This window comes from Dreissena polymorpha, chromosome 13, assembly GCF_020536995.1.
Source record: "Dreissena polymorpha isolate Duluth1 chromosome 13, UMN_Dpol_1.0, whole genome shotgun sequence".
Lineage (NCBI taxonomy): Eukaryota > Metazoa > Mollusca > Bivalvia > Myida > Dreissenidae > Dreissena > Dreissena polymorpha.
In genome coordinates this window covers 4,749,302-4,893,480 of record NC_068367.1, presented here as the reverse complement: position 1 = coordinate 4,893,480, position 144,179 = coordinate 4,749,302, and the positions used below count along the sequence as shown (strand labels likewise).

Below are 144,179 nucleotides of genomic sequence, written 5' to 3'. Positions count from 1 at the left end.
AGTTAATTGCTATGACTGCATGCGAATCTTTACCTCTCATATCGATATAAAAGTAAACAGCATATAGAGAATAACAAGTTACTGCCTGATCTTTTTGTAATATATCAGGCAAGGCTTAGAGTAATATAATTTATAATATTATTTTTTTCGTGCCGAGTGTTGTAATTTTAGTATATGATTTCAATTTAGACTGCTCTGTTTGATGCCATGTGGCATGGTGGGCATTTGTTATCAGAACAGGATACCAGTTGGTCATCATTTTGTAATAAAGATTAGCAAATCTGGTCTGTTCTGGTGCTCGCAGAGTCTGCTTGTCAAATATGTCAACACTTGCAATAATAAATACCAATTAAATGTTAGGTCCTTTCTGTGTCTGACCACACATCCAAATATGGGAGGGTGGACAGAATTGTATGAAAAGCCAGGTTGAGAGAGAGGCTGGGGAGAGTGGAATGGAACGTTGAGATGTAAAAATACAAGTAGTAATAGAGAGAGGGTGGCAGTTTGAGAGAGAATGGATTTTACTTAGATTATGAAGAAAGTTAACAAATAAACATTATTGGTATATATTTATTCTCGTAGTGTGTAAATAAAATGTAGAGAATATATGCTGTGTTTAGAAGTTATGAACTTTACCCCCCAACCCCCGAAAATTGAAACACGAGCCAGATACATTACATAAAGATCAGACAGTTAACCTGTTTATCATGCCGCTACGTCCCGTATTTTAAGGAAATAATGAAAAAATCGCTAAAAATCTGCAGTTTTAGCGGGAAAGAATATGACTTTTGTCGTTTGATGTGTCAATAATGGCGTCATGAGCACGCGCGCGTACTATATGTATAAAATGTTGTTTGCTGTTTGTGTTGCATTTTGTGTTTAAAATGTGCAACATCTTGGTATCAAATTGTTTGTTTTGTTGGATCTGATTCGATTTTACTAAAATTGATTCCTTTATAGTTGATTCCGAATAATATGACCGTCCTCCACACATTACTGATATAAGAACTTCCTGTTGACCATGATATAACAAATATATCAGGCAATGTTATATCAGGCAAATATCAATGCGGTGGTATGATAACATTTATTGACGGGGTAGTTGAATGGCCTGCTAAAAGGCAACTCCAACATTCAGCTGTCAAACAAGGTGTAAGATCTTTGCTCATTATTGTCTAATACCGATGACATTAATTATTATTAATTAAGTCCGCCAATATACTTAATAACAAGTTCATCTGCAGGTTACACTGACCAACATGTGTGTCTGTTAAAAATATAGCGCAATGTTCTTAAAAAAAAACGTGAATATCATTATTATTTTGAAATGATATATTTATTGCATCATATATTCGTGTGGATTGTATTATGGTTGATGCTAAAAACACAATTTATCGTGAAATATAATCTACTGTGAGCCGCGTCATGCAAAAATGGGTATTATGCCATGTGTGAATAGAATCCGGGTAGTGTGGTCAGGAGCTACCATGTCCGTTTGTGAGACCAAGAACGCTTGCGTGACTTTTCCGCGGACTGGATAGCTACTTGTAAGACACGGTATATACGCATATTGCATAAGACCCATTTTCGCATGTCGCGACTCGTAGTTGCATGGCTTTAGCCTTAACACGAGTAAACCGAAACGATGTTTTCGGCAAGATGGTCTGCCTATTGGTGAAATATTTCGCTTGTTTTGATTGTAATCAATATATTTTAGTAAATATGCAAACTCGTCCGCTATGTTCTAACCTAAGTGACATCATTTACGTGTTTCTTTCGCTGACAAAAGCATACAGCGGTAATTATTAAATTAACTGAATTATCAAGATATGATACAATGGTACCTGTATGTGTATTTATCTATTTAAGCTTTTGCTATTTTTGCCAATAAATGAAACGTTACATGTAGATGGTAACGAATACGCTGTTTAAGACTAATAAAATAAGTGATAATTGCATTAAAATGATCATATGTCAAGATGTTTATGAGTCACTATTCTCAAGATTTTTCATTTAAAATTAACATGTATGATTTATAAGTCATCCATTTAAATTAATTTTTCAGTGATCTTTTCTTTACATACAACCGATTAAGGATTGATATACATTTCTCCAAAAATGTCTGTATTTGTCAAAACTGTTTAAAACAAATAATAAGTTTTAGAAAGTTATAATTCAATTCATGACTTTGTTTTATAGTTATAATTCACCATTTTTCGGAACCGTATAAAATAAAATGTACATTCAAATGTTGAACCAAAGAAGTGTGTTCAAGTCTACATCGATATTTTTACAGTGTCATAAAAAAAATTACCATAATGGCAAACGATGTCCACTGTTTCAATATTGTACGCAGATAAATCATGGATAGTATAAATGTGGCTTTTCATAGTTAATGGAAGAAAAAAATCACTTCTTACAGAGCCATATTAAATTAATCTATAAGAGTGTCCACTGCAGGCCCAGTTAAAACGGTATCATTTGTTTATTTATTTTATCTTTATACTATCCTACTTGATGGAAGAAATTAAATCATATAAAGGACAACGTTTATCAAAAACAAAAGATGACCACTAAAAAAATCGCCAAAACCTATTTAAAAAATATTAATCTTCTGAGTGATTAACCGAACGATAAAAACGATAACATGAACTCAAATACATATTTGTGAAATCTTAACCCTTTCAGTGCGGGAACCGGATTTTGAAGGCCTTTGCAAACAGTTTGGATCCAGATGAGACGCCACAGAACGTGGCGTCTCATCAGGATCCAAACTGTTTGCTATTCTGATAGTGTTCTTTGAAAAAAATCGAAGAAAATGCTAATTTTAGAAGTTCAGCAGAAGACATTTTAGCAGACGACAAATTTCCCAGCATGCAAAGGGTTAAAAAATAAAAAGCACACAGTACTATGCAATCTTTTGGAGGCAATACATACACAATCCGAATTAACAACGCGATTTAAGAACAATGTCAAGCCAATACCTCTTGATTAGAGGTAATTCCTGTGCGTAAAGTGTCGTCCCAGATTAGCCTGTGCAGTCCGCACAGGCTAATCAGGGACGATACTTTCCGCCTTAAGTGAATTTTCGTGTAGAAGAGACTTCCTTTAAACAAAAAATACCATAAAAGCGGAAAGTGTCGTCCCTGATTAGCCTGTGCGGACTGCAAAGGCTAATCTGGGACGACACTTTACGCACATGCATTGTGTCCAGTTTTCTCAGAACGCGTCTCATTTGAAATGAACCTGTTTAAAATGTAAACATGTTTTGTTATTCAACAAGTGCCTAACAGTCGCAAACACAAGACATTTACCTGCTCATATTACGTCTACATAATTTACATTTGGTTATTAAATTTCGCCTTTATGTCAGGCGTGTGACAATGTTACCATAACAGAAGAATATATGAGATCCATGGGGTTTTATATTTAGCAATTGTTCATTGTTCATCACGGTTATTTATCTTTTAAAAACTCTATTTTTGTACAGCAAACATCGTTTTACAATTAATGTGGTAATTTCATTTATTAATGGGACTTTGTACTCAAGTCTTTTAAGGACCGTACACGTGTTTGCTTTCTGCAGTTAAAGATATAACGATTTTGTGCAGTAAATATACAACATACGAAAAGGCCCGTGTAAAGATGGCGACCAGAAGTAGTTTCGAAATATCCGAATATTATCCATTTGAAAACATCACTAACATAATTCAAATGAATTAGGAGTGATTATGACCCGTTTCTTATGCGAGAAACTTTCGACTTATCTTCAATTGTTTTTTTTAACAATTTCATGGATGTTTTACCCTGTATTAAATAAACGGATAATCAGGGGAATATTGTTTTACATGTTCTCAAAAATGCAAAATGCAAAAATGCATTATGCGGCGTCTCATCTGGGTCTACGCTGTTTGCCAAGGCCTTTTTTTCTAGACGCTAGGCATAAATGGGTTAAAAGTAAAAACATAAAAAGTAGGTTGATTTTGCACCTTGCATTGACCATTAATTAGGCTAAACTGTCATGGTCACAGTGAGATAGTGACCTTTCATGCATTTACTTGTGTCCATCCCAACATAATTAAGGACTGAGCCTCGGGGGATATGTGGTACATCTGTCTATATACAAAACAGTGACCGTGTTCATCAAAATCGGCATTAACTCAAGCGACAACAAAAAGGTGTGTTGCTTGAGTTGTTAAACTGTCAAAATTACTATCTGCAGAACATGAACATGAATGGCGCGTAAAAGCGTAGTATTAACCTGGCATGGATAAGGGCATGCTCCAAACATACTATAAAGTATATAAAGGAATGTCAACTGTCCATATTGTGTTTACTGAACGTGCAACTGCACATCTATTCTGAAGCGATATCAGACGGATGGAATTTACAATTATACAAGCCCATGCTTCAAGATATTTAACATTATAAAGTGTACCTACAATTTAAATGCGGTGTAATACTTCGGGCCATGTTTTCTCTGTACAGAATATCACAACTATGAGCTTTGTCAAGCTGCTTCATGCATCGTCGACATATTTCAAACAGAATGAAATATAATGCAGACATTTATATTTATACATAAGTTGGTTATTAATCTATCATCAAGTTATCATTCTTTTCATGTATTTAACCCATTTATGCCTAGCGTCTAGAAAAAGGCCTTGGCAAACAGCGCAGACCCAGATAAGGCGTCTCATCAAGGTCTGCGCTGTTTGCTTAAAGGAATGTCTGTAAGAAATATTTTTAATAAAGAAATAAGTATACTAGACATCCCTTATTTTGGAAATAAATTGATCCAATTAAGAAGGTTGGGAGAGTCCAATGGGCATAAATGGGTCAATGTGTGTGTATTAGAGTAAAATTGTGTATTGCCCTGAACACGAAACAGTTGCAACTGTTATCAGTATCACTCTATTTAAACACCACGAAAGTATCTTTGACCTGATGACTTCATGGACTTAACCCATTTATGCCTAGTGGACTCGCCCATCCTTCTAAATTGGATCAATTTATTTCCAAAATTAAGGATGTCTAGTATATTCATTTCTATATATAGAATATTTCTACAGAAATTCCTTTAAGCAAACAGCGCAGACCCTGATGAGACGTGCGTCTCATCTGGGTCTACGCTGTTTGCCAATGCCTTTTTTCTAGTCGCTAGGCATAAATTGGTTAATCAGTCGCACAACTATATGAACTCACAATTAACAAACTGCTAAACAAATATATATTGAGTCGATCAGATACCCTACGATGTTCTGAAATTCCCTGAAATTATTGTTGTGCTACAGCAACTCTTCCAATTGATCATGGATACCAGCATTATACCTACTGTGTGGCGGAAATCTATTATATGTCCAATCTTAAAAGACTCGACAACTGATGCTCGTCTACCAGTGAACTATAGAGGCGTAAGCTTATTGTCCTGTGTCAGTAAACTATACAGTTCACTTATTAATAAGAGGCTCACACATTATCTAGACGATAACAATATTCTTGCCGAAGAGCAAAACGGATTCAAAAGCGGCCGCTCATGCGAGGATCACGTGTTCATATGCGACAGTATTGTAAGGGACAATAACTCTGCATTCGCTGCATTTATAGACCTGCGCAAATGTTTTGATTTTATCGACCGAGAAATGCTTATGTATAAACTTTTGCTAAACGGAGTTGACGGAAAACTTTATAACTCTATAAAAAGTATTTATAGTCAACAATATCGTGCGTGCGGGTTAATGGTCGTTTAACAGAGTGGTTCCAGTGTGACAAGGGCGTGAAACAGGGAGACAACTTATTGCCGACGCTATTCTCTGTCTTAGTCAATGACCTAGGAGCGGAAATCAACAACCTTGACCTCGGGGTCATGATCAATGAAACTTAAGTATCCATGTTACAATACGCCGATGATATAGTCCTTATCGCCAACTCGGAGGCCGATCTTCAGATTATGCTTAACCAAATGCATGACTGGTGTAAACGATGTAATCATCAATACAGAACAATCTAAAGTCGTGCATTTTAGAAAGGGGCGCACACAACGAACAGATACCGAATTTAAAATTGGATTAAATGTGCTTGAAATTGTAGACAAATATAAATATTTGGGCGTAGTAATGCACGAAAAGCGTGATTATAGTTTTCATTGTGAAATGCTTGCAAAAAGTGTCGAGAGAGCTCTCGGGTCTATTATAAATAAAATTCATAATATGAAGCAAGCTGGATTTAAAACCTGTGAAAAGCTATACAATTCTTGTGTGATACCTATATCGGATAACTGTGCATCCATTTAGGGATTTAAACACTTTCAATCAGCAGAAAATGTTCACCACCGGGCAATACGGTACTTTTTAGGTGTACATAGATTTACGCCTATATTAGCGCTACTGGGTGAAATTGGATTGTTACCGAGCATTTACCGTAGATGGCTTGCAATGATCAGGTTTTGAAACAGACTTGTAAAACTTGACGAAAATATATTAACCAAACGAGCATTTGATAGGGACTACAGTTCATCAAATAACAATAACTGGTGCAGTGATTTTAAAACGGTAGTGGCTAGCCTTAACCTTACGGATTATTATAACCGTAAACGTCCCATTCCAATGGATCTAGCTAAAGAAAACATGACTCAGTTTTACTCAATAATTTGGTCTAGAGACTAGGAACATGTTTCAAAGTAAAGAACATATAGAACCTTCAAAACTGAATTTTTTTGTGAAGAATATTTTACACTGAACTTAAAAAGAAATGAACGCGCTTTATTTGCACAATTCAGAACCGGAATTCTGCCACTTAGGGTCGAGACGGGAAGGTATGTGGGCGAAGCCCCCGAGCAAAGACGGTGTAGTGGACTGGTCGAAGATGAAACTCATTTTCTTGTTGAATGTGCTCTTTATGAAAACACAAGATCAGTTATATTTGGAAATATTTTGATCTCTGAAGAATATACTACATGTCAATCAAATAAAGATAAATAAATTGTGTTGGTTAAGCGTCATCCTAGAAAGTGTGCGAAATTTGTTGTTAATGCGTTTTATATCAGAAGCTGTATGTTATATTTGTAAAAATATCTGTTGTATGCAGTTGTGTCATTTTAAACTTTAAAATAATATAATATTGTAAATGAACTTTTAAGTACCATCTACGTATTACATATTTTTCAGAAATATGCCTTCTTAATTGGATAATTTTAGTACTATTGAAATTATTCTTATATTGATCTAACTTGGATAAACCTGAATGTATTATTTCTAATTTATTCATTGAATTCAGCATGTTGCTCAAATATTTTATTGTCCATTTGTATAATAATGATCACGTTATATGTTACATTGCCGTTAAGGTGACTTATAGGCCTATTAGGCCGGGTGTTCTTTTATGCATTGTATATATGTCTGTCAACACCTTGTACGTAAACACATGTCACTAAAATAAAAGATTATCTTATCTTATACTAGCAAAAATGTGTTACACAAGGATATGAACTGGTGTTTTTACTTGCTCCCTAAAACACAGATAAATGATTAACAAAACCTCTTCTCTACCCTACAAAAAACGTAATCAATGTTTATTCTCCTAAAGCGATTAGAAGCAAAATTCATATCTTTGCTCATAAAAATATGATTTCAAATGCAACCATTGGCATGCATGTGAACACGTGGCAATGTCCATAAAGAACTGAACGATGCAGAAAAACAACAGTTATAAACCCAAACTCATCCGCGATAAGGGTCTTGAAAACAAATGCAAACAAATCCTATGTGCTGAAAGACATTTCGATGTTACGATATCTATTTATTTTAAATCGCTATTTTCACATCGTTATTATTGGCCTGTTTTTATTGTTTGCGCGCATTCCGTTTTTATCCCGATGCAAGTACTTAAATATTTTGCATAGCGCGTTTTGTTTCCAGCTTATAGAATAGACCCGATGGTGAAATTAATGCAAACATGAAATCCTTACATTACTACAAAACGTTCTTCAAATTTTGGCCCTTTTTATACTTTTTAATTCCTTTAATTATACACTTCCTTTATGAATATACAAACAATGTTGTTTATGAATCTTTATTAAGTATATGTCTTGATATCATATTGAGAATACCAGTTGAGACATTAAAACAGCTTCAAATACCTTCTGGCTGACCATCTTTTCTGGATATGGTGGCGGTACATTTTTGCAAGACGGCTTTATAAGCAGGATAATCAGCAATATAATCCTTTGGAATTTCCATATTCACAAACACATATTGTTTCACAACACATTCATCAGTATTTTCCACCAAATGACAGTCGCGATGTAACAGGTAAGCCAACTGTATCCCATAACACAATAAATACTTACTTCAGTATTTAATATATGACAAACCATTATCTTTTGTATATTCTACATTTTAAAAAGGACATGTAGTCGGACGTTATCACTTCATACATCCATTTATATACCCATCGGCTGGGGGTTTAATAATTTAAACGGTCAGTCAGTTGCACTAATTGGTATCTCACGTCTAGAGGATATTAGGGCATAACCCTGATAAATATTGCAGTACGCGTTTATTGTCCCATTAAGTTGATAGCAATTTAGTTGTTCAACGTATTTACTGTCGATTGTTTATGCATAATTGTCGAGGTTTTATTACACTATCCGCTCGACGTATAACAATATAAAAAAGCAAACAAATTGTGCGTTTTAAGAGCAGTAGGAAATCAATTGATTTGTTAATGTTACGGATTCACCTGGAGGTTCGCCCGTATCATCCGTCTGCATAGTCTACCGTGTAAAATGTATTTTTAAAAGCAACTTAATCATAATAGTCATTAACCCGAAGCGAAAAAAAAATTCGAAACCTTGCTACGATCTAAAGACAACATTCACAATCAAACAGCCTTGCGAAAAATAACAGCTCCGTCGTTATGCGTCCAATTAACCCATTAATGCCTAGCGTCTAGAAAAAAGGCCTTGGCGAACAGCGTAGACCCAGATGAGACGCCGCATGATGCGGCGTCTCATCAGGAACTGCGCTGTTTGCTTAAAGGAATTTCTGTAAGAAATATTCTTAATATAGAAAAACATATACTAGACATCCCTAATTTTGGAAATAAATTGATCCAATTGAGAAGGATGGGAGAGTCCACTAGGCATAAATGGGTTAAATTGATTGCTGCACAGCAAACAATAGACGCTGTATTTAAAAGAAAACGCTTATCAAACTGAGCCTCAGAAATAAATAACACACAATTAACTTTCAGGTGGATAACCATGAATATAGAAGTACAATAAGCGATTAACAATCAAAACGCACGAGAATTTCGTGAAACGTTTTTTAAGTGTATTACATAATATTTTGAATCAAAAATTTGATTTGCTACTGCAAAGGTCATCTTAAAAGGACCTTTAATGCCCAGTCAAAAAAAAAAATCAGCGGCATTCACAGTACATTATGAGATTGTTAAAATCTTGGGTGTAAAAGATGGTTAATCACTTCCGGCATACATGCACAACATCAAATGAGTCGCGTTCCGAGAAAACTGGGCATAATGCATGTGCGAACAGTGTCGTCCAATATTAGCCTGTGCAGTCCGCACAGGTTAATCAAGGACGACACTTTCCGCCTAAACTGGATTAATGCAAAGAAGAGAATTTCTGTAAACGAAAAATATCATAGAAGCGGAAAGTGTCATCCCAGATTAGCCTGTGCTGACTGCACAGGCTTATCTGGGACGACAATGCACGCACATGCATTAAGCCAAGTTTTCTAAGAACGCAACATAAAATATTATGTTAAAAAATGAGCCGCGATCTGGGAAAACGGAGCTTAATGCATGTTCAGAACGTGACGCCGTGATTTGCAAGTAAAGTCCACACAGGTAATCAAGAGTTACATTTTCCGCTTTAATGTCATTTGTTCCGTGTAAATTACGTCTCTTCTAAACGAAATCCGGTGTAAGTTCTAACTCTTATTAGTCTGTGCGGACTGAACGTGCGTTAAACCCCGTTTTCCAATAGGCTTTGTATCCGACTATTGATATAACCAACTCAAATCTCAACAGGCAAATAGGTGTACAATCTAGACTGTCATATGTGGTTACAATCCAGATAGTCACATTTGCTAAGAATATAGACAGCCACATATGTTTACTACAATCTAGACAGACACTTGTGTTTTCTCAAATCTAGACAGTCAATTGTGTTTACATTCTAGGCCATCACATGTATTAACTGTGTTTACAGTCAAGATGGTGTCATGTGTTTACAATCTTTTTGTAACCGCATTTGTTAACATTATTTCGAAACGCCAACCCTTTCTTCTAGACAGTAAAACGGAAACTTATGGCATATATTAGAAAATGTAAATGTACTTATTTCTTGAAATAAACGGTAGCATTAATTTCAGGAAAAAAGAATCTTTCCTTTTCGGGCAGAAGAAAAACTTTTTTAAGAAGATCCACTGATTAATATCTAGCATACATATTTTTGTTCAATTAAATCTTTTAACAATTTAATAAAAAAAAAAAAAATCCTTCTAAAAACAATAACAAATACTTACAACAATTCCATTGAAACAAATCTTGTTGTAAAATATTTTCTTTACTTTTTCTAGATATAAAACCTCTATGTTTAGTAAACATAAATTATTAGTTTTATGTTTTTGCTATAAATCACAAAGCTTTTTATCTAACATTGGCAATGTAAACAATTTTTAAAGTATAATCACGCATACGCTAAATATTTGATATGTTATAGTTCAAAATGTACATTATTATCATACACTTTCTTATGTTTTTCCGTATTCTAGTAATTATGGATGTAAACTACAATGTAAAGAAATGTGAAAAATAAATGAGAAAAAAAATAAAATCTTTTAACAATTTAAAAATATACTAAATTTAAGTGCAAGTATCTCACATAGAGTGATTGTGAAATTTAATTTTTAAAAAATGTAAACATCCTTGATGCCAGTCAGCCAATTTGAAATTTTCTATATTTTTATGCTTTCTTGAACATCTCATATTACAAAGTGTCAGCGAGATATTATATTGAGCGATAGAATATTTGCCAATTCGAAATTTGTTTTGCATAACTATTGGGTCAACGGTTGTATATATTTCCTTTTTCTGCGTTTTGATATTGTAAATGTGCATTACATAATTGAATACAATGTTAAATGTATTGTTAAATGGAATACTCTGATCCCCTATGCCTGTGCACATGGTGCTTTAAACGTACATTACTTGCTCAATGTTTTATATTTGTCCATTATCGAATGATCTATTTTGTTGGATTAATACGCTGATCCCGTATGCATCTGCACATGGTGCTATAAACGTACTTGCTCTGTGTTTTCTATTTGTCAATTATCGTATGATCTATTTTGTAGGACAAAAAAAAAGTGGTCATCTTTTACAATTCATCTAAAACCTTAATTGATTGTGTTCCGTTTTAAGTGGCACGTATTGATCCTAGTGAAGATAAATTACGGGGAACGAGTCCAATAGATTGTTTTCTTTGTATTTATTCAATGCATGGCTTTGATAACTATAGGCTGACGAATGATAAAACGAGATATATCAGTGAATCGCACAAAAATATTCGTAAATATAAGATTTCCAAGCTAATGCAAAATGTTGTACAACATATTGCATACCATATGTCTGGGATTCGTCGACGTATTGTACTGTGTTGTTATTGATCTGTTGTATTCATATAGTCTGATTATTTATTTGACATATCAAAAGCTTGCGAGTAAAAGCTTGTGTAAAAGTTACAAATTACGTTAAAAATATTTGACTCTAGCTGTTAAATAAAACATTTCGAGCAAAATACCTTTAACTCTTAACCCCATATTACCTTTAACTCTTAAACCCATATAACTATGTATTTTCATGCGCTTAGTCGGTTCGTTAATTAACATACATTAATTATCACGCACAGCGGGCACAAACATATTGCAGAAAAACTTTATCAGCCGCGTGCAAAAGGGGTTTAATGCATGTGCGCAGTCCGCACAGGCTAATCAGGGACGACGCTTTCCGATTGTATGATTTTTTTCGTTAAAAGAAAGTCTCTTCTTAGCAAATATCCAGTTAAGACGGAAAGTGTCGTCCCTGATTAGTCTGTGCAGGCTACACCGGCTAATCTGGAACGACACTTTATACACATGCATTAAACCCCCATTTCACAGAGCTCGGCCCTTATGTGTGTGATTGTAAGTAAACTAGATTGTTATGGCAGTTCTTGCTTCTGCTAGATGCTGCTTAAGTCACATTTGTGTTTGTTACATTGATTTGCTTTAAAAAAAAAAAACTGGTATACAATAATGTCTCCGTGTTCACATCGATTTTAAAAGCTGACAATTAATATAATATGAATGAAAATTAACATTGGGTAAGGGTTTTGGCTAAACGAAAAACCAGTCATAATTAAACCTACACTGTTCATTCCACATATCCTTAAATGAAGGATAGTAAAAACTACAATTCTGCGAATTTGTTACATGAACGACTTAAATTACTTAGGGTTTCCATAATCGAGTGAGTTAAATTTGCTTGGCATTGTTCAATTTTAAGGGACTTCTTCAATAGATTTGGAAAATGACGAACAAGAATAACAGTCACAGAATCACACACGAATTTACACATAATGTGAACACATTGCGAAATAGCTCCCTTATCAGAAAACTGTGTTGTTCGTTCATAAATGGTTAATCATCATTCGAAATCGGTAATATCATAAAGCGTTTATACAGCTTTTCCTTAACAATTAGGAAACAGTTTGGAAAATACGTTCAATACTAATACATCGTTTACTGATCGCTGTGAATGACTTAATCATGCTTAGCGCAGTAGTATAGCACCTTCTCGCTTTTGCCTTTATAGTTCGCGGATTATTTTTATTTTACTTTTTGTTTTGCTTTTTCAAAACATTCCAGATAAGTAACATGATAAATGGGATTTTTATATTAGGAACATTTGTGAAGAAGACCTTTCAATACCAATGTGCGGAAATAAAAAATAATTAACAAAATATTTCGGAAAAATATGAAGAATTAATTTAAGATATTTATTGTAAAAATTAGCGTTAGATTTTAATATTAAACAATACCGAACTAATATGAAGTTTTACAACATGTTACAATATTCATGATGTCATGGCAAAGTTGTCATTTGAAACAATCTTGACCGAACGACGATATTAAATACAGCTAAATTTTTAAAGAACGAACTAAGCATGTTTCGATTCTTTTAACGTTTGAATTTTAAGCTTCGTAAATAATGCGTACTTTTCACGCAAGGTTACAAATCTACTTAACTAAAGGTTTTTTTCATCACACGGCCGTAAACATTTTAACATATCAGCGTGAAAAATACTAAACAATTTAGCCCCCTGACCACGACTAGTCCGATGTGCTTCAGCTCATGCATTTCGCGGTACGCATGGAGTGTTCTTACGTTCCATGTTCCTGTCGTTATTCTATTTGTTGACAACTTGATCGAAGTCTTATTTCAGTAGATAACGTGTTGAAACCACCCAGACTGGCGGTAGAATGCCAGGTCGTTGTTGTTCCGGGCCCTGACCGATCCGGCTTGGTATTCTGTTGTCTTGTCCTCTTAATTTCCTTTCAGTGACCCTGGGTCAATCTCGGCGGCGCTCGTATCATCTCCAATACCTTGCAGCTGGTGGGACGAAACGTACCAGCCCCCTCACTTTCATTCGCCCGCCACCGGAAGCAGTAACTAGTGTGTGCTTTGGTGAAGGTCCAAGATGAGAACATGCTGTGTCTGGCTTATTACCGAGAGAGCTACTGCAAATCGACAAAGTACAATCTCTACACTGTATACCCCATACAAGCTGGACTTCACAGCCTCATCTGGAAGGACACTTTACGGTGATGCATTAAGCCCTGTTCCCACAGAGCCTGATATATTTATTATTAATATTTGAGGACATGGGTCATGGGGCTACAATTGTTTTAAAATGTGTACCGATCGCAAAGTATGACAAAATTGTCATTTTATCTTTGGTTCTATGCATTCATTAGTTTGCATTTCAAATGCCAAACACTACGCGTCACATATTGCATAAACTAGGGGGTTTACGATCTGACACTGCAGTAATTGAATACTTCAAAACAGTTAACCCATTTGTGCCTAGCGTCTAGAAAAAAAGGCCTTGGCAAACAGCGTAGACCCAGATGAGACGCCGCATGGGTCTGCGCTGTTTGCTTAAAGGAATTTCTGTAAGAAATATTTTAAATATAGAAATAAATATACTAAACATCCCTAATTTTGGAAATAAATTGATCCAATTTAGAAGGGTGGAAGAGTCTACTAGGCATAAATGGGTTAAATATCTTTTCAGTGTTGTTCAAGGCAAATTATAGCTCCACTATTTTAGTGTTTATGTACATTATTATACGCGTGCGACTTGCAGTGTTATTTAAACACCATTTGAAAATGTAATGTGTATGTTATTCGTTTCTTGTCGAGCTATAGACGAACAGGACGATACAGAACACGGGTTGATTTAGTATGGTGTTCTCAATTTATTAATATGATATACCACTTTAATATTAGAAAACTATATTATAAAAATTAACTGTGATGGTGTGCCTGATACGATTTCAGTTTTGATGTTGTAAAATCTATCAATTGAATCACATCACAATACTCTTTGAACACGAGAGAAGCCCAATGCTGTTACATGGACATCGTTCTCTATCTTTTGACGAGATAACGAAATGGGCAAATTGCTGATATCATCATTTTGTCATTTTGTCAACGACGATCATACATAATAAAGGTAATTGGTTGTTTTTAATGGTATGAACTGAAGGCAAAGTGATAAAGTAAAGTGAATATATCAATTGTTATCACGTGCATATTATATACATGTATTCCTTGGCACTTACGATCGCGCCAAACGGGGGTTTATGTTGTGGGGAGCGAACTCAATTACTTTATTTCAACATAAAAAAGAGTAAATCATATTTAAATGTTACAAAAATACTCTGTACTTGTTAAAATTATTTTTGTTTTTGTTTATAGTGTGACTTTACCATAATGATGATATTTAAGTTATGACCCAACGCAATGCTTTACAGTCAAAAATAGCATCCGCCACCACGTAGAGCAATTTCCAAGTAAGATCAATTGGCTTTAAATCAGCGACCAAGTAGAAACCAAAACAGAAACCACGTAGATGTCTCGTATATTTATTTCTATATTTAGAATATTTCTTACAGAAAGTCCTTTAAGTTAACCGCGTAGACCCAGATGAGACGCCGCATCATGCGGCGTCTCATCTGGGTCTACGCTGTTTGCCAAGGCCTTTTATTCTAGACACTAGGCATAAATGGGTTAAGGTATAAAAGTAACCGATCAAGAATTGCTACACGTTTTTTTTCAAAAACGCAAACCGTTTTAAACTTTAAATATTTTTTGAAAGTAATAACGTTATACACGAATTTCTTTAAAGTCATATACTCCCATATTTCTAAACCATACACAACAATAATAAAATAACAAAATAGTACGTTGCTAAATCACTGAAAGTTGTGATATGCTTTAAGAGCTTTATCAGACAAAACTTTCACGGCATATAACATTGGCAATATTAAATAGTTTCAATGTGATAAAACTTACTTGGACAGCGAAAGTTGTTAAACATTTCAATTTATGTCCGATTTCACAAGTTGTATGCGTAAAATGATTCAAAGTAAAGAAGTTATTTTCATATATGATAAAAGCAAAAATTAACTAACTATAGACAAATGCTTAGTTTAATATTCAGTAGGGATAAGGATATACATTTTAATAGTCAAAACACTCTTTTATTCTAATATTTCGCCCAAATGGGCTTTATCAAAGTTTACAAATATGAATTTACAAACATTTATAAAAAAAAAGAGCCAAAATAAATAACTCTAGAACGACGCGGAAATAGTAAATATAAGCTCAAAACAATTTTTTATTTACTTATACAACAATTGAAGGAGACAGTTGCATAAATAATCAAATGTATAAAACAAAAAAAATATTGACTACTTTCAAAACTTTTTATTAAAAACTATATTTTATTTAACTATTTTTTATTTTAATATATTTTTAAAGTAAAATTTTGATTGCGCTAAAAATGATACGATCTTACATTTATTAAAACACAGAGATTTCATTAACATATTCTAGAATTTTAGGATACCGACTGCTAATAATTTTGGTAAAAGTATGTTGTTAAAAAATATATAATAAAAATATATATATGCGCTGTATTGTTAAAAGTGTACACATCTTCTACAGTTGGCTTTGCTTCATTCGTCTGCTTAAAATACGATTTAAGATTTAAATGCAATTGTGATGATGTTGAAGTAGATATTATGGTTGCAATTTGTTCTTTACAACAACCTAGCATTAAGGGATATTGATAAGGAAAACTGGCAGTATCGAACAATACATTAACGTAGAAGATCACAGCTTATCTCTCGTGCGTTCCTACAGTCATCTATTCTCTATTCCCCGTCATTAATAAAGGCATGTTTCGTTTAAACAAGAGATACAGCTTGACAGTTGCAAACATTAAATCGCGCGATGTGTTTACCTACTTGCTCAGTTCAATACGAATATCTACAGTCATACCAAAATCATTCGAACCATTTAAAGTTTTTTTTACAGTTTTATCTTTGCCGAGTTTTAATGTTATTGATTCAAGCCAAATCCTTGTACCATAAACAAAAATGTCCACATACAAGACGGTTAACCCATTTACGCCTTGTGGACTCTGCCATCCTTGTAAATTGGATCATTTTTTTTCCAAAATTAGGGATGTCTAGTATATTTATTTCTATATTTAGAATATTTCTCACAGAAATTCCTTTAAGCAAACAGCGTAGACCCAGATAAGACACCGCATCATGCGGCGTCTCATCTGGATCTACGCTGTTTGCCAAGGCATTTTTTCTAGACGTTAGGCATAAATGGGTTAATTAACATAAACTGTCATCGGTCTTCAAGTTGCAGGAAAATAGTGAGATTTTCTTCTTTAATGTGTCCTATCCCAACATAATTATGCACCGAGTCTCTGAGGATTCGGATAACAGTTAACATGTATCAGTGTGAGCGTTAGCTTACACTAATGTTACAGAGCATATTTTGCAAATCAGTTTGCTCTCAACTGCTTAACTACTATATGGAAAGACAACCACTGCCTGTTGCAGACGACAAAAGCTATACTCGTCTGCTAGGAAAGATAGCCACCACATGCAGTGGGTTTATACAGGGTCCCTGGTGTATATGACTTATAGTGTTTAACAGCTCAGCTTGTAAGACGACATTGGCCAGTCTAGTGTTTATCATTGAAATCTGTACATATTGGCTGCTTTCAGGGAAAACGGGACTTAATGCATGTCAAATAAGATTAGCCTGTGCACACTGATTAGCCTGTGCAATGCGCACAAGCAAATTAAGGACGACATTTCTGATTTTAAAATGTTTTTAGTTAAATGAGAGTTTCTGGTACTGGGATGACAATTAATGCATATGCATTAAGCCCTGTTTTCCCAAAATGAAGCTTAAATTATATTTTTTATTAATGATTAAAAAAACACATCTCGACCTGTGCTTTAAGACACACTCTTTATAAATTTGAATGGGCTGTGTTCATTTAAAACTTGAAAAATAAAAAGCTATAACATAATTTTTAAAACTGAGTTGCGTCTAAACTTATACAACAGCGAACACCTACGGTGCCTTCAGCGCTTTGATTATTTATGTTTATAGGCATTAAATCGTGTCACAACGCACTATGTGTTGCTGCAGGAATAAATGATCGCGTGAACAAAATGCAGGACGCTTACTTGTTGAACTTATTATGAATGTTGTATAAGTAAGGCATGTAAAAATAAGTCATATATACGGGCATGCTTTAAACATATTATGATGTATATCTAGGAATGGGAACTATTCAAATACGTTTTAATGACACTGTGTGTGCATATCTTATCTGAAAAATAATAGAATGATTTGTATTATCGTTTTCGAATTAATATAAGACCATGCTATTAAATGTAGAACTTGCTCCATTTAACGTCTACATGTTTGCCGCTAATGTGTATATCAGTTTGGCTTTTGATAAGCATTAAAAAGTGTATCTACAATCTTGAATTTGTTAGACCTATGGGCGATGTTTTCACTCTTACGTCTGTATAGAATGTCATAATTATCAGCTCTACCGTTAATATGTTTCTCTGTGTTGTATTATATGTGGTATGATGGGAATAATGCCTTTTTTCTTGAATAAAGCATATCTATGTATGTTTATAAGCTGCTTCATTCAGGTTTCATATTACAATTCGAAACTGATATTGTCTTCTTTGCAACAAAAAAAAACGCGCATAATTGTAGCATAAAATATCTTCAGAAAGAAAACAAAAGGCCGAAATCACAGGGAAAATGATTTGTATTCTCCCAATACGTGCTGTAGGCAAAGACATATATCTACTCTCAATAATATGATCCCAAATGCGACCGTTGATATGCAAAAGGAGGATGTTGTAATGTCCCTGAAGAACTGAATGTTGCAGAAAAACAGTTGTAAACACACTCTCAGTCGCAATAATGGGCTTGCATACAAATCCTGTATGCTAAACGACATTCCAACAACTATTGTTGGATATCCATTGAAAAGCGCTATTACTTCTCATTGTTTCATTTTTTTGCGGATTGTTATCCAGATGTAACTAATTTTACAATTTGCATGTTTTGTTTCGAATACAGCTTAAAGAATAGACCAGACGGCACTGTGCTTACATGAAATACTAAAATAAGTATAATCAATACAAAACTTAAAGGTTAGAAATGTAAGTACTATTTAACTCCAAACTGTTACACTTCCTTTATTAATATACAAACAATATTGCATATAAAGTGTTATCAAGTATGTACAATGATGCCAAAGCTATAATACGATTGGAGATTTTAATTAAAAACGCTTTAAATACCTTGTGGCTGAGTATCCGTTCTGGATATGGTGGCGTTACATTTTGTCAAGACTGCTTTATAAGCAGAATAATCAGCAATATACTCCTTTGGAATTTCCATATTCACAAAAATACAACGTTTCACAAAACATTCATAAGAATTATCCACTTGATGATAGTCGGGATGTAACGGGTACGCAAATGGTAGCGCACAACACAATACATACCCCTTTGGCCAATACTTATTTATATCGATCAGTCCTAATCTTTAAGCGATTAACAGTCAAACTCAAACGTTGTTAGGATATAACGACATCGCACAACAGTTCGCGTTAAAATTACATTATTTCACGCGATTTGAATCAGCACTTTGATTTGCTCCGATAATGGACATCTCAAAGTGACTTTTTAATCGCAGTCAACTAAACGGGTGTGTGTGTGATGTAATATTTTAATATGAAGCATCAGATAGGGCATAATGAGATACTACGTTTTAACCTTACGTTTTACAGGTGGGTGGTGGCGCCCAGCACCAATAAACAAACGACGAACATTATTTACGGAATACAATGCAAATTTCATTACAACGCTTTGCATCCGACTTAGGTTATAACCATCCTCAATCTAGTCTAAGGCTATAGCATACGTTTACGTTTGCTAAAACATATTGGTCGGTAAAAACGAAAACAAGTGGAGTACATGGTGAACTTTTTGGTCTATTGCACCTTTGTTTGGCAAGGGTATGGTTTTTTAAAATATAAGCAAAATAATTATGTTTAATATATTTCAGAAAACACAACATTGTAAAACAATGCATGTAACCAAGTGTCTGCGATACCCCATATTGAGCGAGAGAATATTAGCCAATTTAAAACAAATTAAAGATGAATGGGTCAACGCTTGTGCTTTATTTTGCTGAGACGTGATATTGTGAATATGAAAAAAAACAGGTAATAACTATGTTTTTGTGTAATCTGCCTAAGTGTTCCCGGCAGCGCGTATTTTGCTGTGAACGTACTTGCTTAATGTTTCCATTTTCTTCTGTTTGAATATCAAATGATTTATTTTTGTGGAAGAAAAGGAGGGCGTCTTTTAAAATTCATCTTAACCCATTTATGCATAGCGTCTAAAAAGGCCTTGGCAAACAACGTAGACCCAGATGAGTCGCCGCATGAACCGGCGTCTCATCAGGGTCTGCGCTGAGTGCTTAAAGAAATTTCTGTAAGGAATATCTTAAATAAAGAAATAATTTTACTAGACATCCGTAATTTTTGAAATAAATTGATTCAATTTAGAAGGATGGGAGAGTCCACCAGGCATAAATGGGTTCAACTTTAATCGATTGTGTTCCGTTCTAAGGTGCGCGTATGGACTCAAATGTTGATAAATTACGCAAACGATATCAATTAATTGTTATATGTATTTATGCAATACAGTATGACAGTAGTTGCTTTTAGGTTGACCAATAATCTAATCATACACATCAGCGAATTGACGACCAATCATCGTAACCATAATATTTCCAAGATTATGCAAAAATGTTGAAGAACATATTGCATACCACATTTTTGATATTTGTTGCGGGTTTTAATTGTTTATCGTGATGTTTACCATCTGGATTTGCTGCATTAAATGTGTCTGATATTATATGTGGACGAGGAAAAGCATTGCGAGAAAATAACGTGTGTAAAATAACAATTAACGTTTAAGTAAGTGTACGATATCTGCTAATTGGAACATTTCGAGCAGAAGACCTTTAACTCTTGATCCTAATGACCGGACTGCGGGCTGCACTTGCTTATCTGGGACAACAATTTACGCCCATGGATTATGCCCCGTTTCCCCAAAGCGCTGCTTATTTGTAATTATTCGGATATACAACTTTGACATGTTTTTCTAATGTTAACCATTCGCGCTTATAGACCAGATTTAATTTTCTATTTCGTTCACTGAATTAACTAGTTTGATTATCGTATTCCATATACTGTACGCTACAAATTGCATTCTAGATTACATTAAGGACTTTATGTTTTAGTTTTTTTTAGTTATTTATTTAAGCTCGATTTCATCGAAAGCCTAAGGATTATATACTAGTAAACGCTATCGAGTCCGTTTCCTGGGCCTAGAACCAGTACTTGGGTTCTTTGGGGGAGATCTGAAGAACGCTCTCACGGTGGGGATCGAACCCGTTTCCTCCCGGTCGCTTGGCGGACACCATCGGTGGGGATCGAATCCGTGACTTTATGATTTGACACGGCAATTATTAAATACTTCAGATCCTTGAAATATCTCTTCAATTTTGCAAAAGACTCAAAATCACTCTGTATACGTATCCGTACCGTTACGATTATAATACCATATTTCAGTAAACATGAATACACATGTGCCACAAGTTTTGTGGAGCCAACTTCTCGTCGAGCTAAAAAAGGATACGACGTTACTGCACACATGTTGGTTGATTTTCTCAATTCATTTATATGATTTATCTTTTAAACATAATAAAGGACATTAACATTTAGCATAATTTTTCTTAATTTTTTAACTTTGACGCGACAACTGTCATTAATAAATGTGCCTATACCGTTTTTCAGCGGTGTAACCTGGATGCAAAGTACTTTAGTAATGTAACTATTACGATCGTCAACACTTTCATACCATAAACTAAATAATATAGCGTCTCCCAGCTCAAACATTTTGCACTACGGATCACGCCTAATTGGAATTGTGGTTATGTGGAGCGAATTGTTGATTTTGCAATCAAGAGGGCATGCAATAATTACATTTAACAAAATTCCTTATTTTTTTTAAATAATCTATTATTATGTATGTACCATTGAGTCGTTACCATAATATTTATATAAAATCTGCATTGCCCAAGGTAAACATGAAGTGTTGTTTTGAAGAGGACTTAACTTGTCACGAATACTTCGTTTAAGGATTGCTAAATATTTGCATTATAACTATGACATGTCAGCCTTGTCATAAGTCACTATGTCGAAGAAGTTTAAGTAAGATTTAAGTGCTTTAAACCATCGCAATGTTATAAATTTATCGATGGTTTGTAAGCGCGCTGTACCTTATTCCAAGTGCTCTATACTTTTTAATGACCTTTCCTTACGTAAAACCGTAAAGATTCAGCTGCCAGTTTCACCCAAACATGCTATATTTGGGGTTATCTGGCTAACGCCAAGAATATACTTTAATGAAAGTTATTATGTACTAATGACTTTCTTTAAAGTATTGATCACAGAAGTTTGATTAGTCATGATAATATATTTTGACATTATACAACTATACAAATGTCAGCCACCTGCCAATTTTAAAGGCGCCATTAACAAAAATGAATTTAATAATACAAAAATTGAAGGAGGCAATTAACATTTATCGAAAACAAATGATAACCTATTTTTGAAAGTGTTCATCACAACATGCTTACTGGCAATTTATAACTTGTGATTGCTGCATGTTTGAACGATAAAAAAGAAAACATGTACTCTAAAAGATATCTATGTATTTTTTGGAATCTTTGGAAAAAAGCAAGCTTTGGAAACAACAAATACATATATTGCAAACAAAGAACTCAGTTAAAGACTAATTTTCAGGTACATATAAGTGTTTAAGGACCAATTAAGAAAACGCAGTCCGCACAGGCTAATCCGGGACGACACTTTCAGCCTAAACTTGATTTTTGCTAAGAAAAGACTTTCTTTAAACGAAAAATATAAAAGCGGAAAGTGTCATCCCTGATTAGCATGTGCGGACTATACAGGCTAATCTGGGACGGCGCTTTACGCACATGCATTAAACCCCTTTTTCACAGAGCACGACCCAAATGTTAGTGAATTATGTCAGAACAATGTTGAAGTTAAACTTAGACTAATCCTTCTGAAAATCTACCGGTCACACGGACCTTTAAGACTGAAGTATATTTAATATATCTGAATCTTAAGTTAGCCTTCTCGTGCTCGGTACTTAAACGACTTAATTACAAACTCTAATAAAATTAAAGCGCGAAAAGAGAAATGATTTATGCTGTAAAAAGTATAAGTTTTTAAGATTAATGACTTCCCTATGTATAACAATTGTGAAATATACAACTACCAATCCCATTAATCCTGTTGTCATGGTTACACTGTCATACGCTTGACATAAAGACGTAATTTAAAAAAAGATATAAGATTAGTTAAATGTTTACTGTTTACTGTTAGGCACCTGTTTAATATAAAAACACATGTGATGGGCAGGTTACATCTTAGCTGAATTTAAATAATAACCAACTCGGCATGGTCAAAATTTGATTTAGACTTAAAAAATGTTAACATTAAAAATCTTAAGTTGCACAAGTAGAAAAGAAGTTTAAGCAACAGGAAAGAAGTGTTAGCGTTACGTTAAACAGACAATGAACGATGTTTAAACGTGCCCCACAGTTAAGCCACTATTTCGTCTCATTCATTTAGGAATCAAATACATTAGTCCATATGCTTCATTTTGAAAAGTCACACACATAATTTATGAACGCTTTCCAAAGTTGTTTTTTCAATGCAATGATGGAGATCTTATTAGGAGTCCGTGTTCTATAATGCTAGAATATGGTACTGAAAAATATGATCGTAAGTTAATGTAAGAACTTATAATACGAAGCGCATGCGATCTTTCAATATGATAAAGACATATCATAGTGAACTATGCATACCGTTTGTATTTAAACTATACCCATAGTCGTGTTAATGTTATTGTGTGTTCACATCTAATTCGCAGCGATATTATAAGGATGTGCACTATCTTATTCACATTGATATAAACTATATTGCTACAAGACCTAAAACTTGAGTATATATATACCGCTTTTATATGTTTAATTTAGTTCGATTTTGGTATAAAACATATGTATTGTATCCTAAATGTTAAAGGCGTAGTTTTTGGAACGGACCATGTTTTCGCTGCAAGTTGTTCCATCTGTACAGAACGTGTACAAGCAACTTTATTTATGTTTTATATATTTCGAACACAATGAGTTAAAATGTACAATTACATTTACATTTATTACATAAATATTATGAAGTGATAGTAATTTATCAATTACCAATGTATCCTTATTTTTGCCTCTTTGTATCGGCTATGTATTTGAGTCAAACATTTGTATTGTACTGAAAACGACACGGTTGCAACTTGTATTTGTATCATGATATTTAAACATCACTCAAGCATCCTTGAGCTTATTACTCAATGGACTTAATCACTCGCACAACTGTATAATCTCACCATGTACATACTACTGAACAAACGAAATGTGATAGTGACGATGATAATGTTGCATGTGCGTAAAGTGTCATCCCAGTCCGCACAGGCTAATCAAGTTTAGGCGGAAAGTGTCGTCCCTGATTATCATGTGCAGACTGCACATGCTAATCTGGGATGACACTTTACGCACGTGCATTAAGCCCAGTTTTCTCAGAAAAAGGCTCATGTTTGGTTACAAACGGTTCCAAAATGAGTGTTTCCTTTCTCTTAATCAAGTATTTATAGCGGTTGCAAAACAACATCTTCAAAACGCCAAAAAAATTCGACATCACAAAGAAGGACGATTTTCATTCTCCAAATAAATGATGTCGGCTAATACAAATTTCTACTCTAAATAATATTATATAAATTGCACCCTTTGACATGCCTACAAGATAACAAGGAAATGCCCCTGAAGAACGAATGCTGCAGAAAAAAAGTTAAAATCCCATTCTCATGCGCAATCAGGGTTATTTTTGTTGTCATCGTTATAGGTGGACGGTTCTGAGTTTTTGCGGAGTGTTATCCTGATTGCACTGATTTAACCCCTGTATGCCTAGCGTCTAGAAACAAGGCCTTGGCAAACAGCGTAGACCCAGATGAGACGCCGCATGATGCGGCGTCTTATCAGGGTCTGCGCTGTTTGCTTAAAGGAATTTCTGTAAGAAATATTCTAAACATAGAAATATATATAGAGAAATTCCTAATTTTGAAAATAAATTCACTAGGCATAAACGGGAATGTGTATATGTTGTTTCGGTATCAGGCTTATGGAAACGACCAGTCGAACAAAAAAAGCGTGCAATTCTAAATTCCTACAAAACTTTCTTAAAAATTTATATTATTTATTAACTATTTTTCTATATTGTAAAACTTTCTTTAACAATATAATAATAAGGTTGCGTATGAATTGTGAAACAGTAGTTCATTCCTGTGATACTGATGATATAAAGGAGACATTACAAAAGACGCTTAAAATACCTTCTGGCTTATTATCTGTTCTGGATATGGTCTCGTTACATTCTCGCCAGACTTCTTCATAAGCAGAATAATCAGATACGTACTCCTTCTTTATATACTCCTTTGAAACTGGCATATTCACAAGCGCACAATGTTTATCAACGCATTCAAAATAGTTATCCACTTGAAGACAATCTCGTTATAAATGTTACGCGAAGTGTAGCGCACACCACAATGACTGCTACTTACGTCAGTACGTTAATAAATGTGAAAGACGTTAAAAGGCCATTAATTACGTCAAAATTGTTCGCGAAACGACCGCTTTCCTAACCGGAATACAAAAACAAGATTTATTGCTGCATTGATGACAATAAGTTATTAGAGTGATTGTACTTTAATGTATCTTCAGATCTTGTGAAATGAACTTAAAAGCTTATTTCGTGATGTTCTTCCGTTACAGTATATAGTAATATGTAATGCTATAAGCTACATTCGTTGTTATATTCGCGTGGTGCATTCAAATGATATCAAGGTTTACAAAAGCTTACAAACATATTCTCCTAACTAGTATAGATGAAAGCAAAACAACACCATGTGATCAGCGGGTCATCAATAAAAATTGTAGTTCACACGCTTCGTAACAATAGATTTTAGCGTCGCTCTTTGAAAAAGGGGTTTAATGCATGTGCGTGCGCTAACGGTCGTCACAGATTAGCATGTGACATTCAAACAGGCTAATATGGCAAAACGCGTTCCGCTTAAACTGGATTTTCGTCAACAAGGGTCTTCCTTTGAACGAAAAATTCAATAAAAGCGGAAAAGGTCGTCCCTTACTATCCTGTGCGGACTGCACAGGCGTATCTTGGACGACACTTTACGCACATGCATAAAGTTCTTTTTCAAAGGGAGAGGCTCATTTGTATCGTTAGCACATGGAATTTCCTTTTTGCAATTGTCACCAGACGACTAGTTGGTTGGATCATGGGGGATAATGCGAGATACAGGAGACGATGCGTTCCAGATGCGACACTCGGTCTTTCAGTGTCCGCTGTGAAGCGCCATGTACAACGCACCTCACAATGACGGCTCATGCTAACGTCTAGTTACATTCAGTAGGTTAGAATGAGCGGGTGGTTGAACCAGCGACCCCTGAGATTCCACTAGACCACGGATACGCACTTAGTAAAACGCTCGCAAACACATTTATGCTAACTTGACATGCGGAATGCTGGATAACTTTGCCTCGCGTTTCGCGTTGAATTCACAGTAGCTTATTATGTGTAATAAATTATTTAATACCACATATTGACATTGATACCATGTTCATAAGGCACTGCAAACGTCTTCCGGTGTCCTATTACACAAACACTGAAGACTTATGTATAATACCTACTTTGAATTCAAGATTTTATGTTGCGGTTGCATTTCGTTTGCAAAAAAAACTCTGCAAAAAAGCCTTATATGCATAAGCAGGTAAAACGACATTACACTTACAACGCATTTCGCAGACCTAAAGGTATACACAACCTTAAAACGGTAGCGAACTTATAAGTCAGACATTAATAATTCTGTCATTAGACTCATGTTATGTATGAAGAGGGCAATACTCAGATGACCTTGTAGCTACGAGCGATGTAATCAAACCGCATACATCTGTCATCTAGTTGGCATGGAGGAGACATATCGAAGACCGATATGGTAATATATATTCAAAGCAATGCTAATCTAAGTATTAACTTATGTATGTCATGTTCAGGATGCTCTGGACGTTAAGTTTATTTTGTAGTACCAGTCATTTCTGTTTGTACCTGCTGATTAGATGCTCCTTTTCCGAACTTATCAAGAGCATGATAACAAATACTTCAATTGCGAAGAGCGCTTCCGAAAGGGGTGCGTTCGAATCAAACTGGCACGTGTCTCAAACACATTTTTCTGAGCAGTTTAGTAATATAGGGGTTGTTTAAAAAACATCCACTCACGTTAATAATGCCAAAAATTTATATTTGGGAAACTATGAAATATGAATTGCTTCAATATATATTTATGTAAAGGGAGATACCGTCGATATGCGTAATAAAGCTCGCAAAGCCCGGGGCATTGTTGGTACACAAATTGTTCTGGCTACCATAACTTTAAATTTCGCTTTTATGATTTTTGACTGGCGCGACTTTATACAGGTATGTCAATACTATAGAAACTGTACGCTGAAGTTTCTTTAGCTAGAACACAATATACTATAGAAGGATAGTCTTGTAACGCAAGTTGAGTATCAGTCAAGTTTAAACACGTGCGGTTGAAGTGAAGTTATCGAAGCGTGACTAGTAAACAATTCTCAATATTCACAATGATTCGTCACCATACTTGAAAAAAAAACACAGACACTTAATTAGGCGAACAAATATATGAAGAAGAACACAAAACAATTATTTAATTTTAAGAAACGACTATGGAAACAACTTCATCATGAATGTAAACGTTCCAAACAATTTGGCACAAAGATATTGCCATATAGAAAGGCGAAAGACAAACGTAATGTGAAGCTGAAATTCAAATGTTGGCCTGTTTAGCAGACAGCATAAAACAGGTCACCTTTGAGACAGAATTAAAAATACGATACATTCTAATGTTCATGGCATGTAACTGGGTAATATTTAAATGTTATTTATGTGGTTCGCCAAAAAAATAAAATAATATTTTTCCAAGGATGATGATGAAGGCGATTGAAAGTATTGTATTTATCATGATGCATTGGATGCATTATTGATATTGAGTTTGATGTTTCTGTTACTGCTGTTGATTATGATACTGATGATGAATATGTGACTGCTGCAACTAATTCTTCCGCTGCTGCTACTGCTGCTGATGATGATGCTGATGATTACGATAATGAGTTTTAGAGTACCTTTCGGCTAGTCGTCGTCTTAATTACTATCGTCATCATTACAATCACTGTGATAGTGATCATCATTATTATAATCATGATCTTCATCGCCATCATTGTCGACAAAGTAATCATAATTATCATCATCATAATCACCACCATCATAATAATGATCAACAACAACCAGTGTTTTCATGATTATCGTAGATTGGAGACTACAAGAAGAAACGGGGATAATATTATAATAGTGACGATGATAATGTTGGATGATGATGATGTTGCTGATGATTATTACGAAAATAATAACAACGACAATCACGATGATGATGAAAATGAGAATGATGATGTTGAACATAATGATATTGATGGTAATGATTCTAGGTGTGACGAGTGTTGCCATAAACTGCGATGAAACTATATGTATCTGTGAATCATGCGTTCACTATTAATATGTACATACACAAGAAGAAACATATGTTCAATAAAATAGTCTTACCATCGTTTGGGTGATCTATCTTGTGGAGAGTGTCATTACACTTATTTAAGACAGACTTGTAAACAGAGTAGTCCAAAATAAAATCCTTGGCAAGCTCATTTTCATTGTGCACATAACTGCTCACAATCAACTGATATCTATCGTCATTGTAATCCGGAATACCGTTGTCAACATCGCCATAGTCAGGCGTTCGGACAGTGACGTTAATTCCGTCCTTAATTCCAACGTAAGTCGAAGGTTGATGTACGCCTGATTTTGTAACACTTTCTGTATTGGACAACATATCGGTGCGCATACGCTTTCACTTTAACAACACAAAAACAATCCTTCTTTAATGTCAACGCGTTTGATCTAAGCGTTAATGTAAACGTTTGATCGATCTCTGTGTTAAAATCAATGTTCCCTTACGAACGGCTATTGATGTATTCGTTTCAACATTGGATCTTGTGTCATCTGAAATAAAAACAAATAAATTTAACACATTAACTTTCTTCTCTCACACACATACTCAAAATGTCAACAGAGAAACGTAACTATTTATCTAAACATTTGAATGCATAATGATTTCATCGACTGTACTTAATTTATATAAGGTACGTTGGATCTGAAGATAATTTCAAATACGTTAAACATAAATGTTCGGCAGTTATATACAATATAAATAAGAAGTCCACACATCGCCCGCTTAACGGTCACCTTTGACTATAATATCCAGGCTCCACCACAACGCTTTCAATGCTACCCTTGAAAGGTATCGGTCTATTATAGCCCGTTGTATAAGTAACTAATTTTATTCACCCAAAAAAACATGAACATCCGTTAAAGATTGAAATTACTTTACATATCAGATTTCGAGCTCTAACCAGTCGGGTAAATATATTCAGTATCCAAATGCAACCTAGCGTAGGATCGGGGTATGGCTATCATGCACAATAAGAGATAATTTCCTAAACAACCTGATTTCCATGTCTATTTTTAAACTAAAGTTTAAACTTGATACAATGCTTGCTTTTATCAGCCGCAGCTACCCAGAGTGAGGAGTATAGAACGACAGTTGACATGCTAAAAACATGTTTTATTGTTGGATGTTTCGCAGTTTGTAATAGTACTTGACTCATATAAAGGCGGTCAGTTAACCTACTCAGACTTTTTATACGTTTCTGTAGTTGAACCAAACCGTTCACCGGGTATAGTTAAATGCTTAAATATACTTATATTTTTATTTGATATAAGTCCCAAGGAACACTGGTTTTAATGTATGTGTGTTAAGTTTCTTACTTGATTTGCCTGTGCAGTCCGCGAAGGCTAATTAAAGACAAACCTTTCCGTCTTAACAGGATATTCGCTAAGAAGAGACTTCCTTTAAACGAAAACTACCATAACAGCGGAAAGTGTCGTCCCTGAATAGCTGTGCGGATGGCAAAGGCTAGTGTTGGACGACACTTAACGCACATGCAATGGGTCCCTTTTTCCAAGACTTATATTCATTACATTTAGTTAATATATTTATTTCATAACCTATCCCAACGCAAACTACATGGCCAGGTTGGAGTAGAACGAACTATCTCAGATTGAAATTCCAGCGCTCATATTAACGGGTCAACGGATCCAGCTTGAATGCTACTTGCATATTTAGGTTAACGTAGAGGAAAATAAATTAATAAAAAATAAAAGACAATATACAGATCATCACATTACAAAACGCGTCTAAACAAGACTCGAATATGTCATGAAACTTCCCGTCTGGTGGCTTATTTTTTCATGGAGGGCTAATGTATTGGTCCACTTTTGTTCAAGTCGACTAATTTTATGGTGGGCTTCTGTCATTGTATGTGCTGATATTCGTCCGAATCTTAAGTTCTGTTGGGGTATTGATATGTAAAAGTGAACATTTTGTTGAGCTGATGATAATGTCATGTTTTGACGGGCAAATATTCAGGTGTGTTATGTTCCGGTGGGCCAATGCTCGATGTGTTATGTTCTGACGGGACACTATTTAGTGTGTCATGTTCTGACGGACTAATGTAAACTGTGTTACTATCTTACGGGCCAAGTTTAAATGTTCGGTATGTTATTTTCAAACATGCCAATATTCAATGTATTATGTTTTGACGGGCGAATGTTCATAGTGCTATTTTATGACGGTCGATCTTTTAGTGTGCTATGTTCTGGTGGGCCAATGTTCGGTATGTTATATTCTTGCGAACCAGTGTTCGCTATGTAATTGTCTGGGGAGCAAATGTTTGATGTTTCTAGTTCTTTCGGGCCAATGTTCAAATTTTTTTGTTCTGGTGGGCAGAAGTTCGGTGTTATGTTCTGGCGAGCCAATGTTTGCTCTGTAATGTTCTGACGGGCAAATGTTTCATGTACAGGCGGGATGTTCGATGTGTTTTGTTCTGGTGGGAACATGTTCGGTGTGTTATGTTCTGGATGGCCAATGTTCTGATGTACTATATTCTGCCGGGCCTTTGTATGGTGTGTTATGTTCTGACGGGACTATGTTTTGGTGTACCATGTCCTGATGGGCCAATGTTCTGATGTGTTATGTTCTGACGGGCCTATGTTCTGGTGTACCATGTCCTGATGGGCCAATGTTCTGATGTGTTATGTTCTGATGGGCCTATGTTCTGCTGTAACATGTCCTGATGGTCCAATGTTCTGATGTGTTATGATCTGCCGGGTTTATGTTCTAGTTAAGTATGTTATGGAGGGTCAACGTTCTGGTATACTAGTACTATGCTCTGGTAGACGAATGTTCTGGTTTACTATGTTCTGGTTGACGAATGTTCGGTGTATTGTGTTCTTGCGGAACTATGTTCTGGTGTACTATGTTCTGGAGGGATAATGTTCTGTTGTTTTACATGTCGATCGATAAGTAATTATTAATATTTTTATTTAATCCAGCTGTGTATGATTTCGAATCGTATCAGTACAATATAATTAAAGGCAGTCTTTATATCACGTTATCCATGGTTATACTTAATTGATGCGTTTAGAATAATGACATGATACTTATCGATATTCCTGTGGACAAAAAACACAATACGAGTTGACAAACTATTCACTTATAGCGCAAAACAATCCATAACAAAGAATAAAAAGATACATGCACCAAAATTAATTGAAGCTATGTGTAACATAAAAATAAATATTTCAATCAACAAACTGATAGCATGATCATTACTTATCGGTCAATATATGTCTTCGTTGCTGTGATGTGTAGCTATTAACCCATTTATGCCTAGTGGACTCTCCCATCCTTCTAAAATTGAAGCAATTTATTTCCAAAATAAGGGATGTCTAGTATATTTATTTCTATATTTTAATATTTCTTACAGAAATTCCTTTAAGCAAACAGCGCTGACCCTGATGAGACGCCTCATCATGCGGCGCCTCATCTGGGTCTACGCTGTTTGCCAAGTCCTTGTTTCTAGACGCTAGGCATAAATGGGTTAATCAACCCTGTCATAAGCAATCGTGATATATTTGTCACGCGCCAGTACTTACGTTCGGTGTTGTTTGTCCGATAAACAACGATACTTTTGAAGTAATTATTATGTATCAACAATTTAAAACAAGATAAAAGATGTTATTTTGAAAGTGCTCGTGTCGAGCACACATTTTTGAAAGTTCGAATATTTAGGCAATAAAGCATCTTGCACGATGTATATTCTTTATTTTTCGTTTATGACTTGATTACTTTTTGTCTTGAGAAAAAAAACAAGGACTATCAATCATATAAAATGTTTTAAAAGAAAACATCATTAGTGAAATCCAAAACGTAAAAACGTAATTTAATATATGTCATTTTTTTTAAATAGTTTCAGTAACGCACGTCTCAATAATTTTCGAAAGCGAGATGTGCAATGTTTTGGTTACAATTATTGTATTATTTTTGCATATTGTTCCTTATACGTGTGGTACTTATAAAATTGAACAATCTACTGTAAATTGCCTTTATTATTATCAGAAATGATATTGTAACCGTTATATTAATCGTGCACTGCTTTTAATCGATAGCCTTTAAATTACATTACGAATCCCTCGTGTTAATGTGGCAGCGCGGTAGATTTTTTCTTCTAGAGGTCCCTGTTTCGAAGACTAGGGCAGCCACGTTTGAGTCGTGTCCTGACAAACTGGGCATAATGCATGTGCGTAAAGTGTCGTCCCAGATTAGCCTGTGCAGTCCGCACAGGCTAATCAGGGACGACACTTTTCGCTTTTATGGTATTTTTAGTTTCAAGGAAGTCCCTCCTTACCGAAAATCAAGTTCAGGCGGAAAGTGTCGTCCATGATTAGCCTGCGGACTGCACAGGCTAATCTGGGACGACACTTTACGCACATGCATTAAGCCCAGTTTTCTCAGAACAAGGCTCATATTATTACTATTTAAAAACAAATTCCAAATAGTGCAGTTGTGTTAGTAAATTCATTAATTAACTGTTTTGAAATACGAAAATCTGAGTGTGGACAAGTACCTTTAACTAAAACAAGTCCTTTAATTTCAGAGTGTGTAAGTATAAGCACACGAATAAACGGGTCTTGCTAGATTGCTTTAGGCAGTATACCGTAACGAATTGTTATTTTATTTAATAATCATTGCTTAATTTATGGCATAATACCCGACTTAAGGCCGGATCAAAACGTCTAGTTCTTTACATTAATTACAATCACAACTATACAGACATGTTAACACCTTTTAATCCGCTAATCGGTTATTTTCTCAGCGATTAGAGGATATTTGTCATGGGTTTACACATGTTAATTCAAGGTTTAGCACAACTTTTGAAAATGCGATTTTGTTCGGGATTACTGGGCGTAATATATTTTAGTTATTTTCAATTTCAGCAAAAATTACTCAAACTACGTCGGTTGATACAAAATTGAAGCGATTACACTTTATACAAACCCTTTTTTCTTTAAACATGAATATTGACATCTTATATAAAATATATGAATAATACTTGAAAACTTTATTGGGGAATAAAAAAACACAATATTTTACATTTAGGAAAATCAGATACGAAAAAAGCGTTATACACGTTATACGTCATCATCATCATCAACATCATCATCATCATCATCATCATCATCATCATCATCATCATCATCCGATGAACTCGAATTGTTCCCGGGTTCGGTTCGGATCTGAGTTTCGTATTGTTATCTTTAATTAAATCTTAGTTTTGTGTTGTAGTGTTTTAGTTATATTTCTTATACCTAGTTAACATTTGGGTTGATTTGCTGACTGGAATCGTCTTGTGCGATATTAGCATTCTTATGAATATATTAGGCAACAACAAGTTGATTATATGGGCCACAACACAATTATTTCATGGGCAACAACAAAATGTTAAGATATTCGGACTTCCGGTTACCGCAGTGGTTGGTACACGTACTTCTCAACTAAGCTACCCGGGTTCGAACGGATCCCCGTTCAATGCAGCATGTGAGTTTGGTTGCTGCTCTCCCTTCTCCAAACAAACACACAACTTAAAATAACTCTAAAATTGAAATTATTTCATTTAAACTGCATAGCTGGAAATTGCAACTATGATTCGAAATTCGTCCCAACTTTAGTGAGGTAAATAGAAGTGTTGGGACACAAATAACATAATGCAGCCTCAGGCGCGGAAAGACCTAATTAACTTCGAAACACACAAACTCAGATGCCCGTCGGAATTCCTCACATTAAACATAAATTATTGATGTTGTGTTCAAAAGTGAATGGTTCAAACTGCAAGTATTTCATAATTTGATTGCGTTTCGAAGAAATTTCTGCACAACGTGTACACGAGGACTTTCGCCTTACAATTTAATTGGATGATATAAGTGTGTTTTTATTGTCGATTCTCTAGTTTCCTTCATAGTGTCGAGGCACTATTACCATTGTGTGACCTTATCCTCATATAATACTCAAACAGTGGTTTTATGATCGCACAGTCTAGTTATTAAGACGAGACCGCGATGGCAGACACCTGTTCCAGTTTGCTTCCCACCAGGTACTTCATCGTATTAAATTTAATTACAAAAGCTGTTGAAGCTTAAATGATTAACACATGAAAGTTGTTGTATTCTACTTTAAGCTGAATAATGCTTTTACCGTTTATTTATATTTATACAAGTATGTGTCCACGTAAGTCTGATTGTATTTTTAAAAAAACTCAAATACTCTTTATTAACAAGAAAATGCGTGCTGGTGGTGTTAATGTTGGTGTTGTTGTATGTTTTGGTGTTGGTGGTGATGTTTGTGGTGGTGATGGTCTTGGGGATGGTGGTGGCGGTGGTGGCGGTGGTGGCGGTGGGAATTTATCATTTGCAACGATTCATTAAAATCGTTTATTGATCATCGCCCCAATAAAAATCGAAACACTAACAACCGCCGCCGCCGCCGCAGCCACCACCACCACCACCACCACCACCACCACCACCACCACCACCACCACCACCACCACCACCACCACCACCACCACCACCACCACCACCACCACCACCACCATCACCACCACCACCACCACCACCACCACCACCACCACCACCACCACCACCAACGCCACCACCAACACCAACACCAACACCAACATGGTGCGAATTTATCATTTGCAAAAATTCATCGAAATTGTTTATTGAGCAGCGTCCCAATTGGAATCGAAAAAACAACGAATTGCACTTTGGTAATTGTTTATTATAAAATGTGACGCATCTGAGGTAAATTGAGTTAGAGTACTCTCTCTGCTTAACGCGCTGTTATTATTCATAAGCTTAATTAAATGTTTTTCTTACACAGAAAACAGTTTGCCTTTATCTAAAGTTTAATCGGGATATAATTTCGTTTGAACTGTATCCTTTGAAATACGTAGCAGCATTTTTGGTAAATATGGGACTGAAATCATTAAACCTCTATAGTGGTGCAACCAACACTTCAGATCTTATTTGACGGCTTTGTAATATTGAATTGACAGTACGTGTTATATTAAAAATTAATTGCATTTTAATGGCTCTTAAAGATTTAGGTGATCTGTGGTATTGCAGTGCAAAACTAGTATACGTTGTGTATTATGATTTTAGTATTGTATAAGTCATCACCGTCATGTTTTGTGGTCGACCGGTCACAAAATACCCCGAGATGAAAGAAGTCACTTAACTGTCGGCGCCGGTGTAGTGATCTGATTACCGTAACGGTACATGTTGATCTAGCAACATCACTTTTTCTACTGCAAGTTTTTAAAAGAAACTTTTACAGCTAAGAGATAGTCGAACGCCCTATCCAGGACCATACCTTTTTATAAAAGGCAAATTTAACCTTTTCAAAGTTGAGATTAAAAGAATAGTACGATTAAAAATAACTCTATATTTGTACTAATGCTATTGAGGTCATTTCTTTACTTATCATCTGAATACGAAGGGCAGTTGATGTGAAGATTGTATTGGTATAATACGTGGTTAAGGGGACATTCAATCGTTAATCGTTCGCATGGTCTGACATATGATGCGTGTGAGAATACACCGAAAAACTGAAGATACTGTCTTTGTTGCAACGAAATAAATATTGGATATGAGTGTCACATCGTATGCGAGTGCTCCTCGTACACTATTAACCCATTTATGCATAATGGACTCTTCCATCCTTCTAAATTGGATCAATTTATTTCCAAAATTAGGGATGTCTAGTATATTAATTTCTATATTTAGAAAATTTCTTACAGAAATTCCTTTCAGCAAACAGCGCAGACCCAGATGAGACGCCGCATCATGCCAAGGCCTTTTTTTAGACGCTAGGCATAAATGGGTTAATAGGCGAAACTGTTTGGGGCAAGTTTATTATTTAGACAAAGTGATAAATAAAACTAATAGATTTGAATTTATCCAGCCGGCAAAATTTGTAAGGAAGTATTAAGTATAAAATAATTCTCTCCTTGGTGTTACTTAACTATAATTACTAATCATCCATATAATTTACCCATGTGAGTTATACGTTTTTTAATAAACATTCTTTAAAACTTTTGTAAGAATCTGTTGATATAATTGTACGCATTATTATTATTATATGAACTGTTTTGTTAACAAATGGTTTGGAAAATGTGTGTGTATGGACGATGTTCATTTAACAAGTCTTGATAAATATGTGTCTTTCGAGTTCGTTAAATTCATTACAAATGAAGTATGTAGGTTCATTATTAAATCAAATTAGCACAAATTTGGTTTCAATTCACAATTTCGACTCGAATTGCCGTTTTTTTCGGACTGTTTAACGGCATAATGAATATCTAATTACTGTACTGAAACTCATATTACTCGAGAAATTGAATTCAATTATTTTTTCATGCTTGTGTGTGGCTAAATCATAAATTGGGCGCCTAAAAGAGACAAATGACATTTTAATAACATGGTCTAACTAAAGACGGTAATGTTATGCAAGTGCTATGATTAATGATTATTAAATTTACTTAGTATTAAATCAGGCATTTATAATCCTTGATAAAGAACAAAACTGAGTTCAAAATAACTTTCAACACTTAAAACTGTTATGATCACAGATTAAGCGGATACAGGTAAGTAAGCTGGTTAATTCCAAGACAGGGTATCGCAAGTTAATCGTTATTTTCGTAATGATTTAGTCTTTTAATTTGAACACTACGATACCGAGTGGCAAATTCAACGAATATCTGACCTTCGGCGAGCATAGTGGTGCACAAATGTGTGATATTACGTTTAGATGAGGAATAAAAACAATGTACATTTTTGTGTTTCGAAAAACCATTACAGTTTAAAAACGGTTTAACAAAACCAACAACTGACGCAACCTTTGATCATTCAAATTAATATAATAAGAAGAATGTTTAATTATTTCACAGCATCAAATACTATATAGTTAGCGAACATAAACCATTTATAGTCAGCAAGCACGAAGTTCCGATTTACTGGGCGCTTGTCGATCAGAGCGTACAAATGGTTGAGAACACCTCCCTGCCTCCATTTGATACTTTTTATTAAATAGCAAATTCTTAATGATCGTGTTAATGTATATTTTAATTGGGCTTGCGTTTTGCGGCGGTTTTTTATTATACATTTTATTTAATTCTCTACATGTTGCTGTCCAATATGTTATGTTTTATATTAAATATACTTAATAAAATCAAACGAGCTTTGGTTAACCCATTTATGCCTATCGTCTAGAAAAAAGGCATTGGCAAATAGCGTAGACCCAGATGAGACGCCGCATAATGCAGCGTCTCATCAGGGTCTGCGCTGTTTTCTGAAAGGAATTTCTGTAAGAAATATTCTAAATGTATAAATAAATATACTTGACATCCCTAATTTTGGAAATAAATTGATCCAATTTACATGGATGGGAGAGTCAACTAGGCTTTAATGGGTTAAAGAAGTCTCGTTATACGACACACTTGTATTCAGAGTTTTAAAGATTAATCTGAGTAGTAACATAACGTAATGTGCATTACGGCTCAAACATGTAGGAAACGATAGACCATTTATTTTGCTAAAAGATATATATATTAGGTTAGAACCCACCCTGAGCAATAAAATATATTTAATACGTGTAACTAAAAGCTCGTGTAATGTTATAATGCTATCATGAAAGCCAAATATAAGACTTATTATAGAACTTATTATAGTCTTAACGCATGAATTGAGTGAATATTTAGGTAATATGTTAATATATTCCAGAAATGATAATAGGTATATATGTTCTTTGATGATAATTATTTACCTTTAATTTTAATAAATATATTGTCAAGTTAAGGTTCATGCAATGTTAAGCTGCTTCTTTTTAATGTTAACTGTACTAGAACCACCGCTCAAAATATACCTGTAATACAAAAGTGTGTGTGTGTTAATTGTCTTGGAAATTGTTACATAAAACAAAGTTTTAAATGCCAAATGCAAATATGCATTGTCGTAAAAAATCTCGAAAGTGGACATTTATCGGATTCCTGTAACTTTCGTGAAACATTTGGTTTTCTTTCATAGTAAATTGAGTTGTATTTGTGTGTTGCTGTTAATGTGATCGTCGTTGTTGTTTGTAAAGGGGGCTTATTAAAGACATCGTTGTTTGTTGCATTGTCGTAAAGAGGACCGAAACTAGAGCAGAAATGGTACACTAAATCGTTTTTATTATTGTATATCTTGTTTGTCTTGCATGATTTGTGGCAAGTAACCTAATTTTTTGTCATTATTGATTCACAATGTTTAAATTGCAAAGAATACCGTTAAATGTTCGGTTTATGTTGTGCAGTAACATTAAAAATCATGTTTGCCAACGATTAATAGAAAGAAAAGTCACTTTTATTAAATGTCGCATGTACGGTCTTCTCGTTGAAAAATGCTTCCCAATAATATCAAACATGACTTTCATATACGAAAACTCAAACGTGAACATTTCTTATGCTTGCGTTGTCGTTTTAACATTAGACAGAGTTACACATACCTTGGGTATTTAGGCTTATTTCCTAAAATCGCATCTGCATAATTGTGTTATCCACCATTCGCTCCGGCCAACATTCGATTTAACAATTAAAGACATAATTCTGCTGTCGATTTTAAAAATGTTTAACTGTTCCTTGGAGGTTTAAATTCACAGCGTTAATTTAATACATACATGGAACATTGTCTATAATTCGTCTCAGTTTCATTTCACTTCCCGTTGTTTAAGTCCTTAGGTCCAGATGTAACATTTTCTAGAATTTTTTAATAATCTATTTTCAAACGTGCAACTAAAGCTCTAACACAAGAGTTTATTTGAAATGGAGAATTATTGTCATTTTGTAGCCTCTTTTTTATAAATTAATTCTTGTGAATTCAATGTGTTACAACCACAGTGTCACAAACAACGCTCGTAAAGAATTTCCGAGAAACAACACCCTATCATTGCAGAGGACTCAAAACAAATTGCGTGTCCATAGAGCACGCGGCCAGAAGCTATACTATCAGAGTGACTACGCCAAGGTGGTATTTATGCATCGGCAGGCTCGGTCGAGGTGATGAAAAAGATGTAAAATCCAATATAAACCGACGAACTCGTATACCAGATATTGTAAAATAAAAATATAAATAAACAAAAATCTACCAGTACCAAACACATACATAATAATTGAATTGTTGATCCTCTGCATAGTGCATTTGTCTGTAGTAAAATCTCTTGAATTGAATTATTGAGTAATGTAATAAAAGGATATCTGCGAATAACGTTTGTGGATGTAAAACATTTTTTGTTTTCTAATAAAAAGTAATTCAGTCGTAGTAAATCGTACACATAACGTTGCAAAATGTTACATTTTATATTATTAAACACACATGACCTTTCTATGTGTTTTGCCCATAGAACAAAAACAAAGTCCACGGGTAATAGTGCGTACTGATACCCTGTGAAAAGCTAAAATAAAACAAAGAAAAGCCAAAATTGAACGAATTTGAAAATATAAATGAAGTCTCTTCAATGCACTTTTCATTCGAAAACTAAAAACCGAAATCAGTACTCGTTTCCATATCATCATTCATGCGAAACCGCAGTTACCAGAAACTCGAAGTTACAACGAACAACTTTGTCTTCAGTAAAGCTAACACAGCTTTGGTTGACATTACAATTCTCGTGTTTACAGTGCGCCTGCGGATTGTGATATTAAAGGGGCCTTTTCACAGATTTTGGCTTTTTCTAACTTATACATTAAATGCTTTATATTGATAAATGTAAACATTGGATCGTAAAAGCTCCAGTAAAAAATAAATAAAAAAATAAAAAAAGGAAAAGAGCATTGACCGGAGCAGGTTTCGAACCAGTGACTTCTGGAGTCCTGCCAGGATCCTGAAGTAAAAACGCTTTAGCCTACTGAGCTATTCCGCCGAGTACACATTCTTGACGTATTTTATACCTTATATAAGCAATCTTCGTAGTTTCACAAAATTTAACGACAAAAACAGAACTCTCCAAATTATTGAATCGTTTCGCGTTGCAACGCTTTATAATTTTTAGGTTTTAAAATCGTCAAAAGATGCATATAATGGCTATATTAGAGCATGGTTAATGTTCAGTATTACTGTTTCCTCACAAATATCATAACTAAAACGAAAAATTACGAATCTGAAACAACTTTTTTCAATTTTGTCAATTTACCAAAGCGTGAAAAGATCCCTTTAATATAGCAGTTTTATTGTTTGCACCATTGTTTTTACATTGAACGATATAATATACTGATCTTTGATTCTTTTTACACTTTGAGGCTCCCATTTTGACAGTATCATATCTAGCAGTAGTTATAGTAAATCAATTTTACCACTTGCGACAATGCCAATAAAACTCCTACAAGTAATTATTCTCCATCTTCTAAATTGTTTTAATTGCGTCATGAAATCAAATATGAGAGTAATTAAATAACCCATTGAGTGTTGAATGACGCAGTTTAGGAATAAAGCTGCCAGTCACTTCAGTCATCGACATGTATTGATAACATATTTGTAGTAACCAATCAATAATGAAACTCATATTTATATTTAACAATGAAGTGTCATTTTTTTAGTTTGAATTCATCAACAGCAATCAATTGCGGGCAATTTTTACCTATGTCTAACAAAACACACTGGTAATAATTATATAATTATATTGCCGCTAACCGGCACTCCATAGACTGTGTTTTGCATGTTATATTAACCGTAGTTCATAACCTGATCGATTGATTACAAAAATTATATATGTGACTTAAATAGGTTATTTACAAATTTTAATTGATACAATAAATGCTACCATATTTATTAGGATTGAATCTATAGAAGCCATGGCTTCGTGCGTGATCATCTCAATATCAATGACATACAATATAACAGATTTGTACTGTTAAGTAATTTAAAAAGTGTTACATCATAATCTTAAACTTTAAAAAAGAGTATTGCTAATAAAAAAGATTCAGGCATATAAATTTAACTTTTTAACTATGTGAATTATTTCAATATAGTGTTTGTAATAAAAAAAAGTATTTAAGTCTACTTTTGTACATTCTGATAGTGTTGCATTGCTTCATGGTACTTCAATATATCAACAGCATGCTCAGCCGTCGAATTTCATTGTTTACGAGCAAGTCTGTTTGTTCATTAATTATCAATGTCAATTTGTAATTACATATGCATTTACATGAACTAACATTTGCTGCATGTACACGGTATCATACGGAAAATAACAGTCGCTTTTTACCAAGTAAAATAGTCTTTAGAATGTTTCACAGTGCTTATATTACAAGAACGCATACATTTGAATAATCGGATCGATCAGTTTACGTTGTATAATGAAGAAAAATGCATAATAGTATCAGAGTTCAAAAAGATGTTATTGAAAGCGACACACCCTTTGATATCATGTGAGTACGATCATGTTGACATTTCATATAAATATAGCGATACCATCACTTCTACACAATTCCAAATACAACATCAAATCTTGTTATAATTGTAATATGTCTTTATTACGAAGTCCCATTCACTAGGTCTTTATTAGAGTCATATACACGATACTTACCTTAATTGATTTGATGTTGCAGAACTAATAAGTTCCACCTGGTGATGAGTCATAAAAAGAAGTATTGCATTTGAAACAATAGTTTGAAACTATTATCTTTGCCATATGTTGCATTTCACCATCGTCGGACACCCCGGTCTATTCATTACGTTACTCTCCATTGTATCAGCGGAGCGTAATCAGCAGCCGTGGGTATCAGACGATGGCATTTCACGTGCCAATATATAATATTGTTTTTATAAAATACCTGAAGACGTAAGATCTCTAGTGGCGGACTGCCAAATATCAAAGACCTTCTCGTGTAGGTGGTTTTGGTGATTTTTTGGGTCTTTAGATGTGCCTTTATTACAAATGGAACTCAACATCATTTTTTCTCAATAAATAGTTCTTCATTATGCACTGGTAACGATAAATAGTCATTATGTTTATCGAATACCCTTACATAAATACTTGGGTAACTCTACTTACCTTTGACCAGGTTAAAAACATACATTTGCAAAATGTCGAACGTAAACACGTTCGTTAACCCTCTGAGAAATCGTTTTTTATTTATTTTATTTTATTTAAGTAAACTGTTTTTTCTAGGTTCCAATTCATGCTTGAAATACTTAAATGAAAATTCCTACATTCCGAGAGCGGAAAAACGAATTACTGCATTATAGCGAGCAGCATGAGTATATAGTTCCTTTGAGACCACTGCATCATAGTTCGCAGCATGAGTAAATAGTTCCTTTGAGACCCATTGATAAAAATATTAACAATATGAAAATAAAGGCTCAGAGGACATATTCGAGATTCCGAATCATCTGATTAATATAGAACAAATTGATAATATACGATCCATTGAATAACTTTATGTAAGAAGTTTTACAATATAAAAAAAACTATTGAAAGAATTTAGAGAAGGAGCTCAGATAAACATACATTTTATTTTGCTAGTGTTACATTATAACTATTGCAAATAATCGTAAATACACATATTTAGGCGTGATATTTCCCCAAAAGTACATTCTCGTCGTCTTACCATCAACATGTGCATGTAGTATTTACATACTATTTATACACAGGGGTTAGCATTAACACACATACGTTCTGACAGAAGAACACTGTACAGCGGTTTCAATAATTACTACCGTTGATATGTGAGTGTACATGTGTGAGTGTACATGAATATTAAACATTCTATTGAATACAATTACGGTTTGTAGTTAATACATGTACATGTGTTAATTATGACTATATGGACATAATATATAGGATCTTGCATGAGTGGTCGTTTTGTATTGAATTTATTAAACGAGTCATCTAAATAAAGATAAAAACAAGGCTTGCCGAGTTTTTATCTTTATTTCGATGACGAGTTTAATAAATTCAATACAAAATGACCACGAATCTAAGATTCTATATATAACATGGCCAACACATTTTCTCTTTATTTTATGCTCTTTTCACCTTTTTATTCACATTGTAAAAGAGTTTAACTGAAGAAATTCTCTGGGATTATGACGTCCTTTTGGTCACAAAAATGACGTCATTTCACAGTAATATAACTAGTGTAATAACACCAGTGTAATAAACAAAATTAAGCATTACGTTATTTCACTCCTGGATCATAGGTCATGTTATAAAATTATATATTGTTCTGCCTTGCATCAAATGTTTTGTATCTTTACGGTAATGATATCAAAAGATATTCTTAAAAAGTGTTGTTTGATTGGAATGGTGCTGCTTGGAAATTAAGTATAATTTGCGCGTGTTGTTTGCAACCAAATGATGGTCAAACGTGAGGTTCGCGCCCCTTAATTCGATTTAAACGCTCAATGCCTTGTATAGATATGTTGATGTCGGTGTCATTATAGATGATAGAATTAATATTGTTAATGATGATGTAGATTACTACCCAGACAGCGCCTCTGTTAAGGCCTCAGTCGATAGTTCATTAAATAGTCATGGAGTAAAATTACTAGATTTATGTTAATCCACATGTATGCGTATTGTTAATGGTAGAGTTGGGAATAGCTGTAAGCTAACTTTTTATTCAACTAACGGTACTTCTGTAATCGATTATTTATTGAAAAATGAATACAGCTTTACAAGTATTTCAGATTTTACCGTGCATGATTTTAACGTATTTAGTGATCACGCCCCATTACAGTTTTCATTATTATGTAATAACGCATCGTCTGAGTGTAAGTCTTACACCGATGTTAAATATAAGTGGAACGATGCGTTACGTAGCCAATTTCGTTCAGGTATTATTTGTATGTTACCTGTATTTAATTCTATTGTAGAAAATATTGATTGTTCAAGTAGAGCGTCAATTACAATCTCCACGCAGAGTTGTCGTTTCTTGCTCTCACATACATGAATGTAATGTGACCGTCGTGCAAGAGATTGCGTCAATTAATGACATTTTAAATAGATTTACTGAAACAATCCGCGTTGCTGATCCGTTATTCTCTCAATATGTGTTTACAAAACATATCCTTGTTTCCGTGCAAATAGCGGTGTAAAGAATGCTGATTGGTTTGATCAAGAATGCATTAATGCCCAACATTTGTACAATGACGCTTTACGTATTTTTAACTCAAGTAAATCATATATAAACAGAGAACGTTTATGCACAAGTAAGAGGTATTATAAAGACTTAATCCGCAAGAAGAAAGCATGTTGCTATTGGCAAAAAATGTTGAAGATAGAAAATTTAAGACAACACAAGCCAAGAGATTTTTGGAAATTTTTCAAATAAAAAAATAATTTCATAAAAAATAAAATATCCTTAGAAGAATTTACAATTTTTTTCGAAAAGCTTAGTAACAATGAGCCTGTTTTGTGTAATTATGAAGCAGAAGATTTTTGTTTAAATAATAATTTTAACTTAGAAAATTCTGTATTCCCAGAACTTGACGTACCTATATCTGTCGAAGAAGTTAACAATGCAATAAAACGTTTAAAACGAAATAAATCGTCAGGTATTGATTGTATTTTGAATGAATATTTTTTGAATGCAGTGATATATTGTCAGCACATTTGTGCGATGTTTTTAACGGTATTCTTGTATCGGGCTTTTTTCCCGATAAATGGACAGAATGTGTTATAATCCCTTTGCATAAAAAAGGTGCTGTTAATGATGTAAATAACTATAGAGGCATTACTTTAGTTAGTTGCTTTTCAAAATTATTTACTACTATCCTAAACAAACGCATTGAAACGTTTTGTTTTGTAACGAAAACACTATTATTTCGGATGCTCAGTTCGGATTTAGGAAAGGGTATTCAACTGTTGATGCTATTTATATCTTGATGTCGATTGTTCAAAATTATTTAAATGAAAATAAACGTTTGTATGTTATATACGTCGATATGTTAAAATGTTTTGATAGTATATACCGCAATGCATTATGGTTGAAAATGTTTAAGTCTGGTATACAAGGTAAATTGCTTAGAATAGTGAAGGATATGTATGCATATGTTAAGTCGCGTGTTAAATCATGTTCATCGTATTCAGATTATTTTAGGTATGCGGTTGGACTGAGGCAAGGTGAAGTTATGTCGCCGATTTTGTTTTCTTTATTTGTTGAAGATCTTGAACTGTACCTACAAGACAACATTAACTCTGGTTTTAGTATAGATGATATTACGATGATTTTACTATTATTTGCTGATGACATGGCCATTTTAGGCAAGTCACCTGCTGAAGTCCAGTCATATTTAGATAGATTATATTTATACTGCAATTCTTGGAGTTTAAATGTAAACACTGCTAAAACGAAAATTATGGTGTTTCGGAAGAGAGGAGGTTTAAAACAAAATGAAAAATGGGCATACAATGGTAATGATATTGAAGTTGTTGATAACTTTAATTATTTAGGCACAGTACTAAATTATACTGGAAGTTTTAAATTAAACCAAGAACATTTGATTGGTAAAGCCCTTAAAGCCATGAATACATTGTTGATAAAATGCCATGACTTCGATATTAAACCAAAAATATTATGTCAGTTGTTTGACTCTTTTGTGGGTTCCATATTAAATTATTCCGCAGAAGTAGGGGGTTTTAACAAGTCAGATGACATTGAACGCATACATTTAAAATTTTGCAAACGATTACTTCAGGTTAAAATAAATACATGTAATGTTGCTGTTTATGGAGAATTAGGTAGATATCCATTGTATGTAAACAGGTTTGTAAAAATTATAAAATATTGGTTTAAAATTTTAACCAGTGAAAATATTATTATGCAAATTGTTTACAAACAAGCTTTAAACGATCGTAATAACGGTTTTACAAATTGGGTCTCACATGTCAAAAACATGTTAAATAATTATGGATTTGGTTATGTATTTAAAAATCCAAATGTTGTGCAAATAAATAGTTTTATTAGAGAATTCAAATGTAGACTTGTTGACAATTTTAGACAAGAGTGGTATGGTAAACTGAATAGCAGTCCTGTATTAGATATGTATAAAGTTTTTAAAACCTCTTTTGAATATGAAGAATATTTGGACTTACTTCCTAGACGTCTGCGTTTATTTTTTGTAAGAATAAGAGTCTCTGCACACCCGTTGAGAATTCAAACTGGCAGATATGCCCAACACAATATTCCACGCAATGAACGATATTGTTTTATGTTGTAATGACACTGATTTAGAAGACGAATATCATTTTATATGCATATGCCGATGTTACATCGATTTAAGAAAAAAATATATAAGGAATACATATTATATTAATCCATCTGTGTATAAATTTCACAAATTATTAGTTTCTTGTGATATATTAGTAATTTCCAATGTATGCAAATATATAAAAGAAGCTCTAGTTGTAAGAAATACAATCCTAAACAATACTGTTGAATAGATTTCACCACCCCTCGTTAGAACTTATGTGTTCTTACCATATATTATGTTTATTTGTATTTATTTTATGTTATATAATGTTATGTTATTATTCGCATTCAGGTGACAGAATATGATGTGTTTTTTTAGTATTAAGACGATGTACTATTGTATAAGTCTGAATAAACTATGTCTGTCTGTCTGTCTGTCTGTCTGTCATTATTTTTTATAGAGGTTATATGTTTTTGTGGCTGTCATTTGTTTAAGTTCTTAATGATTTGCAATTAGTCCATTGCATCGTTGTAATAACTTTGCACTGATTATATTAATCTTCTTTAGGTTGTGCATGTTAAATGAAAAATTCTACCATTATTAACCAAATTGACTTACTTATAAACAGTATTGTAATTGCTGATGATGCTTTTTGTTCGTTCTATTGCCGCAGCTGTTGCTGTTTATGAATTGTCCGATTATGCACATACACAAAACTTTTAAGAGCATATGTTGTATTTTAAAATCATTGTTGTCATGCGGTAAAGAATAATTAACCGGAATTTTTCTTAGCCAAGCTTAAGCATTTCAAAACGCCCTGTTGTAAAACAGTTGTTAAATACTTAACATAATTTATATATCTGGAATGAAAGCCGATCAGGTTGGAATTACACATGCCGAAAATCATCAACCCACATAGTCATCAAATATTCCGTGTAAATTGTTGAACATCTGATGGACCTGACAGTGTTGGCATTGTTCCAGGACGTAAGGCAGAAAACACAATAATCGGCATGTTTGGACCATTTTGGAACAAACACATGCATCATGAAGTCATAATTTTGATAGTAAAAAATCAAGTTTAGATTAGGAAAACGCGTCAAGATGTTTGGTACACTAAAGATTTTGATTATCTATTAACGATGGTATCGTAATTGTTACTCTTAAAAGAGGAAATTAAACAAAAACACTAGCGATTACAAATAGAACATTCCACAAAATAAGATAAATCAAATTAATTATTTAAGAATAGCTTTATCGAAAGTTTTCTTCGTTTAGATTGTGTGAGCAATATTCTGTCATCAATCAATTGAAACATAATGGTCACGGATGTGACGGATTTCAAGTATTGTTTCTCATAGCGACCGGACGTTGTTAAGACGACGTCATTTGAAACAATGATATATTGCTATATATTGCCGAGCACCGAGAAATATGAGGTGTAGCTTTGAAAAAATTTCAATTAAATAGAAAATGTATAAGAATTATTGAACGTTTCAGATCACACGTTGTTTGTGTGAGGTACTGGTTCATGTGTGCAATACTCCTAAAATGTCAAACACGTTTTAATGTGTACGTTTTCGACAACAAGAATAACAGTAGTCGCACCGTGGTTATATGACTGTTCAAGTGTATTATTGCGTGTACTGTTATTGAGTGAGAAAATCCATTTCCGGTCTGTTCTATTAAAATGCCTGGGAGGATTTCAATTCAATAATGTTTGAATGAATATTGACAATATCAGTTGGAAAAAAACGCATCATTTGTGCTGGTCATGGCCTCGAAAAAAGCAATAAACAACATCTTTCGTGCAATATGATGGTGTATTAGATCAATTAAACGGGCGTCACTGATAAGAGAACAATATTGGTATTTGCATGCTTACGTAAAGAATCGTTTTGAAGTTTAGTTGACTACTTTTTATGCAATATGATTTGTGAATGATACGAATTTACTTAAATTGTGTGCATTTAAAATAGCAATACAGGTAACAAACTAACGCATTCACATCCTCTTGCTGCAAGGCAAGGTAAATAAACTATAACAATTAATTAAGTTGGTGTAAGCAATGAATAAATCATGAGTACAATTTGTTAATTGTAATATATTAATGTTTTTCATAAATAAACACATATTGAAAACATATATATCCTCTCTCAACCTGAGTGTTAATAAAGGTGCAAAATATGAATGACCATAATTTTCTTTCCTTTCCTATTTATGAATATTTTAATGAAAGAAAGTCCATGCAATAATTGCTATACATTGCAATTTAACAAAACTCGTATTAAGTGAGCTCCATTAGTACATCAAAAATTCTAAAAATTCTAAAATAACGTCTTCGTTTTGAGTACGGAGGTACGAAGGAATTTTTGGTCTTCTACAGAGCTTCCACGTGTCAGTACAGCTCGCTTTTCTTAATAAGTGCTCCGTGTTTCCAATTGTGATGCTTTGAGATGACGTTTCATTTTCGCGTATTGTTTGTGGGCAAATCGGGGTCAACCGTGAGGTTCACGGCCCTTTACATTGTTTTGTACCCTCGGTGTCTTCTATAGATGTGTTGATGTTAGTTATTCCATTTATTTTATGTATACGTTGTTGTGGCTTACAATTGCTTATGCTCTGTGTCGATATGATTTACAATAAGTCCATTCAATCACTAACGTTACTCTGATAATATTAATCTTATTTTGATCTTGCAAGTTTGTTCCGAAATTCTACTATTATCAACCAAATTTAATATCTTATCAATTCAAACTTATTGTATTTGTTGATGTTTTCGCTGGTTTTATTGCCGTTGTTGTTGTTGATGATGATGTTTCCGATTATGCGCAGAGAACAAGTTTTTAAGAGCACATGCTGTATTTAACAATTATCGTGTTCATACAGTATTTGTAATTCGCCGAAAGTTTTCTTAGCCAAGCTTAATCAGGTCAGTACAACTGTTTTCCAACAGTGTTTTAGTATTTTCAAAAAGTCACATATATGGAAATGAAATTAGATTCGTGTTTAAATAACACGTAACAAATATCCTCAAATCAAATAGCCACCAAATATACAATTCAAATATTGAACGCTGAAAGGACCTGACAGTCCAGAGATTTATCCAGTACGTGAGTCAGAGCACAAAATAATGGGCATGTTTTTGCTATAAACAAGTATATTGTTAAGCAATACAATTGATACTCGCAATCAAGTTAAGATGAGGAAAATGTGTTAAGTTGTTTGGTATATAAAGGATTTGAATTAGACACGTTAGCGAGTACAAATGCAAACTTCCACCAATGAGATCAATCAAGTTAATTCTTGAAGAATAGCTCCGTCTTAAGCTTTTTGTGATTGGGTTCAGAGTTTGTGAATGATACATGTTTTGAGTTGTCAATTAATTGAAACATAAAGCTCATGGATGTGACTGATTGCAAGTATTGATTCCCATAGCGATCGGACGTTGTTAATACGACGTCATTTCAAGTAATGATGTATTGATATATATTCCCTAGCACCGAGAAATATAAATTTAAGCTTTCGATCACTTTCAAGCAAATTTATAAGAATTATGGAACGTCCTTACACAATTGTTTGCGTGTGTTACTGGTTCATGTGTGGAATACTCCTAAAATGTCGTAGAAGTCAACAAGTTTATAAAGTACAAGTCTCACTTTTATGGTGCGTTAGATCAATTAAATTGGCGTCACTGATTCGAGAACAATAATGGTATTCGTTTGCTCACTTAAAGAATCGAGTTGAAGTTTAGTTGACTATATTTGTGTGCAATATGATTCTTGAGTGAAACGAATTTACTTAAATTGTATAAATACAAAAATAGCAATGCAGGTAAGAAATTAATTTATCGGCATCCACTTGCTGCTAGGCTACAAAGAGGTAGTGTTAAACGTACGATTATTATTAATCTGCACAGTTGGTATTTACAATGAATAAATCATGTGTACAATTCAGAAATTGTATATAAACATGTTTTTTACAAATAAACAAGTATTTTAAACAAAATATTTCCTCTCAACCTGAGTGTTAATGAAGATGCAAACTATGGAGGATCACAATTATATTTCTGTTTCTTTATATTTTTATCAAAGCAATAAGTTTATGGGATATTGTATATGTATATGTGCATATCAATAGACTGATCAAACGCTAGAATCGACGTCACTGCAGTTCATGTTATTCATGTTTATATATTAATTACAATATTTTAATGAAAAACCTTGCAAAACTTTTATATTATTGACCATATAACCTATTCATATGTGTAGCTTATAGGATTATTATCTAATTATAACAAAATTGCACTGTTGAAAAATGATTAACATGAGTCGAAACTAACATAAAATATTTTGAACTTATTCCTTAACCGTTTACACTAACATGCAAGGCCATGCGCCTCAACCTTATAACTGCAATTCAAGAGGTTCATAGCAACGTTCTCATATAAGTGCTTAGAATATGTAATCTACTGCTTTCGAACTTCTGGGACAAATTTCTCTCTGAATTGTGAACATATCTAAATTAATACTCGACTGGGTTTGAATATTAGACCCATGGAGGAGATAATTATTTGTTTAGTTTAAACCTATTTAATTTAGCTCGATTGCATCGAAAGTCTAAGGCTTCTTTAAACACTCTCCGTTTCCTGGGCCTAGAACCAGAACTTGGAGTCTTTGGGGGAGATCTAAAGAACGCTCTCACGGTGGGGATGGAATCCGTGACCTCCCGGTATTGTACAAAAATGCGCGTAAAACACGCAGTGGGCTGAATAAACATGATAAACGAAATCACTTTACGGTCGACACATTCAAAATTAATGGTCAGAACACATGAGTAACAAAGTGTTCTCCTCAAATTAAACGTGAGGTGTTATATTAAACGAGGAATGAGAAAAAACAACAACAATTAATTACTTTAGTTTTAATTAAAAACAATATTATGGTATCAAAAGCATATTGAAAACTAAAACCACAATCAGCCGGTACCAGGCTGTGTACTGATTTGCCAGGCTCATACTTATGATAAATTACATTCAATAAATTAGGGGTTGCTTCAAACCCAATGAGATGTCAATGTCGATGTAATTATTTTCCATCTGCCATTGTTATCGATGTACACTCACATGATAACAGCCTTACGTTAAATGGACGATTCATAGATAAACTTGTTCATTCTTTACGTCGTGTCATCTATGGAGTAATATTTTTACCATGCAATCGTCGAAAACATCACTTGCTCAAACCAATATTACCAATTATGATCCTCTCTTCTCTGAGCGTGTGTGAGAGAGTTCAGAGCCAACAACTTCGAACATACGCTCTGTTCAAAATCATATTTAGACCGTTCCGGTAAGACGTGTCAATTATATGAACCGCGCTATGAGAAATTCGTACTTAATGCAAACGCGTAAATTATCGACACAGATTAGCATTTGACGTCCGCACATGCTATTCAAGGCCGACACCTTCCGCCAAAACCGGACCAACATACAAGTGTCGTCCCTGGTTAGCCTGTTAGACACTTTATAACACCCATTGCAAGTAGATCTAATATTTATCTTACACTTATATATTTTGTATTTATTAAAACCGCTATTTGAAGTTGAACAACTGAACAACATTCTCATTTGTTGTAGTGAAATATGTTCATAAAGTTTAAGCTATTGACGTTGAATTGTATTTTTAGAATATGTATAGTCTCTTATAACTCAATTGTGAGTGGCATTTATGTACTATGTTTTAAAGCTATTTGATCTTTGTTTTACTAGGTACATGATGATGAGACTTCAATAAACTATCTTATCTTATCTTATCTGTGTTGACTGCACAGGCTTATCTAGGTCGATACTTGATGCACATGGAATAAACCCGGTCGGTAATTTATACGCCCTGAATAAACCCGGTGCGGCTTATATATTGTTGTCGGTAATTTATACGCCCTGAATAAACCCGGTGCGGCTTATATATTGTTGTCGGTAATTTATACGCCCTGAATAAACCCGGTGCGGCTTATATATTGTTGTCGGTAATTTATACGCCCTGAATAAACCCGCTGCGGCTTATATATTGTTGTCGGTAATTTATACGCCCTGTACAAGTTACAAGTAGCATTTACTTATTGCTTTTTAGATAGAATGCTTTTGAATAAATACTCCATATTTCAATGGCGATCGTCATCAGACAATTTCTAACAATTCGTTGCGATAAAAACAATTAAAAGAACTTTCGATGAAGACGTTTCATATTTATCTTGGATTTATATTGTTGTAAATCATTTTGTAGCCCCTTCTACGAACTAGTTACATTAACTGATTGAGCTTAATTGAGAATGAATAAATAATGTAATTATTTTGACCACCGGATATTTCTTATTTAAAGAACAATCCCGTGCATATATGTGAGTTTGTATAAACTTCTACTGTCTCATGCATTTAGCGAGGGCTATCTCGCGAGGAAGTTCTTGAGTAACTAGTTTCAATTGAGATATTTTACGTTCTGTTCAAGACACATCAATAGGCTCGTGATATATTGAAAAACTAATTTTTCTTGGAACATGATTGTTTGTACTAGCGCGGGAAATTACCGTGATTTGCTCTGTTCATTTGCATTATTTTCCATCTGGCGATTGCAATGTGTATAATTGATACAATTGTTTTATTAATTTGTTTTCATTATTGTTTTACGTGATAAGACATTGTGTATTAAGAAACCCAAACGGATTAAGTCCTGAACGTATTCCGTGCATACATATTTGGGCGACATATGTGTGTATTTAAATAAAATTTAGTGACATCCATGCGTTAAACAGTTGAATCTATTCAGATGCTTTTTGTATAATAACTAATAAAGAAGTATATTTTACAAACAAGGAACCTTCTTGTGTTTATTTAAATTATATTAAATGAAATCAATGCGTGAAATAGTTGATACCTTTCAGATGCCTTTCCATCATAACTTATTTAATAGTATGGTTTTCTAAACATGAAAGCTACTTATGTTGTGCACATTAAAAGAAGGCAATGCACGTATGTTAAAAATCATATCATTGTAAAATAAACATAACTAGGCGAAACAGTTTGGTTTGCAACACTCGACCGAATTGCGAATATGTGGGTCAGCTGATTTTAAAACCCACCAATTCAGATATTGGTGTTTTGAGACAATACAAATTAATGTTTGCCTTTGTTAAATCGGTGTTAATATATAAAAAAAACTGTGTGCATGTGTGATAAATAACTAACTTACCTATACAGAAAACAAGTTCACACTCCGAGACGATTTTCCGAATATGGTGTAGGTACCGAAACAACAATAATTTACTGTTAAAGAATGTTACGGTCATATTTAATAACCGATTTCTTATAGAGATTAGTTACCGATTTCCTATAGAAGCTAAGGAGAATATATTATATTATTTACGAAATAATATTACAGAAGACCGATTTCCTATAGAAGCTAAGGAGAATATATTATATTATTTACGAAATAATATTACAGAAGAGCTTTCTCAAGAATTAATGTTTTTTATTTCAAATAAATCTTAAGGCACACTCTTATTAAACCAGACTTGATTACATAAGATAATTAAAGCATTTCATTAACTTGCATCACATCTGAGTAGTGGAAACATCTGTGCCTTTATTTGTCAATTTTATTTCCGTGATTATTTCACGCGAATCTACACCCACACCTTAATATCATTGTATCGTTGGTAGAATGATATATTTATAGAAAAAGTTACCAATAAAGGTCTTGCTTGAAACATGAATGGTACGTCAGTAATTAGTCTCAACAAAATGATGAAATTGCGAGTATACAACAATAAAATGCCTGGCTTTCCTCCTTGTCGAAGAACACTCCCACTGTTTTGATCGAACCGATCGCTAGGCGGACGTCATATCCACCACGCAATGGCGATCAACATTCAAAATAACAATATATATACGGGACAAAAAAGTTTAAACAAACACTGTTTGTTTGTTCTTTTTTCACGAGATAAATCGTAAAATTATCAGAATCAGGTTGGATATATATGTATTACAAACAGGTGTTATTTGTTACGCGTGAAGAGTCCACACAGCAATTAGTTTGTGTATACAATTATTAAATATTTCTTTTGATTAGTTTTAAAAACACATTGTAAACTGATGCTGAATACACATTAAAATAAATCTTAATGTAATTTTTTATATAAACAAAATAACGTACATATAAACTGCCCGATGGTCAATACAAAATTGTACCATGTGATCAAAATAATTAAGGTTTACAAATTCACATTCAGTCACATTCCACAGACGGTGCATGGTATGTCGCCGATTTGTCGTCGATTATAAGTAAGTCAGTTAGTTTATCAATGATGAGTGTTAAGTTATGAACATTTGCTGTATTTACTGCTTTTTATAAACACCGTATTTCTACACTGACCATAGAGAAAACAACGGCGATTTATTCGGAAAATAACCCTCGTTATTAACCATGTTAAAGGATATTCAAACTGTTATCCTTCATTCTTGTCATCAAGAACGCATTCATAAGATCGAACTGAACGTATAATAAAGAAAAAGAAGCATTACTATATCAAAGTTTAGAAATGTGTAATTGAAGGTAACACACCCTTAGATATCAAGGGAGAGCGATCATGGTAAATCATATAAATACAGCGATTACTTCACATCGGTTTCCTCTATTGAACATAAAACATCCCATTTGATACTTATTGTAATATGTCTTCATTACATATTCTATTTATTAGGTTTATATTAGAGTCATATATAATGTACCTATTTTAATTGCTTTGGTGTTATGGATCAAATGAGTTCCACCTGGTGATGAGTCATAAAAAGATTGTGCTGTTCTTCAGCAAGCAGCTGGCAAATGTGAAAATATATCTTTTTGTCATGTGTTTGTATTTCAAGCTCAACTACCTACCATTTTACGAAAACTAAGAAATCGTAGAGTCTATTTTAGTGACTGTCATATATAAAACGAACTTCTAATGAGGAAGGTTTTTTGTACATTTTTGAGTACATAGCGTTAGTTTAACCCAGCATTAAGATTATAATCAAATGTATGAAAGCATCACAAGAGATCTGGTTTTAAACAAATTAACTAGTAGCAAGTGTATTTAGCATTTTTTTATCCTTAGGAACATCAACAGGTTTATGTAATTTCACCTGTCTTCAACATGATTTCTACACAATAAATATAGAGAATAAGAGGTTACTGCCTGATCGTTTTGTTGTATATTATGCAAGGCGTAGGCTTATGTAACGGCGGGGCTTACCAAGATGTAAGTCTTCTGTTGTGATTTTGAAGTCCTGGTCTGATATGTTTTCATTGTTTTTAGTTATTGTTTTATTTTAGCAATGACTTCCATATTAATTTAATTCAAATTTACAGTTCTTTCGTGCTGTCATCAAATGGCTTATTAAACCCACTCAAATTAATGCCAAACTAGTTGGAAAAGTATTTGTATTACATAACGACTCACTCAAAAGATGTATATTTATTGTTTTCCAAAGCAATTCTGTAGAAAATTTGTCAAACTGCAGCAGACCAAATATTTAACCTAAAAATAAAATTATTCTTCCTACTTCATTTAGTTTTATTATTAATTATGTTACAACTGTGTATTTAAAATAAAATTATTTAATACATGTTACATTGAGTTCTATTATTAATTGATAGCTATAGTGTTTTTATTGTTTCGATATTTTTTATTGTTTTATTTTATTTGTCTTTGTTTTTGTCTATTTATATTTGGTGCTGAAATTTTAACACGTCTTTTTACCTTTGACATTTGCATAGGCAGGCGTGTCTTTATCTTACATTACTTCACGAGCAATAACTAATTCTTTATATTTTGAAAGGTTTTTATATATAACCCTTTTTGTCTTTCTATGGATAAAATGTAATACATATTAATATCAAATGGTTTGTTTTCATGAATCTGATTTAGTTGTACAATACAATATGACTTATTTGTTAAGTTTTAGTAGTATGATCTTATAAAACACATGGACTGATATATGAACTTCCTGTTTAACATGATATAAAAATGTAACATGCACCGTTAGATCAGGCAGATATCAATCTAGTTGTATGATAAAAGTCTTAATTATGCATTGGTTACTATAATTACAAATGTAATATACATATTTAGCGATTACAATTATAATCAATAACTGTGTTACGCATAATGATCAACTAACTATTGAACAGGTTATACAAATATATAATTTTATGTCGTATTTAAAAAATGTTTAAGCAAACGCCGAAAAAATACTTAAAATGTGTGTTTTAGTTAAGTATGATTTATTTCTAGTTTCCGAGTTTAGCGTGAAATACTTTGACGGGATTTCCTTCAGTTCCGAGAATAACGATAAACTACCACATAGCCAGCAGCATAAATAAATAGTTCCTTTGAGACCAATTGATAAAAAAGTCTACTAAATATGACAATAAAAGCTCTGTGGACAATCTGTGGAATCTGACCAATCTTTTCAATATATAATGAATGGATTCTATACGATCAATGGAATAACTTTGTGTAAGACATTTTACAATAAAAGAAGTAAGCATTGAACTATTGTATTTGTGTGCATGAGTTGGGATAAACGGACAGTTAATGTTGCTTGTATTAATAAGTTTAAATAATTGTTTATACACAATATAAAAACGTGATATTTCCCTAGGTTACATTCTTGTCGTCTCACCATCAACGTATGCTTGTTTGTAATTGAATTCGATGTATATGCTAGGGTAAGAATTACAACACATTCAGTATGCAGAGGAACACTGTAAATCGGTAAACATATAACCGTTTATTTGTATGTATATGATACACTCTGTTGAATAAAAAAACGGTTGTAGTTTATACACTTGTTCATTATGACTCAAAATACAATTATGTTGCTCTGGTTTACATCAGACTTATTGTACTTTAACGGTGTGATTCGAATGGTGATGCATTGAGATAAAGTTGCATTTTCGCGTGTTGTTTGTGACTAAATCTGGGTGAAAGTAAGGTTCGTGCCCTTTCATATCATTGTAAACTCTCCATGCCTAGTACATATATTTTGATGACTCCAGATTAATGTATCTTTTCTTGAAGCTGCAATTTATTTTGTAATGTGTTGATTTGCAATTAGCTCATTGCATCATAGGAAGAACTTTGCACGAATAATATCAATCCTTCTGATCGCGCAACTTTCTCTCGAAATTCTACAATTAGCAAACCAATTGACTAAGTTATGAGTAGCATTGTATTTGTTGTTGCTTCTACTGCCGCAACTGTTGTTGTGTATGATGAATTACGCTTTTCCACACAGAACAAGGTTTTAAGAACACACATTGTATTTAATTGTTTTTTTTATACGGTAATGATTCATTCAACTGAAGATAAATTAGCCTAGCTAAAGCATGTCACAACGCTATTTTTTACATCAGTTGTGAAGGATTTAAAAATAGAAACATATCTGGAAACGAAAGTCGATTCAGGCCCCGTGTTCACAAAACGATTTTGCAATCGAAAATCGATTTTTACTGACATCGATTTTCATTTTTGCATATCAACTACAATGGAAATCCATTTTCAATGACAAGCAAAATCGATTTTCGATTGCAAAAATGCAGTGTGAACACGGGGCCTGGTTTAAATTAAACCTAGCGAATATAATGAGAAACCGACTTTGACGTGTAACGATTAAACGTGTAAAGGACCTGACAGGGCTTATATTCTTCCAGTACGTAGTCAGAGAAAAAAATCGCCATGTTTTGAACATTTTGGTACAAACAAATGCATCGTTAAGTTATAAAATTCCAAATCAAGTGTAGATGAGAAAACGTGTCAAATGGTTTGGTACATTTAGTATATGTTTTAGCTGTATACGAAAGTCTCATTTTGTTTCTCCTAACAAGAAGATATATATATAACCCTATCAATGACAAACGGCTTTAAAAGCTCTTCAGAGCTTGTGTTTTATCATGTTTAAAACCCCGACTTTATAAAATAAATATTACTTGACTTGACTTGAACCGTCCAAAAATTACAAATAAATCAACTTAATTATTTCTGAATAGCTTCATCCTAATTTTCCAGAGTTTGGGTTAGATTTTATGAATGCCATTCAGTCGCCAATGAGTGAAAAAATATAGTCCATTAATATTACTGATTGCAAGTTGTTTTTCCTATAGCAACCGGCCGTTGTTTAGACGACGTCATTTCGAGCAATGATGTATTGATATATATTGCCTAACGCCGAGAAATATAAGATGAGGCGTTCGATCACTTTCAAGTGAATAGGAAATTTATCCGAATAATCGAACGTATCACATCACATCAACATTTGTTAGCATTGGACTTATTTTGAACACTATTAAAGGGACCTTTACACAGATTTTGGCATGTATTGAAGTTTGTCATAACATGCTTTATATTGATAAATGTACATTGGATCTAAAAAGGTCCAGTAAAAAACAATAATAAAATTAAAGTAAGAAAAAAAAGTAACCCTCAACTGGGCTCGAACCACTGACCCCTGGAGTAAAAGTCTAAAGCGTAGACCACTCGGCCATCCATGATCTTACAATGAGTGATGTATTTTGTACTTTATTTAAGAAATCCTCGTAGTTTCACAAAATAATGCGAAAACAACAGAACTCTCTTAATTATTCAATCGTTTCGCGTTGCAACGCTTTATAATTTTAAGTTTTTTAAATCGTCAAAAGATTCATATAATGGGTATTGTAGAGCATGGTAAATGTTCCGTATTACTGTTTCCTCACACATATCATAACTACAAAGAAAATTTGCTTATCTGAAACAATTGATTTAATTTTGTCAATTTACAAAAACGTGAAAAGGCCCCTTTTAAAATTCTAAGAAGTTGACCAAAGTTTTGAATGTGTACGCATTAAAGACGAGAATAACAGTAGTCGCACCGTTCGTCTGTGGCTGATGGTAAACGATTGCGTACGTGATTCCCACCAGATTAATTTTCCGGTATATTTTTAATTTCTTTGATGATTTTAATGTAACCTCCAATACATATTGCATATTGGAAACATCCGTTGAGTCGATGAAATAGTTTTTTCTATCCACGGCCTTAAAAAGCAATACACAATATATTTGTCTTGCCCTGTGATGGTGCGTTAGATCAATTTAACAATCGTCATTGATTCGTGAACAACGTCGTTATTAGTTTGCTCACGTGAAAAGTGCAGTTGACTTCATTTTTGTACAATATAATTATTGAATGATAAGAATTAATTTAAATGGTATACATATATAATATCACAACAGGTAATAAATAACACATTAACATTCATATCCATATCATAAGACGGATCAAACTCTATGTTTCACGTCACTGCAGTTATTTATGTGTTTATGTTAATTAAACATTATTTAATGGAAAACCTTGTCAAACTTTTTTATTATTGACTATATGCACTCGTCATATATGTAAGCGTGTAAGAGTTATTATCTGTTTTAACAAAGGCGCGTTGTAGAAAATTACTTAGAATGAGTCGTATCAAACATACATTTGTTTTCCTTTACCGTTTGAATTTAAATTTAAGGCCATAAACTGAATTGTCTGTTAATTTGCATCTAAAACTGAGAACTGCAATTCAAGAGGGTTGTATGAAATTTCCTCAACGATTCTGGAATTTCTTGAAATGACTTTTCAATTACGGACTTCTCAAAATGCATGATTTCTTCAGGAATTCAACGTAACGCACCCCCCCCCGAATTGTATTCAGTCATTTCATGAAAATGCTCAAACGACTTCAAATATATTCACATGTGTTAACTGCTTCATTAAGTGCATGAAACTAAACTTGTAACATTTATTTATGTAAAAAATGTACATCTTTGAAAACTAGCATCAATATGAACACAAACAAGGTATTTCACGCTGTTGTCATATTTCATAAAGAGACAAAAGAAGAAATTCCACATAAACATATGTATATCGATCTCATATCTCTTCTCCAGGAAAAAATTGTTAACTGCCTAAATTTATAGCTTTAATAAGATGGTTATAATTACATTTGAACAATCTAACTTTACTTCTGAATTACGAAATGGATACATGTAAGTAAGACAAATAATACATAATGGTACATGAATGTTTGATACACATTTCAATCATCAAGGCATTATTCCAAGCTCACTCTTGTTATCTACCTCCGCTTGCAATTTATTTGTTTTGAAAAGTCAGACTGCATTGGCATCTGCTACAACAAAGTCTCCGTGCATTAAAACGTGCACCACAATGTCTGTAAAATTCTCTTCCCAATGCTATAGTCGCAATAAAAGGATCAAAGATCACCATGAACAGTCTGTCTGACAGCTTATAGTTTTTTTCTGTATCCAAATCGGTAAGAATACGTTACGCACAGATGTCAAAATGGTTCCTGGAACACTTTAAACACGTGACCTCACATCATTCTGTACATGTCATTTTCATTTCGGCAAACAATAACACCAACAATCTTTCAAGGTCATCTATGTCTGTGTCAACTACTAAACTTCATCCCAAATTTTGCCTGCCTTAAGTTTTACACGGGTACATGTGAACATTATTGGGTCTTGAGACAATTTGGGCTGTCTTGCTATTAGAAATTGTTCATAGGTTGTAAGGCGGTAGTAGCAGTTATATTTGGAATATGTTGATTGTTAGCGGTAGTTGGCGGTGGCTGGTTGTTGGTAGTAGTTTGTGGTGACTGGTTAGCAGAAGAAGTAGTCGGCGTTGGCTGGTTGTTGGTAGTAGGTTGCGGTGACTGATTAGCAGAAAAAGGAGTCGGCGGTGGCTGGTTGTTGGTAGTAGTTTGCGGTGACTGGTTAGCAGAAGAAGTAGTCGGCGGTGGCTGGTTGTTGGTAGTAGTTTGCGGTGACTGTTTAGCAGAAGAAGTAGTCGGCGGTGGCTGGTTGTTGGTAGTGGTTTGCGGTGACTGGTTAGCAGAAGAAGTAGTCGGCGGTGGCTGGTTGTTGGTAGTAGTTTGCGGTGACTGGTTAGTAGAAGACATAGTCGGCGCTGGCTGGTTGTTGGTAGTAGTTTGCGGTGACTGGTTAGCAGAAGACATAGTCGTCGCTGTCTGGTTGTTGGCAGTGGTTTGCGGTGACTGGTAAGCAGAAAACATAATCGGCGCTGGCTGGTTGTTGGCAGTGGTTTGCGGTGACTGGTTAGCATGGTATCAGTTGAGGATTATCCCAGCGCAATTCGATCATCTCCAGTTATATATAATATATATTTTGTTTTAGTAAACATACTGACAAAAAAAACCTGTGTTTAATTTTTTTTCTTGAAAAGTCCTTCAAGAATATCAGCTGACCGAAGAACAACTTTTATAGGGATTGGTCGATTCCAGCATGATGGAAAAAAATGCCTATCATACTCTTATGAACAAGATAACCGGTTATCATTGTTATAACCATTATTATAAATACGTGGTCACATAATTTATCTGTAGAATTTTATAATCTTAAGTTATGGTTTTCATACCTAACTCTATATACCATGAAATAATCCAAGCTGACAAAAACAAAGTCATCAGCAATTCATACTGTCAGATTAAGTTGGATTAAGTTTTGAATAATTTAAGCATTGAAACGGGAATTGTAAGAAAGCCATTTGTAACAAATATCAGGACTATTTAGCACCTCAAGAAGTTTGATTAACATCTAATTTATTTTATTGGAGAGAAAAACAGGTTTGCTTATTCAGTTCATCATCATGGACCGTGAAGAAGATCTTCTGTAGAAGGCAAACATGAAACACTAATGATTATAGCACTAATCATTTTTATCAAAGGATGTGCAATTCAAATCAAATTTGTGGGGTATATAGCAGCAAATACTGAAATATTATTATTTACCGTAAAATGACATACGGCAAAAATTGTTTTGATAAAATTTGAAGAAGAAGTCTGTACATAGCAACAACACTAGTTGAAGTGGAGTTGTACACGCTGTTATATAAAAATGAACTTAGTTAGAAGGCAGTTGCACCCAATGTATATACGAATACATTATATACATGTATTGAAAACCTGTAAATACTGACCTTATTTCTTTTAACATCATGCCCATGTGTAAAGTATTATTGATGTTATTGATTGATTGAGCACACGATCTTTATTAATCAGACTGAAAATCTATGAACTAGATCATTATCAGATGGTCAAATAAATATGTATAGCAATGTCAAAGATCTCCATCGGATATTAAAAATTAGAATGTATAGCTTTGAAGTAGATCTTCATTAATGTTCTACACAGAAAGCAAAGTCATGCGCCAAGTCTTCGTCATGATTCCTATCTATTCCCATAAACTGCTTATGTGTGAAACATAATGCAAAGTTATGCGTTTAGTTTTCATCTTATGTTTATTTCTAAATCATAGATATTTTTAGATCAAAATGTCAATCAGTCATGCAACTATAAATGCAAAGGAAATCGCTTTGTCGTTATCAGTGTTTCCAATCTGAAAGGTGTGTGTACGATCTGCATCAGAAGTGCATATCAGAATGCACAGCTATGCATAACAAATGTTACAATCATAATTCATAAATTTGGAAAAATAAATCTTCCTCAGATGTAAAGTAATCAGACTGCATACCTCTAAGCTAGATATGCATCAGATGTTAACAACGGATTGCATCGCTTTTATGCGTTTTTTTATGACATTTTGATTAAGATATGCCCCATAGCTAATCATTTTCATTCTAATATCAAAGATCTAGTGTAGATCTAGTGCATACCTTTTAATTCTAATGAACTTTAAATATCTTATGAAGATTAAGTGCATAGATTTACATTCGATACCCAATACATGATCAGCGAATATCTGCTGGTGATGGTACATCTAACAGTAAACTGCAATCATCTTCAAGGTCAATAGTTACATTTTAACACGTACACGGATGCTTGAAAATTTCCCGATGAAGTAAACACATTATAATTGCCATCGGTCACTATAATAGATGTTTTCTTGAATCCTGTTCCCAAACGGAAATAGTGGTTCGCCCAGACACACCGCTGATAAGCAGCTAAAGTAGAATTTTACGTCTGGTGTGCGTGTGTATGAGCGTGCGTGCTGGCGTACGTGCTAGCGTGCGTGCGTGTTTGTGTGTATGTGAGTCAGATTGTGCGATGGACCGGAGTAGACACGAAAACTGAGAGGCAGGTGTTATCAAAGTATTTTATCAGAACCCACATTGTGAGGCATCTTTTGTGGATATTTGTTTTGAATTGTCTGACAGTAAATGGGGTACGTTATTGAAACATGTTTGTTGTAATACCAGCTGGCTAAATCAATTAAGTGAGCCTTTATTAATCAATCTTAAACGTTTAATGTGTTTGCACTTTTCAAAATAATTGTTTTATAGTATTACATTTACTACAAATCAGTACGGCTGTTTAAACCCATTCTTTTATTGTTAATTGAAACGTTTGAAAACAAATAAAATAAGAAATGATCTTAATTGATTTCAATATATTTTTGTACATCCCATTTTAATGATCGAAGTTAAGTTAAATATAAGCTGACAATTTAAATTTAGAAGTATGGAAAGTACTATTTGGTGCTTTGAATAGCGATATTTATTAGAAATATTTGTTTGTTAAAGAAATAATCAGTTCCGTTGATGTTTCGCTATTAACTATTCAATAGGTTATTTCTTGTAAATGAATAAATAGTTATATTGTTGAATGATCAAAGCTTTAGCACTACACGTGTATGCTGCACAGCCGTTTATCACGGACGCCCCCTGTTTGAGGTGCAAGAATAACTGAGACAATGCCACTTCCGATGTGGCGCTAAGGACCTATGTTTTGAACATTCACGTTTAAAACTACAGGGTGAGTAGGTTTTATATGTGTGTTTTTTTCAACATAGTTCGCATTATTTAAAACATCAAGCAATGTAGTGCGATTCAGACAAGTTTAATTAATCACAGATCACAGGTGGTTAGCGTGTGTTATAGTTATATATAGTTATAATCTGAGTATTTTTCATTCAAAATGATGTTTTTACTAATTAAGATTGTAACCACACGCTAGCCACCTGTGTCACAAATGTACAGAAAAATACAATCACAACCCATTTGGAAACGTGTAGACCTTTATTACTTTTGGCATGTTAGAATTGTTAAAAGCAAATTAATGCATTTTGTCTATGTGACGATTGATTTGAACATGGACAGGATGTTGCATGCAGAAAAAACATTGGCTTCTTGCCGGTCTGATGGATAGTTTTGCATTTTACCTTAAGAGATATCCAATGCCAAGGGGATGGCGCTAAGAACAAGAGGTGGCGCCTAAGGACAAGTTTAGCTGTTGTTTTGTGAAACATTCTATACAACGGTTTGTACGTATGTTTTTCCAGAACTTATGTTTGTAAGTTGACTACTTAAATTTTCAAATATATAAGCACATTTGAGTCGCGTACGTGTTGAAACATAAATTTAAGCAGAACAAGTTGTTTTGTTATAATGCCTTGCTGTTTCAACGTTCATCTTTTTAAGATAAAATAAAATGCGTTGAAAAACGTTCAATAAAAGGCTGTTTGCATATGTTGGTTATCTATTATTGATCCGCTACGGTGTTATAACTCGTATTAGCCCTCCGTTAAACGTTGACTACTGAAAAAAGGTAAGCATCGCATGCATACAAGACACTATTATCATCCAATACAGTCGAAATGCAGTCAAGCATGGCAAATGTTGTATAGCTCATTTACATATGGATAAAATGAAAGTACATGTTCTTGGAATGAGGGCAATCAACAAGCACATTTTATAAGTTAATACATCCATGTTCTTTTTACATGAATATTGAATACAGAAACGTATAATCGGTCAACATTAAAACCTGGATCGCTCACTTATGCTCGTGGCTTATGTTCGAGCTGCATTTGTATTTAACGCTTAAATACAATGTTTTATATCCCATTTATCGTGTCACTGGTATTATATGGCCGTGTTTTTTGCAAATTGGAGTTTTAATGAAAGGACAAGGAAAAGCTGGACCCTTGATTCACGGAAAAGATATAAAATTGAGCGAGACAATTTCCACTAAGCAACCCTGAAAGAACCCGTGTATTAAACGCATTGCCACAAGTACTCCACATAACAGATTTATAACTATATTCAATTCAATAGATTGATGTCACTAATTGTACGACAACGCGGTTCGCCATTTGTAGCAAAGATAATGCAGTCTAGAAAATTATACTTTATGTCAGATGGGAAATTAAAATTCATTATTTGATGAAACGTACCTATACACAGAACACAAATTCGAGAGCTCAAATTTAGTGACGTCTTTCGCGGAAGGTGATGCAACCTCTGAAATGGGTAGCATATCGGCCATTGAAATAGATAAAACGTTTTAGGAATTCAGGACAGATGAATATACGTAAACTTGTCTAATGCAATATGTCATGACACGACAGGATGCGTAAGAGAAAACATGTATATGTTGTCCTCTATGGCCTAGAAGCTTCCATACGTTATATATCCCTTATTCTCATATTATCGACCCTCCTCATCGTATCGAGTCTTTGACGAAACCCCCTCAAGAAGTGCTGGAAAGTAAATGTTTTCCATTTTAAAGTATTAATTTATTTGCTGTTTATCAATGACTATTACCATGATCTTTCTCATGGTTTCCGGTTTTCATTTGAAAGTAGGTCATGTTTATTATGATTACACATAATTGTATTAGCTAATTTTTTGGTTTATAAGTAGGTTTATCAAAATAATGTTGTATAAGCCGTTTTTTTGGGAAATAAATAATTAGGAAAACATGAAGAAGAGTTTTGTTGTTCCATTAAGAAACTATGTATAGTAAAAGAACATGCGCATAGTAACAAACCTTTGCAAATATCAGAAGGGCCGAAATTATGAGAAACGGTGTACATGATACTGATTACTTCATCGAGTTTTGTTTTTGTCTCGCCGATAGTTTTGCAAAAACATTAGCGATTTTAAAGCAGTTTTTGTTGTTATGTTCATCAATACACATTAAAATATAGATCGACGTATTAAATATGTATTTTTTTCAATCTCTTCACTTAAAATAATTAGATTTTCAGGGACGATACATTCCCTGAAATTGGTATTTTTGGTTTACTAAAGGTTTCTTCTTATCAAAAATCCAGTTTAGGCGGAATGTGTTATCCCGGATTAGCCTGTGCGGATTGCACAGGCTAATCTGAGGCGACACTTTTCGCACAAGCATTAAATCCCCCTTTTTCACAGAGCACGGCTCATATATTAACTGCGTGTTAACGATACTGTATATATGTGATTTTTTTTCTAACTTTGGTTTACTTTATTCATGCTCGTAGTTTTGTCACTTAATAGTGACACGGTAAAACGTGTTACCTTTTTGCGGTATAAAATTCTTGTTTGCGTAGACCTAAAATATAAATATTTGACTCTATATGAAGGACTTTGCGACACTCAAAGGCTCGACATCTTAACTTTGTTAATCTTATGGACTTGTTTACGCCATTCTTAACAAATCGATATAAAACACCAAACAATAACGACATATAACATGTGTAAGAGTGTTTGCGAAACAGACGGACATGTACATCAATGTAAAACAATCGTTTCGATGTCATTAGACAATAAATAAAATGTACAATAATAACAGATGGCGTCTACGTTCATGGTCATTCAAAATCATCTTTGCCAAGTTACAACGAAAACTTATTTAAGCAGATAAAAATTACGTTAACACCGTGGTCTCAATTCGTTAATGTTATTTAACCGTTAATCACTCACAAGTAATTTCAGTAAATTCTTTCTACATATTAAAATTGTATGCACGTGCACGTTATCAGTGTAAATTAGAACTTTGTTTTACTAATGAACAGTTTCAAGTTTCTAACATTTAACGTGTTATTTAGTTCTCAAATGTACAAAAGGGTTAAATACATCTTGTAGAAAAATAAACAAACGTGCTGATGGTAAACATTTCTAAGATGTCTTCAAGAGGATCTTTCTTCAGTTGAAAATATTTATCGCTTCAGTGTTAAATGGCTATCTTCACGCCTGTTTTAGAAGTGCAATTTTTGGATTTAAAACATGAATTTCATATGCGTTATTCGGTGTTATCGAAAACTTTGTACGGAACCCAAAATGTACGTATCATGTTTTAGATATAAAATATCTTTAAAACAATAACTTCAATCTCCAGTTTGACGTGAGCCTTGGGACCTTCAGGCGGCTTGCCATTTAGGTGAACTTACAATGTGCACATTGTCTGCATGCGCTTTTAGCCAGGTTATATACACACTTTCAGCGATTAAACAAGATGTGTTGATGGTCAGCCTTATCCGATTATTTACTCAAGAACATTCTGTCGAGATGGATCACTAAGTAAATGAAATGATAAAAACTAATGAATTTTAGATGATTAACACTTCCGTAAGCATTCCAGATAAAAATGCATTGAATTTCAAGATTCGTTTCAGTCTTCTTTTAACGAGAGTAATTGTATTATAAGACACTTGATAACACTCAAACGATTAAGTACAATTATCACCCACAGCAAGTACAGATCATTCACACTTCTAATTTTGGTATGTTCATGTGCGGTGTATGAAAATATAATTATATAAATTATGTATTGTTACTTGTAAATACCAATGAGTTATTCTATGTATACGATAATTAAAGCGCCCGCATTATGGAGTGTAATTATATTTTGGCAACTAAACATCAGTATTTATATAACATGCCGATTTACGTTTTATAAAAAAACATTAAGATTTTTCAAATTCACCCAAAACATCAAGCCAACATTCAAGAATTCCATGATTCATATTTTGATTTTTGTGAATGATAAGATTGATAAATTGAATCCTTTTAACGGCAATTATTTTAAGGTCTGTGAATATTTAGTGATTTAGTTTAGCTATATACATGTATGTTATTTATACAGAGCAACATATAACATTAAGTATAGTAAAGTCGCAGATTGAAATGTACTGTGCAATTGTTATTGGATCTTTATGCTTTTGAAAAAAGGTTATCGGAATATTGTTTAATACATAACGAGTTAGAATGTTAGTGAATCAATATTTTAATAGTATTTATCTAGTCAATATCAACGATATATGTTGAAAGCTTTTGTGTTTGGAAGCTATGAACAATACATATGATTTCTCGAACATTAGTTATTATACCCACACTAACGTACATATAAAAATGTTAATAAAGTTGTGCAGGTTGATTGATTAGTAGACAATAAAACACAAGCCGACAATGCACATGAATGTATGCACGAAAAAATGTAAATATATGTACTTAAAACACCTGTGTAATGAACAAGAACACTTAAAGCAGTAATTTTAAGGATTTAATGAAATTGTGAGCGTTATTGCGATCCTGCTTCATCATTTGCAGTCCCTTCTACGAACTAGTTAATCTTACTGAAAACATGTTAAGAATGTTATTGAATAAATTAGACAGGTCTCTTGACACTTAAAACATGTCTTGTTTTAACCAGATAATTGTGCCATAGTGAGTGCTTACAATAGCAATACAAGCATATATTCTGCGAGATTTTCTATGCTGGATTTTTTTAAAGAAATGAAACGACGAGTATCCACTCAAATCGATGTCACTTAAACTATTCGTCCAAGTTTCATATACAAAAAAACATGTATCCTTATAACTCAAAACATTAACAAAGGAAGGTTATCTTTTATTTACGAAATCATTTACATTCCATTAAAGAATGCTGATTTCTCCCCCGTCGTTCCCTATTTGCTCACTGGTCGCCCATCGACGTAGAGAGTTTCGTGGGGGTTCCTTTTTGGTTAAACAAATGTACAAATTACGACTGCCCTCTTGTCATTGTATATAGTCATTGTATTTGGAATGTGTGTGATATTAACGGGTTGATTTGCTTGGACAAAATGTTATTAAAACGGGACATCTGTAAGTGAAGTTTTATTTCCATCTTTCAGAAAAAGATGTTGATATCGTGACACAAACTGTGCGTGTATAATTGTCTCAATGTTTCTGAGAGAGCATCGTTAACACGAACTTCACGTATATTTTCAAACGGATTGAGAAGCAAAATGACAATGACATTTGGTTATTGTTACATGTACTAGCATAATCGTATTTTTGATAAATATATTGTATTTAAAAAAATTACTATCTCTAAATTCGACAGTTGTTGTATATGTCAAGAATGTAGATCTATGCACGTAAAAATGTTAACATATGTACATGAAAAACCTGTGTAATGCTCAAGAACACTTAAAACAGTAATGTTACGGATTGAATAAAATTGTGTGCGTTATGGCGATTCTGCACGCATCGGTAAAACTGGTAATAATGTGATGCGGGCTTGCATTTTATTTTACAATAATCAGTAGTTTTGATCTAATATCTTATATCTCTTCAAAGTTTATCAACAAATGGCATCACTAGTGGTGAACAAATGATTACACAGATGACGTAGTAGCCTCGTTATAATTCAAAAGAGTATACTGCAGTAGAATCTGAAGTAGCATTTAAATGTTCATGTAAATTTATTTGAAAAATTAAATCAAGCGTTACCAACAGCAACAAAAACAGTCGTTAATCAAATAGCAAATCTAGCAAGTCAAATGTAACTAATACATAATAATTATTATTTGCATTCTAATCGAACTTTGGAGTCGGGACAGTGCGAGCTAATATTCGCGGTAAATACAACGCGTAAAATCGTGTAAAATTGTTTTAATGCGATTAAGATCAATGTTTAAACGTATAAATATCTTACGACACATTCGAATATGCCATGTGTGGTTACAGGAAGTTTTCCGTAGATGTATTTTTTTACATTAAACATCAGAATTTTGATTTAAAATCGGTTTGGAAAGAACCTCCTGCCATCAAATCACGGTTTTCGCTAAAAGAAATGCAGTCGATAAAATAGCAGAAGTACAAGGTGATTTTCCGTACAAAAGGACACTGGATAGCTGGTACTTTGTTTTCTTTGAGGTTTGATTGCACGAAATCCAACTCCGATAGGTTACCTTTCCTTTCTTTCTTTTTCTTTTCTTTCTTATTTATTTAGCGTAGTATCCATTTTCAAATGATACTGCCATTTTTCGAAACATGCAATAAAAAGATATGCCTGCATGAAGACACCATCACATTTCTTGGTTTCAACAGTGGAATTTAAACAAATGCTCAGTACCTGCATCCAAATCGTTCATCTTCCAGTTTATTCCTCATTTAAATGCAATAGAATGTTGCAGAGACATAATAGAAATAAGCGCTAAAGACATTCCCGCTTGCTCAATGGCTTTAAGTTATTATTTCCTGACAAAAACTATTCACTCAGTATCAGTTTTTCTTTGGTGCCTTTCGATGGATAAGATTTTATTGGTAATAACTTCATGTGACGACCGATGGCAATAATGGCAACCTTCCGCACGCGATTTCACCAATGATAACGAAATACTGTTCTCGAAACCCGTATAAGCAAATTTTCTTCTTGTATATATAAATATGTGCATTGTTGTCTTTCTACTAGACGCAAGATGTTTATTTGTGTTTGTACGATTTAATATTGTGACAAAGTTCAGTCAAAGCTTACTTTAAAATTACAAAATGCAAATGATGATTTGTTTTCGATCACAATGTAAGACTTAACCCCTGTTGAGTGTAAGTTGTTTTAATTTTATTTTATTTATATGTGTGTTATTTTGCCGAAACACATTTGAATGGTTTTCTTCCAATTACATTGTTTTCTTCATTTTTCATAATTAAGTTACTAGCATATATACGAAACATGGACTAAAATCCTGTGGCGAATTGAGATAGATTACACTAGAAGGATTATAAACTTATCATAATACATACGTGTTAACACTCGAAAGTACATTTAAAACTTTTATCTCGGATGGCTTGTGCGGGTAATCAACATTTTAAATAACTGTGCGTATGTAACAAAATTAACAGTTCATCGGATTTGATGGGGGTTATATTATTTCGAGTATCATAGCGTCCGCACTATTGACGTTGAACATCAGGAAAGTCTTAATTGAAGCCAAATCAACGATCATATATGACGATAAAGATTGTCAACCGTTTTAATTAGAAAACAAAGTTATGAAGCCGAACGATTGTCACTAAAAGCTCCTTTCTTTATCGTGATCTCCAATCATGTTTTAAAGAATGAATTGTGTGATAATTGCAAGGTCTTATTCCAATAATCAAATATATTATTTTTGTATAATAGAAGGAAAAAGCCCAACAAAATTAAGGGAATAAACGATGTAAGCGATGTAAATATTAAAAGGTAAAAGAAACTTGTTCATGCAAATCTTACTCGCTGAAAAATTAGGATGCCGGGAATGAAATAACACTTAAACTGTATCTTTAAATTAAATCTGAACTGTGCTATGCAAACATAACAAAATAATAGAATCAGATAATACGAGATGGCATCGAGGATATTGTTGCCTTTTGTGTATGATCAAAATAAATATTGCGAATCTCAATATTTCTTGTAGAACATATGTAACCACAGTATATATCGTTATATATGACCACGAGTAAAATAAATCATAAATCATTCACTGACGGCAACACTTTTTCGATTTCTCTATGACACTAAATATAAAACAAATACGACATAATGTCTCTAACATCTTACACTTCTGTTTACAACAACATTATTTATAACCCGCGCATTGTTTTTCATTGTTGTGGTGGAAAAAGATATCAAAATATGTGCGTCGTTATTGCTTAACTAGGCTACTATGTTGTTGACTCTTAAGTCTTCATTTATCTTTTCAGAGAAACCATTTGCATTTTGAAAGAAATAACTGCCACCGCACGGGAAGACCGATTTTGTTGATCAAATCTATAGCGTTGTTGTTGTTTTTTTCGCTCATGTGAAATAAAACTATTGAAATTAACATCGTCTTTTCTTTCAACAATTTAAATCTGTATTTATGCAATTCAAGTATAAACAAATATATCTTATTTACAGCTTGAAAAAAAGTAAACGACTTTTGATAATTTAACTCGCGCACATTTATGTTCACCAAAACCATTTGCTTTGTTTAACTTTAGTAAAGATGACGATGTTGTTAAGAAGAAACAAACATACATCAAAATGGATGCTTCTTTTGTCTATGTATCGCTGACTCTGTTTAAACCATCAGTTTAGAAAAATTATGAAGAAATCAAGAACAATAACAGAAACGAATCGTTTTTAATTATGAGATCATTTCCTCGTTGATGCGGTTGATGCGAATACATTCTGACCCAGATACGTAATTATTTATTATTAAATGTGGCTGCTAGAGTTGTAAGTTTTTTTCTTTGATTTCACCTGGTTACCTTTTTATTTGACACACATGACATAGATTCGAACTAAGCCTGTATATACATTCAGACCAAGTTTCAGGAACACTCCATGTGTTGTTTTGTAATGTGACGCACCTTACTCAGATTTGAACACAATCTTGATTTTTTAGGTATACTTTTTGAGCAGGTTCCATCAAGATTGGATAAAACATGTGGCAACCGGTACAATAACGAGTTAAAATTGATGACGCTAACCGCACGAAAAACGTCGCCGGAAAATGGGTGAAACAAATTCGTACCATGACAACTGTATTATCAAGTGGGATAACCAAGCTTTTATGTCAAACTTTATAAACGGTACAAAAGGCATTAAATAAACTTAAATTGTTTGTTATGAAAAGTCGCTGTTATAGTCTTGGCGAATTCATGTAAAATATGTTATGCCAAAACGGTAAAATCATATGTAGGTCATATGTATGTTCTTGAACAATTTGCTCTAGTTTGATTAGATAAATGACATTACACAGATAAATGTTTACAACACATTTGATGTGCTAAACGTAAAATCTGTTTAAAGATAAATGGTCTGCACATAGCTCAATTTAAATGAAACTGAATGCTTTTAATGCATCAACGTTTTGTGATACACGTTATTGCATCCTTCTACAAGATATCGTTAATGCAAAATTGGCATTCGATTTATCTGAAGGTTTAGTCTGAATCAACAGCTGTCTTAGACATGATACTACTAGAAAATAACACATTTTGGTAATAGTGAAGAAATATTTATATAAAGGTCACCGTTAAAGTGCAGCTACTTTCAAACTACTAAGATTTATTAACGCATACTATGTTCATCAAAGAAAAGAGGAATTGTAATTTAGTGTGAACAGAGATTGTCTGATATATACAGTATGTTGTTGAATAAAATGTTATGACAACTAAGTTTGAACGAGGCGTTTGTCATAATGTAACCAAACAGTCACCGAAAACAACTACAATCTACGTTTTATATCAAGGAATAAAATGTTTTATACAATTAATGTTCAACGTGACCTTCACAAATTTATTATAAATATACTTATTTCGGTTTATGGTGATTAAAGAACATGCATGTAAGAAATATAAGTGTTTTTTTAGTTTTCAACTTCGTTTTATCATTCATTTATCGCGTAAAGCAAATACGAAATTTACGCAGCATAAATGCGGAAAAGATTCTAAAGCTGCTCATAGACTAGTTGTTTTTGGAAGGTTCAATGTATGTTCAAGCCTACATTTATATTCACCTGAACAGATTTCACGAGGAGATTGAAGGATTTTTTTATAGTTTGAAAAAACATCTGCATTTTGATTCATAAATAAGGTCTTGCTTTTCTGCAAATCCACATGTATGCGTAAAGATCCATTAACCTTTGTCGCACTTTGTCACTCCGGCGTCCCGCACCACATTATATATTTGGTAGTGTTTAATAGATCTTAAAGAAGTGGCAATAAAAGTGAACATTTGTGTCTACATAATTAAATATTATTTTGCAGATTATATCTACAATTTCATTTATGCTTGTAGATTGTATTTGCTTTTTTATGTGATAAAAATAAATTAGAAATTGTTTTTGTAAGGTCTCTCAACAATAAACAATATAATTAGGCGCACTAGCTTATTGTTTTTTTATGCAATTTATAAAATGTTATACTTTTTATATTATCTAATTAAGCGAGCAATTCTAAAAACCACCAACACAATCTAGATTATATAGATTTCTCTTGTAACGATAACGTGTGATCAGAGACTGAAGTGAATGCAAAATTTAAGTTGCGCATGAAACAACTTGACACCGAACCCTTTAAATCTAAAATTGAGATGGTTGGTAGCGTTATGTATGCATTAATGGAATAAAAGTATTGCTTAAAATATGAAAACAATCAATTATATATAGGATATTTGTTGAATTCGATGGACTATCAATTTTAATTCACAAATGATCATAGAAAAATAATATTTTTCCGAGTGGCGCAGCCACGAGTGAAAATATATATTTTTATGATCACGAGTGAATTAAAATTGATATTTTATCGAATCCAACATATCGTATTTTTATATTATGCTATTTATCACCGTATATTTACATTTTAATCGAGTTTAACTGGAGAATTTCGCTGGAATAATGACGTCATTTCGTCGAAAAAATAACGTCATTTTACAGTGAAACAGTGAATATTATCGAAAGTTTTCGCTGTTATTTTTCACTGTTTAAAACAGTGAAATATCAGTTTTAATTCACTGATATTTCTCTATAAACCATCGGGAAGCTTAACATAAATGTATTTAATTGATAATTTTATATAGATTTTACAATTATCAACTTCAGACTAATAGCTTATACTAATCTGTTCAATAATATGTTTTTTTCATAAGGATATTCGGTTTAACGTGTGCATTGATTTCATCTATTAGTATTTTTAGTTTTCACAACTACTCATGGCAGTACTGTTTTAATATACAAATAGAAACAGCGTGAATATTGCTTAACAAGGCCAATGATATACCGTATACATGTTACACTTACAGAAGTATAGTTCTGTTTTTAATTCCCATAATACAAACCTGTGATTGGGCGACAATAAGTCGAAAACTAGATATAATACATGTTCGTGTTCGTCTTTAACTAAGAATTGAAACATGAGGTATACAATTATTTCAGATTGTTGAATTTCAACAAAGAAAATTCAATTTGCTTTACTTGCAACATCTCCGCCGCACGAAATAAGACGTATGTAACAAGTAACTGTATGTGACACATGCTGAGAGATTTATGAACTGAGAATTGTATTTTCGGGACAACAACCTTAAGTTTGAAAACTGTGTTACCCATTAAATATATGGTTAATATTATTTAAATGTTATAATATATATATCAGTCTAATTTTAACATACACATTTGGTTTTAATATGAGAAAAAATGCATAAACAAATACAAAATTTGAGTTATCATTACAAGAAAAAGCATAAATGAAAAATGCATTTAGGGAGCTCAGTACACAGAACAGCAACATTAATAGAAAAAGGCCGTGGTCATCGAGATTACGTGTATTAATGACGCTTAACCCCCTGCCGAAATTCATATTTTGTTTTAATTATCAACAAAACGCGCACTTGTTACATCATAACAAATCAAACAAAATAAGACTAAAATTAACATTATTGTATTTAATCGCTATTAGTGCACATGTCTATTATTTGTCCACCAGATTAAAACTATTGCACCTTTTTGAAGCAATATGTTTTACAAACATCAACTTAATTCTCGCGTGTTTACAAATATCATAGATGCTAGTAATTCCAAATATTCAACAAAGTCCTTTTGTCTGCGCTGTATAAAATTATAATTTTAATAAATTTGACATACTAAGTTAAACGTTCAAAACATCGCATTTTCATGAAGAGAACTGGTATTTTAAACGGATGAGCTCATGTCGCAATATGGCTTCGAACGTTAAGTAGTTAATAAATAATCTTGAGATATCCACTCGTTATTGTTCTGTACTTCAAACGCAAGTGTTAGTCGCAATCACTGTACCATCTGTCACTGCCCTAGATTTTATACTATTACTAATGGAGAACACCCTCAGTATAAATGACTAAACCATATCCGACATATTCCGTCTTTGAAATGTGTCTTTTTTTCTGTATTTGGTGTCAAAAGGACAATGTTAATGACATTTGCTGACACGTTTTGTACTCGAAGCTTCTATTTTCATCGAGAATTTTTTTTATTAACCCTCTGCAATATGAGTGACATCGTTGTGTTTTTGCAAATAAATAGTTTATTGATGAAATATTATGTATACAATATTACCCGAATGATCGGTATATTGTGCAACTCAATGACATTTGCTAAAGGAAGTTGAAAAATTGGCTTCCTCTCACCCACAGCAAACGGTGTTAGTGTGAACGGGTTAATATTTAAAAATGTATGTAAATATTGTACTTTTAAAACGATTAAATTCCAAGCAGGTTTTATTTTAAATGGTTTTATGTTATTCGTTATTAGATCTACTCTGATTTTCTAGTATAATCATTAAAAGAATAAATAACATTAAAATGTTAGGATTTGATATTCAGAATTGTGTCCGAAAACAATTTGTACTGTCTAAATCAAATTGATAATATAATCTAATCTGATAAAAAATAACGCCAGCACGATATAAAGCGTGGACATTCTACCAAAAGCATATTTTTGACGTAAAAATGTGTAAACTGTCTAGAATTGATTGACGCTCTGTAATTTTGTTATCGTTGCTGATAACCAATTAAGTGAAAAAAATGTATCGCGACTATATTACTTTTCAATTTAAAAATCGTATTACAAAGTTTATTTTTTATTCATATTGAATCATTAGGTGACATCAAGCTCATATGTATACACGACCCGACCATTTTTTAATCTTGTGAATTCTGAAGATCAAACAGCGTGGATGCGCGTTCTGTGACATCAGCAGATCAAACATCGTGGATGCGCGTTCTGTGACATCTACAGATCAAACATCGTTTTGTGTCTCAAGCATCACAATTACGTTGCTGTAAAAATGACCGACCACAAAACTTATTTTGTTCTTGCAAAGTAGTTGTACAATATAAAAAGGGACATATATATGGAAGTGGGATTAATTTTTGACGATTGCGGCTTCAACGACGCAGCTCGTCTAAGTTATCATACCATGAAAAAATTTCTCACATCGGCGACCTATGTAAAAGACCGAGCCAGCTAGCTAAAGTTAGCTTGAGTTAGCTAAATTTTCTCAATCGGCATACCTCGCTGATTATCATTGATAAAGGTAAAGGCAGCTTGGTTCCCGTTCTCATTCAAATTTACCGAGAGGTTCGGGACAGAAACAAGACACTTAACCGCCAGGGAGCACTTCAAACGCTGAGACGCTGGGAAAACCCCAAATGTAGTTATTTTTAGATTCGATCGAAAATGTAACCCGCCTCCCATTTCGCTGAATGGGTCAAGTTCCCCACGGGTACTTCTTCCCCGTACCCCGATTTTTTTTTCGTACCCGAAATTTTTCGTACCCAATATTTTTTGCGAATCCAAATTGTTTTCGTAACATGTTTTTTTCGTACCCCAATTTTTTGTTCGTACCCAAATTTTGTTCGGACCCAATTTGATTCCTCCTTTTTTTCGTACCAAATATGTTTTCGTTCCCAATTTTTCTTTTGTACGCAAATTTTTTTTCGTACCCTTATTTGTTTTTGGCATAATGTGTTCGTACCCAAAATTGTCGTACCCACATACACAATTGTGGTGATATAGATAAACTTAAATGGATGCTTTAATATCCATCCTCTTCAAAAGCATCGTCACACTAGTACTGTCAGTACTTTAATTTTTATCTGTGATAACCTCTATGCATAGATTATATAGATCTATAGACGTAGCAACCCACGTTACGGAAGAATTCAAGTAACTAAATTAGCTTGAATGATCATTATCATCCTTGTATATGCATTAGAAATAGCATCGCCCTACCTTCTAAGACATGACTGGTAATTGCGAACATGCGAATCCACGGCAAATATTGCTAAATACGCACACAGGTGTATGTGGATGGAAACGGTTTTATTTATTTTAACTGAGCCGATACACATGCTAAAACACATTTACAACAAATGCGCCCATATTATTATATTTCAAAGGTTTCAAACTTTCGATGTTTTTGTTAAAACCTATAAAAAAAACGTTCAATTAGTGAGTTTGTATAATGTTAAGTGTACAGACGAGCATATCAATTATTTTTGGCGGGCGATACTTTCGTAAATTATACTGAGCCCTTGTTCGATTTTGAATGCAATGAACATTCTGCAATAAAAATATAGACGATAAAAAGTAAGATTTTCATACACTTACATTTTTATAGTAAAAATGTAAACAGAGGACCAACAACAACAATATAGAGTGTATGGAGAGTGCTATATAAATACAGTATAGTTTCATACTAAAGTGTGCGCATAATATCATAGCATGGCGTAGTTAACTAAAACATTGTGAATTATATTGTACTTTAATATACCAGCATGATATGGAATTGTGACATTGCCCTTTTTATACTGAATGTATATCACATCAGAAAACCAAATATAGGGAGGTGAATAAAAATAATCTTTAATGGAATTGAACGCAACACTGCCTAACAGGGTAATCAAGTAGAGTTATTATTTAAAATACAATTTGCCTAGTTTGAACATATAGTGAATAAGAGGTAAATTTCCCTTGAATAAGATAAGACGCCGCTAGAGGGCGTTGTAGAAAGGTATATGCGGGTGAACGCACGAGGAATTGTCATTCAGCTTGGCGATACTGACTGGTTTTACACATTAATTTTCCTTAAGTTTAGGTAAAGGGCTATGAATGACAAGTTTTCTTATAAATATATAGATGATTACAATGTTGCATATTTGTAAAGAACATCGAATGTATATAATTATGTATTTTGTATGATGTGTAAACGCATTACGATTTCCATTGTGTAATCCGGTAGTAGGCAGGCTTATCCAAAATATAAGCTGTATTTTTCATATTGATTGTTTTCATTTGGGAGAAGACGATCGGGTAAGAGGGAACGTCGTTTGACTGGTAGGAACCAGACGTGGCGGGTGTGAAAGTCGTCAACACAAGAGCATACTAAATATACCCGAAGGACGAAAGGGTTACAGATGTAATTTGTGTCGTATCGATGTCCTTTTTGGTCGTTCTGGCGAGCAGATTTTTCGTTCAGTCGTGTTGATTTGGTAACGACCTTCATTAAAACCACCAACGTCCCATAACGATATGGCAGAATCATCCACCATAGTGGAATAAAACATAGACAATAAAATATTCCATGAAACTCAGTTTTCAAAGAAAGTTGTATTAACAGTCTGAAATTAATATTTCATTTCATTATATATTTCTGGCAAACATTCGGTAGGAATAAATTTGATTTTCTCTCAAAAAGTTTGTCTATCAGAAATTTGATCATGTTTCAAACAACTTCGCACAGTCTAGCATTGACGTCTGAACTTTAAACGTATTAAATTTCTGTATTCGTGCAAGTTTCTTTCTTTCATTGTAGAGCCTTCGAAGTTTCACTTTTATTCCAAATTGATATTAATTTCCCGTGATTTATTGGACATGGCGTTATTGTATACGGTGATATAATACTATTTTCGTGGCAGCGCTCCATAAAGAGATTCCTTCGACAATCGCCTTGCCGCTACCGAGACGAGATTTATGTTGACGCGTTGTTTATTAAACTAAGTCTAGGCGTTATTAATTAATGATACACGCGACCTTTTGGATGGTATTAACCAGCGTATTTGATACATATAATATGGGAGTATTGATCTACTGCTCACTTTCAAAGACAATTTTCCTCACTGCAATTTCGCGGCTGATATGAGACGTACGTGTCTGCGCGTGCTATGTTGCTTGTTGTTTTAAGAGATCATTATAACCGAGTAAATGTCACGGCATGAACAGCCGAACAACATGAATAATGAACATGAACAACACAGTTTTTGTTCTTAAAGGGACAATTTGACCGTTTTGAGTCTGAACATCTATTACCCAACAAACAAGGTGCGTTAATTGACATTTGGGTATTATATTTTTATTTTTCTGTTATACTAAGAATATAAAAGTAGTTTGCAGTTAGGTATAATCACATCATTTATTTTAACAGTTGTGTTGTCTAGGCGATCCTGATATCAAACTATTTTATTATATGCGACCTAGATATTGATTCTTAAACACCGTTGTTATATTACAGGATAGGCTAAAATCCTTATATACCGGTACATACAGTAGATAATCATGTAAAATGTTGGTGACAAACTACGAATATTCTGTGATCATCGAGTTTGAACGCGGCACGATGCCTTGATGCGACATTAATGAATGTAAAACTTACGTAGTCGTCTGTGGCAAGATGGCTTTAAATGATGAAATGCATTGGACTTCATCGATCGCTTTTAAGTCATCTTTTGAGTTAGTTGCTTGCAGATTAGGTGTCTTTTTATGCTGGGTTATTTACCTTCTACGATTATTCCTTAATTATTTACAAATTAACTGATACATTCGATTGTTGTATTATTTATTGTATGTTCCTTTATAAATAACATCATGCGATGTGTTCCCAGATTCTATTGACAACTTTACATTCAATGACACTCGTTAATGTATTCTTTTCTCGACCTGTGTGCTTGGGAATTATTATCAAAGGGATCACTGCTTTATTTATTGGGTTGATATGTATCGGGAAATATGATTGAAAGTGGTTTAGACTCAACTTAAAAGTAGCCGGAAAATATGTTGGAAAATAAATGAACTTTGGTAATTGTCGAGTTCCTACTAACACAGTATACGATACCTTTCTTTATTTATTCAGCTGTGACTGCACTTTAAAAAGGTATTGTTATTGCGGAAAAACGTGCAAAGTATTGTTTGTGTTTTTTTCCAGTAAATGATTGGAGTGAGTATATTGTGACCTCTATTGTCAAGCTGACGAAATGTTCGTAAAGGCTAGTTGCGAAACTTGCATTGACTCGATACAAATCATACATAAAGCATATCGATGCATATTAACTTATAAACACTGTCACATTTTATGATGTATTGTGACTTCAAACAGATTTTGGTTGTACTGGTGTTGTGCATACGCTCGTTTTTTCTTCTTATAATATTGCATAATTGCAACCATACATAGAGAATAATAGGTTAGTGTTGATTATAGATCAGGTTTATCATGCGAGGCTTAGAAAACAAAAAGCACGAGCCTTGGCGAGTGCTTTTTCGTTTTCGTGCCGAGCATGATAAACCTGATCTATAATCAACACTGACCTATTATTCTATTTATCCCACTTTTTATTCAGTAAACTTTTTTTATTTAAACAAAATAAGTTTTCATGAGTGTTTGTCGTACTTTGATAATGACTGTAGTGTAACCAAGGTCAGTGTATTACTCCGCGTTCCAAAAATAACCGCTGATCAAATAATATATTTTTTTAATCAGAATATCGTTCTGTAACAAAGTGTCGAGCGTTTTTAATTACAATTTTAATCATATTGAATTGCAAATCTTAAAGTTTTATGATATCAATTTGACATTACGTTGTTATATACAAGGAACTACATTTGTTTACAACGTAGCCTAACACCACACACAATTCACTTTCGATATCAAACTATCAAGTCGATCACGAGGTGCACAATATTTGCTTCTTTGTTATAATATGTGGTTATTTCGTGACGAAATAACAAAGATTACTTGGATTTAAGCTAATAATATACATTTTGAATGTTGAAAGTGGCACCAAAGAATTGTGAGGCAAGGTTGTACGAACTAGAGAAAGACATTTGCTGGTGAAGTGACTGGGTGGGGCGAACATCAAGATCAACTTGTTCGACGGTAGACAGTGGTTGTCTAGGCTGCATTTCGGCCATAGTTTCGGTGCATGAAGGTGAACAAGAGGAATCTGTTGGATTGTTGCATTTACTGGCTGGACTGAGCAAGAATGAACACTTTTGCTGCTGTTCAACAGATATGTTGGAATAATTGGTTATGGACTGGACATTTTTGTGCCCTGTTATGGCCATGGTTTCAGTGGGTGGAATGTTTGCATTTCGAAGTTTTTTGACCAGGAATTTGCGAACTGAGTGGTTCGTTATTCTCTTGTGCTTGAGAAAGCCGGCGTCTTGTGCCATGGCCTTCAGAATCTGACCTAGCTTGTTGACACCCAATTGTTGACGCAAGAACCACTGGGATGCAGTGTCATTTGTGCGTATTGCCGGGTTGAAAAGATGCTTTGAAGAAAAATCAGATGGACGCATATCCGAGTACAGCTTGTAAATTAACACAGGATTTCTTGGTCCAGACGATTGTTTTCTACGGTCAAAGGGGAGCAACTCGAACTGACTTCTTCAAAGGGGAGCAACAACAACAGAACCTATTTGCATAGTGTTAAATTTACCTAGTACTAGAGGTTTTAATAAAAATAAATGACAAAATACACGTTTTTTTGATACTTTTCTTTGTTTTAAGGTCATTAAGCTTGACAAACTTTTGAGATTGTTTTTATTATTGATGCACTTGGCAAATACAGGTGGCGAGGTGCGTGGGAAAAAGTAGTCCCGGTTCGGCAGTTGATGACGTCATTTCGTGCCATTGATTATAGCCTTGCCGTTGATTATAGATGAAATTTAATCAACGGGGCTTTAATCAACCGATTTCGCTGTAAAAGTGGGATAAAAAGTATTCTGTTTTTAGTCTTCTGAATCAATTTAGTAAATTAATATGAATAAAGAAAGTATATGTTATATGAAAACTCAAAAACACGTTATAATCGGTAACAAATTTCAAAAATACATGCAAATGCTTTTGAACAGACAGACAGACAGACAGACAGACAGACAGACAGACAGACAGACAGACAGACAGACAGACAGACAGACAGACAGCCAGACAGACGGACGGACGGACGGACGGACGGACGGGCGGACGGACGGACGGACGGACGGACAGACAGACAATTTATTCAGACATCTACAACAGTAAAACAAGTATGAAAAAGTAATGGTGTGTCAGCATGAAAAACTAATGTCAGGAGCTGAGCTTATATGCAGCGATTAAAGTTTCGCGTGCAATTTTATGTAAGCACTTTTGTTATATTGTAAAAAAATCGGTTTACTATCTGAATGTAAATGACATGTGAGCATCAAAATTATAACAGACGCCGTTCATCTTTTTAAATGATGTTTTTTGTTACTAGGTATTTAAACATTTTATTTATATAACATATGTTCAAATGCGGAAAGGAATGTTGAACACTAATTTGGTCAAAATCATTAATTAAACACTTAATTTAGCGTGTTCATCATCGTGTGAAATAAAAATAATGTATCAATTCACAGTATGAGACATGCGCTGAGAGATTTATGATCGGTAAATGGTATTTTGGGAACAACGACCTTTCTCAAGACTTGGTTGAGGATTTGTTTAATTCGGTCAAATGCGTTTTGATTAAACATACTAGAAATATACGCTGTAATCTTAACTCTATAATTTAACAAGAAAACGAATTCCAACATATTGTTGGAATAACGACCAGTTGCCTGTAAACACAGTTCAAAACAAAAAACCAAATGTGAATAATAAAACTCAAGACTTTTTATCAAGAGCGATTATAAGAAGAGATAAAAATGTATCATTCGGTAGTCTTTTATTTAATCAAAGTTACCTATTGGCTCTAAAATAAAGGGAAACAATAGCAATACAGCTCTATGCATGAAATGATATGAACTGGCGGCATCGTTTGGGAACGATTAATGCAAAGCTTTGGGTTTTAAACACAGGTTCAAGGGTGAGAGATACCTCACACACGGCCCAGAATTAATTACAAAACACACTTTACCGTAAATGTGTAGGTGAAAGAGGACGTAATTAGTGGTGCACATAGCTTGCTTGACTGAATCTGCTTAAATCAATGAATCAAAAATATTTTAGGGTAGACACCAGTTTCATATTAGACTTACCGATCATATTTAAATTACCGATCTCAATTACAGTTTGCAAAGCAGACAAACAATTGGGAACGTAAAGAAAATTAAGAAACCATATAACACATATTCATGGACTGTATTTTTACCAAGAGAATTGTAAAATATGTTGTAAAATTTTCAGGATTACATAATGTGCAAATATATACAGAGATTTCCTGTCAAACAATGCTATTTGGGAGTACAAGCAATAACATGACTGATATTAATATCCTTATCATAGAAATTAAAAGTATATATTTTAATGCAAGAGAAAGAATTTACTTCCTTCAATGAGAGGGCTGAACAATAACCTTTGCTTAGCATGGGCAATTCAAGCTAAAACAAAATATCAAGAAAAGGAACTACTAAACTGGGCAGTTGTAAAGCTATTTGTAGATCAAGAATAATCTTAGTGTAAATTGTATTGTTTTGCTTTAAATATTTAATACCATTACTGTTTGTTTAAATTATATATTTTTCTGTCCAAACTCCAAACTGTAATAACATTGCATTTTTGTACATTTATGTTTCTGTGTGTGTTTATGTATGTTCATGTTTGAATCTATCTAATGTTATGCATAGATTTTATTTACCGCTATTACAGCAATACCTGTTTTTTATATCAAGCAACATGAATTGTTAAAGGAACTCTATTATATACTAACAAATTGACATGTAAATTAACATAAAGTTTTGTTACAGTAATGAATTGAGGTGAAATAAAATTTACCGTACAAAAAAAAATGAATACGTATTTAAACGCGTTGCAAGAATCATATATTCAATATACGAATAGATTGTCAGTGTGTCCTAGTTTTTGACGCTTTTACGAAATATTTTAAAGCCGCCGTTACCATACAAATTGGAAGCTTTAATTGTAGTGTCCGTCTTATAGAGATACAAGTTTAACGATTAAAATGTGTTAAATACTATGTTTTCAAAACGCAACAATACTCAAACATAATTGAGTTTTATTACCAAGCAAGGCTAAATGAATCAAAAACTAATATGCAGGTGTAGCTTTTTGATCGATAAAATACTAAAAAAGGTTTTACATAGTTTACATTCAAAATACAAAAATTAGCGTCTGAACATTATACTGTATGAATATGATTTAAAAATAAGATGTACAGAAAATAACAGAGAATGATTATCACTCAATATCCGCGACAAATATTTGAAAGTGCTAATTAAAGGAGTGCTAAACCCTTTCATTTAGCTTTATTAATGGTCCACAATACACACACTTCTCATTACTATTTGATTAAAAAAGCAATGGCTCAAGAACCATGTGTTCAGCGTATATATTTAAACAAACGTTCTAGATGGTGACGTTAAGGTTTTATACACACGTTTAAATGAGAATTGGTCAATTGATCAGCTAGATTGGTCAATAAGTAATGATCTATGCTACGAAATCTGTAAACTTGTATGCCACAATTTGGCTATCAAAAGGACTAACCTCATTTCTCGCAATATATTTAGTCATTAAAGGGTTGAATCAACAGTCACATTTCGTTCAATAAACTTCTATTAGTAAGTTCTCCAAGAGGTCCATCTAAATGTGATTGTTGTATAAACAGCTATAACAAGCATACATATGCGTATAAAAACATTATTGGTCTTCGCAGCAGTTTAAGTAATAAATACTGTTCTTCAAAGTAGCAATTTTCCTGCTGGCCATAGACTGGGTAATGAAGACATCAACGGAGCAGAAGCGGAATGGAATTCAGTGGACTCTCTGGTAACAGTTGGAAGACCTCGACTTTGCCGATGATTTGGCTCTTCTCTCCCACACCCAACAACAGATGCAGGAATAGACAAACATTGTAGCGGACAACTAAGCTAGACTGGGCCTCACCATCCACAAAGGGAAGAGCAAGGTGTTCAGGACCAACGCATCAAACAACACACCCATCACAGTCCAAGGCAAGGCGCTGGAGGAGGTGGACAGCTTCACCTATCTCGGCAGCATTCTGGACAACCAGGGAGGAACGGATGCAGATGTCAGAGCCCGCATCGGTAAATCACGAGCAGCCTTCCATCAGCTGAAGAACATCTGGGGATCCAGCGTAATTGGCATCACCACCAAGATTAGGCTCTTCAATACCATCGTGAAGCCGCTACTCCTCTATGGAGCAGAAACCTGGAGAACCACTGTCACCACCATAAAGAAAATACAGGTCTTCATCAACACCTGCCTCAGGAAGATCCTCAAGATCCGCTGGCCAGACAAGATCTCAAACGAAGAATTATGGAGAAGAACAAACCAGCAGCCAGTTGAAGAAGACATCCTTCAGAGACGTTGGAGGTGGATAGGCCACACCCTTCGCAAGCCTGCATCCAATACGACAAGGCAATCCCTCGCATGGAACCCCCAAGGAAAAAGGAAGAGAGGGCGGCCTAGAAACACCTGGCGCCGTGACCTGGATGCAGAGGCGGAGCAGATGGGCGAAACATGGGGGCAGCTTGAGAGACTCGCCCAGAACCGAGACGCCTGGAGGAAGCTGGTTGGCGGCCTATGTCCCAGATGGGACCACAGGCGAAGATGAGATATGAGATGAGAAAGTCGCAATTGAAATACAACAGCTGTCAAATAGAATGGTAACCAATCAGTTGCATTTGTTAATGCCGCAGAAGCATTAGCTTACGCAGAGTTATATATATTGTCACAATTATAACAATGCACCATGTGTCACTAACGAATTACTTTTAAACTGTTCAATTAATCATCGAGTTGTGCCGTTATAAGTGTCAATACTTGTTTAAGATATGCATTGATTTTATACGAAGAAATCACCGTACATCAACATTGTCAATATTTTGTGTCATATAATATGAACGAGAAAGTGATATTCCACCATCTCGTCTGCTATGACGTAAACACGAGATACTATTCTTGTCTCGAGGGACTGGGTGTTATTATTTAAACATTGGAGATAAAACAAGAGAAGTAATTTAAAAGTAACAAATGACTGTTTATGTCCAATATTGTTATCATTTTTCTTTGAATTCGTCTACAAATATCGGATCGGGTCGTTTTTGTCAAAAATCGCGTCGAGCTGACAGGTCGCGTCGCCTACCATATTGTGAATTTATATCGATATTATAAATATTTATCAACAACATTAAAGGTGGAATAGAGTCGCATGGATGTGTGCTGTATGTTACACACTTCATAGTCGAATTGTTCCCGTCAATAATGATGCTTTCTCGCAAAAGCGGCTGTAAAACGACAAGCAAATATAGTTAATAAATAAGTAAATATATGTTTCTTGTTAAAACCCTCATAACAAGATAAGAACGAGGCTATAATCAAATCCCGGGCATCTTAATAAACCACTCGAAAATAGAATCGCTCGTGTTGTCGCTATTGAGTTGTTTTTATTAGAAATACAATAACATAGCACTCTTAAGATCTCACTTAAAGCCCACAAATATTTATCAAATCATTGGAATGTAACCCATGTTCGCATTATTGTTTATATAGCCCGGAATTTTTATCAAATGTTGCGGGTGGAGCCTTTTTCCAATGGTGTCTTTTGTTGCCATGCACATTTAAAAGAAATTTACTTAGAATAATTCAAGACAAAAATTACAATAGCTCTATGCTACCAATCCAGGGATCGCGGGTTCGATACCCGGTCCGGTCAAATAATTTATTCGGCGATGGGTCATAAAATTATTTCTGCGACCAATCCAAAACCCCATCTCTGATTCAAGAAGGACAGTTGTCAGTTACCAGCATAAGTGTACACTCATGGTGATGGTAAACCAGCTATCCTGGAAAAAGTGTCAGATGGTCAACTTTCCGCGATGATATGACTAAAATATTGTTAAAAATGGCGAAATATCAAACAAAGCAAAACGACAAACAATCTATTTGTTTGAATCACTCGATTAATGTTTAGTATGAAATACCAAATAAATTTGAGATATATTATGAACTTGTTGTTACTGCTGAAACAGTTCATGTCGAGGAAACAAAGCTTCTGCTATGGGAGTGCTTTATTTGTCTAAACATGTGGAGGTTTAATCGGGCTAGTGAATTATTTCCATCCAAAGGTTTTGTATCTAGGCCACTGCGTCATGCTTCGCTGGTTCAATCGTGTGTGTAACATATATATATAACTAGTAGTATATGCATGCACGACAACTTAAAAACATTTTATATTACATTTAACCATCAACAAAAAACCGCCCTCTTTGATGGCGGTCGGTCGGACCGCATGCTGGGGTTTAATTGGTCACTTATTGGTCACTTATTGGTCATTCTTGGGCTATGTCATATTGATATCACACGTTAATTTCGTTTCGCACCAGAAATTCAACGCGTTGATAATTGAACGATAAACATCGATAAAACAAAGTATATTAATTTAAAAATTATGTAAAATTGGAAGCGTTTCTAACTGAATCTAAAAACGGTCAGGTATATATTTCGCTTTTGTGTTCAAAGAAACCTGAGCATATATTAAAAATATTAAAAACATATTATTCTATGTTCAGAATGAATAGTTTACATCGAACAAGCAATAAAATTATGTTTACAGCTATTACAACATGCTACGATTTTTAGTCAGATATGAATCCATCAGAAAAAGTCGTGTTCAGTAATTGTCAAGCTGATATCAGAATAAAAACGTACAAGAGCATACAAACAATGCAGATGTAGGTTTTTTTAAATTGTTGCAATTGACGTCTTAAACAGTACATGTATTGTGAAACTGTCGGCGTTGACGTTTTAAAAAAATGAACATGACCTATAATTTGTTCAACTGTCGACGTTGAAGTCTGACAAAAGATGTACATGTTGTGTGATTTGTAAAACTGTCGACGTTTAATAATTTATCATAATATTCCACTGACATGTTTAACGCTCAAAACAGAAACTGATGTTTGTGCCTAACAAAAAACTAAGATTTGTTTAGTAATATTTGGAAAAAAACATTATAAAAATCAAAGCGCTGTATGCGCTAGAGTCTTGGGGCTACATTAAGTGCGCTTGGGAAGAAGTATTTTTTTCCGAATTTCTCCCTTTGTCCGAATTTATATTGATTGACCCTAGTGCTTGAGTGCAGAAGCTCAGAGACTGTAAGAAAAGACCATATTTGTGTATATACTACAGTGATCCAAGACGGTAGAGGACTACACGCTACTGGTGGTGGGAACGATAACCTTATGTTCAACTCTACAGATCTGGTAGAGGTTCGTCTACATAGGCGGTGAAGATATACAGCATCAACAGCATGGCCGCAAAAAACTGTTATTGCTGTCGTCAAATAAATCACTTTCAATAGCCTATAATACCTTTTTTTATTATATAATTAACAGATAAGGAAAACACTCATACTTCCTTTGTAATGTGTATTAAAGAGAAAATTCACTTACCCCGATAAAAAACGGTGTACAGATTGTGTACTTTGTCTCACGTAGAACTTTTCGCGCTCGATTTGCGCTCTCGATCTGCGCAGTGAAATACCATATCCGGTTACTTCGTCTATTTCCGAGAATGATCGTGAATATTTGTGTGTTTTTTTTTTCATTTCCTTTTTTTCTGGAATGTCTTGTTAACGCAAAATAAAATAACAATATTTTAAAATATGTTTATAAATACCAAATATATGGTCTTCAAAAAATGTCTCAGAAAATATTCTTCTTACTGTCTCCGTAAACACTCGTATCTTTTCGGCCTAGACCGTCAAGTAAGGAACTTATTCTCGCATGAATATGTAAACAATAACAACTATGTCGTAGCCAATGCTTAGCAATTTTGCTTCAACACTATTTTTTACACTTTTTATGACACTGCCAAGTTATATAGTGATGTTCTGTATTTACACGGCTTGTTATTGAGATCTGCGAAGAACTACTTTCATTGCGCATGAATTAAGTGGTAAATCGGAGTTTTGGGAATTTGGTTTTTGGCAGCCAGCCAATTCAGATAGGCTCAGAAATTGGTGTCATTACTATGGCATTGGGGCTACGCCCCATGCCAACCAGAAGGGCCTGACTTTTGATATTTGGTATATAACAGACTTTGAAAGTCAAAGCATGCACATACATGGTGCCTTACCAATACGGATAATACCTGAAACTTGTGTGCGTTTCCAGCTAATATGCGAAACGGCACCGGATCATATCAGAAAATAATCACAGATGTTAGGTAAGTGTGTTCTTTTATGTTCAATATTCTCTTCTTTAAGTTAACATTTTTCACAAAACCAATACTCCACGGAAGAACTAAGGCATTCATTTAGTAAATTTTATACTCGTGCTTTGTAACAAAAACGTCAATTAGCAGTGGGAACCTAAATTGCCCATCAGTTTATGCACCAAACCTATGGAAACGGAAGATATTGATTCATATAAACAATGAAATTTAAACTTCTGAGCTAGTTTTCTGACGAAAAAGTCAGAATAATTCTTTTAAAATCATTGCAATGATGAGTAACGGTTTAATTTGTAAAAAACAAGTATTGTATGTGTTGATTGCTGGCACAAAGTGCATGAAGTAAGCAACGGATAATAGGCCAAACTTTTCAACTGAAGTATAGTACGTTTTAGCAATATATTGGATATGGTAAACATTTAAAGCATTTCTTGATTATTATTCTCGTCTCTTAGCACCTGAACACTATCTAAATTCGTGAAAATGTTTTGACTTAATCCTGACAAAGGTTATTAAAACTATTGCAACAATAGTGAATATGAAAACGCCACTGAGCAACCATTAGATAGATGTTTACATTTATAATATTCAGCTGAAATTGTTTTCGACAATAACAAAAAGAAATTATATGAGTGCAAAATATGTGACAACAAATAGTCGAAACCTATTTATTTAGCTCCATTGCATAGAAACCCTAAGGCTTATTTAAAACGCTCTCGAGTCCGTTTCCGGGGACTATTCCAGTACTTGGCGTCCGTGGGGGAAATCTAAAGAACGCTCCCTAAGTGAGGATCGTACCCGGGACCTCACGATCGCTAGGCAGACACCATATCCACTACACCACAGCGACAACACATTTAGGACAATAACTGACTTCACCCGACATTTAGTAAACCACACCAGTAAAGGTCAAAAGTGCTCTGTGTGCGAAACAGTCTTCTATTCCTCCTTTCACTGAAAGCATTATATGAGAAGTCACAGTAAGTTACACCCTTATTTGTGCAGTGAATGGGAAAAACAGCTTCAAAACAAAACGTGACTTAAATATTGTTATTTTTTATGAGAAGGGGTACAATTATAAAAATGAATTGGACACAGAGCTTAACATTTAACTGTCCAAAGTGCAACAAATCATATCAGTACTTGCCTAACATTTCAAGGCATGTATGTAGAAAGTTGGAATCTCACATGTGTGATAAGGCGGAAACATTTTCAAGACAAAACGCTACCTTTAATAACACATGAAGGCTCGTGATAACCACGAACAACATCAGTGCTCTCTGTGTGGAACTTTTTACAAATATATCATGGCTGGATCCGCTGGTCTCTAAAGCCAAACAACTTATTTGGCATAGTAAATTTAAGTATAAATCAGAAACATATTTTATCGATGCCAATTAGAATATATCTGGTGGTTACAAGGTATAAATCCGTCTTTTTTGCTCTTTAAAACTTAAAAATAATCGCGTTTGTCGAAATGGGCGTTTACGTATAGAGATCCTACTCTCGGTTTTAAAAGTTAATAAAATAATAAATTACTTGCCAACTAGGCTATATATTTAATTTTATCTATGCCAATTAGAATATATCTGGTGGTTACAAGGTAGAAATCCGTCTGTTTTGCGCTTTAAAACTTAAAACTAATCGCGTTTGTCGAAACGGACGTATACGTATAGAAAGCCTACTTTCGATTTAAATTTAAAATAATAATAAATTACTCGCTAACTAGGCAATAGATTTAATGACAATTTTGCACACTTTCAAATTGCATTTATATATGTGTTGATAAACATGTATTTTATTTCAAGGTGTGTGGCTATAAGTTATTTTTAAGGTTTTAAATTGTTTTATTTTTTGTTTGTCGCACCTCTTTAATGTTAAGTATAATCAATAAATGTCGTCATAAGTAGCTTCCTAACACAGTATGACAGACAATAATAAATAACTAATCAGAATCCACTTGTAAAAGCATGTTTGCGTCAAAATTTAAGGTTTGCTATAGATACCAAAAACATTATTATAATTTGTGTTGTGCATTATTATTGTCTGCAGATTGTGTTAAACCCTTTTTAGACCAATGTGACTGATATTTTAGAGATTTAGTTCAATAATGTTTGGAAATATGAAATTGATTATGTGCATGTGGGTAGACCGAATCATTTATCACTCTTATGAAAATAGCGGAACTCTGCGGACAATTGTATACAGTGTACTACTTGTTTGAATCCTGTATTTTTTGAGTTCCATAGTAATTTCTTAATACTGTTAGTAGACAGTATTCATATCAATAACAAATAAATCATCATAAATAGATAAGATCCCTTATCTTGTCATGTTTACAATGAACATTATTAATTGTTACAATTTCAGAAATCTTTTAATTTTAAAAGACATTAACTTTATGAACTCTTAAATATTTTAAATGAACGCTTTTTTCATTTATCAATATATTTAATCATTTTAAATAAACAAAATAATCAAATTATAAAATAATTGAATCACATATTTGATTTGAGTAAATGAAAAGAGTTTCACTAGGTGACAAAAGTCTATGATTTGAGGTAACTTTTTACATTATTGAATTTTATTTGTACTAAATAGTTAATACGTAGCAATTTTGTAGTTATAACTTTAAATTGTGTCTGTTTATATTTTTTACAGACACAATCGTGAAGAGTTTGTACATTAACGAACTTTTGACATTATTTTACACAGTTTGCTATCATGCAAGACACAAGTGCATTTGAAGTACTTGTTAACAAGACCAAATACTTGTTATTATAACGTTTGGTCTTTTCAAACTGTTTTAGAATGCCAATTTTCTTCGGAGGAACGATGGTATTTGACATGAGAAAACTAAGCTGAGTATGCTTCGTTTTTTGTTTTATTTTGACGTTTGTTTTCAATTACATAAACATGAGTGTGTTAATCTATGGTACATGGATCTCTTTTTGTTAAAACCATGCAGGCATGAATGAAGTAATACAATTGTTATGAATCAAATTGTTTATTGCAGCGTCAAACATAGTTCGTTCTGTTCCATGTTGACCACTTTGGTCTACTAATGTTGTAGTTGCAGGTTCGAACACTGACTCAACAAAATTACATTAGCTTCAATGTCTCTTTTTAGTTTGACAGAATAAAATTTACACTATCCTATTGTAGTTCAATGTTATGACAAGAATAGCGGTTTGCAGAATCTTGTATTCATCACATTTGTGGTTGTAGCGTATTGGAATAGCCGTTTGCGGCTTCATGCGGTTAACTGATATCGGGCCGTTTAGATTTTCATTGTCGAATTCGGCGCTTCGATGGTGAATCAGATGCATGATTTCTGAAAACAAAGAAATATACACCCACACATTAAACAACAATGCAGATATCAACTAAGAATCAAAGTAAAATGTAAATAAATCTAGTGGTTAATTGGAATTTAAATATTAGACATGTGGTGCTAGTGAAATGACAGTTCATTGGTGCTTTAATGTCTATTGCGCAATACCTGCTAGTTAAGATAATAAGCTTTTCTTACAAAAAATATATGCATAACAAACATCTGCGGTTAATGATTACGTTTTTTGTCTCTCGGTTTCTAGAAACCTATATACACATGTCGTTAAGCGCCTTCGAACATCGTGGCTGTCCGGTTTGCGCAGTGGTTGGTACACACAGGCGACCCGAGTTCAATTGTCGCTTCCGGTGCATGTGAGCTTGGAAAGAGATCGCCATACCGGACTGCTGGGGTTGTGTTAAGGCAACCGCTATTATTCGATCAGGCGTATAATGTTTGAAAAGTCCCTCAAAAAGCCAGCTTCTTTTATCTTGTGTGAAACTTATGGCAGCATATCCGTTAACGTTTTCACAAGGTCTTCGCTTACATCGGCATTAAGAAGTTTCCTCTTCGCATTCAGGGCTGCAACTTTCCGTTTCCTGGGTTCGTTCTTCAATAATGCTGATGATGGTTGGGCTGCTATTTCATAAGAGACTGGGGTAGATATTGTGGAAACTGATTTACCTGTTGATGTGGAAGGTACCGTTGAAGGTAAATTTTCTTCGCGGAATTGAGTACGTTTTGGTTGACGTAACCACAGAAACGATTTTCTCTTTCGGTTCAGTCTGCAAAATGACGTTATATTATTTGCGTTATATTATTTGCGGTAATAACGCATAGTAGCATATATATAACATATCCTGAATTATCCTTTGTTAACATTTGTAGTAATTTATTATTATACTTGACCATTGTTTCTGCTATATCGAACTTTCCGCAAGAGGTCTCGACACAAATATTATTAGTTTCTTAATATTTCTTTTAGTAGGCATTTCTTCTTTTGAGGGGGATAACTAAACAGAAACGTGCGAATATACATCGATACAATGCGAATCGACAGCTCCTATCAATTTGAGCACAGGCTTTGAGTACTATATTAAACGTGTCACATACGATGTATGTGCACATGTTGTTTAAAAAAAATTGAAACCTGAAAAGCACGTTATCATCTGTATATGTATCCAGTGATTTCGTATTATCCAGTGTCTAGTTTCCAGAATTTATCCGGTTCCAGTATTTTATGGTTTCGTATGTTATCCGGTGCCCGTGAAATCAATATGCGACCCTTTTAAAACGCACATGCTCACGTTTTTGATGTTGGCTGTTCTTTTATTATATGATTTTATTATACATCTGAATGATTCATACAACATTGTGAAGTAGATGTTTTATTATTTGTTCTCTCCTGTTACAAAAAAGCAAGTATTTTAAACTATTTCATGACTATGAGATAGGTATGGCTCATTTGTTTTCGTTCGTTTGAAAAACTATTTTATTTTCATATCGAATTGTAGAGTTAAACATTAGCTAAAATACCATAATGTTCCTTGAGCAATAGTATTTGGCATACCTACGCGGTTTTGTTGCCATTTTCAATTCTAATACAAGGCAGATCCTGTATTTCGCCTTGTTATTTCTGTTTTTATCCGGTGCCGTTTCGCGTATCAGCTGGAAACGCGCAAAAGTTTCAGGTATTATCTGTATTGGTTAGGCACCGTGACATATGGTCAAAACCGGCCAGGGGTTCTCATGGTTTATATTGACTTCATGATCATAATAAAGTTTCTTCTCTAAAACAACATTTAAAACATTACTCAGGGCAGTTATTCATCTCTTTTTATGCTTGCCCTCATCTTCTTATTCTTCCGCAAATCTTGACACAGCCTTGCATTGGCGATAAATTACGCGTAACACGCATTAAATTATAGTTACACATGAAATATCTTATTGCTGAGCTTTCATATTATTTCTACATCCCAAATTGATATATATTTGCCGTGATTCATTTGGTACGGCGTTTTAGTAGATGGCGATATAATGCTGCTCTCATGGCACCGCACTATAAAGTGATTCCTGATGCAAACGCCTTCCGGCTACATTGACGAGATTTATGTTGACGCATACGTAATTAAACTAAGACTTGTCGTAATAAAGTTATTATACGCGAAACCTTTTGGCTAGCATTACCAATCGTGTTTGATATTTATGATAGTGTTGTCTTTGCTTTGTGTTTATTTGAAAGACGGCAAACGCCAGTTCAATTTTAGTGGCAGTGCTAGGAAATAAGTGTCTGTAGGTCATGTTGCGTGCCGTTTGTAAGAGATTGTTATTACCGAGGTAACGTCACATATTAAATGTTGTGATTTCGCTTAAAAGAACACTGTTCCAGTATTTTGGTTGAAGCAAAAGAACAATATGCCTCTACCGATGGATTGTTTATATTATATATTATATTGGTCCGCAGTAATTATCTAAGTTTGAGTCTGCTATGATGGTTTTGCTGTAAAATATATGTTGTGATCAATTGTTTAACATAACGCAATTACTGATGTATATGGATATGACAATTACGCAATGTTACATAATCGTCGCTGATTCAGCTTAACGAACCTTATGGTATTTTTAAACTTTGACATATTAATAATAACTTCTTTATAGAAAAGGAAACACAACCCATTGACCAAAATATGTTTCAAAGTAAAACTCTGTGAAAACGCTCATGAAGTAGCTACGGGCATTAACTTATATATAAAACAAAAGGCTCGTTTGCCTTATTGAACTGGAGAAGATAGTCAATTGGTTTATACGGAATCAAGTTCAAGTAATGTGTTTCACCAACGTCAACATCTCGTTTTTAAAACTATTGCGATGAAATTGTCAAGACTAAATCTTAATTCAGCACTGTGTCATTTTGATCTTAAAACATTTGACAAACAGAAAGAAAAACGCAGAAATATAAGAATTGCAGGAATTTGTTTCCATGAAGTCCTGAGCGGTCACTGAGTTTGATTTCAAAATTTCACCATGGCATTATAGTTATTAATATACCTATGTAGCAATCACTTAGTTGCTTGTCAAATTGAATTGTTAGTCTTACAAAATACATTAATAATTCCAACAAACAGGGTTGCAGTTGTCTTTCAATCGTAGAATAATTGTTAACAGATAAGAAACAAATCAATCGGACCCGTACCAACCAACACATTTCCGTGCTGTAGAATTAAAGTAAACTAAAGAAAAATAAAAGTTTAAAGAAGGAAATAAAAGCTAAATCGCCCTTTTTAAAAGACATGAAAGACAATGGTAACTGCTTATACGCACACAGGTGTATTTGTCTAAAACGGTTTTATTTATTTTAACTGAAACGATACGTATGCTAAAACACATTTACAACCAATGCGTTCATATTATTATTTTACAAATGTTTCAAACGTTCGATGTAATTGTTAAAACTTATAAAAACATTCATTAAGGGAGTTTTATAATGTAAAGTGTACACAGAAGCATATCTATTATTTTTGGAGGGCGATACTTTCGTCATTCATACTAAACCACTGTTCGATGCTGTAAGCAATTACTATTTCGCAATAAAAATAATTATATAACCAATAAAACGTAACGTAAGATTTCCATACACCTTCATTTTTTATATTAAAAATGTAAACAGAGGACAAACAACAACAATATAGAGTGTATGGAGAGCGTTCTATAAATACAGTATATATAGTTCATACTAAAATGTGCGCATAGTGTGGCATAGTTAACTAAAACATTGTCAAATATATTGTACTTTAATAAACCAGCATGATTTGGAATTGTGACATTCACCTTTTTATACTAAATTCAATCCCATAAGAAAACTCAATGTAGGGTAGTGAAAAAAGCATCTTTTATGGAAATGAACGCAACACTGCCAAACAGGACAACCAAGTAGAGTTATTCTATGCAATCGAGCTAAAATAAAAAGGTTTAAACTAAGAAGAGTTATTATTAAAACGTCGCTTACCTGCAAAACCCAGATGTGGCGGGTGTGAAAGTCGTCAACACAAGAGCATAACAAATATACCCGGAGGACAAAAGGGTAACACGTGTAATTATAGTCGTTTCGACGTCCGTTTTTGTCGTTCTCAATCGTGTTGTTTTGTTAGCGACAAACTTTAAAACAACCAACACGCCATAACGATATGGCAAAATCAGCAACCATAGTGCAATATCCCATGGAGCATTAAATCTGGCATTAAACTAAGTTTTCAAGGAAAGTGTATTACTGTCTGAAATTGAAATTCCATTCCAATATATATTTCTGGCAAACATTCGGTAGAAAGTAATTTGATTTTTTTCTCTCCAAAAGTGTATCAACGCTGTCAGCAATTTGATCATTCTTCAAACAACTTCGCGCAGTCTGGCATTGACATCAGAACTCAAAACGTTTCAAATTTCTGTTTACCTGCAAGTTTCTTTTATTGTAAAAATGTCAGTTCTTTCCAAATTGATATTAATTTTCCGTGATTTATTGGACATGGCGTTATGGTATACGGTGATATGTTACTACCTTCGTTGCAGCGCTCCATAAAGAGATTCCTTCGACAACCGCCTTGCCGCTTCCGAGACGAGATTTATGTTGACACGTTGTTTATGAAACTTAGTCTGGACCTTTTTAATTAATGATACACGCCACCTTTTAGATGGCATCAACCAGCGTATTTGATATATATAATAGGGGAGTATTGCTCTACTGTTCACTTTGAAAGACAATTCTCGTCACTGCAATTTCGCGGCTGATACAAGACTTACGTGTCTGCGCGTGCCATGCTGCTTGTTGTTTTAAGAGATCATTATAACCGAGTAAAGGTCACGGCATGAACAACTGAATAATGAACATGAACACTACCTACAGTTTTTGTTCTTAAAGAGACAATGTGACAGTTTTGAGTTTGAACAACTATTACTCAAAAAAACAAGGTGCGTTAATTGACATTTTGACACTATATTTATTTATTTTTCTGCGTTACTAAGAATATAAAAGTAGTTTGCATCTAGGTATAATCCCATCATTCATTTTAACAGTTGTGTTGTCTAGGCGATCCTGATATCAAACTGTTTTATTTTATGCGACCTAGCTATTGATTCTAAAACACCGTTGTTATATTACCGGAAAGGCTAAAACCCGTATATTCCCACTGTAGATAGTCATGTAGTATTTTGGTGACGAACTACAAATATCCTGTGATCTTCGAGTGTGAACGCGACCTTGATGCCTTGATGCGACATTAATGCATGTTAAACTTACGCATGCATTGTGCTCATCTGCTCAATCACTTAATCAAGTGTGCCAACGTTCATAAAATGTATTCAATGTTATATTATACTAATTCCGATTCCCATAGGGTCTCATTATGAAACTGACAACTTTGAAAGCATTTTCCTTCCTTTGCTACGTATCAATTGTTCCGAACCTGGCATCATTTTAAAGATCGAGCTTTCCTTTAACTTAACAAGATAATATCGCGCATTGTTAAATCGCCTGTTTTCAAGAGGAGAAAATGAATTCTTTAGAAATAGGAACTCCTTGCGACAGAGGAGTGATGCACAATGATTTAGTGTAATGTAACCTCAATGTTCGTATGCGATATGGCACGGACATTAACAGTCATTCTCAAGCATCTGCAATTCAATAGTGACTTACACTTACACTTACTCATGTCCTCAGTAAAGGATTGAAATGTGTATATTGTGACCTCTATTGGCAAGCTGACGAAATGTTTGTGAAGGCGAAACTTTTATTGACTCGATACAAATTCTAAGCATATCAACGCAAATGAACTTATAAACAATGTCACATGTTATGACGCGTTTTGACAGAAAGACATACAGACAAACAGACAGACAGACAGACGGACAGAAAGACGGACAGACAGTTTATTCAGACTTATACAACAGTACAACAAATATGAACAAGTAATGGTGTGTCAGTATGAACATGTTATGTCAGGAGCTGAGCTTTTGTGTAGCGGTTTAAGTTGTTCTATTTAGGCACTATTGTTATATTGTAAAATAGGTTTACTATTTGCAATTAAATGACATGTGAGCATAAAAATTATGACAGACGCCGTTCATCTGTGTAAAGGATGTTTTTGTTACTAGGCATTTAAACATTTATATATATAACATATGTTCAAATGTGGAAAGGAATGTTGAGCACTAATTTGGTCAACATCATAAATTAAACAATTCATTTAGGCTAAGCGTGTTCACCATTGCGTGGAGTGAAAATTATGTAACAATTTACTGTATGACACATGTGCTGAGAGATTTATTATCGAAAAATGGTATTTTGGGAACAACGACCTTTAGTTTCTCAAAACTGGGTTAAGGATTTTTTTAATCGGTAAAATGCGTTTTGCTAAACCTTACTAGAAAGATACGCGTTTATCTTCACTATATAATTGAACAAGTAAACGAATTTAACATATTGTTTCGAAGTAACGACCAGTTGCCTGTAAAACACAGTTCAATACATAAAACCAAATGCGAATAAAAAAAGTCAGGACATATTATAAGGCGCGATTATAAGAAGAGATCAAAATTTATCATTCTGTAGTCTTTTATTCAATGAAAGTTACCTATTGCATTTCAAATATAGGGAACATTTACAACACAGCTCTCAGCATGAAATGATATAAGGTAACTGATTATATTGATTAAATATCACATCTGGTATATTACATAACTGGAAAAAAGTTGTTAAGTTTTCATATATGTATTTTCAGTATATTCGGTAATAAAATTTCGCGATGTGAAATCGAAAGTACATCGCGAAAATAGGTGACATAGCGATTTACACACAATACATAACGCAAGAAGATTGATCAATTTATATATAAAATAAATATAATTCACTATGCATGAACAATTTGCATTCCACGTGACGATGATGATCAATCTACTTGCGTTATTTATAGTTAACTGGTAGTTACCAGGTAGACATACTCAGTAAAATTGTATTACCGAATATACGTTTAACCTGCTATTGCCATCTGTCAGATTATCTCTACATCCCAAATTGCTTTAATTTGCCGTTATTGATTGGTTACGACGTTTTAGCGGATGGCGATATAATGCTGCCCTCGTGGCACATCCCTATAAAGTGAGTCCGGTTCTGAGAAAACTTGAGATAATGTATGTGCGTAAAGTTTCGTCCCAGATTAGCCTGTGCAGTCCGCACAGTCTAATCTGTGGAGTCCGCACAGGCCAATCAGGGACGACACTTTCCGCCGAACTTGGATTTTGCTTAGAAGAGACTCCATTTAAACGAAAAATGTCATAAAAGCGGAAATTGTTGTCCCTGATAAGCCTGTTCGGATTGCACAGGCTAATCTGGGATGACACTGTACGCACATGCATTATGCCCAGTTTTCTCAGAACGCGACTCGAGTGATTCCTTCGGCAAACGCCGTTCGGCTACATGTTGCGACGAGATTTATGTTGACGAATGGATAATTAAATCCACACTTGTCGTTATCAACTTATTATACGCGAAAGATTTTTGGCTAACATTGACAATCGCATTTGATATTTATGATTGTGTTGTCTTTAATATGTGTTATTTTGATAGACGGAATACGCCAGTTCAATTTAAGTGGCTGAGCTAGAAAATGAGTGCCTGTAGGTCGTGTTGCGTGCAATTTGCAAGATATTGTTATTTACAAGAGAACGTCACGGCACATATTTGATGAAGAAATATTACATGTTTTGGTTGACACTGCTGTAACAGTATTTTGGTTGAAAAAAAAATTCTCCGGCGATGAATTGTTTATATTATATTATATTGTTCCATTGTAATTATCATAGTATGTGTCTGCTATGTTGTTTTTGCTGCCAAAATATGTGTCATGATTATAGCTGTATGAATTGTTTAACTAAACGCAATTACTGATGGATATGACATTTACGCAATATTACATTATTGCCGCTGATTCATTTTAACGCTCCTAATGGTATTTTCAAACTTTGTAATATTAACTTCTTTATAGAAAAGGAAACACATCCGATTTACCAAAATATGTTTCACCGGCCAAAAATGTGTAAAACTGCCAATTAAGTAGCACGCGTTTGTTCTAACATGTGAAACAATTTCCTCGTTTTATTTATTGACATGGAGAAGATATTCACTGCGTCTCTATGGAATCAAGTTTTATTTATGAGTTTTACCACCGCAAAAATTCCAAATGATACGTATTTTTAAGACAATTGTGATATAATCGTCAAGAATAAATCTTAATATCAGCACTGTGAAGTGGTTTCCATGAAGGCTTGAGCAGACACTGAGTTTGCTTTCCGAATTTCACCATGGCATAATGGTTATTAATATAATTATGCTGCAATCACTTAGTTGTTTGCCAAATTGAATTATTAATCCTACAAAATACATGCATACACACACAACAAGCGAGAGTTCTGTTGTTTATTCAACTCTTAAATAATATTTGTTACAAATAAGCAAGAAAACAGTCGGACCCGAACCAAACGGTAAATTTCCGTGCTGTACGACAGAGAATTGAAATACACACAAGAACAATGGTAGGTAACGGAAGAAAATGAAAGCCAACAAGAAATATCTTTAAAAAGATATTCGGCGTATATTCTGAATGTGGAAATAAAGGTTAAACATTTACACTGTGAGATAGTTGAATTAAAAGCAGTGTTTTATTTTTGTATTGTTTTCAGTTATTTGGTGATTATCCACTGCATGAAATGAAATGTTTGTTATGCAGTGTATTGCATATTAATGCATACACATTTTAATGCTTGTTTAAACAGTTTATTTATCACGCATGTTACTGTCCCATTGTTGTGTAATTTATCAGGTGGGGCAAAGCATAAAGAAAGGCAAGGCTTGCCTATTAGAAGTTGTATTTGTGTCAAGCCTCATTCTTGCCTGTATACAACAAAAGTACGACTTGATTCCGAATAATAAGGCCAAACCTCCAAAGATTGACTTACATAAATGCGTAATTGCGTGAAATAAAACATATCAGGCACCTTTCTATCAGGCCGAAATCAGTGCATTAGTATGATGTAGATATTCAAACTTCTAACTTTCATACGCTGATATAAATGATACCACATCAAATAATATTATCGAATGTGTCCGCAACTAACATTTTATGTTATCTAACATTAGTTTCTTAAATATGTAGAAATACATGGTATTTTAGCAATCATCATGACGCAGTTTTCTTTCCGCACATTTAAATCACACATTAATATCACATTGCGTTTTGTAAATGAAAATTAAATAGTGATTCATTTGGAAGGTCAATTGCTGCCAGATTGTGATATCAAAAGCAAACGGACAAACATCGGTGCCATTTTTTGACTGGGATTGATGATGTTGGCAAAGGCTGTCCGCCTTTTGACCTTGCTTTTCTGCGATATGTAATGTATTACGTTTAAAGACAGTACACAATGTTTGCACTGGAAAGCTGGCTTGTGCAAGACCCAATAATTGCATATGTTTGTATTTCAATATTTTACTATTTAAGATTGCTTTTCGTAATTATATAATGGAAGTGAACAAAGCGGAATAGCAATAATTCCATGTTATGAAAAAATTTTGATCACATAATGCAGTATGAAAATAATCGTTAAATTTTCGAACACAATTTTAGGATTGAATTCGCTGAGGAAAGTGAACAGGCACATATACTTATTGTTTGAAGCATTGAGTGTAACGGTTGTACACGCTATATATCTTTGTATTGAGATACTATATGTTCCCGCTCAACATTCGGTGAGAAAGTTCAAAACGATATAGTATACCTATAATTGTTTAATTAGCCAATCCAATAGAAGAGTATCTACTGGACGGAAAATTTTTCCAACATTGTATAGGCTGTTGTAAAGGTAGGGGAAGGTGAAAAGCTGGGTTAAACAGCTACGACGAAGAGTCACACGTCGATGTCGCTAAATGCTATAATAAATAATTACTTGTACATAACATGATCCTTATGTTGGCAGGTGGGCGCATAACAGGATTTACCAGAACAAAATACTCGTTCTGAAAAGATGAACTGGAAATATATTTGATTCAAAACCTAACAATTAATTTCGACGGATATCCGAGTACCGCTGCTTGTCATTATGAACGCAAAAGACGCTCCTCAAATTTCCTCTATGTTCTCCCACAGCGCATGGCTCCTGTTTTTTTCGTTCGCAGTTAGGTATAAGCCCTTTGTTCATGGACACATGCGTTGTATTTGCGATCCTTGCATTAACCACATTTTAGTTAGATAATTTTAATGAGCTTGTTATAACTATAACACGGTAACATTATTACAATTAAAGATAAGTTGCTTATGTTTAGCTACGTACATAGTCACTTTGATGAACTAATTTCTTAGTTAGGCGAACAGCAAGATTTATCGTTTAGATACCTAACCCGAAATATAGTGGAAAACAAAGTACACACTAAGTTAATATGTATTTGTAGTTACTTTTAGTAAAATAAAAACTGTAGGTTTTGTTCAAGGACAATATCTGAATGAAAAAAATTTGATGGCGCCATAGAAGAAATAAATCAGTTTCACGTTTGATTCAGATAAACATGTGTGTACACCATTAATATATCAATGAAGGCAAAACTGTAATTATTAAATACTGTGACTTGATTGCAAGAGAGTCAATTCAGTTATAGTTATATACCGGATAAATAAATCAAGCCCTAAACCTCTATGAAGTTTTATTATTTTGAACTCGACTTGCATTTTTTAAATTTTTTACGTATGAATATAATTATAATTGTAATAATCTTAGCGCCTATAATGATATAAATCATTATTACAAACAAGAAACACTATAAGTCCAGAGAGTAAACACTGTCGATTGTGAATGTCGTGAGACGTTATTTCGCTCCTACATTGGTAAACGGTTTGCCTTAAAATTAAAATAACACGAGAATGAAAATAACTGAGGTCGAAAGCGCATTTCTTTAAATAGCTTCCTCTTTGATGCTTAAGAATGGGAACAGAAGAAGTGTGTTAACGTGATCGTGATAATGATTACATTTTAAGAGCAAATGAGGGAAAGGAAACCAAGGATCTTGAGTACATGCAAATAATAATAAAATGGTAATAACGCGAACACGTCTGTTTCAAGTTGTAGCGGGTATGCACTACAAATGGGCCATTTTATATATTAATGAAACAGATAGACAAATATATTACTTCTCATATTAGAAAAACCTAATTGTAAACTTTGTTTGAGAAACACAATCCCAAAGAATTGCTTAGTAATGACAACATTTCATACCATCCAATTCACTCAAGTCCTTCGTCAAATAAGAGTGGAACATTCCAACGGTGTATTCTCTTTACCGATACAATATGCTTGTAATCTAAACTATAAATACTGAAGGATGCACATTTATAAAATTATTTATATTAACTGAGAACGAGAGTGTGATTGATTTATTCATCTTATGATCGATAAATAAATGAATGAATCAGTCAATCAATCATTGAATCATTCATACATACATCCATAAATCGATTGATTGATTGATTGATTGATTGATTGATTGATTGATTGATTGATTGATTGATTGATTGATTGATTGGTTGATTGATTGATTGATGGATGTAATAACTAATAAATTTATAATTTATATTTGAATGAATGAATGAGTAAGTAAATGGATGAAAGAATTTATTAATAAAAGAGTGAGTAAGTTAATGAATGAATGGATGCATCAGTGAGTTTTTAAGTGAATTAATGAATGAATAAATTAATAATTGCTTTGATATTATCTATTATAAATAATATATATATATATATATATATATATATATATATATATATATATATATATATCATATAATATATATATATATATACATAGTTATTAATTTATTTATCATTGATTATTTATTTATTATAACGAATATAAAAGCCTCGGTTTAATGTACCTCTGGCTATGGCACGGATATGTAAGAGAAAATAACTGTGATAGCCTTTCAAATAAATGTTTGTTTTGAATAGTTTGCACTGGGAGGCTACTCCTAGTTCTCACTCTATGTTAGTCAAAGTTAAGCCCCTTGTCTCTTCTCGTTATTCTTGCCTTTGAAGTTGAAATATTCGTAGAAATAAACCCACAAAAAACAGTCAGAAATACTTTTGCGAGCGAATAATTCACGTTATTCTCGCATCGTTTCACTGCATGCAGCGTTCAGATAACACTGCTGAGTGACGTTGATCCCCGAACACATCTGACTGTGTTGACACAAAGTAATTGCGTCTTAAACGTGGCATTTAGTCATAGGCGGTGAAATGTGGGATTTTCTGATATTACTATCACAGCAAGACGCGTGTATCTGAATGCACTTCAAAACGCATGTTTATGTCTTACACCACCTAGTTTAATGAAAATACACAAACAAAACCTTTTAAGTAGAATTGCGAAGAAATGAACTTGTCCATACATGATCGCATACGAAAACATTTCCAAATTCGAAACTTTTGTTTTGTATGTTATTTTTGTAAGTTTACGGCAGCATTCAGAAAAGTACAAAGTCGTATAAAAAAATCGTCAGATATACATATAATCTTAAACATAACATTTAAAACAAAATGTCCAAAAGGATCTGTATAATACGTAAACCGTTTTTCTTCTTTTTTATTTTTGAAAACTATTGTTTAAGAATATTTAACAGATAACCCAAATAAACGTAACGTTGTTAAACATACACTATTACATGTTATTGGTTTCACCATTAAACATTCACAGATAATACATCTCAAATGTTGAAACTAATGTATTTTAAACGAATGCCTGTTATAACTTCATTATTTCAGATTAAGGATACCGGTAATTCTCTGAAGTATAAAGCGAGAACATGTGGTCAAAACCGGCAACAACCAGGGGATCACGGGGCTTATATTGATTCTATGATCATAATTATTTTCTTCTATAAAAACAAAATTGACAACATTATTCAGGGTAGTTATTCATCTCTCTCTCTATTTTCTCTCTCATCTACTTATTCTTCCTTGACACAACATTGCATTGGCGCAAAATTACGCGTAACACTAACACGCATTAAAGTGATATTATGAGCGTCTTACAGTATATGCTATGTTTATAGGTGTCTATCGCAACCGTTGTTTATTTTTGGCATTTTCACTTCATATACACTTATATTTGTTAATGCAGCATCAACATTCTAAAACAATATCCCGGAAAGAGAAAAATATTGCATTTAATTATCAACCGTACTTTCGTTTTGACAACTGACGACAGAAATGATTCGATGAGCGATGTGAATCTAAATTTAGTTTTAGTGCAGATTCGTTCATACGACACAAAAACACCATTTTGTTTTACGGATCATTTAGGCTTAGAGGACAGGGACAGTCATATTAAATATCGAATATAATATATATTTTTTATAAACAACTGGTAGCAAGATGAGTTGTAAATAATTTGTCAGGTAACCCATTTTAACTAACTCTTTTGACCTGTTAATTATGTTCAGCTCAATTCAACAGTGAAAAATGCGCATAATATCACTTTAATAGCTATACGTTAAACCTGCTATTTCTATCTTTCAGATTATCTCTACATACCAAATTGCTTTAATTTGCCGTGATTCGTTGGTCACGACGTTATAGTAGATGGCGATAAAATGCTGCACCCATGGCACATCCCTATAAAGTGATTCCTTCGGCGAACGCCTTTCGGCTACACTGACGAGATTTATGTTGACGAGTGGATAATTTAAGTCAGACTTGTTGTTATTAACTTATTATACTCGAAAGGTTTTGGCTAGCATTAGCACTCGTATTTGATATTTATGATAGTGCTGTCTTTACTTAGTGTAAATTTTAAAGACGACACACGCCAGTTCAATTTTAATGGTTGAACTAGGAAATAAGTGTCTGTAGGTCGTGTTGCGTGCAGTTTGCAAGAGATTGTTATTTACAAGAAAACGTCACGGCACATATTTGATGAAGAAATATTACATGTTGTGTTTGCGCTTAAAGGGACACTGTAACAGTATTTTGGTTGAAAAAATTCTCTACCGCTGGATTGTTTATATTATATTATATTTTTCCACTGTAATTATCATAGTATGAGTTTGCTATGTGTTTTTTGCTGCAAAATATGTGTCCTGAGTATAGCTGTATGAATTGTTGAACTAAACGCAATTACTGATAGATATGACATGTACGCAATATTACATTATCGTCGCTGATTCATTTTAACACACCTTATGGTATTTTCAAACTTTCTTTATAGAAAAGGAAACACATTCGACTTACCAAAATATGTTTCACAGGCCAAAAAATATGTAAAACTGCCAGTAGCTACGCGTTTGTACTAATATTTTAAACAATTACCTCGTTTTATGTATGGACCTGTGTAAGATAGTCACTGGGTCTCTAGGGAATCAAGTTCAAGTAATGAGGTTTACCAACGTCAACCTCCCATTGGATACTTATTTTTAAGACAATTGCGATCTAATTGGCAAAAATAAATCTTAATATCACCACGGTGTAATTTTTATTTAAATTACCATTTTGTCCCTTTAATTTATTATGTTCTCAAAACTGAATCGACGAGATAACATTTTCTGTTTCCACATAAATTTATTATATGTTATCTTCAATTCCTGTAAATATTCCATTATATTTACCAGATCTGATGCGTAATGACTAAGTCATTTTTGCATTAATTTTCCAATTGGAGATTTGTGTGCGCTGATCATAACCAATTCGAATTGTGTCATGATGCCTTTGGAGCAGTCGCTTTTAATTAAAAAAAAAACGCTCGCAATTTGAATGAGGGACTGCACAGAACATTGATAAGCTGCTCGCAATTTAAGTACATCTAAGTTGTGTTTTTTTCCTTAGATATGACATGGTGACTTCCATTGATTCAGATTCGAACATGGCCTAGATATTGCCATGATATACATTTTTTGTTAAATTTCGTCAATATTGAATCGTAAATTTGGCTTGAAGAGGTAATATGATTTGACTTGATGTTCAAGTTGTTTTTACCTAGTTTGAATTACATTCTGGTCTAGATAGTGTTAATTTTAAGGTTCTACTAAAGTTTCAGCAGATTGAGTCATACTAGTGGTTTCTACGGTGAAATATAGTAAAATATTATTGCAAAATATTGTCTCCAACTCACACAAGATACCCTGGATGGTTCTATGATATACGTGTCCCACACATTTTCAAAACCTGTTTCTGTTAAGTAGCAGTCGGCTGTTTGCGTTTCAAATATAGAGAAAATTATACTCTTAGGTTGACTAAAAGTTTCGAATATGTATATTGTATTAAAGACCCTTAATCATCAGATTGCATTGCTAGCTATTTGTATTTGATTGTTCGCTTAGAGTGTGCAAATGATCCGTGCCAGAATGGAGCCACGTGCACCAACCTTATCAACGCCTACACGCGCACATGTGCGGCCGGGTGGGAGGGACTCAACTGTGACCAAGGTTCGTTTTGTTAAACATGAATCAGTGAAAATAGAAAATCAAACACATATTAACGTGCATTTAGTATTGGTTGATAAAACACACGAACCAAACAGCAATAATAATTGCAAATGGTACAAAAACAAATCTATAAGACTAAATCACACCTTCATAATTTTAAAATATAAGACTCTGCTATTCAATTAATGTTCGTAGATTGACACTTTCACATATAAATAAAATACTCATGTTTGATAAACTTCTTCTTATATTCTTAAGTCCATCGGAATAGTTTATATCAATATTTGCCCACCCGGTATTTAACTAACGCAACAAGGTCTTTAATTTTACAAATACAAAGCATTAGTTTTAAGTGTATATATATATTTTCAAAGACACACGTGTATTCTTTCTGTAATTAGATAGCAAACATACGTATACATTAGGCACAATATTAGAAGCACAACCGACAAAAAGCTATGTTACATATCAATGAACAAAGTTCACCTATTGTTTAAGTTTAAAGTGTATGTGTATATTTTGAAATGCATCGTTTTTGTTATTAGATAACCAACATTGTTATATATAATATAACATATAACATAGACAACCGACAAAAAGCTATGTAACATTTTCATTAACGAAGTTCACCTTTTTATTAAAACACGTATTTGATATTTCCGCATTATTTTGTTTAATACACGTATACTTTAAATACTCATAGTTATAATTTCAAAGTGAAAACACACAACAATATCATGTCGTGTTTTGAAAATATATATGTTGCATTATGTGATATAACTGCTGTTAAGAGTATTTTTATTTGTGTTCATTAACGTTGGACTGTAAGTATTTTTGTTTCGGTAGAAATGGACGAATGTGCCAGTGCCCCATGCCGGAATGGTGGCGCGTGCAGCGATCTTCTCAACGGGTACGTGTGTATGTGTCCGGCCGGTTATACGGGAGACAACTGTGCATCAGGTTTGTTTTGTTCAGCATTAATCAGTCAAAATAGAAAACTAACGTCGATTAGCGTGCGTTGCAATATTTTTTCTTAAACAGACATGATACACATATTAATAAAACTGCAACCTGAGCATAAACAAATCTATTTGATTAATTAAAAACCCCATTCATTATAACACAATTAAAGAGTATGCTTTTCGATGAATATTTGTAGCTTGAAACTTTAACAATAAGGTGCCAAGAAATAAAAATACGAATGTCTCATAATTTACTTCTAATCTCCTGGGGACCGTTTCTTGTACAATGCGTAACTTTACGGACGAAAATGTACGTACGTATAAAGTTACGAACGTTTTTCTAAATGCGTAAGTGCGTTTCTATAAACCGAACGTAGCGTAAAACTTAGTTGCTATGCTTGAATACTCTCTAAAAAGAAGTCGGATGATTGCGCGGACCTAATAGAGATCATTTGAAGAAATTCATTAAGTAGATTTAATTTGCTTTCTCGAACAAACTTTCTGTAAATATTTATACATTTATCCGTAAGAAGGACCTTACAAAGAGCACAGTTCTTTTCCCTGTTTGCGAAATCGCGACGAGAAAACAAGGTAAAATGTTAACGAAGTTCAATCTATTGATTCTTTTGAAATTTATTGTGACCATGCTTTGCTGTGCTGGATATGCTCTTTGTTAAAACACAACAGATGATTCTTACTGAAGTAAATCTTTTACGAAAGGTTAGTCAGATATATTTTAAACTGGAATCATGGGGCAAACTGGAAAACATGGATGGATAATACTGAGAACGCAGGCATGTGTATTGTAGCTTACACATCTTAATTTACAGAATGTAACATAATCAAGGAGATTCCTAACAGGAATTCAATTTACTGGAAGGGTATCTTTGATTATGTTTAGTGCGTCACTGAATTATAAATGGAATGTCCAATCATGAGAAGAACATCAGCAATGTCCTCTGTAAAGAAGGTAGTATTTTTATAATTTCATTTACAGATTAATAATTTGGAATGTACAGTATGATTTTAGAGGTAATAACACAGGTCTCTGTAACTTGTATTCAGTTGTCGCATTTCTAGATAACTATTTAACAATCAACATCATGTTTTTACCATGTTTATATTTATACTCGTGTGCCAAATATTTAAAAAACAACAACATATTTTTACTAATTAATTCATTTCAAATGAGAATCTTTTTTTCTGTGATTAATGTACATTTTCCATGAATGCTGCATATCATTTGAGACAATTGGCATTTGCAATTATCATTAAGTATGCTACTACACATATTATTTCTTTTGTGCAATATTTAAAAAATGCATGCATTGGCAAAATATATGTCAGGGTATGTACCAGTTGTGATTGTTGTGCCTTCAATACAACATCAATATTGATTACAGTAAAATCTGATCATAAAAAATAAAACTTTTAATGCATTTTAACTTACCAAAAACATATCTCATTGGTTTAAAGTCATAGTGTTTTGACAGGTTTTGTATAAAATGACATATTTGGTACATTTCAATACATGTTTTCAGTAAATTTACTTCAACAGTGAAAACTTTTCAAACCTACTTTAGAATTAGCCATTATGAATATTCAGATAACTTAAGTTTAAGTTGTTATTATCGGGGTTGGCATATTGACCAGTCAAATGAGTATTGACCGGGGCGGCGGTCAATACCCTGTTAAAACCGGTCAATAATGGTCATTACTGGTTGATTTAAAATTGTAGCATTTAAACATCACAAAGGAGCTATTTTATATTCAATCAATAATTATTCTGTAATTGATAAACCTTTTTGAGTTATTTATTGTAAAAAAAATCTTTAAAGCTGTTAAAAATTACTTCTTTATGATTTATGGAAACGGCCTAAAATACATAAGGACTAAGGCAATATCTTTATCTCAGTGTATCACATCTGTTACTAAAGTATTATTGCTATTGTAGTTACCATAGTATTTAACTTATCTATTGTTATATCTATTTGATAAGCAGATGGACAAACAGAACTCTTGTGTTTTCCAGGGTCATAAATCTGGCCCCTAAGCCTTAATTGGTAATAAAATGCATGCAGTGTTATGTCTCTGATATTGACAATGAAGCAAATCTGTTCTTAGGTTACTTTATATCTGACACTCACAAAAAATGAGATTACTGGCTATTAATTTAATAGTTACTTCTAACTTGTCTCCTTTCTGCATGAACAGTTTTTTTGTTTTTGTCTTTCATATTTAAAAGTTCAATTGGTAATCAAATGAATTAGCTATCAAAGTTCGTGAATTTAACAACAAGTAATGTTTTCCAATTGTGGGTCTACTCTAGACTCTTTTCAATTATTTTTTTCTTTAAATAATTATTTCTTTTATGTTTTTTTATTTTTATATCAATGGAAAATAAAAGATTTTTTCACTATACTGTATTGTTTAAAAAGTATTTAAAGAAATCTAGGCAAGAATACATGACAAGTAAGGGTCGTGTCAAAAAGGTGCCATTTAAGGCCATATTATCAGTTTTGGGTGCCCCAACCTGTATAGGTGAGAAGACTGTGGGGACAGTGGGGCATTTGGAACAACTAATACACAGTAATTGACAGGTTCATGTTGAATCAAGCACATAATTATCTGAGCATTCATATGTAATATAGTGTCTGTCTGGTTGGGTTCACTGGTCTAATTTCTTTTATTTTATTTAATATAACTAAAAAACAAACATTATACATGTACATACATTGCAAACATTTTTTCCTTCAAAATAACAATACAGTTATGGGTGCATATGCACGTACAATAGAATGTTTTTGTTTTTTTTCATCAAAATATACCCACTCCGCATGGAAAAATAGTGATAATTGTGGTTTAACCAAAGGTTATTATTTATGTCTTTATGCAATATGAAGAGTAAACAAAAGAAAGTAAAAAGTAAGAAAGAAATATAAAAAAGGAGAAGCTGGAAGCTCAAAACTGACCGTCAAGTAATCTCTGATAAATTGTATTAAATTGTTCGAGATTATCGTTTTTTAGGGCTATTTCTTGTTCTATATCAAAGCGAAATTTTAGGAATGTAAGGAAATAGTTGAAATCATATGGTTGGTGCATTTTTTTTCAATTTAAATATTTAATATTTCATTAAATAAATGATGAAATTAGTTGTTTGCATGTTTTTATTATATTCCATCTGTCCAAAACAAATTAATTCGTAGTTAAAATATCATAAAATGCCTTTATCATACATGTAGTCCGCTAATCTGTTCATTAAATGTTGTGCTACCCGGCATTTCTTAAACAAGTGTTCAATATCTTCATCGTATTCATTGCACAGATCACATAAGTTAGAGTTTGTTAGTTTGCACCGAAAGAGGTATGTATTTGTGGCAGTTAAACGCATAATATATTTATATCGAAAGCATCTTAAATTTGTGTCCGTACAACTTTTGAACACTAGCGTGTATATCTTTGCCCAATTTAACTCTTTATTTTGAAAAATATTTTGCCATCTATTTTCCGCATTCGAATTTGTATTTTTTATTTAAGATAGCTGAAGATTGTATAAAAATTTATTTGGTTGGTACGAAGTTTTGATTATATCTAGTAATGATTTTTTTCCTTGATCCTGTTAGAGAACGCTCGTCTACAAGTTCCAATATGTCTTTAGGTATGTTATTTATAAGACTATTGTATTTAAGAAAGTCATTGTCTGATGCATTAAAGATATATTTGAAATCAGTAAAGCTATAAAATTTCTTCACGCGAAATTCAATTAACTGATCGACAAATACGATTCCTTTGTCGTGCCAATCTTTCCAGTACAAAGTTTTATTTTCAATTTTTATTTTACTATTATTCCATATAATATGTTTGCTGAAGTTGTGTTTATAGCAATTGTACATGTATTCAATCCTTGAATTATGTTTTTTTTAAATTCGTTTTCTTTACATATACGTTTAATATCTTTAGTTTGTAAATTTGATTCAAATAGTAATTCTCCTCCGTATTTCTGTAGGATTGTATCATATATACACTTCCACATACTGTTATTTTCTGTAAGCAGTCGTTTAACCCATGATCCCTTTATAGAATTTATGAACATTTCAATGTCTGTTAATTTAAGGCCTCCATTTGTATAATTCATTATTATTTTGCTGCGTTTTATTTTGTCGGGTTAACCATCCCATAAGAAGTTAAAATTTTCCTTAGTAATTTTTTGTATGGTGTGTTTAGGAGGGTTTGGTAATACAGAGAATGGATATACTAGTTTTGGTAGGGCGAATGTTTTTATTACTGTAATTTTCCCTAGTAAGGTCAATTTTCTGTGGTGCCATTGTTTAAGACAATAACTGAATGCACATAATTTTGGTTCTAAGTTCATGGACATATTTTTTATTTTACAATTATAAAAGGATAAGCCAAGAGTGTTTGCAGATTCTGATGTCCAAATAAATTTGTGATCATTGCAAAAACGGATTGTAGCATTCTTGAAAAGCCCTACTCTTAAAACTGTTAATTTTGAATTGTTAAGTTTAAAGGCTCTATAAAGGGGAAGATACGTAATTATTGACAGATTTTTAAATATTTTTTTCATATTTTATTTATAAAGGTTATCAAAAAACAATATATATATGCTATTGGACATAATAATAAAAAAAATGAGCAATACAACTTGTTTCGAGCTCAAAATAAAATGTCCTCCAAGTCAATTGTGTTTACAAACAATCAGTTTATTTACATCGCTGTTTACTCGCGAAAGAGAAAGTGAAAGTGACTCAGGTCACCAAAAATATAACGATAACTTTTAACGTTTTCCGGTATCACTCACAAAGTTGGTCTCTTCTAAATGGTTAAAACGTTTGTAGTGATCTAATAAGTTACTTTCTGCTGGTAAAAGTTGTGAAAATAGAATTCAAATTGAATTTTCTTTCGGCTATTTTTAGCATATGTCAACGCTCTGAGGCTACACATCACGTTAGTTGCAAAAATGTAAACATTTCTTCCAATTATGAAACGGGTTTATCTTCCATAATTCTTGTCAACGTTGTATCTCAGCTGTGTTATTAGTTTTTATGCAAGAGTAACTGAAATCCGGTCAAAATGAGACCAGTTGATATGCATAATAATAGGATTTGTGACCTTTATAGAGCCTTTAATCCAGATGTTTTCCCAAATTGTGTTATTACATTGACCAAATTTTGAAAAGAATTTGTTTACCGTTGTTGAAAAAGGTTGCGTCGTATGCGAAGAGCGACTGTTTTATTTCTATATTATTCACAACAATACCCCTAATGTTCTGGTCTTTTTCAATATAATTAGACAACATTTCGATACATATTACAAACAGGGACGATGAGAGAGGGCAACCTTGCCTAACGCCATTTTTTATCTTAAAACTTTCCGACATGTATCCATTGTTCATAATAATACTACTTATATCATGGTAAAACAGCTTTACCCAACGGATAAGATCATCGCCGAAATTAAAATGTTGTAAACACTTTAACATAAATTCATGATTTAAAGTATCATATGCCTTTTCAACATCTGAAAAAAAGACCGGGTATTTGTTTGTTTTCAAGGTATTCGATTATTTCAAAAATTAGTCTGACATTCTCCTAAATATATCTCCCTTTTATGAAACCTGTTTGTGAAGGTGCTATTATTTAAGATATATTTTTTTTAATTCTATTAGCGATCGCTTTTGTAGCTATTTTGTAGTCTACATTAAGTAATGATATTGGTCGCCAATTTGTTAAAATAGTGGTATCCTTGTTAGGTTTAGGGATTAGTGATATAATGCTTTGTTTTTAAAAGTCAGTTAGATGTCCGTGTACAAATGAATAGTTTATTGATTCGATGGAAGTTTTTTAATGTCATCCCAAAAGGTTTTACAAAATTCTACCGTAAGTCCATCTGAGCCCGGGCTCTTGTCATTTTTCATTTCTTTTAAGGCATTATCACATTCTTCTTCGGTTAGGATAACTTCACACATATTTTTATTGTTTTCACTAAGGCGGTTTATCGGTGTGTTAAAGAAATCAATATTGATGTTTTATCATACTGTTTTTGATAAATGGATTGATAGAATTTCGCTTCTTCTGTTAATATTTTTTATTTTGATTTGTTATAAATTTATCATTTACTTTTATACATTTAATAGTTTTCTTCTCTGCGTGTCTTTTTTCTAGGTTTGCGAAAAAAACACTGTTTTTTTCATTACTTTCAACGTATATAGCTTTTGATCGTAGTAATATACTGTTGATTTTTTGTCTCTTAAATTATCCAATAACATTTTTTTATTTGATAATTCTTCTGTGTCTATATTATCCTTACGTATCAAGTTTTGTTCAAGAGCTTCTATTTCTTGAATTAGTTCGTTTTCTTGTTGATTATCTTCTTTTTTCTTTTGACTAGCAAATTTTATAGTTACATTTCTAATATTTCCTTTTACAAATTCCCATTTAGTGTTTGCGTTTGAGTGTTTATTGTTGTTTAAAACTTCTTGTGATGTGTTTTTAATTAGTGATTTATATTCGGTATTAAACAGAAGGCTGTTGTTTATTTTAAAATAACCAGGTCCCCGTTTTTGTGATATGAAATTCATTTTTAATATAACACTTGAATGATCTGTTTTATATCCTGTTTGAATAATACAACTTTTTGTTATATTGCATAATGTATCTGTGATAAGAAAAAAGTCAAGTCTGCTGAAAATTGGCGGTTAACCGTTAGAGTGCCATGTAAATTGACATTTATTAGAATTTTGCATTCTGCAAACATCGATTACATTATTTTCGTCTATAATTTTATTAAAGTTATCTCGACAATGTTTATGTGTATCGGCTCGGCCGTTTTTCTTGTCTAAATAAGTGTCTAAAACAGTATTAAAGTCACCCCCGATTAAAATATTTGCGTTAGTATCTTGTAAGAATTTAGCTAGAGTTTTTAAAAGAAGGGTGTCGTCATTGTTAGGCCCATAAATTTTAATAATCGTAAGACTTTGTTCATTGATTTCTAGTGTAAAGGATTGAAGACGACCCGGTATAATTCCTTTGTAATTTAATATTTTTACTGGCAGTGTATCGTTAATGAGGATTGCTACTCCTTCGCTGTTTGATTTCGTGCCACTTTTGTTTATTACCTAAACCTTTAACATTCATTGATAATATTACTGTTTCCATTTTACTTTATAGTAGTTTGATTTGAACCAGTCAGAGAGCTTCCAGTCATTCAATTGTGTAAAAAGATTCATTTTTAGTGCTACCAAATTATTATTTGTTGACCTGTTTTATTATAAAAAGAATCGTTCAAAACAAGGGTGTTAGCGACCCATTACTATTCATTCTTTCTATACATGTAAGTATTTACTGTACAAGCAGTTGTGGCGTTTTACTTATTAATACAAGAGTATTTTTCCAGCTATTCACTTCAATCAATTTGTGTATAATCATGTGAAGTTAATGTGAATAAAAAAAAAATTAATTGTAATGCCAATGTAGTTAGACTATTTGTTTTTTTGAATATGTGTTCAGTGCTCGTTTTAATTGTTTTAATAGCGTGTTGTTTTTTCTGTTAAAAGAATGTATTACATCACGATATTGTAACATCATATGTGTAAGTACTTAATTGATGGTATAAGTTACATTGTGTATAATATACATCACAATAACAATTAATCATAAAAATGAAATACATGTAGATATAGTATCATGCAGAGTTTCTTAAGCAGAGTGTTCAACGCAGTTTTAGTATTATTTGTATATCTAGTTTAGTATACATAAAAAAGTTTTATTTAATTATAATCTATATGTGTAACCATTATGGTGTCATTTTTTTAACTTGTGTATCTCAAGACTACATATACTTATTAACAAATAATTTACCATTAAAATGTCTACAAATGTTATTCATCATGTTTACAATTATTCTTATGCAAATGATCTATATATATATTCCTTTTTAATTTCAAATTAAAGCATAAAAAAATGACTCTTTAAGGTGTTATACTATATTACCTTAGAACTAGTGTACTACACAATAAAGGTATTTTTTTGAGTAAAGTCGAAAAATCAAGACAAAAAATAGCATACTTGTATAAAAAAAACACAATTTCATCATAAACAGATATAGTAAAAGACTATATAGCATCTTCCCAATTATAGACATTTGATTTAGATTCACATAAAATAAAAAGGTTACCACAGCTTAAGCAATGGTGTACAACACAGTATGAAAATATGCTTTTTCGATATGTTCCAATCATGAAAAATGTTTGTTTAAATAAAATTCACATTTGTTTGCAATAGTTTGTCTATGATTAAACTTTGAGCTTTAATAAAAATCCATACACTTATCATCAAATTGCATCACATGATGTATATGCTTGACCCTATTAAGATCTAGATTTATCTCCTTTTTTAAAGTTCAAATTAAAGCATAAAAAAGACTCTTTAAGGTGTTATACTATATAAACTTAGCAGCAATATACTATATAGTATAGGTATCTTTAAGAGCAAGGTTCAAACTAAAAGCTGAACATAGCACAAATGTATCAAAAGAAAGATCATATACAGTTAAAGGTAAGTACTATTCATTATATTCTCAATTATACAAATTTGATATACATTTGATACATAGATACACATTTGAAGGAAATGTAACAATTTACATTTCCTTTCAATAGTTTGTCATTGATTTTACTTTGTGTTTTTATAAAAATCCACACCATTATCAAATTTTATAACAAAATACATATGCTAACCCTATTTGTCACTCTAACATCGAAAAAAAAACAATACAAAAAAACTGTGAGATTGACTAAGGGTTCATAAAGGACATATGCTAAATTAATGTAAGATGTTAGTAATGTTATTTACAGGCATATTTTTATTTTAAAGATTTAATGAATAACACCTCCCCCCCCCCCTCTAAAAAATGAACGAAAAAAGGTTACTCTCACATTGAAAACGAAATTGTGAGAATATCCTTGGGGGTGTATGGTAAAAAAAAATCACGTTACCAGTTACACCGGCTTTTCTTGTTTATGCCTGGTATTGTATTTCATGCACTTTCTGAATAAAAAAACAACACACAACACAAACATATTCATCCGCACACAACCAATCTTACTTGCTTTTAGTTGTGCACTATTTTACTTTGCATTAAAAATTATACGCTTTTATTTAGTGTAATTATTTAAAAAAAACATACACTTCTGATTTATATATAAAAAAAAAGAGCTGTGTATTTCGCCTCGTGATGCAAGTAAAGTATGCTAATTTTAACTTAGTGTATACTTTTACAGTGTATGTACCTTCATATTAAACATCTACAGACTCTTATCGTCATAAAGGGATTGTAATTTTCAAAGCTTACATATAATTCCAATATTTGACATTATTTGTTGTCTTAATTACAATACTTTATTTAAACGTGTTGAGTGTTTCTCATTGTATAAACAACTTGATGTAATAAGCTTTTAACTCACATTAGTGTATACTGGAGAAAAAAAAACAGGCATTCTATTTCTTAACTAGAGAAACATGTATAATTGTACATAGTATTAAACTACTCTGTGGACTTCTATGGCCATGGTAACTCCAACCAGTATTTGAAGTTACTAAAGTGTAGTGTGTGTACGTGGTCTTGATAGTCTCTATATTTTATGCTGCCTTCATTGGTCCATGTCGATTGTATGAGGTCTTTCCTCTTCAGTCGTACACTTCGAAACACCTCTTGGTTAAGTTTTGTCAGGTCTTCGTTTATATACAGTTTCTCGCCTTTAAGGTTCTTTTTTCGCGCATTGTTTGGGTCTTCTTCATCCGGGATTGCAGTCTACAATAATTTGTCGGTGTTTATTTTGTTCAAACTTTCCTACTCTGTGTGCTATGTCAATGTCTTCCTTGACTAGTTTGATTGTCGGCATTTTTGCATTAAGTGTTTTCAATACTATGTTCACTGATTCTTCAGCTGTTTCTCTTTCTTTATCTACACAGCCAGATAGCCGTATGTTGTTACGTCTGCTGTATTGCTCGAGTTCGTTTAATTTTTCATCATGTATTAATTGTTGTTTTGTCATTTCCATTTTTAATTGCTGTTTCTCTTCTTTTTCGTTATTTAATTTTTCTTCTAGTCGTTTAACGTCATTTGCGAGCTTGTCGTTTACTTGCTGTTTTTCAAAAATGCTGCCCTCAAGTGTTTCGATTTTGTGTATGACTGATTTTAACAGTTCATCCTTCATCTCTTTAATTAGTTCTCTCATCATGTTTTTCAGCCCACTGTCATTCTTAGTCAGCATATTACTGAGTTTTTTTGTTGATTTCCGCCAATTCTTTTCTCATCCAATTACTTTCATCTTCTACCTCCGTATCACTCTGTTCACTGATATCTTTAACCTCATTTACCGGATTTATTTTTGATTTCTTTCTACGTGGCTTCGAATTTTTTTGTTTTGTTTCGCCTACTACTACACTCGTGTCAGCTTCACTCACGCTTCTTACACTCGCTGCTTTTCGTTTCTTATTCGCATCTTCGATTTCTGCGATTTCTGTTGAGTCGAGTTGAGTAACTGGTTGTTCGACGTTTGCCATATCTATTTTGCGCAGTATAGTCACCGAAATAGGCGATAGTCCGTGTACATTAATCTTCTTATGTAAACATATGTCCTCGTGCTTTTACTCATCACGTATACGACTTTACATGAGTAGAAATGGCGTCGCCCATCCGTGCAACAGTTTACACTATGAACGACATATTAAAAGCCATATTTCTGATTATTGTCTTTGTATATAAGTAGATTTAAATGTCCAAAAAGGTTACCAAGTGTTTTTCAAATCGACGTATCCTTCCAAAATCACTGAATTATCACTATTCACGCACATAAATATATTTTAAAGACGAGCAAGTTTTTCCATGTTCGTGTCACAGGGGAGGTCATTCACTTGTCTAATTTCATTATGGTCAGTATACACACACAACTTAAAAATGTTTTTTTTTAATAATAGAGTTCATAAGAAAATGTTCATGGTGAAACACTGTAGGGTTACACAATTCCCTGTAGATTGGATTAAGACTTTTAAAGCCCAAATGTGGTTTGGGCTTTTACATCAGTCTGTCTACCTCTCTTGTCTCACTGACTCGTGATGGTTAAAACTGGTAAGAAGTAATACAAATGAAGATATAAAAATCTTCAGCTCTAACAAAAAATGACTGCTGACACTTTGACTGTCCAGAACACAATGCAAAAGAGAGGGAAAAATAATCTGGCTGACCAGGTTTTTAAATCAATCAACTGTTGTAATACATGTATCCCGGAAAAAAACTACTTTTTGGAAAAACCCACTAATCTTCTGGTACAAATAAAGCTGACCCATTTATAATCCTTTCAAAATCACACACTGTATTAACCGTTATGATTTAAAGTAAGCTATCATTGGTTGATATAATGGACCAGCGTTGTTTGTACCTGGGATATTAGTGGGGGTTTTTTAACTCGTGCTTTTCCGGGATAAGTCTATTTGTCACAGTGGTCACCTGACTGAGTTGATTTGAAGTCAGTCAACTATTACATTTTGTCACAGTGGTCAAAGGTAGATAATTTACTAAAATGATAGAATTATTGGAACTTCTACCTGGTTACACATAATTCATTAGAATTGAAAAAAAGTTCAATCGACCAGAAAAATCCAATTCACCAACTTTGACTAATTTGCAAAATTTTGAGAGATTGGCCTACAAATTGCATGAACAGGTATAAAATAGTGCGTATTAATAGCTTAAGACATTATTGGCAACATGTCTGTTTAATTTATATTAACAATATTGTTTAATTAGGCATGGAATATTAATCGAAATTGGGGTTAAAATTTAATCGACTTGACCAGTATTGACTAGTAATGACCACTTCGGGAGTATTGACCGGGGCGGTCGATTGGTGCCAACCCTGGTTATTATTCTGTCTGATTTAAAAAAGTAATTACCGGTTACAGTATTTGGGGAATGTATGAGACAATTCAAAGTGTTTGTGGATACATTTTTCGACAATAACAATTGCGCAAAGTTAGCCAAGTGTGTGAGCCTTGACCTTTGCTTCCAGTTAATAATTGCAGCACCTAAACAACTGAGGCTCGATTGGTCGTTGTTGGCCCGGTACTACTTAAAAGTACCTGAGGCACCCTTAAGTACACTACAGTGTACCCTGGGGACAGAAAATAAACTAAAATGTACTTGGCCAATATATGACTGTACCAGAGTTTTATTCCTGCCCACAATCTGATGTCATAAAACACGCTTCCGAATACGAAACAAAATAACTCAACATGCTTTTTTGAGTATGAGTTTCGATACTATCATCGCGGAGGCCCTTTCACAAAATATAAACATGAACATTATTATTTGAAAAAAGAGCCGACAACGGCCGATTTAGCGTAAGTATTTCCAGGTACGTTTTAGTATATTTTCTGTACACAGGGTATAATGTAGAATACTTAAGAGTACTCAGGGAACTTTCAAGTAGTACCAGAGCCAACAAAGACCAATCTAGCTCAACTGAGCTCACCTGTCGACTGGTTGTAACCCACAGTCTCTACAGTATAGTAGATTTTACGCAGTTTTGACAAAATGATATATGCATGATATATATTTCCAAAGAAATATCGATTGACGCTGTACTTCTGCTTAAACTGTAAATGTGGCAAGGGGCCATCAATAAAGTATGTCACGCTCCAGGTGGGGGGAGGGGGTGTAAGAAAGTGTGACAGTTTGTGACATGGGGAGGGAGGGGGGCCAGGCCATGTGTGATGTCACACATTTATTTAAAAAAAATATTTATAATTTATTTATGATTTCTTTTACCATGGATTGATGATGTCCACAGTGAACATTTTTGAATTAAACAAGGTATTCAATTAAAAACTAGCTATGACAACAGTTTACTGTTGACAATTAACTATTCTAGAATAAAAGTCATTTTAATAATGTGAAAGTTCTTTTAAGTGAAATTTTTATACGGTTAAATAGTGCATTGTGTTTAAGATTAAATTTGAAATAGGTATAAATTTAAAAAAATATTTTGAAAGTGTGAGTTTGTGACGTACTCTAGGGGTGGTGGTCCAAAATTGTGTGACAGTTTGTGACGGGGGGAGGGGGTGGGGTAAAAATGGTTAAAAAAAACGTGACATACTTTATGAACTGCCTCCAATGAACAATAAAGTGACAACCATATACACATTTGTAAGAAGCGCTGTTGGAATATCAATCAATATTAGTACAGATTACTGTATCATTGTCATTCATTGACACAGCAGTATAAATGCAACTGTTTACAAACACGTAGATTATACAATGCTAATACATAATTCTTTACAGAAAACTAAACGTTTACCAATGTTTACAATGAATCAATTCTATCACTCAGCAAACGTCACATTCGTTGAGTTAGTTTGATAAACTTTCAACTTGTGATGGATAAAGCCTTGTTAAAAACGAAAGTTGAATAAATTGTCAAAATGAAAATCGAACAAATTATAACAATAATCGATTCAAACATGTTAAAATTCCTCTTTAGCAAAACTCCAATCCACAATCGTACACAATCAATGGAGGTTTTCCGTTACAGTATTTTCCCATGCCTTACCATATAGTAGATCTAAATATAGATAAAAGGTTTAAATTAACTAAAATGATGTTGCGCTCTTAGAGTTCGTATTCATAAATTATTTATTGGTACTATAAATTCCTTCCAAATTCGAGGCAAACGTGCGGGTCTCCGAAATATCGGTACATACGCCGCCATATTAATGCAAAATAACTGAGATACACGAGCCTTTGAGCAACCGTAACTTTACGTTCAAACTTACGTTATACGTAATTTTACGAAGTTTACTGTATAGAAACGCTACTAGCTTTACGTTTTGTACTAACGTATGAGTTTTGAAAGTACGTAGTTCTAAGAAACGGCCCCCTGAAGTCAACCTTCTCAGAATAATTTAGACCGATGCATGCACACTCAATATTTAACTAATGTTACGCTTTCTCTAATTTAAGTCATGATTAGTCACGTAACCCAGAGGTTTTAATGAAGGAATTTTTCGCCTCATTGGCGTCGCAATGGAGTGTGGCGACTAGTATGTAATGCATTTTTTTCGCTTATGGGCGGAGAAGTTATTTTACGGATCAATGTATATATTTTTGTTTTAAGAATATCTTGCATAGTTTTGTGTAAATTAGTGTAAATGAGTACTGCATTTGTGCCTATAACATTTATTACAACATTTATTGCCAATAATGCAAAGCTAATTGTTTTAAAAAATAACTGATCACAGGGGAAAGATCACAGGAACTGGGCAAATACGCGAAACTTTCTGGTTTTGTATAAAAACAAAACATAATCAACATATATTTATTTTGTGGTTTTTCTAACAATAGCGCAAACTTTTGCTGTTCGAGTTTTGGTTAACGCGTATTTTCTTCAATTTTACAAGACGACACCGATTACACGGTTGATTGTTTTATTGATAACCGTTACACTACAGTCACTTATTAAGGCAGTAGGTGCCTAGTGAGATCGGGAATAGTCGGTCGATATCGCCGTATTCGGAAAGCGTTTCGGCTATAAGCGATATCTTCGGTAAAGTCCGGAAATTATACTAAATACACGAAATAAATTTGTATTTTTTATTTAAGAGTTAAATTTGCTTATCTCTGTAAGATTTAATAACTATACCATACAAATATAAGTTAAATTAATTCGTTTCATAAAATATTGTGTTCATGACGTCACGATTGTTGACATTTTCTTAGCAAAATGAAAGTGCGAACTAAAAGCGAGCGATCTGCAAAATCGAAAAAGAAACAAACACCGATCGACAACGTTGTGTTCAAAAACAATAATTCATTTACCGAGCTCTGCGATGGCGATTTGTGTGAAAATGACTCACGTAAAAGCTATTCGCATTTGCTAAATGGCCTGAAAAGAGTAAGCAGAAGTGGTGGGGGATGGAAGAAGATTGATTGACTCGTTGAGCTGGAGGTTTTGCTAAACAAATTACAGTATGGTCAGTTTTGTGATCTGTGTCCCAATCCTTTGACAATATATAAAATTGTTGGCGAACTACAAAATGGCCTCAGTGGTTATTTGTACGTTGTTTGTGAAAACCCTGACTGTAGGAAAGTCAACCGTGTTGCTTATGGAAAGCATCACCCATCTCAAGATCAGGGGAATGCCATGCTTTGACGTAAATACCAAGCTTGGAACAGGTATGCATGTCTTCATTTTTCAACCTGCCATTTCTATCAATGTTTAATCATTGTGCAATTGCCATTGCTCTTTGGACTTCTTACACATGTTCAGACCCCTTAAAATTCCAAGTGTGATTCCCAGTGAATATTTGTTTATCGTGTAATATATAAGGAAACATTCCGGTGTCCATCATATTCAGTTTTCAAATTTAGTTTCGCATTTGTGTTGTTAAATCCAATTGATTGCTCATTCATGTTATTTAATAATGTAATGATGATACGAATGGATTCTATGAAAATACATTGTGACGTCATTATTAAGTAACTACGGCCTTATTTCGTGTTCATGTTCTTATCATTTTCAATTCTCTTTTCAGCAATGAAAGTCAGTTTGGGCAGGCCGGTGATGGTAAATAACTTCCTAACCACTCTAAACATAAAGCTTATTGCAAATATAAATCTTAAGAAGATGGAGGCTTGTGCTGGGGAGGCCATCAAGAAAATTTAAACTGCGTCGTCTAACAAGGCTGCCATTGATGCTTATGAGAAAGAAATGGAGTAAGTGTAAACACTAACTTTTAATACAATGTTATTGACTATTCTGGTGCCAAATTTTAGTATTTTTTCTCATCAACTGTCTTCTTATTTCCTATTCCAGATGAACATGAAACATATTAATAATAATTGTTTTATTAAAGGCACTGTGTTCATAGTTTGGGAAAATTACAATTTTTTTTAAAGATTTTTGGTTAGAACCCCAGGGCGGGCACATTATTAAAAATATTTGTGATTGTTATTATAAATATTAAAAGCTATTCCAAATATTACAATATTTTAAAATAAATTCATTACTTTTAGTAATAAATCTTATGAAGGAGCATAGGTATATTAAAATTCTGAGCTATTCATATAAATGGTGAATTCTTTTCACAAGCGATAATTTGAGTTCAACTACTTGTCAATATGTAATGTGCTTGTTGTGCTGAAAATTTATTTTTCTCATAACCAACGATCATATAAGGCGTCAGAATGAAACTTAAAGGGGAATTATTAAATTCGTGAAATAAGCATTGTGTGAATTTAATTTTGTTTTTCAGTTCGAAGTACAGTAATGCCTGATATTACTCAGATTGCTGCTGTGCATTTGAAGACGGGTTTTAAGTTCTCGACATATGTGAAAACAACAGTGCCAATTTCTTCCGAAGCTCAGAAAGTGATTGGCATCTCTTTTGATGATCATGGCATAATGCGTGTAAATGGTGGAAGTGTTGATAGTGTATCAATTAAAACTTCTCTACATGATTGTATGATGTGGCTTTCAAAGTTTCCCAGAGCCATTTTTGTTGCTCATAATGGGCGCAGGTTTGATTTTCCAGTTTTGGTTAGTGCATTGCTGAACACACACTGTTTTGAAACGTTTTGTAATTGTGTAAGCAGATTTGTTGACTCTTTGCCGGTTTTCATTAAAGAGTATCATGGACAGTCACACAAACAGGAAGATCTAGTGAACGTGTTCTCCAGGCAACCTGCAACGCCCACAGTGCTCCTGATGATTTTGAAGCACTGGGATCTTTGCTTAAAACATGTAAAATTACTGACATTATGGCCCACATCTTTACTGTTACTGCAATCCATAATTCAGTTTGTTTAAGTCATGAAAAGCCTTCAAGCAAAGAACATTAGATTGTTAGACGTGCTGTTGCATAGAGGAACTCTAAAGCGACCAACAGCTGAAAACATTGCGGGATATGGACTGGCCTTGTGTCATTTGAAAGGCATATTTTCTAGTTCCGGAGAGGATGACTTTAGGGATACTTTCATTGCTAAAAACAATGAGGGACTACCAAAAGTCACAAACGCAAAAAAATAATTTATCTGAAGTGGTCCCTAAAATCGGTCAGTTTTTCAGTGACGAAAAGTGACGGAACGAGATAATATGGCTTTCAAATTACACGCGGCCAGTCAAAATCACGTAATGGCTTAATACTGATATTAAATTATGTACATCTAGTTGTCATTAATCTGGCTGTTTTTATTTAAATATAAGTTGTATATTATTGTGCTACATGTTTAAAGAAACATGATGACTTTTGACTTTAGGTGACCTTAAGATTGTATTATTAGCTCAGCTGTTTTCAGAGAAAACTCTGAGGTATTGTCATAGCCTCTTCGTCGTCCGCCGTCCGACGTCCGCCGTCGTGCTAAAACCTTTACATTGGCTCTAAAATTAAAGTGCTTCCACCTACAACTTTGAAACTTCATATGTACATGCACCTTAATGAGTTCTACACGCCACACCCATTTTTGGGTCACTAGGTCAAAGGTCAATGTCACTGTGACCTGTAATATAAAACGTTAACTTTGTATCTATCATCATAGTGCTTCCACCTACAACTTTGAAACTTCATATGTTCATGCACCTTGATGAGTTCTACACACCACACCCATTTTATGGTCACTAGGTCAAAGGTCAAGGTCACTGTGACCTCTAATATAAAACTTTAACTTTGCCTCTAACATCACAGTACTTCCACCTACAAATTTGAAACTTCATATGTAGATGCACCTTGATGAGTTCTACACGCCACACCCATTTTGGGTCACTAGGTCAAAGGTCAAGGTCACAGTGACCTCTAAAAAAGCACAATTCGGACAAGCTTTCGTAGCCGAGCGTGGTATTATTATATCAATATTAATTCAAAGTTAGCTAAATTTCTTCACATGTCATGGTTAATAACTGTAGCTTTTATTAAGCAACTAGAAAACCCCCAAAAAGAAGTGATTTACAAATTAATACTTAAATTCATTTTGTGAAAATGAATTGGGGTAGGCGTACTCAAAGTAAAATTTCTTGAGATAGGAACGGTAAAACTTCCTGAAATTCATTCAGTGTGTAGAAAATATATGTTGTGTTAAATAAATATGTACAATATATGCATTTCATCACACTACAAGTGACATAAAACGTATTTAAAGTTTCTTGTCACTGAACCATTTGTTGTCGTTTTTGCCATTTTATCCAGATAAATGCATAAATTATTGGACATCAAAGGCACAATTCTCTTTCAGTGACACTTTTTTAATTCTGTATCTACTAACAAAATCCAGTCGAGTACGTTAATTAATTGTCAAAATATATGTATATCCCATTACACAAAACTATATATTTTGGATATAGGGTAAATCCATAGAAAACGCCCAATCGAGTCAAGGGGTAGGTGTATTCAACCAAGTATAAAAAGTTATCCGGCTGGTAAACAGTGTTAAAATTTTGCAATTAGTTGTGATATACAATTTACTTTGTGGAAATAATAACAAAGAGTGTTTCTGGAAAAGTGCCCATAGGCTCCCACTACCTTAATATCTTAGTTAGAAGGTGATTTTTCAAGCGGTTCCGTAGTGTAGTGGTTACATGCTCGCTTCACATGTGAGAGGTACAAGGTTCGAGCCATAGTAGAATCAAATTATTTTATTTGTGATGTTAACTTTTTGTTTTGATGTATACATTTAAGTTTAAATAAATATGCTGTTTTATTGTAACCATTTTGTGTTTGTATTATGCCCATGAAATATATGTATGAGAGGGTGGGGGGTGGGGTTCGTAAACACATTAAAACCTGCTTTGTTCCTCTACTCTAGCAACCACCTAGTTACTAATAAAGGCGCTAAAGAGTGCGAAGCGCGACACGTATTATTAATTGTAATAATGAGTCTTGATAAAGGAAGCAGCCGTTTATCAATGAGGAGCACCATCACAGCACCCCAGTCTCATTACTACCAAGTCTTCCTACAGGTTTTTTTAAGAACCACATATAGAAGGCCGCAGGCCTGACCCGTATCTTGCCAGTGGTATGGACCCTTTGGTATGAACCTTTAACCCCGCTCACTATCCAGCGTTTAAACTTCCGGATTTACATTTAAACCGACTATTAATAGCTTATTAATATCTTAGGTGATTTTTCAAGCGGTTCCGTAGTGTAGTGGTTACACGCTTGCTTCACATGTGAGATGCCTGGTTCGAGCCCCAGTAGAATCAAATTATTTCATTTGTGTTCTATGTTAACTTTTTGTTTTGATGTAGACATTTTAGTTAAAATAAATATGCTGTTTTATTGTAACCATTTTTTGTTTTTATTATGCCCATGAAATAAATGTGTGAGAGGGTGCGGGGGTTCGTAAACACATTAAAACTTTTACAGTGTTTTCATATCAATGAGTACTCAACCCCTATCGTAAATGAGCAACGTAAGAATAAGTTCAGAATCATCTCCCCTTGAAGTTGAGAAAAATATGAAATTACGCTTACAAGATGAAGCAGATTTTTTAAAACCTACACAGTTCTGTTCCCTTGATGAAAACTGCACACGGATGCCAGTACAAAAGGAAACCAATGTAAATAAAATGAACTATGAAATATTTGGGGGTTACAACACAAAATCGTAGATAATGGTTATGTGGGGGTTATAACACAACATCATAGATAATGGTTATTTGGGGGTTATAACACACAATCATAGATATTGGTTATACCAGTATCTTTTTCTATTTTGTTTAAAATAATCGGCCAATATATTAATATTTACAGTAGAAAAAAAATCGTTCCATGTAACTTCATTGAGTGCCTTTTACACTGAAATTCCCGACGCCCTTTGACGCTTTGCATCAATACTTATCTCGTTTTTATCCTGCCTCTGTTGCAAACATTGACCAAATAAAGCAGGGTAGTACATCACGTGACCGTGATCTAACCGTAAGTATGTATTCCTAAGCGCCGATTAACATGTTAACGTGTTCTAATATTTGACCTTTGAAATATATTGGGACGCATCATGAATGTTATCGTTATATTATATATCATCATTTTTTTCTTCTTTTAATCATATTATCGAACCAGCTCTCCGTATTTATCATTTTCATTTACTTGATGACGCAATTTATGACGTATCTAGTGTGACGTCATTTCTCAGACAAAACATACAATCTAGTTTCTCTCAGGATTTTAGGGACAACAATTTTGACGCGGTGGTTTTAACAGTATTTTTTCAAAGAATTTAAAGCATCGAACGAATCATAAACGTATTCCGGATTGTGTGTTTGTCATTCATAAGTGTTAGCTGCGATAGGAATAAAATAATTCGCTACGACAGGATTACGATTTCGTAAATCGGGATTTGGGTCAGAATGGTTAGCATTCGATACAAACGCTATCAAAAAATAGTGTGGTTTAAAATACATTTCGATACATATGGAAAAACAGAAATGGATTTCGACAAAGGGATGGAAGAACAGAAAATGGATGTGTATATCGTTGTTAATGTTTTGTTATAAGCAATGGATTAAAGTTGTCATTAAGGTGAATAAAATTTAGTTATTGTTTTCCTGCTGCATTTTGTTTTCATTTTTTACCAAGAAAAATATCACATTCTCGATTAGTTTTTATTTCTTCTCATATTTTCAATAGGAAAGTATAAAAAGGAACAGTTTAATGTGGAACTATTTTTTACGTGACACAATCGGTAGTTATTCGGTCGTCAGGAATGTAGGAGGCCCGACAAGAATTGTTATATCAATTAATCATTTGTCTTTGATAAAATGTGTCAACGGCATGAGGCAGGATAAATCGAATACATGGTTGGTGCCGAGATGGAGAAAGTTTATCCGATTCGGCCCGAAAAAGAAAAATAGGGCTCGCTAAAGCTCGCCCTATTTTTTTGTCTAAGCCTCACCGGATAAACTTTCTCCATCTCGGCACCAACCATGTTTTCTCTATATATATGTCTCACATAGCGGCTTTTTTGTAGAGGCCATCAACTAAACCCAAACTGCCATCTGGCATTACATGTTCAAGCGTATATGAAAACTCCAATGAATAACCCCTTTCACGCGTTAAATATAGGACATAAGACTCAACTAAATTTTTACTCTTTATAAAAGGACCTTATATAAAAAAAATTAAATGGTTCTGGCATATAATGTCTCGACTCCAAGCAGCACGGGCCACCTGCGATCATGGCAGACCCAACTAACTGCAAATAACTAACTGCACAAATAAATTGTATATGAGTGCTGACCCCGGGTGACGGCCATCAGCACTCCCAACAAAGTCATATTTCCCCAAAAAAAATGTGCCAGATAAAAAGCGTCGACCCGGCACTGATTGCCACGGAACTGTAATCTTTAAGCGACTGTCGAAAAACCCGAGCCGTTCCAACTGCAACATAGGAAGTGGAGTCGTGACCGACCTCTACCCGACGTTTGGTACTTCTGCTTTTACACCGCACCTGAAAAACGCAACTCAACCAGCATAATAATGTAAATTACTTAGGACCAATTCTAGTACCCAAAACAATAAGTTCCCTCTTATGTTGGTAAAATTAATGTGGACAGGCAAATAAAACCTAAAGCTTGCATTGAACATATTAACTTTATTTACCCTAAGCATAACCAATTTTTTAAAATATAACGGACACATTAAAGTGTGGCAGAACAGATACTTTGAAATAACAAATTACATGGGTTGGGTGGGAGGGGAGAAAAATTACGACGACCTTTCCTTGTGTAGATAACGGTGAGAAAGAAATTTTATTTTGTTAAATTCGCTACTTTAACTTACGGTTACAAAACACCAACAAAAAGGAAACTGACCAAACTAGCCCAGCAGATTGGCCCAACAATAAACAGGTCTATTCTTTAGAAATAGACAATATTATTGTAGAGGCCAACAACTAAACCCAAACTTCCATCTTGCATTACATTTGCAAGAGTATATGAAAACTCTAATGAATAACCTCTTTCACGCATTAAATATGTGACATAAGACTCAACTAAATATTTACTCTTTATTAAAGGACCTTTTATAATTAAAAAAAAATGGTTCTGGCATACAATATCTCGACTCCAAGCAGCATGGGCCATCTGCGATCATGGCAAGCTCAACTAACTGCAAATAACTAACTGCACAAATAAATTGTATATGAGTGCTGACCCCGGGTGACGGCCATCAGCACTCCCAACAAAGTCATATTTCCCCCAATAAATGTGCCAGATTAAAAGCGTCCATCCGGCACTGATTGCCATATGACCACCCAACAACACTGACCCAGCAGCCCATCTATGCCCTGCCCTCGAAACCGGCCGGGCCAGCTATGACGGCCCTCCCCTCGAAACCGGCTGGGCAAGCGATGACGGGTGGCCACTGCCAATGAACTTTGGCAGCAGGGCGGATTGACGCATGCTTGGAGTCGGAAGCAGTAAACTGTAAACACAAGGCAAAGCATGCGTTCAAAATAACTGCATATAACTAATTTTTGACTCAATAGCCAGGCAAAGCATGCCTTCAAAAATAACTGCTAATAACTAATTTTTGACTCAATAGCCACACCAGCATCCATAATGGTTTGGATTTAATATTGTAAAAAAAAACTTAATTCGTCCATCTAGAGCTTCAGTAATGGATTGGTATATTATGCATTATAATTTTTTCAAGCCCTGCAGACATATTAGTAAGAAAAATATGCATTAAACTACCTGCAAATTATTATTTTTTGACTCAATATACACATCAACATAACCTGGCAGCATGGTTGGACTCACAAATTATTAGACAAGCATGTCTGTAATTGCAAAGTGACCGTTAGCATATGCTAAAATTGAAATTGTAGCATTTTTATTTTTATTATTTTTTTTTTCAAATTCCATGTATCAACTGGCTGCCTTGGAGGCCCCATGCACAACAGCCAAAGCTTCATATTAAACATACCCCACGAGGTTGCTTGGTTATTAACCATTTTTAGCCTAAACTGTTGATTGTCAGATCTTTAACCATTTAATGGTGCGTCGTGCTGCCCCCAGCCTTATAGTGTGCATATACTTGAAGAGATTTTGCATTTTGACAGGATGAGCCCTTAAAGAAATGCTTGAGAAATGATAAATGCATTATTTCATGTGGCAATATTAAAAAAAAATTGTTTTATATTTGGCTTAAACACCAATTTACCCGAATTGCTTAAAATTAAATGTTTTTTTCTATATTTTTTGGAACTACAGGGGCCTTTAACAAACAAATTTACATATTACTTAAATGAAGGCATGATTCGCTAAAGCTGACTGAAACTAGGAAGCATGCATGGATAAAAATTATGCTTATTAGACTATTACCCAATTCAGCAAGACAACTGACTTGAGGTGAAATTATAGGAAAATTATAGGATTTTTTTCATCAAAATAGATGTTTTGGCTTGTTTAGGGTTAAAATAAAGGAATTTGAAGTTAAAAAGTAATGTTGTAGAGATATATAAAGAAATATATATAATTTCTTACTTACTTGTTATCCGTCAATCATCATTAAATTAATTTTTGCATGCCTTTTCCGCCCTATCCCGCGGGTCCGAATATCGGCCCCATTCCCAATGCAAATGCTTTGATTTTAGCAGGCAGTTGATGTGATCTCCTCCCCACAAGAGGCAGATTTGTTTGATGGGACTTAGGCCCTAACATAACTCACAGAAGTAACCCAATATTATTGGGAGATGAAGCCTAATTATGCTTCAGCAATTGTTATTCTCTTGTTACTATTTGGTTAAGAAATGTTGAATACTGACAGTGTGTTTGTTTATATTTTATTAACATAGGCGTGGTAATGTACACTTATTACAAATGTTCCTAATATTTTGTAAAATTTTAATGATATGGCTTCAAAATAGTCGTTATTAACCAGTAACGGCTTCTTTGAAATATAAGAAACACTATTTAGATGCGATTATTTTTCCCAATTGAGCCAGTTTTGCGATTATTATTATTATTATTTTTTTTTTTTTTTTTTTTCTTTCAAAAATTGGATTTTTCACGACGCGAAATTCCCCAAATTCCCGTGTGGCGTTTTCCCATAATGGAACGGAAAAGGCCTGGTTTTACTTAACAAAACAGACCCTCATCTACACCACCAAGGAAGACATGATGATGCAGCAACACACAGCTGTCAACCTTGCGGCCACCCTTTAGGCAGCTGTCGGGATTGTTGGCTAGAGCCAGGTAGATTTTGGCTGGGCTGCTGGTGTGGTTTTACCGATGGACGGCGCTTTTTCCGGTTTCGCATTTCCATTAATAAAATTAATTAAACAATAAATTATAAGTAAATACCGAAAACAGCCGTAACTGGCTTATAGGTAACACTACAATACTGCAACAAAATCTTGTTGGGATTTACTACATATGAACTAATAATTGTCTTAATAAACTGGCTAGTTACTATAAAATAGTGCGCCAAAAGACAACCTCTAAACTACGCCAAGAACCGACTATTTTCGCATTGTGTACCGGTAAGTACCTTTTACTATTGCTACGTAAAAGACCAACATTCATTTAAACTAAAGTGGAGTTTTTACCCTGATAAACCTCAACATAGTGCCCAACCTAATTAAAACTGAAGCAACCCTCTCTCCCGAAAGTGAATAATACAGCTAATATATTTTGACATGTTTGTGCTTACCAAAAGGAAGAAGTATGCTTAACAAGCCACGGGAAATTATTTGTGGCGCACCCCGAGACTTTTGATACCAATTAGGCAAGTCAAATAATGAGAAAACTCATCCGACTTGACTTCTCTAAACTTGTGCTTAATTTTGATTTAAATGCTTCATGTTTTCTGTGATTTTACTGTTTATAGTATTTAAGATAGTGATATAAAATGGACAGATACTGGTCATTGAAAGTATTTTCTATCAAACAAATAGATGATTTTGACCTTTTAATTTTAATGAGCCGACTTATTACTCCCCTTTTACCAAAGTGAGTCATGGCGGGATTTATAGCCTCAAAAAACACCTCAACAAATGTTGACACCAATACTAGCTAGATGCTGATAATAACGTTTGGATTTAAATTGTCTTTGAAAAAATGTAGGTGCTATTCTTTTAAACAATTTTACTTTTTAAGGTTAAATGCCCAAAATAATTACAAAAAACAACATATTTTCAACTAAAACGCAAGTAAAATGGCGACCGTGACCTTTCTCAGTTCCTGTTATATTTTGTTTACATTTTAATTTAATAAATTAAGTTCGTCAAAGTTTTCTTATTATTGAATGAGAAATTCCATCTGTTAATATTTGTTATATTAATTATATATTTTTACCACCTAAATTTTTCTCCAATAAAATAACATTTTTCTTTTGGAGAAATTATTATATGGAAACTCTAATTCAGTCATTGTCTGTCAGTAATATTACCTCAATTTGCTTCACTTCATAACAACTGATAACATCTTATATTTGTTCAAAAAATAGAATAACATCAGACAAGCCAGCCGGAAGATTAAAAGCCAGACTGTGCAGAAGATGTCAATAAATATATAACCTTCTTGAGAAGAATTGTACTAATTAATTTACTGTATACCACACCTACAGGAAATACTTAGCCTCTCTGCTCAATGCCGGTGATATAAAAAGAGAAGAATTAGAACACTGTGCAAAACAAGCAGTTCCCTTCTATTCTACTTGAAGATATAACCATGACTAATAACGGCTCCCAATACAGCAAGTTGTGTTACTGTAACTCTCATTTATGGAATATGTTTGAACATAGACTACATTTTACCTTTCTTTATTTTATTATGCAGTTTTATTTTTGAATTTATATTCAGTTAAGCAAATGGGACTGACAAATAACTTCATTATTGTTTTGAATTTAAAAATGGTTATCATGGTAACCATAAAGCTTTAATATTTTTATGCAACTAACTCTTGACATTTATTATTCCTGAAAATATTGTTATTTGATAATTTTTGAATGCTATGTTTAAAATTAATTGAAAGATTAAGTAATAATTAAACAAAACTGAGAAAAGTATGTTTGACTATGTATGTACTTAATTTTGGGATCTGTTTTGAATTCTTTATAAATTTATATTATCATTGAACTACTATTATATCTGAATTACTGAGAGATTGAAAAATGCAAAGTTTAATTAGGCTGTGTATTATTTTTAACAAGGTTTAAATAAACATTATTTTTAATGGTCAGGTCTTTTAAATAAATTATTTAAGTTTCACCACTTTTAAATAAATTATTTTAGTTCCACCTCTTTTAAATAAATTATTCAAGTTTCATATCTTTTAAATAAATTATTTTTGTATTAAAATTGGTTTCCATGGTTACAGGACAGATAGAACCTTGATATACCTTGTAAACAAACAATTATTAAATTTGGGAAAAGTAGTTAAAAATTTGGAATATAATGGTACAATTTTTAAGACATATTTTACAGTGGCATTACATTTGCGTAAATGACATAATTGCTAGTTGTCTTACCTGATCCAACTTTACAGCAAACTAATTTTAGAGAAAAACAACACAAGGGTCCGTATCTATTGAGATAGACACTATGACTTTCAGTTTGTATCTGCATTTGGAATGGAAGTAGTTTTTTTCTTGCATCAGTTATCGAAACAAAAACCCATGAAAAATTTCTTTGTATACACAGAATTTCAAAATTTTATTATTTATAGTGTTTCCATGGTAACCAATATAACGTTTATAGTTTCTTATTCTTGAGTAGTATTAACTACATGTATAACATATTATAAATTTGTATGCTATGGATTTATTTCTGCACTTATTTAATTGACATGAAAATAAATAATTTTTTATTTTTGTGTTTTAATAGGAATTTCTAAAGCAGCCTTTTTTACCTTAAATTGCGAAAAACTGCAAAAATCATAATTGTTCCACGTTCAACATACATGGAAGCTTCTCAATTTCATCCATGTACCCTATTTGACCAAAGATCTCAGAACAGGCCACATTTATTTAGCTTGGAATGTACTCTCTTACTACCACTAAGGCAAACATTAGACTATTTTCAGAAAATATTCTTACATGGTTATATCACGGAATCCATGAATACATATAGATCTAAACTACGTTTTCTAATAACGCTTGGATTGATGTTTGCCCTTAATACTATTGCTTACGTCAGATGCCATGCCACCATTCCACTGTTTCCCTACCATCGAATCCACTCTTACTACAGAAATTCCATATAATACAGTCCATTAAATTCAGCATCCATCATAAAGATTCCACGAATTGCAAAGAAAGACCCTCCAACTACCAGCTTCTAACTTCATTTTACATATTTAAACGTTTACTTGCTTAGATTAGAAATAATTAAAAGGAGATAAATTACAACGACCTTTCCTTGTCTTGATAACGGTGAGAAAGAAATTTTGTTTTGTTAAATTCGCTACTCTAACTTACGGTTACAAAACACCAACAATAAGGAAACTGACCAAACTAGCCCAGCAGATTGGCCCAACAATAAACAGGTCTATTCTTTAGAAATAGACCATATTATTTTACAGGAATGTAGTCCTTGGTTGAGCAGATGTATATCTGTGAATAGAGCGACCAGATCACAGGGGCCAACATTCAATTTATTTACTATTGTGTCAGACTGTAGCTGAATAAAGCTCATGCATCGAAAAAATCACATTGTGTTATATTGTCTATCAACCAGCCGTCATAGCGGTTCAACGACGTTGTTGCATGAACGTTTGAATTATTATCCATTACAATAAGAATGTGCAATCACATACAGAAATCTCTAAACTTTCGATTACATATTCTTGTTTGTTTGTTGTTGTTTTTTTTTTGTTAATTCAAAGTGAATGAAGCGAAAATAATAAAATTTAGCAAACAATATAACATACTCAATAGCAATTGTGTGAATACAATCGAATTTATAATAATAGAAAACTCAACCTTGCTTGGTTACACATTTATACGTTTAGGATTGGCCCACAAAATAAGATAGATCAGATTTGTGGTTTGTGGAAACAACGTTTTACGCCTCTGTAAAATAAATATGGTTGAATAGTTCTAAATAATGTCAATATTGAGTCATATCAGATCCGCCAAATTTCCAGAGAATCATTTGAATGGACAAAGTGTGTACCGTTATTATTTCGCTCTTTGGATTCTTTGGCGTATTAATTGCATGCTTATAGTTTAGGCTGTTTACACGTTATTCGATTGGTTAACTTATCCGACGAAACCTCTTGACTAGAAAGATCCAGAAGTTGTATTTGAATTTTCTTTTCCTTCGACAGGGTGAATTTCATCAAACAAATAAACAATGAAGCAAAACTAAAATTTTACGAACAGTCTCATTTTAACCGTGCAAGCCTGTATACTGTGAAATCATTTATTTTCGCCAGCACGAAATTTCGTCATTTTTATAAAAATGACGATTTCGTCAGCACTTAAATTCGCCAATTCCTGACTTTGAAAAAAAAATGCTTCAGTCAATATCCGATTTGTTTGTCCGAAATATATCGCGGTTGCGAAAAATCGTAGTGGGGAAAGAGGGAAGACACTTGAGAGTCACTTGCAGGAGGTGGATCCTGTTTGTCACATGTCAATATACTAGTCTTTTGTTATCAGTTGATCAGTAATTTGCTCCCATTAGAGTATCATTATTTTGATTAGCGGATTAGTGGGACCGAATAACCGTTAACGAGTGTTTGAAACCCGGGTTTGAAACAGTGAAGCCAGTTGCCAATTGGTCCTATTCATTTATTATCATGGCCAAACTAATAACAATCTTACCTTTATCGGCGCAAATTAGAGAAGGTGCGAAGATTATTGGTTAAAATTAGTGTTAGCAAACTGTTTGGTCAGTTTTCAATAAATATTCAAGAGTTTTGCATCGTAAATATTTGATCACTTTAAGTACAATCATTTTCGGAAGTGTAAAATTAACATTGCATTATGGGACAACGGTTTCATATGGCAAAGTTCTGATTTAATTGTATCCAACAATGGACGAGTGAGTTTAAATTAGATTGAATGCCATAGGATACAAAGCAATGTTTTATTGCGTCATACTCAGTCATTCGAAACACGTGCTTTCCGGGGATTTCCTGGAAATCGCGGAAAAATAAAAGTGAATTTTTGAAAACAATTTCCCTACGTTTGGATGGAACTAATCGTTATGATTGATAATTTCTCTTTACCTGTTACGTTATCAATTTCTACAAGTAACAATTATTTGAAACATGTATCGTAAAACTTCCTAAAATTAACTAAAGATGTCAATGATTAAAAAGATCGATAGCCCATAAAACGAAGCACAAGCTATTTTTACACCTGTATTGTAGTTAAACGCAAACAACCAAACCGTTCTGTATTTATTTGTAATCAATGCGGAGAATGTATACGGTAAGTATATACATCACCATCTTTTTGTTTATTGTCTTTGATCCGGATCTAATCCGGTGCGTGGAGGCTGTATAATCTTCTGCAACAACACTGAAAAACACAATACACACAATGGGTAATAAAGTTGTTAACAAGTAGCGCTAATTATTACAATTCTACCTAAACGAAGTCAACGCAGTCGATACAGCTGTGCTGCTTTCGCGTTTTAGAGCAATGTCACGTGTCAGTCAAGTACACTGTGTAATCTACGCCCTTTTGTGTCAAAACCGGATTTGTCTTGATTACGTAACAGACGGAGTATGTATGCGTGGATAACGTTGGATTTTAGTGCCTCATGCCTTTGGTAATTCAGTCTTAATTTGTTCAAATATGGGACATAATTGTTCGTTAGGATCTGGAATTCGTCAATCAGTCGACTGACGAAATATACGAAAATTAATGCCTGACGATATATAATGGTTTCACAGTACTCTGTCCAAGTAATTGGGCATGATTTTACCTATATATTTGCGGTATTCACGATAATGTAAACATTTCCTGTCATAAACATGCAGATATTATCAATGAATGTTTAATCCGAAATTCTTACAGACCAACAGCTTTTTAAAAGTGACCTCCAATAATCTTGCCGATGACCTTCAATTATCTTGCCGACGACCTTCGATTACTCGAAGGATCTCATAAGCGACGTCGCATGATAAATAGCTGACACTTATCTAATACCTGTATCACCAAGGCACAAGTTGCATTACGACTGTCATCATCACTGTCATCCACGCAGGAACCACGGTGAAATTGAACGCAGTTCTACGTTTCGAAATCGACCTCCCTAAATGCAGACTATTACCACGATGAAATGACTTGTTAATTTGGATTTGGGGTATCGTTGTACATTGTGTTAACTTTCAATATCGTAATATTAAATCACTCTTCGTTGTTGAAAGGTGATCAATGTTTGGTACTTATCATCACATATAAGACCAGTTAATATTCATTTACTGCACAATATATATATATATATATATATATATATATATATATATATATATATATATATATATTATATATATGTGTGTGTGTGTGTGTGTGTATCGTGTCGTGAGAAAACCTGCCTCATTGACATTTACACCAAGAAAATGACGTCATATATTTCCGCGTAAATTTCGTACTGTTTTTACCGGAGCAAGTTTACATTAAATAGAGGATATTTGTTCATGTCAGGGTAAGATCGTTTGTTATTTTACTCGTGATCATAGAAAATATATATATATTATTTTTCTATGATCACGAGTCAAATAACAAACGATCTTACACTGACATGAACACATTTTCTGCTTCTTTTATGCCCTTTTTCCAAGAAAATAATTGACAGCTGTTTTCCTTTCTCTGAAAAGTAATCCTTACTCCCGTGGCGTGCCTCAATACATTTCAATACACAACATGAAGTCATTTTTTTCGACGAAATGACGTCACTATTTCAGCGAAATTCTCCAGTTAAACTCTTTTACAATATAAATAAACGGTGGAAAAAGCATACAATAAAAAGAAAATGTGTTTGATTCGGTGGAATACCAATTTTAATTCACTCGTAATCATAAAAATATTGATATGATAATCTAAAAATATAAAAAGTAGTTCCGAAAATGTTTTATTTTCACGGTGGAAAAGACAATTTGTTTATTTTCAATGCTGTTATTTCACTGCGCAAATGTCATATTTTATCATCAGGTATAAAAGAAAGTGAATTCATAAGCAATATTTTGTGATTTTTCTCGATATGGACGTGGTATTAGAGGTAAGCACCTTTTACATTTAATATTCTGATTTGGTTTTGAATTTGGCATGCAGTTGTAGTAAATAGACTTGAATTATTTGGAATGTCGTTAAGCACTGTTTACATGTCGAGTGGTTTTATCGAGAAATTTGAATTTCTAGTAATTTTAGTTCCATGTACTCAATTTGATCGTTGTGTTTATTACATACCCGTACTTATATCGTGACATTAATAAAGTAACTATTTCAATAGCTCTGGTATTAAATAAACATCCCCTCTACGACCGATGCATTTGTAAACAGGACAGAAGAGCCACCGCTTGTCATTTTGTTTACTATTTTTATGAGTTTCATTTCGTCAATTTGAGTATACACATGTATACATAAGTTATAAAAGTAAGAGTTTATATTTCAGCTGTGTATAAGTTGCTTGTTGAATATGATGTGAAAAAATGTTTGATTTTAGACTCTTGTCAAAATTTCGAAGTCATGATCGATATCGGTCTTGGTGAAAATACAGTAATGTGGTGTTTATGTCGGTTAGCTCTTCAGTGAGTTGCGTCTACAATAACACAGCAACTACTAGCAATGATACTAACTTATGTATTCACATGGGCATCGACTGGAAACTCGGCAGGATGGCAGACGGCGTCCTCGGCAGTACACTCTTCGAGGGAAACACTCGTCTGCTGTCGTCGGCTACACGCCACTGATCCTCCTGGGAATACTTATCTCGCGCACAGGCTAATCCTCCAGGACGACACACACAGTCACAGGCTAATACCTACACGTCACAGGCTCACATACACAAGCTAATACTTACATCACGTCATCCATCCTCCTGGCAATACCTACCTCAGGAAACACGTCTACTCACGTCCACGGACTTGGTAGGAAGAGAGCATGGTCATCACAGATCGCTCCCAGCAGACATCAGCCTCCATCCGATTGGCCGCACGTCTCCACATCATGCGGCATGACCCGACAGCCTGTAGCCAAGTGCCAACTCTGCATGGAGGTGTGTCACCGGTTGGTCACCGGCACTACACTCCACTCACTTTTCTCTTTTTGGGACGACCCCCCTACTCACAAAAGGAGTCGTCCCGCCGCGGACGTCCCATGCACCTCGAGGAAGTATATTAGCTATCTCTCGGACCCAATGCCCCTTTCGTAAGCAAGGAGGGCGCCTTCGCCATGCAATGTACTCCCGGACCGTAGCGATCTTGAATAAATGTCATAGTCAACCCGTCGCACCCGAGGAAGTATATTGACTATCTCTCGAACCCAATACCCCTTTCGTAAGCAAGGGGGCGCCCTTGCCACGCAACGTACTCTTAGACCGCTGCGACCTAGCCGTTCCATGCACTCCCGAGGAAGTATATTAATTATCTTTCGGACCCAATGCCCCTTTCGAAAGCAAGGAGGGCGCCTTCGCCATGCAAGGTACAACTGGACCGCAGAGATCTAGCGGAACTATGACCATGCCCGGACTCCCCAAAGTCGGGACAACCTAATTGTTTCAATACTACAGGCACGCCGCAACGTGCGCAGAATGGGGGCCTCAACTAGATAGACCACAACTAATTGAACCCATTGGCCGGTTTTCGTACGACCACCAAGAATATATTAATATGCATGCATACCCCAATTAATGTTCAATACCCTCCATAAAATGTCAGTGATCCCTGGTCTGAAATAAAATCAAAATAAAATGCTAACATTTTAGTATTGATTTATATTGCCGTTCACAGTCTCATGCCGAGAACTGAAAGATGATCTATTACAACCGGGCCAAGGACCCTTAACAAAATACAGGAAAATAAACTCGGAGATTAATGGACTCGCCCAGCCAGTTCATCCACAAAGCTTAAGCCATGGACAGCCTTGGGCTGTGAACAGTTACACCACGGCAAGAGTAACATAAATAATAGTTAACAGTTTCCCACAGTAAATGACAGGCAGCAGTTTCCCACAGTTCCTGACATGCAACAGTTCTCCACAGTTCCTGAAATGCAACAGTTCCCCACAGTTCATGACATGCAACAGTTTACATCTTCTAATGGTATAATAGACAATGATGACATGTCCATGAGTGGTTATTCAGAGAAATATAAATAAAAGGGGGCTGAAAGAGCTCACAGTTGGATCAAATAAGAGTACTAAACTAGATGCCTAAATGTCTCGCCCTGCCGCCAACTACCCCTCAGTATTCAGCGAGGCGACGTGTACCCATAACGACGTCAGGCGTATTACACTCGCGTGAAAACACACCATCAGTACAAGTACGAAATAACGTTCAGAAAGTCAAAATCCCAAAATATCAATATATCTACAATGCT

At 33.7% G+C, this 144,179-nt stretch overlaps 2 protein-coding genes across 4 annotated transcripts in view; both read right to left on the bottom strand.

The window, feature by feature from the left end:
• Positions 1-29,504, bottom strand: part of LOC127855961 (calcitonin gene-related peptide type 1 receptor-like) — a 75,459-nt gene extending 45,955 nt beyond the window's left edge. For 2 of the 3 annotated variants that reach the window (XM_052391899.1, XM_052391900.1), the window contains exons 1-2: positions 29,288-29,504; positions 28,592-29,044 (exon numbers count right to left, since the gene is read on the bottom strand). In XM_052391899.1, the coding sequence (XP_052247859.1) occupies positions 28,592-28,886 (295 nt within the window). In that variant the 5' untranslated portion in view covers positions 28,887-29,044; positions 29,288-29,504. Of the gene's footprint in view, positions 1-8,137; positions 8,477-28,591; positions 29,045-29,287 lie in introns of those variants that run through there. The other variant, XM_052391901.1, reaches the window with a different exon arrangement.
• Positions 29,505-61,350: 31,846 nt separating this feature from the next.
• LOC127855888 (proteoglycan 4-like) lies at positions 61,351-121,203 on the bottom strand. Its single transcript, XM_052391781.1, has 3 exons — positions 121,114-121,203; positions 120,254-120,448; positions 61,351-61,914 (listed from the first exon to the last, which is right to left on the bottom strand). Exons 1-3 carry the CDS (start codon positions 121,201-121,203, stop codon positions 61,351-61,353), a joined length of 849 nt encoding a protein of 282 aa, XP_052247741.1.
• Positions 121,204-144,179: the final 22,976 nt, after the last annotated feature.

What these genes read in the sequence shown, in the direction of transcription:
- LOC127855888 (XM_052391781.1), bottom strand. Translation starts at nt 121,203, where the DNA reads ATGGCAAACGTCGAACAACCAGTTACTCAACTCGACTCAACAGAAATC. An exon ending in AGAAACGAAAAGCAGCGAGT is followed by an intron (nt 120,449 to 121,113) that starts GTAAGAAGCGTG and finishes AAATTATTGTAG; the next exon opens with ACTGCAATCCCGGATGAAGA. An exon ending in ATAGAGACTATCAAGACCAC is followed by an intron (nt 61,915 to 120,253) that starts GTACACACACTA and finishes CATGCTAACCAG; the next exon opens with TCACCGCAAACCACTGCCAA.